Source organism: Gouania willdenowi, chromosome 21 (assembly GCF_900634775.1).
Source record: "Gouania willdenowi chromosome 21, fGouWil2.1, whole genome shotgun sequence".
NCBI classification, from domain to species: Eukaryota; Metazoa; Chordata; class Actinopteri; order Blenniiformes; family Gobiesocidae; genus Gouania; species Gouania willdenowi.
Window position 1 is genome coordinate 21105998 of NC_041064.1, and position 121896 is coordinate 21227893.

The 121896-nt window shown below is 38.1% G+C and overlaps 5 protein-coding genes across 5 annotated transcripts; 2 read left to right on the forward strand and 3 right to left on the reverse strand.

The window, feature by feature from the left end:
• Positions 1 to 29986: 29986 nt before the first annotated feature.
• On the forward strand, positions 29987 to 64742 carry cmss1 (cms1 ribosomal small subunit homolog). The gene is made up of 10 exons (XM_028436618.1): positions 29987 to 30139; positions 57896 to 58023; positions 60895 to 60957; positions 61070 to 61208; positions 61289 to 61348; positions 62379 to 62481; positions 62555 to 62615; positions 62705 to 62792; positions 62872 to 62960; positions 64508 to 64742. Exons 1-10 carry the CDS (start codon positions 30091 to 30093, stop codon positions 64589 to 64591), a joined length of 864 nt encoding a protein of 287 aa, XP_028292419.1. The 5' UTR covers positions 29987 to 30090; the 3' UTR covers positions 64592 to 64742.
• Positions 31573 to 36292, reverse strand: LOC114455399 (filamin A-interacting protein 1-like). The gene is made up of 2 exons (XM_028436616.1): positions 36089 to 36292; positions 31573 to 34547 (listed from the first exon to the last, which is right to left on the reverse strand). Exon 2 carries the CDS (start codon positions 34238 to 34240, stop codon positions 32033 to 32035), a length of 2208 nt encoding a protein of 735 aa, XP_028292417.1. The 5' UTR covers positions 34241 to 34547; positions 36089 to 36292; the 3' UTR covers positions 31573 to 32032.
• Positions 38621 to 55724, reverse strand: LOC114455401 (filamin A-interacting protein 1-like). Its single transcript, XM_028436619.1, has 7 exons — positions 55595 to 55724; positions 55361 to 55504; positions 48571 to 48641; positions 47020 to 47151; positions 46701 to 46868; positions 45004 to 45185; positions 38621 to 38781 (listed from the first exon to the last, which is right to left on the reverse strand). Exons 4-7 carry the CDS (start codon positions 47128 to 47130, stop codon positions 38679 to 38681), a joined length of 564 nt encoding a protein of 187 aa, XP_028292420.1. The 5' UTR covers positions 47131 to 47151; positions 48571 to 48641; positions 55361 to 55504; positions 55595 to 55724; the 3' UTR covers positions 38621 to 38678.
• A 733-nt stretch (positions 64743 to 65475) lies between the features above and the next one.
• On the forward strand, positions 65476 to 71097 carry tmem30c (transmembrane protein 30C). Its single transcript, XM_028435314.1, has 7 exons — positions 65476 to 66139; positions 66463 to 66579; positions 66768 to 66875; positions 68793 to 68883; positions 68945 to 69091; positions 70197 to 70409; positions 70588 to 71097. The coding sequence occupies exons 1-7, from the start codon at positions 65942 to 65944 to the stop codon at positions 70773 to 70775; spliced, it is 1062 nt and encodes a 353-aa protein (XP_028291115.1). The 5' UTR covers positions 65476 to 65941; the 3' UTR covers positions 70776 to 71097.
• Positions 71098 to 72992: 1895 nt separating this feature from the next.
• Positions 72993 to 98271, reverse strand: dcbld2 (discoidin, CUB and LCCL domain containing 2). The gene is made up of 15 exons (XM_028435313.1): positions 97935 to 98271; positions 93640 to 93864; positions 90134 to 90271; positions 85283 to 85334; positions 85117 to 85189; positions 81005 to 81138; positions 80822 to 80862; positions 78997 to 79212; positions 78755 to 78879; positions 77814 to 77961; positions 77580 to 77717; positions 76829 to 76922; positions 76701 to 76750; positions 76472 to 76609; positions 72993 to 74332 (listed from the first exon to the last, which is right to left on the reverse strand). The coding sequence occupies exons 1-15, from the start codon at positions 98029 to 98031 to the stop codon at positions 73923 to 73925; spliced, it is 2079 nt and encodes a 692-aa protein (XP_028291114.1). The 5' UTR covers positions 98032 to 98271; the 3' UTR covers positions 72993 to 73922.
• Between the last annotated feature and the right edge of the window lie 23625 nt (positions 98272 to 121896).

Consider the following 121896-nt stretch of genomic DNA (forward strand, 5'->3'; position numbering starts at 1 on the left):
GATAAATTCACAGTTATTGTACATATTTGAAAACAAGATTTTTATGTCAGCTGAATGTACAGCAAGTGTTTAAAAGTATTTCTGCCAAGAAATAATGATTCTCGATTCTGATTCTTTCAGTTGTGCAGGTCAACAGGTCACAGAGTTCACAAGATAATTTTTTAGTTTGAAAAAGCCTTTAAACAGGCCATTTTTATTAATTCACTTAGTTGATATAGTTTAATTTGGTTGCTGTAATGTAACTAGGATATTCAATTAACAAAGGTTTCCAGCTGTAACTGTAAAAGTGAAAGATTAAAGATTAAATCGGGCAGGGCAGCCATTTTCTGAAATAAAACTACAAACAAGTCATCAGTCTAAAAAACATAGAGCTACAGGTAGATGTGAAACTATATAATTGTTGAGAATGATTATTATTATTCTGGATACAGTGGAAACAGAAACTATAAAAAATAATTAAAATGTGAACCTGTTTATATTGTGGGGAATATACTATATACATAAATGTAACTGGAGTCTAAAGCCACAGAAAAAACACCACTTTAAAAAGATAATAGACTAATATAAGACCTCTTTATAATTATTTGAGTCATTCTGCGCATGTGCAATTTGCGTTGATGACGCACTGGTGACGACATAATCCAAGATGGCGGCGGCCAGACTACAGCCGACACTATTTAATAAAAGCCTTAAAAGACATGGATATAATGAAAAGAGTGGATGGACAGAGGCATAAACATGTAGACTTTCACACGGACACACACAGACTTATTAAACACACACAGATCTCGGTAAACAAAACAAGCTTCAATGGCCGGCTGGCACTAGGACCCAGAGGCGGAGTAAGTGCGTCCCCTGTACTGCATTCACAGGCTGTAATATCACCAGTTTATCATTTTACCAGTTGTTAGAGCTACTGTCTTTACCAGGGAGATAATATTTATTTATGGTGATTGTTTTCTGGAGTTTTACTGGGATTTTTACCGGTGATTAGTTCATATCTCCCTTGCGTTCCGCGGTCCAAACTGACACTGTAGCCAGACACACACACACAGACACACACACACACACACACAAACAACGGTCTCGAACGGTCTTGAGAGAAAATCCCGAGTCCGAGACAAGACCAAATCAAAATGCTTCAGAGTCCGAGACGAGACCGAGACCTTTAAAATTTGGTCTCGAGACCAAGACCGGTCTCGACTACCACAACACTAGGTTAGGAGTCTTATTTTGAAAACCTGTAGTTAAAACAAGCTTACGGACCCATAGCGTCACATAGTGACGCCGAAGGAGTCGTTCCGGAACGTCGATATGTGACGAGTTGGGAGTGAGACTGGGTTGGGATTATACTGTAGTCTTGATCGAGCCAGCGCCATTTTAATTCTGGTTTGCGCTGATTTTGGCCAATCTCTTACTCTCTTTCTGCCCTACAAGCACTTGGTCACCATCTTGTAACCGGAAGGAGTAACAGCACACCATTAGAAGTCAATAGGAGTTATTTTGTAGATAATATAAATAACAGGGGGCGTCTGTTTTAAATAAAACTTATGCATTTTAACTTCTTTACAACACCAGGGGGTGTCACTGCCTTTTATAAGACTTAAAGAGTGATTTTATGGAGGGAACTATTACTATTTCAGTTCACAAAATTGTATTTCTCACAAATCTCCAAACAGAGCAAACACTAGTTTATTAATAATAATAATAATAATAATAATAATAATAATAATAATAATAATAATAATAATAATAATAATAATAAAGGAGCATAGGGCAGGAATAAGAAATAAGACTCCATAGTGAGACGACGGCTATAGTAACTGCAGCCATCAGCCAAGCTGGCGCTGGAGCGCTCGTGAACTCTTTAGCAACGCAGCTAATACTGTGATTAGAAGATGGAAACCCGACCGAGGCCTGACGGTACCCGACAGGTTGGGTTGGGTTCGGACAGATATTTAGAACTTGTGGTTGGGTTCGGTCACATAGCATCCTTGCTTCTTTCCATTCCTGCCAGTGCCAGCAGCAGCTGTGGCAGTGAGTGCAGCTTCAGAGCTGCAGGACCATGGAGCAGAGGACAGCCTTGAAGACACAATCCTTTTTCTACACAAGGACATGGATTATCATTAGCTCTGATAGATGGATTATGTAAATAGATCCACTGTCTCTCACGCACACTGTGCACCTGTTTGTGTTTGACGTTTGCTTGTTGCCTCGTGCGCTGATCTGTTCTGTTAACATTAACAATAGTTTGTTAAGAAAAGCAGGCTTAACCACTAAATATGTCATTTGTATTAGGAAAAAAAATAAAAAATTTTAACTGTCAAGTTCGAGTCAGACAAAAAAAATGCGGCCCGTTATTTACTTACTCGCTGTTCATGTGACTGTTTACTGCAAGACCTCCGCGCATCACAGAACCAAACAGTAGTTTGGTCCACCGCACTTGTCTTCTTTCAGTCTCCAAGGCTCCTCCTCCTCCTCCTCCTCCTCCTCCTCCTCCTCCTCTTCCTCCTTCTTCTTCTTCTTCTTTTTCTTTTTCTTTTTCTTTTTCTTTTTCTTCTTCTTCTCTGGCAGAGTAGACGCCTCTCCAAGCCAACGAGAATGTGCGTCAGCGTCATTTCATGTGGGAAATTCGTGCCTAGAACAGCAGTACAAGGTGCATAACACAGCCTGTTCAAGGCAATAGGGATATATATATATATATATGTGTGTGTGGGCTCATTCTTTGTGATTTTGAACGCTTCATCACCAATTAGCATTAAAAGATGTAAAATTAATGTTTATTTTTTTTCATCAATTCTGCCCTATGCTCCTTTAAAGGCGAATTATCCTGGCTTTGATGCTATGTTATGACACATGTTCAAAGGACGTCCGAGGCCACACATACATTTCTCTAGTCAGAAAGAAAGTTCCAACGTGCCTGAGATGAAACAAAACATGTGGGCGAGGCTCCGAGCTGGTATTTCAATAACCACTCTAGATGTCGTACTATTTTTGTACCGATTTTGCTGCTTTTCATTTTCTCATCACTGCCGAAAGCAGAATATGAAATCCTTTTGTAGAGCGGCTTGTAAAACTCTCCACCCCACAGCGGAGGCTTGGGGGACATTGTGCAGATTGAGTTTCGCTTTTTTTTTTTTTTTTTTTCCATCGTCACTTTATTGCAACTGCAGGTAAAGTGGGGACAAGATAACAGCCTGTCCAAATCAGCACTCCACAGATATGTTTAAATATATATATCTGCATGTGGAAAGGCTGCTTATTTTCTTCCAATTACCCACAAATCCATCAAGTTGTTATCAATAAAAACAGCTGTTCAAGAACCAACCAAAACCTGGTAATCAGCTGCGAGGACCTGCAGAGCGCCATGACAAGACAAATCTCTTCCTCTCAGTAACGTCTTTTTAGAAAGCCTAACAAGGTCCCTCACAGTTGCTATCTTCACATGAATCTGAAAATGAATGTTCTGATTACGCAGGGATTTACCTTGATAATATCACACCTTGGCATTGCATATTCACACGGGGCATTATTGAACGCAGGTGTGTGAGCATGTGTGTGTGAGTGAGAGCGGGGGATTAGGGTCGATGTGAGAGGGCAAATAGCTTCTGGAAAGACGAGATCCAACCTAATTTACACCATGAAATAATGACGTGCGTGAAGCTGTGGTGTTTGGTGCTGAGAGAGAGAAAGCGTGCGCGTGTGTACGTGTGTGTACGTGCGTACGTGTGTGTGTGTGTTTGTGTTGCTCTCACGAACCACACCAGAACAAAGCGGCTGAAAACAGAGATACGCTCTTGATAATCTCTTTGATATGCACGCTATGACGTCCTACAGCAGGCGGAGAAACTGCTAACCTATTCTGTTCTTTTCGTTTTTTATTCATGACCTGTGGGACTATCTGACTTGCCCTCTTGCTGCTTTGCTCCAGCCTCCTTCTTCATCCTCCTCCTCCTCTTCTTCTTCTCGCTCCGTTTCTCATTTCTTATCATATCATCCCCATGTGTGTCATCGTGCTAAGCTTAAACCTTCACCAGTGAATACTTGGCAGAAAACACATAGTGTGAGATAGAGAAGCAATCACAGGAGAATCACGCGTGTTTTATTGCTTCTTTCAACAGGCAACACCTTTCCAAAGAGTTCAATTTGTGTTGCATTTATCAACAGGAAATGTTTCCTCTTGTCATGTTTTAACCAGCGAACACATTAAAGCTTCACTGATGCAAATACAAGTGAGAAGGACAGCATTACTCCACCCTCCGTCTCCTCTGATCTGCACACTGGAACCTCATTGAAAAAAATACTTACAGCATGTCATAAATGTGACACAAAACCGGTTTTAATGTTTTGGTTAAATAAGACTCTAATGATCTCTGTAATGTTTGTGCGCACGTCCACCTCACAGCAAGTAGGTCCTGGGTTCAAGCCCTGGGGTGGACACCTGAGTTTGCATGTTCTCCCCGTGCATGCATGGGTTTTCTCCGGGTAACCTGGCTTTCTGTGGAATCAGAACAGTATCATAATGAATGAACTCTTGCAGGGTTTTTCACGAATGCACATGCTTTGTTTCATAGTTGTATTTCAAATTGACAAATGCACACGATCTGTTTCACAAATATATATTTTATGCAAACTTGTAATATAAATTCTGAAATGCACATGCTCTACTTCACTAATATTGTTTTGAGGCACACTTGTAACATAAATCCACAGAAAATGCGAATTGCTGAATGTGCATTTACAAACTGCTTCTGTGCTGTGAAACCTCTGTGCATTTGTGAGAGAAATGTGTGCGGTGAATTTTGAGACCGCCCTGACGTCAGGGGGTCCACGAACGTCACCATTGGCTGAAAAAACTTTGTGTTTGCTTTCAGCCAATCATATGGCTTCTTACATTTTTTTCCACACTCTTGTTTGAACACTGCGTGTGCGCACACATATCAGTAGCTCTGCAATTGGTTTCAAAGTGTGGAGAAAATGTAAGAAGCCATATGATTGGCTGAAAGCAAAGACACCTGATTGGCTGATGAATCTGTCAATCAGTTTCTTCAGCCAACGGTGACGTTCGTTGACCCGCGAGTAGTGCATTTGCGAAACAGATCGTGTGCTTTTGTGAATCTGAAATACAACTACGAAACAAAGCACATGTGCATTCGTGAAAAACCCTGCAAGAGTTCATTCATTATGATATTGTTCTGACTGTTAGGCTGATTGGAGTCTCTGAATTGGCTGTAGGAGTGAATGTGAGTGTGATTGGGTGTCTGTATGTACGTTACTCTGTGATGGACTGGCACCCTGTCCAGGGTGTACCTCCGCCTAGCTCCCAATGAGAGCTGGAGATAGGACAGTGACCCTGAAAACAGGAACAAGTGGGTCAGAAAATGGACACAAATTTGAAAACAATGGTTTGAAAAAAGTGAGTTGTATTTTATTCTTCAACATAAACATATTTAACATGCAAACAAAGTATAAAAGTGTATCCAGCTGTAGACTTAAACACAATGCCATGCCTGCACTCCACTGGCAGCCTCCGCAGCATGTTGCTCATTGTTTGCTGTTAATGAAACACACAAACACACTGTAGGTTCAGAGACGAGGCCGAATAGTGATAATGACAGAAAACAAACACACACCTTTTGTCTGTGATTGACTTCGTTTGGCGGCGCTTCATGTGCTGCAGCCATGAAAGGAAACTCTGGCACTTTTTATCCATCTTGGTTCTCTCTTTGACTCAATCTGTGAACTCTTGTATCGCTCCCCAAAAAGTTGAAATACAGCGGTGTTGACTGGAAAAGGCAGTGACTGGGGGTGAGGGTGGGAGCGGACCAATCACAGCCCTTACTGGTGTCGACCTGATGCAGAACCATATATCAGGCTTTAGTGTGAGAATGTGGGTGTGAATGTCATTGTGACATTGTAAAATCGCTTTGGGATTACCGGTACTTTGATGGTGATTAAAGTTTTTGATAAATTAAGTCCATTTACATCCCATAATTTGCAGGAGGGAGACAAGCTATTGTCATGCACATGGTTACTTAAGGCAGGCATACACTGTGCAATTTTTGGCCCATTTTGAGCCGATTTCAACTCGTGCGTCTATTTTGTGAGATTGTGCGAGTCTCTGCTAGATCGTGTGTCGGGCATCGTGTAGTATACATGAGAAGCGATTAACTCCTCACGACCAGCTCCTGATCAGCAATCGTATGGTCGTAAGGAAATCAAACATGTTTGAAATACAGTGCCACGGACCGGCTAACCTTAAACTCTCACACTGTAAAATTGACAGACTGTACTGCCCACGTCTGTCCAGTCAACTCCTGGTCTATCACATCGCCATCTTTTTTTTAAACCTCTCCACTTCCAGGTTCTTCTTCTTCGTCTGTTTTAATGGCGATGCTTCAGAGTTCTTCTTCTTCTTCTTCTTCTTCTTCTTCTTCTTCTTCTTCTTCTTCTTCTTCTTCTTCTTCTTCTTCTTTTCCTAATTTGTACTTTGCATTCCCGGAAACAAGACCCCGACGTGTCGTACAGTGTGAGCAGTCAGATCGTGTCAGAGAGTCGGTCTGTACAGCGTGAGAACATGAATCGTGAGCTGCGCACATTCGGACTTTGCACACGAGTCGCACAGGTTGAGCTGGAGCTGAGTACAGCGATTGAAAAAAATCGCACAGTGTATCCCAGCCTTTAAACAATGAAGTTGAAAGCATTCCAGCATAAACACAACAATAGTAACACAGGACACAATGTTGTGTTTCAAGATTCAAAGATCGGGCTTTTAAACACTGATAAAAGTAAACATACTTTGTTTCAGGTGAGAAACCCCCCCCCCCTTTAGCTTCACTAAAGCCTAAAGTGATCAGATACATGAGATATGGGTGTTTGTCCTCCTCATCCTGGAAATGTTGATGTTTCAAACATTCAGAACTTGAATTGTGTACACCATTACGAAAAACAATGTTGAGTATACTATTATTGCACATATTTCTTTTGATTTTATTCCTTAAACAAACATAGAGAAGTACATTCAGCAAAATAAAAGACTTTATCTGCTTCGTTTAAATTCTCAAACAACATCAAATAGTTTTTGTTTGTTTCTTATTTCTATGAAGTAAAAACAATATTAAATAATACCAGCAAAGAGCTGATAACACTTCTTATGATTACTAGATGATTGATAGTCCACGAGTATACAACAACATTTCAAAGGTCTGATAATTGCTGCTTTGTGTTGAGTCAACTTTTGCTGCTGCAGACTTTATGACAAACCCACTAACGCTGCCTAAGTCTCAGGGCAGAGTGAATCATAGAAAACCCAATTAATTTTTAGCTCAACTGAGATTACGCAGAGTAAACACCCATGGAACAGAGGTAGACCCTGAACGTAACTTTTGTTTGACATAATTGTTTGGCTAGTATCTCCAGAAGGAAGTATTTGGTGCTAGTTGGTCTTGCTTTTTGAGTGAAAGACAGTTTTATTAGATGAAGTACATGAAGTGTTGAGGAAACTTAAACGAGGAAATATAGAAGATCGTGCCAGGTCATTATTTATTCATTAGATCAGTGGTTCTCACACTTTTTTTTGGCTCTAGTACCTCTTTTTTCTTACTTTTGAATCCAAGTACCCCTTTTGTTTTACATTTTGCTCAGAATTCTATGAAAAAAACAACTATAGAGTATAATGATGGAATCAATGAGTGATAACGCACATTTTGAAGAATCTCATTTTGTAAATAAGTGGAATGAAACAATATTTAGTGCCTCCTGAATAGATTTATTATATAGTTTTGATAATTTCTGGTCATCTCCCACCTGGTGTGGGATGGAGACTGATCCTTGTATTTTTAGTTCATGTTCTAATCCAGATAATGTACATCAATGTTATTATGATTATCATATTTACCTATTTGTTAATCTTCCACTCTCTTTCTATCAAGTACCCCCTGTAGTGCCATTTGTTACCCCTATTTGAGAAACACATGTGGCATCATTTTTGATAGATTATTTATACTAAGAATAAAGGTTTGTCCTTTTTTTATATGAAATAAATCCTTACATTTCTTCTTGTGACAGTTTCTCTACAAAACCATTGAAGATTTAACAAAGATCAAAAATTTTGGCATCCACTGATGTAAATTATTTCCAGCAGGATGAGGAATTTTTTTTTTTTCATCGCTTTCAGTTCAATATGTTTTGTATTTTGGGTTTTTTCCACATTCAAGATAATCTGTGTTGAATTTACTTTATCGTATTTTGCTCATCTTTGCTTTGTATTCAGGGTCCTTTTGACTCAGCCGTTTATATTGACTCAGCAACTTCTTTTAATTTCATCATGCACATAAACGCTGACTTTTTTATTTCCCCTTTGCTGACCTTATCTCATCTTGTTAGGAACACAGGTGTTTATTTATCTTCCAGCTGTCCTGGCCTTCCTCTGCTGGGTCACACAAACAGGTAGCAAGGTCCCGTCTGACAGGTTCGACACCCAAAGGTCCCGTCTCACCTTGCGGTGCTTTTACGCGTCCTTTTGCTAATGTACGCGTTGAGAGAAAAATCTGTTTGTGTCACCGATCCCACATATTTTTGTTCCATCTGCTGCAGCGTAATGAAAAACACAATGAAGGCGCATAAAAATTTATGATCTCTGAAGAATAAAAGTTCATTTTAATGTAATTTCCCTATTTGTCATCTCTTTCCTTTTTCATTGGAAAGTTTTTCACCACATCTGTTTTGACTATTCGTCAGATCAACCTAATCTCTGTCTGCGCTCTTCCATGTCTGTCATGTCACGACTACTTTTCTAATAAGTCTCTTCATCTGTTAAATTGTTCAATTGAGTTTGGCTTTTCACAGCTATGAGCTTAGGTTTTATTGTCTGTTTGGGAATCTGTACCTTAGAACAATATTCTTTTGTGTGCAGGTTTGCATGTTAAAGGGGCAGTATTGTAAAAAAAAAAATCATTTTGCTGCAATGATTTACATTCCTTTAGCCTCATTCAGAGGGCCAAAGTTCTGTTTCCTCCCTCCCTTGTTATTCCATATTTTGTAAAAAGTCAGCTCCAAATGGGCGAGTTGGATTTTTCTTGCGTTGTGATGTCATAATGCGGACACTCCTCCTCCTGACAATTCTGGCTCCTCCTACCCTATATAAGAATGTGAGAATGTTAGCTCCTCCCTCTCCAACTAGCTTAATATAGATGAGTACAGTGCCCGTTGGAAGTATGTATTCATATAGTGGAAGCATAAGTAGAGTTGTCAATTATGGCCAAATGAGTATGTGTTTGAAGGTTGGATGTACAAAGAGGTGTACATACTCTGTACTCTGTAGTGTTATAAAATGGTTTATTTGCGGGTAAAATAACTGGTTTAATTCTATGGGACATGCGCATGATAAATGTGTATTTTTCTGTAATATATGTTTTTTGGAGTCATTATGTGTATTTGTGTATCTTTTCTGTTGTCTTTTTGTGCATGTATAATTATTGTTTTTTGTTGCCATTTTAGTGTGTTTCTGGAGTCATTTTGTGTATTTTTGGTGTCATTTTGTGTATTTTTTGTATAAATATTTAGTTTTGTGTGTTTTGAGTCATTTTCATATTTTTGTTGTTGTTTAGCGTATTTTTCTGTAATATATGTTTTTTGGAGTCATTTTGTGTGTTTTTGGAGCCTTTTTGTATATTTTTGTACATTTCTGTTGTTGTTTTGTGTGTGTTTTTGTGTAAATATTGTTTAGTTTTTTGTTTTATTTTACTCATTTAGTATATATTTTTATTATAAATACCTTGTGATACTTTATTCTTTATTGTCATATGTGTAAAGCTACACACACTAAATGTGTTCTCTGCATTTAACCCCTCCCTAAGGAGCAGCGGGCAGCCACGGTGTAGCATCCAGGGAACAGTTTCATTTTTAGTAGTGTTTAGTGTTTGTGACCCAATGCTATGTAGTGATTGGACAAAACCAATTATTATGACCATAAATGGACTATTCCTGTGGTTAGGAGAGGTGAGGACAACAAGACAGTGACTTAGCAGCTTAACACTGCAGCTAGTGTTTGAAACAGATGACTGACTCCGCTGCTGCTGTCACACACACACACACACACACACACACACACACTCTACAGACACGCCCACTCATGCATATGCATGAAGGCCCCAAAAACAGCCTGTTTTTAGAAGCGTCATTAAAGTGACTTTTCAGACAGCTAAAACTCTGGAAAACAAACCAGTTTGGAAAAATAAACCTCAAATACTATGTTTTTGTTTTAGAACAAATGGAGATGGGTGAAAAATAGCATAATATTGGACTTTTAATCTGAAATAAGACAACTAAGGTAAGATAAGATGGTACAAAATTAGGTAAGGTCATTTGGGATGAGATAATGCTTTTTTTGTCCCCAAATGGGCGACTGCAAAAACAATACATATTCAGATATAAGTACAAAGAAGAAAAAAAGATGTTTTGCAGCTGATTCAGTCTCACATGCAGGGGATCATGTGAGACTGAACATTAATTCACATTCATTTAATCCATTGTTTTGTGCGTTCCAACATGATTTCCTCATTACCTCTGCCAATGAGGATATGTTTTTGATAGCGTTTGTTTATTGATTCGTTAACTCAAATGGGATAAGTAACGAGTTATAAGATTTTGGCGATGTCTGAATCAGTTCGGAAAATAAAAGAGTCAAATCTCTCATTATTGGCAAAATTTCAAAAATTCATACTTCTGTTCGTAATTGACCGATGATTATGAAATTTGACTCAGAAATGTAGGATTGGTTCCTCTATCACCCCACCAAGTTTCATCTGGATAAGATCCAGATTGCAGCTTTTATCACAATTTCTTTTTAAAATGGGGGTGCCCAAATACATTTAGAAATACTGTATCATAAAATTTGCAATATGGGGGATTGCCGAAGTGCGGCGGAGGTCAGCACTATCTGAGTGCATACCAGCTGTTTTTGTGCTGCTTTGCACAACTTTTTATTTTGGGCTTCTTCTAACAAAAACCTGCTTCCGATGAAAGTAAGCCATGCCAAGAACAGATAAAAGCGGGGACGGCGCTTTGTGTAGTCCCAGTTAAGCTCCTTGAGCGTTTTATTTAATATTTTGTAATTTTTTTATTATTATCAATTTATTGAGTTTAAAAACATTAAAAAGTTCCCGAGTAGCTGTTCTGTTACAATCCAATCCCTGCTTGGGTACTACAGTGTGTGTGTGTGATAGGGGATGGGAAGTCTTTTTCACGCATCATTTTAGGGTTCACTAGCAGTCCAATGCAATGGATAATTGTGTAAATAAGAGACCAAGAGCCCGTCTCCCGGGAGCCTCTACAAACTTTTACGCATTTCTGTCACCTTCCCGTCACCTCCGCTTCATGTGAGCGCAGTTTTTTCTGCATGCGGCGCGTTAAAACATACCTGAGAAACCGAGGGGCAAACCGTCGACTCAGCAATCTTTCCTGTCTGTCCAAACATGCAGAAACAACAAGTAACACATCGTTCTCCTATAAAACAACGTGGGTGAGTTAGTTCTTACCTGACGTTGTACATTTTGGATTTATTGTCTGATTATTGGCAGGCCCAAGAGTGGCCGTCGGGTGTTGAATAGATCACTTTTGCTCATTGACTTTTTTGTTGCCATTGCCTTGTGTGTCACTTGTATTATGCTCAGTGATGGTCAAGTTACTCTGGAAAAGTAATCAGATTACAGATTACTGATTAAGTTTTCAAAAAGTAATCAGATTATTAGATTAGTAACTTTATTTTAAATGCAATCTAACTACTGATTACAACTTATATTTTTAAAGGAGCACACAAATGTATGGCAATAAGAACTTTATTTATATAAACACAGTGTAAAGCAAATACTTGCTTTATCTTGTTTTATCTTACACTCAAAAAACAAACAAAAATCTCTGCAGTTTTTTTTATTTTTTTATTTCCCTTGTAGTGCCATAATGGTAACAAAACATATGACATGGCAACCGCACAGAAATAAGAGTTTGCTCTTTGTTCCTACTGTTCACGATGTAACGGAGCATTGGGGCAGGTGAAACAGTGATTGTACCTCATTAAAAGAAGCTTCTCAAATCGTTCATCAGATAGTCTGTTCCGCCTTGGGGTCAACACCAAAACGCCTGAACTAAAAAGGCGCTCCTTGACAACGGACAACAATATTCTTTCCATTTGTGCCAACAAACGCGAAATAATGGTTGTATTCCCAACTCGTGAAAGCGTACTTTTCTGACGGCTCCATGCTGCATTTGTTTTGCTAAGTTAGCAGCTTGTGGTAGACGGTCTCATTCAGATGACGTCGCATATTAGTGTGACATCATCTGAATGAGACCCGGTACTGGTCTTGGGGTTAAATTTACAATAAAAGTGCAAATAACGCTTTATTCTGATGGCAAAACATGGCAATCAAGTAATGCATAGTTATTGGGCTAAGTAACTATAATCTGATTACCAGATTTGAAAAAAATAACGCGTTTGATTACTGCATTACCGCAAATGTAAGCTGATTACAGTAACGCGTTACTGACCAACACTGATTATGCTTAACTAGTTTGTTAAATATTCTTTGACGAAATTCAGTTATATCTAACATGCTGTGTTGCACAGCTTCTTTTATTGAAGAAAAAAAATAGAAACTTCTTATAAACGTAATAGCATTAAAAAAAAAAAAAAAATCTCAGCACCCCCACATATCAATCACGCACCCCCTTAGCACCGAGAGAGAAAAAATCCTGGCACCGTGCCTGGATAAAAGACAGAGGTATTGACCACTACACTTGCTAGAGTTATAGTGCTTGGGGAATTGGTAAGGGTTCAGGGTCAGGGGATAGGGTTACCGTTGGGGGAAATATCTTCCAATTTAAATACATATTTGGGAAAAAAAAATAATTCCTTGCAGCACAAGTTTTTCTGAAGTCACAACCTCAGCCTAGATTTTGAAGTGCCACCACAATGCCCTACGTGTGGAGTAGTGAAGGCCTGGAACCCTCCTTCAGATGCAGCCTGATCCGCATGGTTAGACAGCTGGTGAGGATGATATTGACCGTTCTGCTCATAGATACCCTCTGTCTGTTTGTCTTTAACCTTGTTACACTGACTGAACTTCAGTCGCAAATGTGATCCCATCTGTAGCCAAAGACACATGGTCACATGATCAAACATGGAGACGTGACCCCTGCTGTACAGAAATGATGAGTTTAATGATCAAATGTAAAAAAGTTCATTTTCAAGTTCCTCCTATTTATGCTTTATCTTTTAGTGCCTTTGTTTTGTATCGCATTTGTATTTCTGCTAGAGCAGTGTTTCCCAAACTTTATTGCCCCATGTACCCTTTAGCCTTCAATATTTCCAATCACAAGTATCCTTAAGCTCGTGTTATACATTATTTATTTGTGTCTGCAGACTCGTCTTAACTCTTTCCTGTGACTTGTTGAACATTAACCTTGGATTTGGGCCTTTTTATTCATTTTTTTGTGGTGTTTTGCTCATTTTAGAATATGAACATCACCTTTTGGTGTATTTCAAAGCGTTGTGCCACAAATTATTATTGATGGATGAGGAAAAAAAATCTATAATGTTAAAAAAAATATTACAAATGTTTCTGTGTACCTCCTGAGAGGTGCTCAAGTAACTCTAGGGGTACACGTAGCCCAGTTTGGAAACCACTGTACCAGAGGGTTGTATTTTTCAGTGACTGTAAACAGCCAAATAGAAGCGTATCCAAATATGTAACAAATCTTTTTTTTCTCATTTGTTTTAGGAATTAATATTTTTTTTAATTATAAGAAAAAGTCAGAAAATCTGTTTTATTTCTTTTAAAGAAAAATCCTTATACGTGGTAAAAAAAATATATGAAGAAAAATATTGGGAATAATAGATTTGTTTTTGTGTAAGCCCTGATAAAGTTACTAAAACATCAAAGAAATACCAAGTAAGCATTAGGAGTGTGACAATATCTCAATACGGCAATATATCGCGATATTTTTTCACATGATAGATAATCGATATGCTCGCGCTAAGTATGGATTTTAAAAATAATATAAATGTATTTATTTATTTATTATTTTCAACACCTTTTCTGCTTTTTCACTAAAATGTGCAGGTAGGTCATCACAGAAATGTTGTCACTGTTTGCTGAAGGAACCAATATATTGTTTACTGGAATATTGCACTATAATGGTGTCACTGGTAAGAAAGACCCTATTTTTTTGTTTACAGAAAGCACTATTGAAGATACTTATTCATTTACATTGGTATATTGACACTTATTTACAGAAATGTTGCACTAAAATAGTGTCACTGTTCATAGGACACTTTTTCAATGTATTTTCTTACAGAGATATAAAATAAAAATTGTATTTTTTCACTTAATCTTTTTTTTTTTTTCTTGTTATGTCATAGGTTATCGTAGATTGATTTCTGGCCAATATATCGTAGGCTTTGTATCGCAAATCGTATCGTATCATGAGATTGAACTGTATATTAAAATATACCTCACTGCAGTAATGCAGGCAGAGTGGTCGTGTGCTCTCAGTTTCAAACTATTCTACATCACAAATACATTGTTATTTGTTTAGAATGCAGCACATCTCAATGCAGGTCAGGCTCAACCAGATGCTCATGAATACAATTGTAACTCAGAGACCTGCATTTGTTTGTGTGTGGAGGAGTTTTTAGAGATTCAAGGTCAATTAATGTTGTCACAAACTTCCCGATGACTTCGGTAAACACCAAACTGACCACTCCTGTTCTAACTGTGGTGTCCCGTGGGGGTCTGCTGGTGCCTCCAGCTCTCAAAGGGCACTAGATGGGGTACACCATGGACAGGGCGCCAGTCTATTACAGGACAAACTCAGATGGACAAACAGACAACCACTCACACTCCCATTAACCTAAATCAGCGATTCTCAACTGGTGGGTCGGGACCCAACAGTGGGTTGCGGACAGCTGATCAAAAATAAATAAATACTAAATTTCGCTCATGTTTTACTTGAAATATTTTTTTCATTTTACAGGCATGCTGTAAAATGCATGTTGACCAGGAAAACATGAAGATTTATGTTTTTAAAAAGATTACTTATGTGTGTTGTCGCGATTTAATAACCGTTGCAAAATGTGGGTCCCAGGGTGAGACTAGTTGAGAACCCCTGACCTAAATTACATATGTGTGGATGGTGGGAGGGGACTGGGGTAACTGGGGAAAACATGCAAACTCCAGTACCCAAATGTTCACCCCAGGGTTTGAACTCTGGACATTTTTGCATTTATTCAAATGTCTGTAGCCTCTTTGACAAAAGCTGCCATTACATTTGGCTTTTTACTGTTGCTTTATCTACATTTTATGATCATTGTCTATCTTGCATAAATAAATAAACAGTCGTGGTGGAAATGCACAGTTTTCATGACTGATAAATGCATCCATGGGTCTTGACACATGCACCACTGATATAAAGAACATGTTCCTTTCCTCATCATAATAATGCAGCTTTGCAAGCCGATACACAAATTGTTAGGTTTGTTCTGAGAAATCATGAACCTCTGCAGCCTTTTTTAACCACAGTTCGTGTTGGAATATTCTTCACATCTGCATCTGTTTTACCACTTTTTCTTCCAATAAGCATCTAAACTCTAGGTTAAGGCCTACAACCTTAATGTCATGGAAAGAGCAAAACAAATGATAAAAGTTCATAACATATTAATATTTTTTGACTGGATATACACATTAGGGGGAACAGGTAAAGAAGACAGGCCTTTGTGAATGTGTTTCAAATGGTACAAACCAGGGTTGGGGTCAATTACATTTTTAAATTACAATTACACCTTCAATTATCCATGTTCAGTACATTTCAATTAAGATTACAGTGACAAGCAATTTTTCCAAATACAATTAGGCTAATTTTTCATTTTTATCCTCAGAAAGTCAATTAACATCATGTTCTCAATGACAATTAATGTAATCTAAATTACAATTAATCACAATTACTGAGCCTGAAATAAATAACCTAATAAAAGTTAACCTTCCTCTTGTGTTAGCTTTCTGTTAGCATCTCTTATGATAAATACTAATAAAATAAATAAATAAAAAATAAATAAATAAAAAAAAATACATTATACATACATACATACCCACATTGCCTTGTATGGGTAATGGGTATGAATTGTGCATGAACGCTGGTGGTGGTGGTGGTCAAAGGGGCCGTAGGCACGAAATGGCAGCCACGCTTCTGTCAGTGTGCCCCAGGGCAGCTGTGGCTACATTGTAGCTTACCACCAGTATGACTGCGTGAGTGACTGGTGTGAATGAATAATGGTTTCTGTAATGCACATGTCTCCTCGAAAAAAGCCCAATATACTGTAAATCCAAGCCATTATGGAACTGTAACATGGTTCCCCGGTTTTGTGTTAAATTATAATTGGCGATTTTTATAGAATTTTCATGGCAATCACAATCACAAAGTCAATTATCTTTAAACTCAACTACAATTTAATTACAATTACAACAGCAACAGTTTTTACAAGTTACAATTACAATTATGTCATTGTTGTAATGAATTATCAATTACCCAATTACAATTATAACCCTGCTTAACTAAAGCTGAACTAGTCTATTTTCCCTATAGCTTGGGACTTTCCTCTTTTCTTCATTGTTCAGCAGGAGATTGTAGATGTTAACCAGAAAGACTTCTTTCTGTGATCATTACAATGAGACAGTGGAGGAACAGCTGCTTACAACGAAATAAACACATTAACACTGACGCTCCGCCGTGTGCAATCACTGAAGCCCAAAAAGACAGCTGCCAACTTTTAATTAAAACAGCCATCTTCACTTACATTCTTTTGTTGTTGTTGTTTTCTTTGTTTATTTTTGACAACTTCCTCGAGTCTTTAATTAGATCTTTAGTATCTTGATTGTTTGCAGTTTTTTTGTTATGGAAAATTCAGGAATGTTCAATGACGTGTTAAGCAAAGACCAATTTTCAGTTATAGGAAGGGGTGGACTGGGACAAAAATTCAGCCCTGGCATTTTGTGTCCAGACCAGCCCACTACATTATCAGTGACACCATTTAGAAGCTGTTATTAAGTCAGTGATGCTCAACATGTGGCTCTTTATGTCTTCATTTTAATATTATTCCCCCAGAAAACCTTATAAGGTGGAAACTTGTAACCTCTCCTTTTTACCTTTTTCCTTTGGTCATTTAGCAACTTTTCCTATTTTTTGTCAATTTTTGCAAGTTCCTTTTGACACTTTTATCCAATTTTTGTCCTTTCTTCAAAAATTTTTGTCCTCTTTTCATCCAAATATTCTAAATTTTGCCGAATGAATACCACTTGTTTCCTTTTTCCCTACATTTTGCTTCTTTTTGTCCCTTTTCACTATTGTTTGCCACATTTTGCCCATTTAAGCTACCTTTTGTCATTACATACCACCTGGTTCCTCCTTATTTGCCAATTTTCTGGCCACTCTTGACTACTTTTGGCTCATTTTAGTCACTTATCACTCTTTTATTGCCACTTTTGGACCATTTTTTGTCAATTTTCACTTTCATATTGCCACGTTTTTGCTACTTTTGGACCATTTTTGGCCACCTATTACCATGTCTGCCTCTGCTCGCTTGTTAAAAAAAAAAATGATAAACGTAGCAAACCGGCCCATTTCGGCTTGACGGCTCACTGGGAAAATGCCCAGTATGCCAGATAGCCAGTGACTGCACCCCTGACTTTAGGGAATTATTTATGAGCATTCTGAATTTTAGATTTGAAAGGCAGCTGTGGAGAAACATCTGTACACAATGTTGAAACATAGAAAGATCCCTAGCCTAATAGCTTAGAGGCAGCATAGTTTATTGACTCCGTCTCTGCACTGAAACACAGTAAATAAGGGTCCAATTACCCAAGCTAACTCATTGTTTAAACCTGCTTCATATCCTTCTGGGCCTTTGACCTTTTTTGTGGCTCATAAATGTTTTTTTCCTGAGATCATTTGAAAAGTTAAATGAACCTCTGATAATGTATTTTGGCTTAAACATGCTGGAATATGAAAATAAATGAAGTTGAACATCATTTTCCAGAGGTTGCACTGGATATTGTTTCTGAAAACCGTGAACGTCGCAGAGAGAGTGTTTTACAGGACTGATTTTTAATTACATGCAAAGCTTCCATTTAAAGTCCATTGTCCTTTCTGAGAGTTGGCAGCCCTTCTCACAATGTGTTGACTTCACCCTTCATTTCTCTTTAGTTAATTGTTTTTCCTCAACATTTTGAGTGCTACGCAGCACAGCCACGCCGACCTCGTTGTAATTTCCACAGTAATCAGTCAGTTCCTTTATTTGCGGCGCAGCTTTAATCAAACATCTCGCAGCCTCGGCCAGCCAGAAAAGCATTGTTCCGACAGAAAAACAAAAAAGCATGCAATTACTCCCCGAGGACTCATCCCTCCTCTCCACTGCAGCTGCAGGAAGAAGGGCACGAGTCCAAACACATCCTCCTGTTTTTCTTTTCTCCTCTTTCTATACATAACACGAGCATGTAGAATAATAATGAGACGTGGCTGTTCAAACCTTTATCACGACCCTGTAAAGATGTGTTTGGGACTGCACATGATGTGGAATCATTGGTGATGATTATTTGAGAAGGTTATCGCACTATTGGCTCTGTCATGTGTGAAAATGACAATTTTTCCCCAGTTGTGCAAAGCCTTGCTTGTGTCAAAGTAAAGACAGTTCACTGGAAAATTACTTGGATAAACTTGAAAGTTTATCCAAGTAATAATTTGGACAACGATTCAAACAGTGCAGGTGATTTGTGTAAAATATTGGTTTATTAACCCAATTTTATTTATTCATCAAAGGTAAATGTAGAGTTAAAAACAATCTGACAGGCCAAGCCTTAAGCTTGTAGAGGCTGTTTCATTGTTTTCAATTGAGCCACTGGATGAATTAGTAATGTTTAGTTATTCCAGCCAATAGTAAAATAAATTTTGTGACACGTGTATTGAGTGCTATGAGCCTGGTTTGAATACAAAAGACAGCTTTAGCTTGGACAAACTGAGGCATTTACAAAACGCTGCACCCTTGGCCCTGTGGGCTTACTGGGGGGTGGGGGGTTCCTTGTGTCCTCCATTTATGGCTCGTACACACATCTGGTGCAGTTGCACATACGCACGCCTGGTGCTTTGGACAGCTTTCAAAATGATTGGTGCAGACAAATGACTCTGTCGCCCTTGGAGGCACACATCTACTCCGCCTGTTCACTCTTATCTTTAGATAGTATCTGGTAGTAGTGGATTGTCCCAGATAAATATTCTTATATAGTAGAAAACATTACACTAACAGCTCAATCAAAAAGGCTTCACTCTCATCCTTCTTTGTCCTGTTCTATCTCTTGTAATCTGACGATACGCCGCTTGTGCTTTTTTCATACTTTTTCAACCTTTAACTTGTTTTAAGTCGTTTTTCTTCTGTTTTTCTTCTTTTATTTGTGATTTTTTTTTTTTTTTTTCTGTGGCTGTAACATAAGCAATCTCCCCCTGGGATTAATAAAAAAAATTCCGATTCTGATTCTGATATTACCCTTTAACCCTTTTATTTCCACCTCACTCAACCCATTTTTTTTTTTTAAATCATTCTCCTTAACAACACGACCGGTCACCAGAGGTGAAAGTAATTCACATTACTCCTAAACGTAGCTATACTTAAAGACTGATGTTTTATTTTGAATTATATTTATTGGTTTTATTTTATTTAAAAAAAAAAATATTTTATACAGATAAATAAATGAATTGTGTACGATGTGTAAGCTGATATGAGATGTATGTTAACGCTTTATGATAGGCTATAATAAAATATGCCGGGCCACTGTAAATTAGCCTATGGTACGAATAAAATACCTATGAGTGGATATACAATAGAGACCGCTACTCCACAACTGGACCTCTGTTCTGTTAAATTTCACAGTCTGATGAGGTTTTTTGAAAAAGTTGCTCAACGATAACTGTTTAGCCCCTTTTAGCTATTGTCCAACAGCTGTATCTATCTGCTCCATTAACCTACATTCTGATCACTGGTGAACTTAAGTTTCGCGACGGACATCGGTCAATCACTTTAAAGATTAAGTTTGTTTTTGTTAACGGTCCCAGGAGTGGAGACCACCATAACAAAAGGATTAAACCTGTAAAATAAGGGCAGAGTCTCAGAGGAAGAAACACACAAACACTCATATCCTTCTCCACGTTGTGTCTCTTATTTCCTTTAAAGTTACAATTGAACTTCTTTTCAAACACATTTACAATTTACATTTCGTCTATAAATCCAGCTAATATATATTAAAAACTTGTATATACATATATTCATTAGCTTAGTTTACTCAGTAAAACAAAATTATTAAATAATAAATCAACATTCTCTTATTATAGCTTTTAACATTATATTCTATGCATTAAATGAACAAAAAGTGCATATTGGGCTTTCAACTCTCTACTTAAGTCACATCACGAAGTCTTAGGAAGAAACTAGAGCAATATACATAAGGTACATCACTTAAATATAGAGACTTTCTCTAAAATTAACATTCAACGCAAGCTGACAAACTCTTGCGGTATCATCGGCGCCGTTCTGTTTCACTGTTGCGGTTTATTACACTTCTACAAAACGGTCCAAAAGCTTCACAAATCATGACTACATTACCTACAGCTTCTTTTATAAGTAACACAAAGCTTAAGGCTTTCATTTATGGCGACTTTAACCAAGTACTGACCTGTAAAGGTAGAGTCTCAGAGGAAGAAACACAGCAGGAACCAGGAAGTGCATCTACTACGGGACTAAACAACTTCAGTGCTAAAGGTTCCACTTACCATTCCATTCCGTTACAGATTTTACATAGAAATTTGTCTAATAAATCTAGAAAAAACCTCTTAATTCACAGACTATATTTTCACAAAATAGAATTTAATTTTTTTTATTTTCATGAATCTCACTGAGTGGGCAATCTGGGTCATCCCAGGCCCACCCATAGCTCCGCTTTTTACTTGTACTTGAGTATTTTATGTATCAGTACTCTTTACACCTCTGCCGGTCACTATTACGCAATTATTATTATTTTTTTTTTAACAAGAAAAATTGTGCACTAGAGTCAAACCATAACGACAAAATTAAACTTTGTAAATAAAAAAAAAACCTCTATCACCTGCCAACATTTTAATTTGTAAGCAGTAAAATCACCAGATTCAGTCTTTTTGCCTTTTCTTTCCCTGGTATGATACCTTAGATACATCTCTTTCCTGGTGTCTTTAAAAAAAATTATTACTTTTTCTTCCTGTGCTTGATTGTAGTTCATTTACGACCTAGGGGGAAATATTTGTGGTCTTCGTTTTTTGCAGCATAAATTACTGGACTTCTCCCTATGGTATTGTTGGATCTACAAAATAAAATAAATCAAAAAATACACTACTGAAGTGCCTCAATTTTTTTGCACAGTGCTCCATCAAATTAAAGAGTCAATATTTTCTCGGCCAGCAATGCAACTGCTTCGAGATTGCAACACCAATTAGTGCTTGGTTTTCTTGTGTGTGTGTGTGTGTGTGTGTGTGGTGATAAAAACAACAATAGGACTGACAGCCATCACAGCTACAGTATATGTGGGATTTTTCTTGATTAGTTCAGCTTGTGTGTCTTATTTAAAAGATCAATTCAGCCAATTTAACTGAATGTCACCACATGAAACAGTTTTTACATCCTTAGGAGTAGGGGTGGGAACCTCTGGGTACCTCACGATACGCGACACAAAGCTCACAATAACGATTATCTCATGATATGACGATACTGCGATTATAGCTATATTGGTCAGATATATCTGACCAATACATCAATCTACAATAATCTATGACAAATCAAGAAAAAAAAAAGATTAAGTGAAAAAATTTAATTTTTATTTCATATCTCTGAAAGACAATAAATTGAAAAAGTGTCCTATGAACAGTGACACTATTTTAGTGAAAAATTTCTGTAAATACAAATAACAAAAAAACAAATAACTATCTCCAATAGTGCTTTCTGTAAACAAAAAATAGGGTCTTTCTTACCAGTGACGCCATTATAGTGCAATATTCCAGTAAACAATTTATTGGTTCCTTCAACAAACAGTGACAACATTTCTGTGAAGACCTACCTGCACATTTTAGTGAAAAAGCAGAAAAGGTTTAAAAAAAATAAATGTAAAAAATTTTTTTAAATCGATACTTAGCGCGATCGTGCTGAAAAATATCGTGATATGTCGATGTATCGCGATATCGTCACACTCCTACTTAGGAGTTTTCCCCAAACCTGTATTTTCTCTCACTGTCTCACACATCATTGTTGTCATTTTGTCATGCGAGGCTGGGCCAATTTAATTTGATGCTGTGGCTGTTTGTCCTTAAATGACGTCAAATCGAGATGAATGTTTGTTTTGCTAAATTACATCATAGGCTGAAAAATGCAGCAGGGGAAAAGTGTTTATTATGGTCAACACTTTGAAGTCCACACAAAGGCACTGTGTTCATAAAATAAAGCAAAATGGGAAAGGATGGAAAGCTAATCACATCAGCGTCTTTTACTGACCGAGGAGCAAATCACTGATTAACCAAATACAAAAACCTCAAAAAGTGAGAAAGAGTGAAGCATAAAATCGTCGTATAAATCAAGTCCATTTACCATTTAGCTTGCAAAAGTATTCATACAATTTGAATGTTGTCACATTTAATCTTTTGTGATGGGCCAACACAACATGATGCATAATTGGGAGGAAAATGATCCATGCTGTGTAGATTATTTCAAAATTAAATAGTTAAAAGTGTGGCAGCCAAAAATATTCAGCACTCAAGTCAATACTTAGTTAAACCCTCACATCTGCAAGACTTTGGGGAAGTATCTGCTAGATTAGCACATGTACAGTGACCTTTATGCCCATTATTTTTTAGCAAAAAAACAGCATTTTTTAAAATTAGATTAAAGGTACAGTCTGCAACTCTCATGAAAGTGATGTTTTGTCATATTTGCTAAAGCTGTCACTATGTAAGGACAGCTTTACATCAAACTAGTAGTTTGTGTGAAAAAAACAGACTCATTGAGTCCCCCCTGCTGCTAATGCTGCCTTTGGCAGATTGCCAGAATGCACCGCGACCGAGCAAAAAGAACCAATCGGAACCAGGATTCTGTTTGATGGGCTGTCTGACAGCTGTTGCTCCCAGGCCCCGCCCCTTTCCCGGGCTGGAGCGCGGTCTTTATTACAATGTATGGTCTGGAGCAGTAGAAGACAGAATTGGTGACTTTTCTGCTTGAAAGGTAATTACTGCTGCTTGATTTACATTATGTTTGATTTGTAATTGTTACACTAGAACTCTATGGTGCGTGTGTTGTTCATGTGCGCGCAGCAGCCTCTGTTTGGGTGCTGTAAGTGAAACTGTGTTGTTGCTGCTGTTGCTAGAATGGTGTGTGCACATAGAGAGAGAGAAGCGCTGCAGTAATATGCTTTTAACAGTGCATATTATATTACCATGATGTTGTTGTCGGACTAACGTTAGCTTGTTGGCTCCTCTGAGGGAGGGACTTTGGAAAGTTAGGAAGCAGGGCAAGAGAGCATCTGGGAGTTAGGGATCTGACAGTTGCGGACTGCACCTTTAAGGTCTGGACTTTGACTGGAAAATTCTAACATTAACATACTGGAATCTAAAACATTCCATTGCAGGTTTTAACAGGTTTTTCCTTCTACCCTGCATTTAACTCCATTTTCCCAAACAACTCCTACTGGCCTGCCTCTCCCTGCTGAAGAAAAGCATCCCCTCAGCATGATGCTGCCACCACCATGCGATGAGGATGGGCTTTTCAGGCCAGGTAATGTGTAATGTTAGCACTTAGCTACACGGAGTGTTTTGCATTTAGTCTAAAAAGTTCAACTTTAGTCTCATCTGAACAAGTAGTAGTAGTGGTCGTTTATTCAGTCATTTTATTCCATTAAACATTAAACAAAACATTTCCATTATTTCGTGTACATCACGACCAAAAGGGTTTAGGCTGAAGTCAATACTTATTATGCCTAACCATGTTTACAGACTTCCATGAGACAAAAACACAAAGATTTATAATAAACAATTTCAAATGTTCAACAAAAGAGAAATACACATGTATTTAGAATAGTTATTTGAACATAAATGTTTTGTGTTGTTTTTATTTTTAAACTAAATCATGTCATCATTGAATTTATTTCATCCGTTATTGATCTATTAAAGTCTTTTCATTAGTTGCTTACTTTATTCATCCTGAGCCTATATATGTTTTAATTGTAGTAGATTTATACATCTTTTTGAAAGCTGTGACTGTTCCAGACTGTTTTAATTGATCTTTCAAGTGGTTCGACAGATTAACACCTCTTATAGAAATCGACTTTTTTAAAAATTGTTTTAGCTTTTACTTTGTTAGAAACTGCTGGTTCCTCTTATACTGACTTTTCCTGTGTTCAAAAAGCACCTGGATGTGAAGAGGGAGAAGATTATTATGTGCCTTGTACATCATTACTAATGTAAATTAAGGTCAACAAGATCATGGATTTTCAATAGATTTAACTCTATAAAAATAAGGTTTGTTGGTGCATAGAAATAAGCTTTAGTGAAAATTATTATTGCCTTTTTTGGAGTAGGAAAGTAGGATGAGTATTGGATTTGTAGTTGTTTCATCATATTTCCAAGCCATAATTTAGGAAAGGAAGAATGAGGGAGTTATATAATAATAGAAGATATTTTTTTTTATCAAGTGCAGTTTTGATTTTGCCAATTACAGCAATGGTTTTTGCTCATTTTGTTTTTAATATACTTACATGTGATTTCCATTCAAGTTTTCCATTAATTGTAATTCCTAAAAATGTATTTGCAGAAACTCGTTCAACTTCTGTATCATTCATTTTTAAAGTTGTATGAACAAGGCACCTCCTTCCACAGGTCATGCTGACACTTCTTATGGCTTTATTTCAACAATGGCTTCTCTTCTTGCTGCTCTTTCACAGACTCCTTTTCTAAGAGTTACTGTGGGCTTCTTGGCTGCTTTTTTGATCAATGCTATTCCTTCAGATGTGTTCCATTATATGTTTAAAACTTGGGATATATTTATTTTAAACTTTCCCAGAACTTCATCCCTCACCTGTCGCTTGTGTTAGTGAGTCTGAACTGTCTGAAGTCCTTGAAGGACATCTGTATTTATACTGAGATTAGATTGCACCCAGGTGGACTTTTCAGTTGGTTTTAGTCTAAATTTCATCTTGTGGAGTGCAATAAGCGAGGAGACGCGAGACGGAGATGCGTCGAATCACTTTACTCTCCACTTTCTCATGTCAATACGAACTGAGCAGTCAGAGAGGTCAAAAGTGTCACACACGTAAACCCGGAAACTTCAGACCAGAACGTCTCTCCCTTAAATTTATAGCCCCTTGGTGAACGTCTATTTAGTCTTACTTGTGGGTCACCACAATCTGATCTGAATACCATGCATCCTTTTCTTTCTACTTTACAAATGTGAGGCACATTGTGTTAGTCTGTCATATTAAACTTCAATAGAACACACTTACATTTGTGGTTGTGTGATGTTCAGTGTGAATACTTATTCTCGGCACAATAACTATAGAAGGAAACAGCACACAAGCCTGATATTTATTCATATATGTAAGGAGAACACACTATGAAAAAAGTATTTTCTCAATTTTGTATCTCTGTCTGATTCAGTACAATTCTGAATGCTGGTTTCAACCACTTTTCCTAAATCACTGAGAAAATAGTGACAACATATAAATCCCTTTGAAGGTAAGATCTGTTGTGATCATTTTATTTACCAGTAGGCTAAAACCAAAATCATTGGCAAAAGATCTGCCATAAATATGGATAACAAATAAAGGTTGACATGTGTGTTCTATCAGTAAAAGTAAGAGATGGCCCAGTAAGAGTGAATAATTAAATAATTTGAAAATCAATTTTTCCGAGAACTATTTTCCCAAAGTTTAGAAAAAACACCCTCTGCACATGCGCAACACTCTACCTGCTCACGAAGGAACACCTATGTGTGCAAGAGAGAGAGCACAAGATCAGTTTTCCTCGTGCACAACTCTGTTTACAAGTTGGAGTCGGCATCGCTCATACAGGTTTACCTTCCAAAAGAAGATTTGCACTTTTCCCACTACGTCAGACTTACCACCGATAAGTGAAAATCCATTTTCAAAGGACCCGAAGCGCACCGGGCATGAGCACGAGCACGTACAACGGCCTTACGTAAACATGTCATCAGAATGATTGACAATTAGGAGGACCAATAGTTAAGATGATCCACCCATCGTTCACAATACCTATAAGTGTGATAATGCATCTTATTCAGTGTAATGATTACCCGTTACATAATACTGGTAGGTATGGTGGGCTGATTTTGGCCTGCAAACCCAAGTACCCCTCGCTGCAGAACTATGTCTGTCTTTAACTAAGCCTGTGTGGCTCATTAATTCCTGCTACATCTCTATCCAGTGCGCTGAGCCAATAAAAAAATGCCCACATGTGTGACGGTGGCCGGTGAAGCAATTTTTCAATATAACCTCAAATTTAGCCAGGAAGTAGAGCCGGTAGTGGTTTGGGTTAGTAAAAAAGGAAGGTATTGCAAAGTTCCCCAAATTTGCCAGAAAAGTGGAGGCAGTAGCGATTAGGGTTAGGGTTAGTAAAAAAAGAAAGGCAAGAATTGCAAATTTGCCAGAACAGTGAAGGCGATGGCGGTTGAGGTTAGTGGAAGGGTTCATGTCCAGGTATTGGATACAACCATCTTAACTAAAGACAATCTTTGGCTGTTTCTGATTGGATGTTACACGCTGTGAGAAGTTTTAAGGAAGTGAAGGATAATCCAGTCAAAACTAGGGATGCACCGAATATTCGGTAACTGAATATATATGTCCAAATATTGTAAAAAAAGCCACATTCAGCTCCGGTGGGGTGAGTTAAAAGCAAGGCCGGATAGTAGCCTGTGACGCAATGATGCAATCAAACAACATGCAGTGATTTTGAGTCAGAAAAATGTGTGCACGTTGATGCAGAACCAGAGCAGCGGCAGCTCCTCCTTTCCGCACACAAACACAGCCAGACTTCTTTCCGCTCTCCGTCGTCCGTCACCACGTAAAAGTTGGAAGCCATCCAACTCCACAATCGAGTCCGTTGTTAGCGCTTTGAGCCACGAAGCCGTAAACATCCCCATTGTTTCCTCCTTACACTTCTTGTGTCCTGGATCTCAGTGCCGTAACCTTGGTATCATCTTTGATAATAACCTTTCCTTTGACCACCACATCAAACAAATCATGAAAACCGCTTTTTTTTTACCTCAAAAACATCGCTCGTCCCCGCCCTTCACTTTCCTTCCCCGCCGCCGAAACTCTAATTCACGCCTTTATCACATCCCGTCTTGACTAATGCAATAACATCCTCTTTGGTACAACCTCCACACTCCTAAATAAACTCCAATACATCCAAAACGCTGCTGCCCGCCTCCACACCCTCCCGTGACCCTATCACCTCTGTCCTCCAAAACCTCCACTGGCTCCCCGTTCCTCAGTTCATCGAATTCATACTCCTCCTTCTCACCCATAAAGCCCTTAATAATCAGGCCCCCTCCTACCTCACAGATCTGCTCCACCCCTACACTCCCTCCCGCAGCCTCCGCTCCTCAGAAGAAATTATTATTACTACACCAGGTCTTGCTGCATAGGCTGGTGTAGCATTAGCACGGAGTGCTAACAGCTGATGTGTGTGAACAATGGGTCCGTGGCTCCCAACACGATCGTTCAGTAGTGCAGTTTGCATTTACATATATGGCAATGAAGTATAATATATATTCTATATTAAACCGCAGTGTTTGTTTTAGCTGTTAGATAGTTGGAAAGGGAGGGGCTCACATTCTAGGATGCGTGTTAGGTGACGTTTAAAGCTGACTTTTTACAAAATGTGGAATAACAAGGGAGGGAGGAAACAGAACATTTTCAACTCTGTAACTCTGAATGAGGCTAAACCGATGTATATCACTGTAGCAAAACCAATATAAAGTGATTTTTTTCATCATACCTCCCCTTTAATGCACTTTAGTTTTTTTTTTTTTTGGACTGCATGTTTTGTTTTATTTTAAGGGATAATATAAATTAAAAACTTTGTTGTGCTTTTTTGAAAAGCAAGGGCTACTGGAATATTTAAAAATGTCAGGATATTCAATAAAGATTTACATTCTTTAAAAAAAATATGTCTAGAAATGTATTCTAGACTATTTATGCACTACTAAAAAAGATAGTGAAAAACTTAACAACCGCATTCGATATTCGGTATTCGGCCAAGCGTTTATATTTTATTCGGCTTCGGCCACAAATTTTCATTTCGTTGCATCCCTGATCAAAACAGCTGGGGGTGGGGCCGGACGTCCTACCCCACCCAATTACACGATCCGCAGCGAGGACCCTCTCCACAAACCCAGGCTGCGTCTGAATAGTCCCTCCTATTTCCTTAACTATAGACTGTTCCTTCACATCCTGATGTGTTTAAGTGGTGGCCATGATAAAGAGCATCCGAGTTCTCTTTAAACTCCGGAAACGTGGCTCAATGCTTCCTCTTTTTTTTTTTTTTTTTACCTCCTTTACCCTAGGAAACACTGATGCATCCTTTACCAAAGTAGATCAGATAATGCTGACCCACAATTCCTTGCAGCGACCACATTTAAAGGGACACACACACCCGAGGGCTTACGGAAACTCACGATGACCGACAAGTAATGGAGATAGGTTACTAATGTAGTTATGCTTTGAACAACTTTAAATAAATAATCTAAAACCCATATCTTACAATATGTAAGACATATCAGATTATAACTGACATAAAACAGACACTCTGTGGTTCAAGACAAAAGGATCAGAGACTTTTTAAATCACATTATGTTTTATTCAGCATAATTCATATTTCTGAGTGGAAGGTGAGTGTGAGCAACCATTCTCATTGTGACGTTCTTTTAGTTTCACTTTTGTTCCTCGTAGCCTGGTAACCTCCATTCCTTTGATTTAAATTAAAACCGTGTCATTTTTTAGATTACATCAGGGCAAAGTGTTATAAATATGCTTTTAGTCAATTTTCGGAAATTTGTAGTTTTTTCACCATGGCAACCTCTGATTATTACGTAACTGGTTAAAAAAAAAAAAAAAAAGTCAACCTAGTTGAAGTGTATAGTATGGATAGTATGGAAGCCCGTTTCCGCTACTAAAAAAAAAAAAAAAAAAAAAAAAAAATCACCAAGGAAAGTCATAATTATGAGAAAGAAAGTCATAATTATGAGATAAAAGTCATAATTATGAGAAAAAAGTCATAATTATGAGATACTTAAACACATTTACCGCAGCTTGTTCATGTGGTGAGCTGACACTGAGAGATGGCTGAGAAGACTATTGAAATCTACTTTAGACGGGGCTTCACAAACGATGAAATACTTTGTTTGCTTGCAAAATCACATAGATATATGCTGAGTAAACGCAACCTTGAAAAGATACTAAGCAAAAACAGGCTCTGGCATCTAAAGGATAAAACTGATGTGGCTGAAGTAGCATGGTTTATTGAACAACATGTGGAGATTTCTGGTCAATGCCATGGGTACTTTACTAACTCATAATTATGACTTTGTTTCTCATAATTATGACTTTCTAACTCATAATTATGACTTTCTAACTCATAATTATGACTTTCCTTGGTGATTTTTTTTTAAATTTTTTTTAGTGACGGAAACGGGCTTCCATAGAAGTGCGTCTGATGGTCAAAACAAACGTGATGGCCGTCTCCTAACTCCTCTCCTAACATCCTTTCCTTAACCCCGTGACGTCATCCACGGGGTTATGGAAAAGTGAATAGGAAAGGAGATAGGAGGGACTATTCGGACGCAGCCGCAGTGTTGCGCGTTGACTTTTAAACGTTGCGCTAGTGAACGCACCCTCGTGCAGCTTGTGAACCAACCCTCTCGCTCACTCCCTCGCCTCGCGGATTGGTCGAGTTTGGTAAACAGGAAAAATGGGCGACGATTTGGGAGAAGAGTGGTGGGAACACGAGGGTAATTCAGGTACTGGTTCATAACTTTACTTCTCTTGATATTTTTTGGGTTCTTCGTGTTTACAAAATGAATACATGCTTACCTTAAAGTGGACAGTAACCGGATGTATCTGGTGTTCGTGCTTACTAGTCTGAATGTTGGCTAACAGTGAAGTCCTAGCATCAGAATTAGTAGAAACACTTTTTAAAAAACAAACTTCTAGCTGGGTATGAGTGTTTTCTGCCACGCTAACCGCGTGCATCTTGTTGTTCTGTTTACATAGCCTTTGTTTGTGTTTCAGGGGAGAGTGTATCCACGTGTTGTCACTGAGTGGGACTCGTTTACACACGTGTTTCTTGTATTAAGTTGATAGGAGTTGAAAAGTAGAGCTTGGTCTGTCGTGTTTTACAATCTTATCTAAAGTTTTAATCTGTTCAACACTCGAAGCTTTATGTTTGTACTGCCATTCACGGACATTTTTTTCCTTTCCCATTCATACATTAGGAAAGGATGATTCAGATTCCCCAGGCTGTTTGTTTCCCTATTTTCGATGCCCATTGCATGCCAATAGAGGGCAGTCATGTTCTTTGAGGGTGGTTGACCTGTCACATGTATGCTACATTTTTAATACTGAGATGTGAGATTTTCTTGGCCATGTTGTTTACTATTGATTTTTTTGTTTGATCAGCAATAAATTGTTTAACCATAATAACTTTCTTTAATTTTAGCAACATCTGGTAAATTAATCAGAAGTTTAACATTGACATTTGAAGTAAATGTGTGTGTAATGTATGTGATTGTTTCTGTGTAGATGTACTGACAACCTGGACAAGGTATAGACTAGACGAGGGCTATTCTACTACAATTATAGTTGGACCTTTTTTCAAACAATTTAAACTTGGCTGTGAATATATACATTTAAATGACAAACTATTAAAATGAGATCAGAAAAAAACCCACTGTTTTTTTAAGTCTAGATTGATGAAGCGGTGATTTTAACTTTTTTTTTTTTTTTTTAATGTATGAAAATGTATCGTTTTTTTGTTTTTCAAACTGGAAGAAAATATGATGGCTTTATTTATTATATCATTATATAAATATTAAATGTGATTGATATTTTTAAAGTTATCTTAAAAGTTGGGGTGAAGAAAGCAAGTTAAATATACTACAGTTTAAAAAAATAAATAAATAAATAAAATACATGGGACTACCTCTTTGGTTGGCATGTTTTACTTGTGTATTAATCCATAAAACTCAGAAAGTGTTTATACAATTAATCCCATTAAACTAACATTGTTAAAAAATCAATTCAACATTTTAGAACGGAAATGCTTAATTCGACAACTTTGAGTGTTCCGTCTGTGTCTTTAAAGCTGTTTTTTTGTTTTTAAAGAAAAGATATTTAAAGGAGTTGCAGTTGACTCTGCAACCAAAAATGTATTGTTTGAAATAAGACCAACATAAACATGGAAAGATTTATTAAAACATGCTAATGTGAATCATCATTAATTTTAAACAGAACATCAAACCTTAAACCAGTATTTACTCTTTGTTACACTTGCTTTACATTTTTGCGTGTTCATTTATCCAAGTAAAAATTAGCACCTCATTTCATTTTAAATGAATGGTAAATGGCTACAATGAATGTTAAGGTTAAATTACTTTGAATAAATAAAATATTGTTTTTTTGTTGTAAACAAAAACTGTTAATGTCAGTAAAACAGTTTAATAGGGAAAAAAATACAAGACAGATTTGCCAAGATCTACATTCATAATGAACACATAGAACTAATAAAGTGGGGGATAAAGTCCACAGACGATTATATCAGTGCTTTAGAATAATGAATCAATGATCAAACACATCATGCACATTGCTCTCATTAGACGGTCTCCACTATGGTGATTATCTTGGTGATAAAGAGTCTAATCGCAGAGGCCACTTAATGTAATGTTTGAAAGTGATGCGGGAGAGCTGGCAGGAGAGATGGTGATGCTGCTCGTGATCTTTCCGACACCTTTCAGGTGACAGCCGTTGGCAACCACTTGTGTTCTTTGTTCATGACGAAGATAGTAGGGCCCAGCAGACTGTTGGATCCCAGTAGGAGAATGGATGTATGGGCTTCCCAGATGGATATGGATCCGGCTGTCCTCTGTGGTGATCACACTGGGATTTGACTCCAGGCTGTTGTGTTTGTGGTGTTGCCAGCTGCCCTGCTGCTCTGAAGTCTGGGAGAAGATGGTTTGATTGATGCTTTCGGTCGGCTCTGGACTAGTGCACGTCCTCACGGCCACGATTTGAATGGGGGAATTACTGCGGTCTGGTGTTAAAGAGCGTGATGAATTTGGGGTTAATACTCGTGAGACAGGCATTCCATTTAGCGGGGAGATGACCTGCTCAGGACTTGAACACGGGCTCCTGAGATTAACAGTGGCAGGCCCTGAGTTCTGGATAATGGTAAGTCTTTGGTTGGGCGACACTGTGCCTGTTGGAATGATGGCTGTGCTTTTGTAGGACGCGGCTGCGTCCGCAGTAGGGCTGCTAATCTCGAGTGTGGCCGTGTTGAGCATGTGATGTGGGGTTACTTTAATGTGTAAGGGCTGCCCGGGTGTGTGTGTTAACATCATCACGTCTCTGTTTTGATGCATATCTGTTCCAGGATGGGCACTGCACGAGCTATTGTTATTAGCACTGTTCAGACTGTTTTGGCCATGGACAAGTGAACTTCTCTTGTTAACAACCCCTGAATTGTGGTTTTGGTCTCTTACTTCATCCAGACTACCACAAGCTTCCTGGTAAACAGGACGCATGCTCTCTGTTGGTTCTGTTTGTACCTCTTTGGTGGTCTGGTAATAGTATGAAGCCTCTCTATTGGCAGCAGTTGCTTGGAGATTCTTTTTCTGCCTATATCTATCCAGCTCACTGATTAGTTCCTCCATATTTTCTGCCAACTCGTTGTTCTTGGCTTCTTGTTGGGTCAGTTTTCTCTGCAGCGTGGATTGATCCATCTGCACCTTGCAAATTGACTCTTCTGTTCCCATCAGTTTCTGGAGTTTATCCTTCAAAGAATCTACTTCCCTTCTTAACAGTCTCGATTTAACCTGCTCTTTCTGAAGACGACACAGGAGAAGGTGCTCCTGGTTTACCTCTTGCTTCTCCCCCACCTCGTATTTAGAGAGCTCTCTCTTGGCCAGCTCGAGCTCTTCTGTCAATACTCTGGACCTCCGTTTTTCATCTTTGAACCTCCTCTCCAAGGACTCAAAGTTCTCTTCCACTTTGATCAGCTCTTCCTCCAACAGCTCTTTGCTCAGGAGTTTCTTCCGCAACACATCTACTTCCTGGGTCAAGTTCTTTACTTTGTTGTCCTCGGTCCGGCAGAGGTGTGAACTGTTGTTTGGAATAGGGTTGTACTTCTCATCTTTTTCTTTCCTGTTTTCTAAGATTTGCAATTTGTTCTTCATCATGGTTATTTTATTTTGTAGCTCTATGTTCTTCTCCTCTTCTTTTTCTAGTCTATCCTGTAGACCCTTCTTTTCTCTAACTACGCCTTTAAGCCTTTCCTCTAAATCAACCCTAGTCTTCAGTTCCTGCTGCTTTTCTACCCGAAGTCTTTCTGCCACTGTTACCAGATTACTTTGTTCATTTCTATTACTCTCCTTTCTATTGAGTTTCTCCTCAGCTTGTCGACACCTCTCAGTTGCACTTTTCCTGTCCTGCACCAAAGCCATAGTCAGGGACCTAAGCTTGGCCAGGTCCTGTTTGAGGACCATTTCACTCTCTTCCATTTGGCTTTCAAAGGACTCCAGCTCTCTCACCCTCAGTCTGAGGGAATCCAGTTCACCAGACAGTGTCTTGCTAACATCCTTTTCTCGCTCCAAGCTGCCCTTCAGAATGTAACAGTCCTGTTTGCTTTTGCCTAAAGCCTCTTCGATCCTGTCTAATTCACTGATTCTGCTGCTGAGCTTGTCCACCTCGACCTTCAGGCTGCGGCAATGACTGGTCTCCTTTGCTAGTCTGCGGTCCAGATCTTGACACTGCTCGGCCATGCGCATCAGCTCCTCATCTTTCCCCTCCATTTCCACCACCCTTCTTCTCAACACCTCCACCTCTGACAGCAGGCTGGGGGCTGTCATAGTGGTATTAGTTTGTTGGAGGATTAAAACTCGATTGTAGGCACCCGCCTGAGGTTGCAGTGTTGGAAGCTCGCCCACCGCTTTCGCTCTGGGCTTCACAAAAATGATGTTTTCAGTGATGCTGTTCACTTTTTTGATTTGAAGTTTCTGTTTTTCCAACTTTCCGCACACACACTGTTGTTCCTTTACAACCAGCTGAGCTAAAGTTTGAAGTTTGGACAGCTCCTCATGTACCGTTGCTATTTCTGTGGTGTCTTTCTCCTTCAGTTTATGGTATTCTCTCTCTTTAGCAAGGAGAAGCTCGAGTCTGTAGAGAAAAAAAAAAAGAAATACAGGAATTTGGTTTGGCTTTGTTCCCTAACTGTCTTTTTTGTTGTATACATCCAGTGTAAACATTTATTTTGTGGGGTTGCTTTCAGAGAAGCAAAATGTGTTGGCTTTATTTCTTCTAGTTTGGTCTGTCAAACACGTGGCCTGTATAAATGCATGTCTCTTCTCTAATGTGCTTTTATCTTTACACAGTCTGCTTTTTGTAGTTTGTTTCTGTTTCGCAGATGGTCCCTTAGCAGGGAGTGTTTGGTAATTAAGAAGTTTCTCTACCCTTGAGTGCCCTCTACGTTGCACCCAATCACCCTCCTCCTGTGCACCTCGGATGACACTCTGGTTCATACTCGGAGAGGCAAGAATTCCCCTCTGCTCACAAGTAATTACAGATTAACTGTATCGGCAAGTGCTGCTACTGTTCACTTTTCCTTGAATACATACCAGAAATGCTCACAAACTGTGGTGCCCACTGTTTTGGCTGTCAATATATTTCTATAATGGTTTGGTCTGGTATTTAAATGTATAAATACAAATACAAAAGTATACAAAGCATGACTTAATGAACTCTGTTGTCGAAAGGGAATTGGAATTGTTATGTGTCAAAATTACATATGTCTGTTCTTGAAGTGATTAGAACGGCTAGCTTGTACGCTTAGAGTAGAGGTTATTAACTATTACTGGTAATGGGTATCCTGGCACTGCGTTATGTCTGATCCTTGATATATAACCATATATCCTACAATATTACTCAACAATAATTTGTAATCACAATTTAACATCAAAGTATCTTACGATCAATAATACATGTATTTGTATATACAATTACATTTATTTTTTAATCAAACATCCAGTTGCAGCTGTGTGAATGTAACTCCATTAAAGATTAATTTAACCTTTAGTTTGACAAAATTTACACTAACTTCACCCACAGGAACCATTGAGTTTGACTGCTTTATTAGAAGATTTCTTTCTAGTTTTGCATCCTGTTAATCGTACAAAATACATATGTATTGCTTTACAGTAAATATTTAGGGCCCTTTGTCTATTTGTCAAATTCATTATTTTCCCCCTTTACAGTCAGAGTTAATCTAGCCAGACAGTTTGAAAATGTCATTCTTCAGAATGTCTAAGATTAAGATTAGTGTTTTTCTGTTTAATGGAAAGCATAGAAAGTACAGTAGTTTTGCCTTTTTAGAGGTAATTCCTGATCGTTGTGAAGTCAATAGTAAATTTTGCACACAGATTTGTGAAAGGCAGCATACTTCGATTGTAAATGGTTTGACTTTTAAAACTTTCCGGTTTTCACACAAGTTAATCAAAAAGCAGTGTCAAACACCTCATTTTAGTAATGTGAAGATTATGTCAAGCTTGTCAAGGTAAAATGTGAACCTTGCACACTGTTTGAGTGCGTCTTTAGGTTATTTGTTAGTACTTTATTGTGATATTATAAACTTTCACGCACACTTTGCAGTGTCGGTGAACAGTTATTCTGTTAAAACAGCTCACACTCTCTTTTGTCCCTACCTTTTCTCTCCAGTTGGTTCTTTTTTAAAAGTTGGTAGAAAATGAATTGTCTCCACTCTTTCAGCCCCCTCTTTCCCGGAGATCCCAGTGATGTGGATATTCCATCCGGAAAACCAAACATTATGAGAAGTGCTCAGCACACACAGAGGCTCACTCAGACTGTGGCGCCCATGACATCATCAGAAAGTCCATATATGGAACTGTACCGGCTCTGCTGTTCTGTGTGCATGTGTGTCCGTGTGTTTGCAGTGCATGCGTGTGTGTAGAAAAGGCTCTGCAGTTCAGCCCATTGCAGATGAGGTCATTGTGTAGCCATGCCAAAGAGGTTAATAGGAAGGTGTGTGTTTGTGTGTGTGTGTGCTTGCGTGTTCTTGAAAGGATCATACTTATTCTGCCGGAATACTTAAAGCAAACATGCTCACTGTGCCACTATATATATTGAACTTGCCACGTCTTCTTGAAAAATGTGATCTGGTGCTCTCGTATGTTATAAAAGAAAAGCATGTTTCGTGAGCTATGGCTACTTTGCCTGAGGCCTGATAACCTGACTGAGGGATGACATCATCGATGCGTTGGCCCTCTATTGCCTCCATATGTCTTTCTCTTCTCTCTAAAGCTCTTTTAGAAACTTTACTTTTTCATCTTTTCACTTATTAATTTAAAAAAATCTGTTTTCTCTAGCTTCTCTTGCATTGGTGTCCTTAGCAGCAGCAACAAATGACTGACACTAAAAATGTCTTATCCATAAGTTGACTTTTTCTCACACAGGAAAATCTACAAAAAGTGTAATTGGAAAAAGAGATGACACAAAGTTTTCCCGGTTAGAATAGATGAAAGTATTTAAAGTGCTGCAAGGTTCATAATTAAATTTCAATGGTCACTTGTCATGTCATTCAAGTAGGGCATCTATTGTATACTGGCACATGGCAAATTAAGGTTTTGTTTACAAAACTGAACTCATACTACTGATTAAAAATGTTAACAATTCCATTATGAGTAAATATCTTACATGGTTTGATCCTTTGGCCCTGGAAGGTCAGCAAGAAAATGTGTTGTTTCACCATCATATACTACCAAAGTACGTCAGTATTTAGGTTTTTTTAGTATATGTGTCTGCAGCAACTTAGATTAATCCATTTATTGGTGTTTTCCTGACATTTTGGCAAAATATAAAGAAAATAATTTAAATAAAGTATTCTGTTGTCCACGTGGACCTTATGTGACAAAGATAATACAATGACTAAGAAAGGCACATTTGATCAATCGAAATCAAATTACCTTATATCATTACATCATATTTTTTTCGAATGACACATAAAACCAAATAAAAACCATTAAAAACTGATAGATTTCCACCCAAAGTTAGAAACAACTCTATTCCTAAAGTTATCTGTATAATAGAAATTGAAAAGGTGACTATATTACAATATATGAAAAAATTTAATATGTAATATAATATTTTCCCATCTATTATATTTGTGTTGTCTAATTTCATCATACAAATGATTAAGCAGACAAAATATATTTGAACTTAATAATCAAAGTCAAACAAAACAAAGGGCTTTAGCTCGACGTCCCCCACCACCGGGCCTGGATCGGTACTGGGCATTGGATGCAAAAACATGACCTGTATGAAATTAAATCAATTGCATTACATTGCAGAGGTGAGGCACATGCACACCCTCATGCATTCATCAACCTGTGTCTGCGGGCAGAAATGTCCGGTATGAAAAAGAAAGTTTATGGCGGCGCACTCTGTTCTTGACTCAGACTGTCATTTCTGTCCATGGAAAAAGTGATTGGTAGGAAAAGTCCCTGGCAAATAAGGTTGGGACCCAACTTTTTCAATGTCATAGTGATGACATACTTTTATTACTTATTTTGTAGTTTGGACTCCTAGAAAACGCTTGATCAAGTGATTTTTACTTGATTTCATTCAAGGCTGATATATACTTGTTTGTTTAGTTTTTGCTGATATCCAATATCACTATTTAATCAGGACACCCTTAGGACCATTGCTTTAATTCACAAGTATCTTTGCAAATACGTTCTTGATCACCACCCGGTTGCAATGGCCGAATCAACAAAACAAGCACCTCCGGAGACACAGCAGTCGGACTACTTGCTCCAAAAACGCGCGTTCAGAACTGGTGGCTGTGGTAAACAGACAGCGGTTTGGTTGAGCTGGGCCAAGCAGCTCTGCTTTAGCTGAGATATAAATATGTTAAGTTTCTTTTGACCGGGCAAGTTAGCAATGAAAGCTTGCCACACAATAACTTTCTCTTGCCAGTGGCAAGCGTTGATGTCGATCCTTGTGTTACAGGAGATGAGAACATACAAGTAAAGGTCTGTTGATATTCAAACTGTAGAAGTTTTTTGGTTTGTGGCTTAAAGTTCTTGCTTCCACTAGTGAACAAACCTCTGGAGGTATATCGGACTGTCAAGTGCACTAGTGTGGGCCCCAAATTTTAAAAGAAGTTTTGCCCCAGTGACATGTTGCCATCAGAAAGGAATTCACAACACAGCCAAGAGTTCACTCAACCTCCTTTTTTTTGGACGTTTATTATGTTCACATGCCTTTTCACAGCAGTCATGAACAGCTACTTAATTTACTCACTTCATGATTTGTAGTTGAAGGGTGTATGGCAACAGGGCCAAATGTGCGGTAAAATGAATAACCGCTGTGTACTTTCCTACAATGAGAGAAAGACGGACAGAAACATTAGAATGCCAGCAAAAGCTACAAGGAATCAAACACAGATTAAAAATCAAAGAACATGTACATATTAAGATCAGACAACACTCAAAATCTTGTCAGCTCTGCTGTCATGACTTTGATCTAGAATAATGCATTTAGGACACAAGTATGTACAAACATTGTGTACAACAAATTGGTATTGTGTAACATCATACTCTCATTTTATTTTGTACACCGAGCGTACCATGAAAATCACTCTACTATCACTGTAGGGATAAAACAAGTGCACTTCACTATGTATTTAATCATAGAACAAACAATAGACCACAATTGATTCGGCAATATTACATAGAGCGATTCTCGGATCGATTCTAAATGCATCCATACCGAATTTTTTTTATTATTATTTAAAAAAAATTAAAAAAATAAATAAATATTTTCATTTTTTTTTTAACCAGGAAAGTCTTTTCCAGTGCAGGAGACGTTGTAACTGCACAAAGAAGTGTGCTAACACCTGGGCATCTTGACCAGCTTGTGTTTTTTCAATAAAATCTAAAAAGAAAGTATTAGCTTTCTGCATTTATTTGTTGTTCTAGGCATATACCTCAGCTAAGTTGCACTAAAGTCATGTTGCACTAAAGTCAAAGTTGGTTTAAAAGTCACAGGCAGATTGTATGTTATTTTTTTATTTTAAGATTTTGGCACATGGCATGTTAAAGCCAATGTTTTGAGTGTAAAATATGCCAATAAATTATATTTATAGATATTGTTCTCATGAAGGTGTACACATTTACAGATTAGTTGTTTCTTAAGTCATATATTAAAAAAATATCACAATAATCGCCTTATACTTTAATATCGGGATATATTGTATCGTATCGTGACTTATGTATCAGGATATGAATCATATCGCCAGATGCCAGACAATACACACCCCTACACATTAGTCACTCTGGCTAATAAGTCCTACGTCTGTATGGGCTGCTACAGCTAGAGCCTCTTGTAGCATTTTATCTTTAAAGAGGTGCTGGGTCCATGGGTTATTTTAAAAAGTTTTTTTAAAGCATTCATTCATTTGTGAGAAGAAAAAAAATGTTTCCTTCTCCTATTTAATGTGATTTTTTTTTTTTAATAAGAAGTTACTTTTGATCGCTAATCCAGTTGTTCTTGGCTTTATTGTATCAGGTCATGGAAATAGCACATAAAATATACAAAAAAGAGAAGCAGCTGGGCTGATAGTCCCTCTTGGCTTTTGTTTTGCCTTGATATTCATTAAAATGAAAGGTATGACTAAACTGACCTCATATGTTCAGTGTAGCTAGTAAATGAGCACAATAGCTTGCAATCAGAGCAGCAGTTTAGCGCTGAAGTAATGCACTGCTAGACTCTTGTGGTAATTTATGGCCATCTTCCTTCTGACACATTGAGCAGGCATATGGTGAATGCATTTGCGTTAGAGGAAAGCGCAGAACAGCTGTATGTTTTTGTAAGGGAAAAATCGAGTTTACAGTGTAATAGAGAATGTTTCCTTTTATCGTGTTTAGCCAAAAGAATGTTGAATTACTATTACCCAGGAAGTTGAAATAAAGTTATTCATTTTGCTGCTTAAAGGTCAAACTGAACTTGTATGTGATAAATTATTATCACATACAAGTTAGCATTACCCGGGTCATTCTCATGAAACCAATACAATACCATGTCAGTAACGATTGTAAATATAAAATGTGAATTTTAGTTATATAACTAAAATATTATAATAAAGACAACAATTTTCTCTATCTTGCACAAAGATTCATTTCCAAATAAGAATAAATTATTTTTGTATTATATTGCATTTTCTGCTTAAATTCTCATTATCGCAACTCGTCCAGTTGTACCTGAATGTATGTTTTGTTGTAATTTAAACAGATTAAAATGAAAATATTCTGGAAAAAAACAATGCAATTTCTACTAGATGTTTCCCAATGACAGATAAAGTATTAACTGAATATTCATGTATATTAATTATCTAAATATTACGGAAAATATAAGTGTCTCTGACTGATGTTCTAATCCTCCGCAAACTTTTTGAAGGACTGTTTAAAAACACACATCATTTCACTGAAGTTTGAAGCAACACATCTTCTAGTACGTTTAAGATGGCTACCAGGTAAATAGAACTCTTTATATTTGTCCAGTTAAAAGTTAAACATTCTGTTGTCAGAATGCAATTCCACAGTATTGATTCTCATTACCGATATTGTTGTGTTCTACAATAAGAATAATCTTGGTTTTAAAATTTTTTTGAAAATATACTAAGTTAGTTGTGTAATTATGTTCATTGACTAAAAATGTGCATAGTCATTGTGGCTTTGTTATTGTTAGCAAAACCTGCTATGGCTCCTCATCCTCCGAAACACCATTCTCATTTACCGCAACAATTTAAGTCCAGTTGCGGTAGAGAGAACTTGTGTTTTTCGGTAATGAGAATGTAACCATACGAACTTTATTTTTAACTAGCCTAACTATTAATTTTAATATTATAAACTAACTTGGTATTTTCCTTAATGTCCTGTTTCATTGCATACAGTCAGCAAGACACAGAGAGAAAGCTTTAGCAAAGACCAGGCTGAAAAACTTTTAGAGAATATTTACACCAACCCAGAACTACTGTAAGAGTATAGAAGAAAAGTGAGAGAGGGGTTAGGGGTTGTAGAGGTCACAGCAAGAGTAATTAGCTCAACACACACACAATTTATTTAATCTGACCCTAAAAGGCCATTTCACAAGTGCTTAAAACATCAATTATATACACAAAATGAAACATGAGAACTACAGAAATTGCTTTTTCCATTAACAAAATGTGTTATTAGGGTCCAAAGGCCAGAAGGACCCTATCGTAATTGCTTTTATTATTATTAGCACTTTTATAGCTAGGCTAATGCTAATGTTAGCCCAATGCTAATGCTAGGTTAACTAGACTAATGCTAGGTTATTGCTACATTAATTCTATTGCTAGGTTAATGCCATTGCTAGGTTAATGCTAGGTTAACTAGGCTAATGCTAGGTTATTGCTATGTTAATGCTATTGCTAGGTTAATGCTAATGCTACATTAATGCTAATTAATACAGCCACTTATCAGTGACTTAGAAAAATGTATTTTTAGCATATGTTCTAATGCTGTATTTTTGTGTGTGTAATGTATTTGGTCCATGTATGTCAGGTAATTGATTATACCTGTATCCAATGTGTTGAACTATAAAATATTTTTAATTATACATTAGTCTTAGTGTTTACTATATACAGTATAGTATATTTATTTATCATCGCCGAAACCCATGTATCATTACCGCAACAGGTGTTGATTTAATGTCAATTTAATGAATAGAAATCTAGTAGGAGCTTTAAAATGTGTGTGCATATTATATACTTTATGCCTTTTAGGTTTGTCAAATCATTTTGAAAATATCTGGTTTCATTGAAATAACAAAACTTTTAGGTTGCAGATTGTGGAAGGTGTTGCGGTAATGAGAGAAATCAGTCTAAATCACATAAAAGTGTTCATTTAAATATTTATATATGTCATGTCAGAGTTTCAATTAAATGTGCCGGACTGTCAATAATCAAACTTCAAAAAATTTGAAAATGTATTATTTTTTCTAATGATCTTGATGTTTTGAGACCATTGCGGTAATGAGATTTTTTTGGACTTCTTTTGGAAAATATGTTCTGAAAGGTGCTAAATTGTCAGTAAATATTTTAAAATTAATGCACACAAACACTTAAGACCTTGTTAATAATGCCTAAAAAATAAATGTGTTTATTCTTGTCTTTTTAAAGTTTCATGTTGTAACTCAATCAAGCGAAAATTTCATGAGAATCACCCACCCACATTACCTCTTATTGGCTCATAATATCTTCACCCCTTCCCAAATTACTTCTACATCAATATCAACCTGATTAATTTCAGTCTTTAAGAGCTTTTTCTTGTGTGCTTATTGGTCAAGAACTGTCATGCAATTTATTCACATAATTTTTGTGTTTGTATTTAGTCTTAGTCGGCTAAGACTAAAATCTATTGAGTTGCTAAAATAGGACATCAGTATGTTTTGTCACTATAGTGACTATTGGTGGAAAAGAAACTTGCTGATTCTTTGACTGAGCTGAATCTGAATCTTATCCTGGTTTTGTTGTCGTGTGCAATTTCTTTCCAGTTTTGTGACTGGTATTGCTGTTACTGGTGATGTATTGATGAAAGAGCCACATCTGAGGGAAAGTCAAACATGATTTTTAATCTGCTTTGTGGGTGTTGGGCAATGTCTCTGAAGTTTAGGATTCAGAACCAGGGCAGCCAAATGAGAGCAAATATGTGTTACGTGAGTCGAACATGTGCGTGTGGTTAATTCAGAGATGCTGTCAGCCCAGTTACATGCCAGAGGAAACACACACAGGGTTAGAGCATGTTCTGATTGCTGAGGTTGGAACGACCAGATCACTACATTCTGATGAGCCAATGTAATAATCTGTTGACACGCAATACTAACCATACTTAAGCATAAAGTCATTTTATAGCGTGACTGGAATTCTGTCTATATTTCACACTTAAAGAACGTCATCTGCTCTGCACATGGCACCTGATGGAGTTTCCAGGGAGTGAGGCTGAGTGATTAAAAAAATAAATAAAAAAATTAGGAACATCTAATTTAAAAAGAAACCAATAATTTGGAGACAGTTTGAGATCTTTAATTAATTTATATATTTACTAATATAAAGCAGGAAAAAACTATTTCATTCTCCCTCCTTTTATTTACCTATAGAGAAATCGAGTCATATATCTACACTTTACAATACCACTTGCATTGCACATTTGCCATTGCCGTTTAATGAACTATATAGTCTGCTGACAAATTTTTGAAATGTACCATTATCACTTGGTGCTCTGATACCATTGTTGGTACTTAAACAGTACATGTTGCTATACATTATACTCTGCACATTTACCACCTTTAAAGCACTTTACTCTGATTTTCTATACAATTATTTGCAGTAAGCAGTGCTAAGCACTATATTTATAAGACTATGACTATTATAAGTTATGCATTGCATTTTTAGATTTGTTGTATCATGCTAATTGTTTTTTCCTCTGTGTTTTAAGAGGTTAAAGCAGTAACCATATACTGTTTATTATAGGGCACCATTCTTGGTGCTTCAAATATCTAACTTTGAGACAACTAGATGTTGTAAACCTCACTAAGGCCTAAGACACCTAATTCACCTGTGCAAGTTCACTTGCTGTTTGTGCGTTAATCATCTTTGGGCCAAGACATACCACAAACCATTCATGTGTACATGTTTTTCACATAGTTTTTTTTTTTTTTTTTTTTTTATTATTGGAAAGAACTCTTGTAGGTTTAACCACTACGCTATGAGTATTTTAGTCTTTAATTGAATGTGAGCCTGTGGGTTGGCATATAGATTCAGACAACTAGTCTCTCTCCAAGGCTGCAGCAGAGTGCGGGTCAACTCCGTTAGATTACAGAGTGAACAGTTTGGGCATGAGGTAAAACAGCCGCTGGACTTTAACAAATTAGCTTGGTTTGGAACCTTAAATTGTAGAGAAGAACCAGAGACTACCTTCATGTTTGACCTGGGTTTTCCCAAAGGCTGTTTTAAAATGTGTTCTCCTATTTAGCTTTGGAATACTTTTACCCTCCAGTTAACCCTCAGCCTATTTGTTTGGTTTAAAAGAGGGCTGCCTTCATCCAGGCCGGTGTGGTGCCAATTTAGCCCAAACGCGTAATTGTATGCGAGTGTATGGCGTTTTGTTTAGAAAGGAGTGTGAAGACTAGTTTGGCCACAAATTTCACTCAGTCCAGGAGACTGTCTCCATGGGGTACTTCCAAAGTTACGCCTTTATGTCTCGTAAGCCGTCTGGATGAGACGCAGAATTTCTTTCAGACTAAGCTGGGCTAAAAAAAATTAAAGTCCTCACCGTTATAGATCACAGAGTTCAAGTTTGACTCATTCCAATGTGCTTTGGTTCATAAATCCCTTTGCTGCTCCACTGTTAACTGTAAATCCTCATCTTTTGTACATCAAGAGGGATCTCCAAATGCGTGGATGGGTATTTCTACAAGCCACATTTCAACAGGCTACTAATTTTGTGGGAACTATAAAATCATCAAAGCGGCCTGGCTTAGATATTCAGTGAAATGTCTAGGATCTGGTTGTACAAACCTCTCTCTGTCTTGCTGGAGTAGAGTGCTGAGGCGGTCGCTCTTGTGTTTGAAAGCTGCGTGACGAGTCTTCTCCTGCTCTTTTAGTCTGCGTAGCATCTCATTGAGGGAGTGGGATATCTCCTGAAGTTGATTCATCATTTTTATGGAGGAACTCGCCTGGTTCCAGATAAGCTGACTAAACTAAGAGGGAAAATGGGGGGAAATTAAATGACGCAAGGAGAAGATGCATAAAGAAAGTATAATGACCTGAATTAACTACAGTATCTGATGACACGTCAAAAGAATATTCCTGATGTTTCATACTGTATTTGCCACCAGGGTGCAATTGGCAAAGGAATGAATAAAACCGCATGGTCATTGTTTTTTTCAAATCAACAAACCCAACCATATTGTTGTTTGATTAAATTCAAAATTGGGGGAATAGCTTTGTTTTCTATTTGGCCATAAAAATTCTACATTAATTATTAGATGGAAATATACTACTAAGTAAACATAAATTAGACCTGCTGGCATCTTGTGCAACACGGAATTAACCTTTTTTTAATGAAGAATTTTTAAAGCTTAAAAGGCAAATATTATCTCCTGACAACTTTTCAGCCATGTAGTATCTCAACAATAATCAGCCAACTAGTGACTTTCTTTCCATCTGTTTAGAGCCACAAGGTCATTAAATCCAATGTTTAATACAAAAAGTCTTGGACGTTATTGAAAAGTACAATGACAACAGAAAATCAAACCAAACACACAAAAACTATTGACTTCTAAATGAAACCACCTGTTACAGATTGTAAAGTAAAACATGGTTACGAAAGAAGACTTGTAACTGCACGGTTACTTATGAAAATCCCAAAACTGGTAGGAGAACTTGCCCACATTTAGGATGCATTCACACCGACGGATCCTCTAGTGAATAAAACGTTCTAGGATTCATCTGCTCGGACAGTCTATCTCGTTTGGGTGGTGTGAACATAACAAAGTCTAGAGTGAATCAAACAGGCAAATTCTATGGTCTCACAGCATTTCCAATCGAAGCCTAGAGCGATTAGGAGAGCCGTGAATGCACCAGAACTCGGAGCTGATCATACACAGGAAGCATCGGCGATGAAGTAGAGCACACGGTATTGTGGATGGTCAGGAGAGCTGGCAACTGAGCAACAGGGCATTAAAACCACCAAAAGTATGGCAACTTGTTGCATGTTCAATGTTGTGAAAGAACCAAAGGAGAAACGGAAGTTTCTGCTCACTCTTCATTGCTCATTTTTTGGGGTTTTTGTTTCTCTGCTTAGACAAGTCTCTACTCCAGTAACTGCCCCCTCAAGTGGTTAGCTCATGTAACTGCACCAGACACTGTTTGGAGCAGATCAGAAGTTGCGCTCTGAACGCAAACCGAGCCAAACAAAGGTGATAAAATGATCACCTGTCCGCCGCCCATTTGGACCGAGTTTGGGACTAAACCGGTGTGAATGCACCCTTAGATTGCCACCACTAGGAGCTGGCACTGAATCCTGAACCCTAAATGCTGCTGGTTGCACAGTGGCTGCCCACTGCTCCTCAGGAACAGGATAAATATTATAAAGTATATTTATAGTGTGTTGGTTTTTGAGGAACTTACTCTCGAAACTAATATTTAAAAATGTGTGTAGTCTGACAGTTATGTTTAAACTCATCGATATTACTATGGTCTCAAAATGGCACCTTAGTGGCTGGGCCATTGAAGACATCCTCCAAGTTGTCCTGCTCACTCCAGGAGTCCCTCTGCAAGGCAAGAAGTACTCGCTTCCTTCCTCTAAAACCGTAGTGGGCCTCCAGTAGATCTGTATCTATCCTCTCCGGTTTCCAAACAGAAATTACTTCATCTCTTGCCTGGTGTGACAAACATTGCAGCAAGACAGTGGAAATATTTTCAGTTCCCTGTGGTCCCAGCAGTCCCTAGTTGATCTTTTTAGTAGTTTATGACATCACAAGTTTCACATTCAACCTCAATTCTTGAGGCGTTGGAAGTAAATTATATTACCTGGAGTTCACCCTCCAGAAGGCTGAGTAGAAATAACAAATCATCGTAGGACAAGTCACCATCCGTATGTCTGTGCCTCAGCTTCTTTGTCTTCGCCGTGCATTGAGACATTTGAGACACTTTCTTAGAGAGCTAAAAAATAGGTAAGAGACATTGTTTAGTTTTTTCAAGTTGTTTTCACTCATTTTGGTTTAGTCAGTTTCAGTATATATGTATACACAGGGCTCGATACTGCTACCAAATTGGTTGCATATGCAAGTATTTTTTTAGTGTGTACAAGTTAAAATTTCATCAGATCACATCTTTGCAAGTGTGTAGGGTGACCTTATTTTGAAAATCCAAAAGGAGGAAACCTGGAGTTACGCTTAGCAACAGAGCGCGTGGGGGACATGCGCTCTGTTGCAATTTGTCACTCGACTCAGCACACGTTAATTCATTCACTGGCAACTTTGCAACAAAAATGTACAGCATGTTGTGGAAACAGGACACATTAATAATCACATTGGCATCACATTGCGTGTGGGTGTGCGTGTGTGTTTAAAACAAATAACAACAGCTGAAGTTGCTTTCTAGCCAACTTTCCGTGCAATATGTTCTCATTGCTGAGACCAAAGGGAAGCAGGTTTGTATTAGTAAGAGATGATGTCATCTCTGCTCCTTTTCTCTACTTCAGGGATCCGTTCTTACTTGGACAGAGAAAGTTCCTTATCTACAGCAGAGCAGTCCCTCATATCGTATATGTGTAATTGTACTTCCCGCTGCATTTTTTTGGTTGTTTACAAAAGTGTTCTTAGGCATCATAACTGGGTGGCAATTGCCTCAAATGTTTTTCCTCACACAAAAATTCTTGATTCTCATAATTTCCCCTGCTGTTGCTTGGTAGCAACAAAAGCAAACCATGGCTAATGCTAATGTTTTCCGTTGTAACACTTATACATTTATTTTGCTTGTCTGATTTGGGCACCAGAGTAAGGTCATTATTTGTTTTCTTAAAGTTGACCCTTGTGTTGCCTCTAGCTAAGAATAGCTGCTAACCAACCAGTTCTTAGCCTTTTTTTATTGTGGGTAATCATCAGTCCAGGGCGAAAGTTTGCTCTGGACTGCTTGTGTGTGTTCCAACCACACTCTAAAGTTATTGTGCCATAAGAAACACCAGCAGGAGAAATCAGAGAAAGCCTCTAACAATAACTATAATAACAATGTCTATAGTTAGAGATTATTTGACAAACTGCTCATCAATTGTAAGAGAGAAAAAAAACAAAGATTCTCTCCTTTTAAAAATAGTTATTCATCGACACAAACCAGAAGCATCCACCTGTTGGGCCAAAGGCTTGACAACAACTGTGACTTGCTTCAACAAGGTTAGCATTGATATACTATATGAGGATCTTTACCACTGAGAAAACAAATGCCATTCTAACTGATTCAGAATGTAGTTGATAACATCCTTCACACACTAAATCCTTGTGTACTTCGGGGTTGGTGTGCACTTGTGTGTGTGTGTGGAAAGAAATGGTAATGTTCTTTAACTCCCTCCTTTCCTCTTGATACCTTCTCTTTATCAATCAGGAAGACGGATGAAGCTGTCTGGGCCGTCCGTGCATTTCTTTTCTTGCTTTCAGCTTCATGAAAGAGAAATGGAAACTCTTAGAGGCTGGTGAATTTTTCTTTGCAATATAATACATTAGTACATCCAGTGTAGAAAACACAAATTACTCTTTTCTTTCTATTTCAATATTTCTTAATCAGGTGCTGGAATGTTTTCCAATAATTTTGCCTGATGCAATATTTTATAAATCATCTGTTGAAAAGACAATAATGATTAGAATGGCTCAACTTTGTCATCTTGGTCTGTTTGCCATTTTAAAAAATAAATAAATAACATATGTTTGCTGGTCTATCTTTGTCCTTTAATTTTTCCCTGATATAGCATAAGTAGTTCTTCATCCCACAAAAAATGTCCAATTGTGTCTTTTCTACAGTGTGCATTGCACACACTGTCGAGTCAAACACATTATCCCACAGTAGGCCTCTCAACTTTAGTTTTGGCTCAGAGTCAAAGTTGGTTTTAATAATGGTTTTCAGAGCTGCTCCACTATAAACTGTCCTTTAGTAGGCGAGGTGGCAGCTTCAGTTTGGGCTAGTTGCTTTTCCTACACCTGTTGGCCATTGCGTACGTTTTCGGGCAGCAGCTGCACTCACAACTACATCTTTTGCACCTTGTTCTATAATTATAAATTCTTATTGCATATCTAATATTGTTGCAGAAAGATAAAATAAAGCAAAAAGGCTACTGGCAGATTAAACAGCAATGGAATCCATCTTTCCTGATTATGTCTGAAAACAAACTCTCCTAAGTCTGTCCTTTAAGATGGGTGTACACACTTTGTAGACACGGACTGTTTTTGTCTCGATTCCACCCTTCCCAAACAAGAATGGCACAAACCAGATTACCTTCTGTCTTTTATAATTGTCCGAAAAGATTATCCTGAGGTGTATTACAAGTGAATCTGTCCTGATAATCGGCTTCTAAACGTATCTGAGTCAACAATTGTAAATATTAAACTTGTTCAACGTTTACGTCTAAAACTCATGCGTGTGGAGAAAGCCGACCACTCCCGACTTATAACCTAGTGATTTGTGACATGTAACTGAATGTAGCCAATCCAGAAGCATACTTTTTCACTAAAATGTGCTGGTAGGTCTTCACAGAAATTTTGTCACTGTTTGTTGAAGGAACCAATACTTTGTTTACTGGAATACTGCACTATAATGGTGTCACTGGTAAGAAAGACCCTATTTTTTGTTCACACTAAGCACTATTAGAGATACTCATTTGTTTACATTGGTATGTTGACACTTATTTACAGAAATGTTGCACTAAAATAGTGTTACTATTCATAGGACACGTTTTAAATTTATTGTCTTTTAGAGATATAAAATAAAAATTGTATTTTTTCACTTAATCTTTTTTTCTTTGTTATGTCGTAGATTGATTTCTGACCAATATATCGATAAGCAGTGTCGTCATATCGTGAGATAATCGTTATCATGAGCTTTGTATCGCGTATCATATTGTGAGGTACCCAGAGGTTCCCACCTCTAATAGCAGACCAGTATATTAGTCGATTTTCCTCCCAACTTTACCAAGGCGTTCCAAGTCACTTTTTCAATTAGGAGGTTGGAAAATCTTGAATTCTGAGTAGCTTAGAATGCAGCATTAGATCACATTGTTAGGTCTTGTTTGACCTCAAGATTTCTGGCTTGGATGAAGTCTGGTGGTTGGATAGAATGGTTGTGTGTGTGGTGTGCTTTAGAAAATCCTTCTTTGTGGACCTGCTTTAGTTTGTCATATCTAGTCTTTTGAAAAATGAAGACCTGCCAGGTAAAACTACTTGTTTAATTTTTTAGAAAATGTCTTGAATCTGGTGTTAATTTAATCTTCATGGCCCTTTTGAATGGAAGTTCAGCAATAGGCCTGATGTCAGGATAAATAAACTATTTACTAATGTGAAGATTACTGTTTTTGTATGGGTATGCAGGTAAGTAGAACGGGGACTGTTGGTAATTCATAAAAATGTACTTAGCTCTGAATTGTCCTTTCTGGGGCTAATTTATTATGACATGTGCATGCTATTGCTATCTGTTGTATTTGCCACTAGCAGACATTGAGCACATTTATTGTCATTTATATAACCACTGTAGTTTAAAGCCTTTTATATAACCTGCTCTGTATGAGGCAGGAATACAGAATGTAATGTTGTCAATCGTTTTGTAACTTCTCTTGATGGTAGTCATCCTGGCTGCAGGGAACTGTCTGTTAGAGTAAAACCTGGCCATGGGCCCCTTGGTAATTTAATTTTGAGACCCCTGCATTAACTGTTTTTTGCCAGGAGGCAGCTCATATCCACTTTATATCCACCTGTCTTTGGAAGCTCGTTCAGACTGTTTCCTGGAGCCCTTTGTTTTGGCCTTAAGCTTTTAGGTTCAACTTGGTTCAGCACTGTTTATTTCTTATTCTGAGTGGTTAGTGTATGTTTTTGTATAATCACTATTCAGGAGAGTGGTTTAACGAAGAAAAATGTAGTTTTAGTCCAGCTACAGAGCCGGGAATGTTGGTGAGACTACAAATTAAATTTGTCAGAAGCTGTTGTTTAACTTCATAATTACAGTGGGGTCAGGCTTGTTGTGTTGCTAAGTCTTGAAACACTGATGGCTTTACCATGCAGGCAAAGCACAGTAAGGATTGTTCTTTGCATGTTTAAAATGGCTGGTCCCTGGTTTGTTTGAAATGAAACATATAGTACTAAATGTCTTGCCTGTTAGCTATAGTTCTTAATTCACTGCAGTGAGTTTAGGATTTTAAATCAAACAACATTCATTTATTTTCTTCCAGATTCCGTGTATTGAGTTGCTTTTTACAACCCCATTCTTCAAGGTGGCCTTCCCAGCACTATAACAGAAAAAAATACAATCAAATCAACCCACTCTCCAACTTTTAGTCATGAATTGTAAAAAAAAATAAGCCAAACAACCATTTGCCAGTCAGGAATGTCATAAAAAAGGATTTACATTGTTTAGTACTGATGTAGCATGTGTCCCCTGAGAATTATTCACACTCTGTGGCTGAAGGTTGCCCACACACAGAGTAACAGCCATGTGTGAAATGACTGTTTATTGGTAATTTGTGTGTCCTGTGATTGTGAATATCTTGAGGATATATATATAGCACATTCTCTGTCTGATTTGTGAAGATACTGTGTGTCCAAAACAGCTTTGTCTGAACACATTGCACTTTTAGGCTAACAGGTTCTTTGGCACATACGTTGGAATTACTTTTATATTTAATTTCTTTCTTTATTATCTGAATGGTTGATGGTTGCCAGAAAGGAAAAAAAAAACTGTTGATCTCAAAATAACAAAGACAATGCTGTGCCAGGTGCTGCTTCACAGTTTATAGTCATAAAATAGCACCATGTAAATGTGTGTATGTCTAAATCTTTCCAAGAGCATGTAACTGTAAACAATTATTGAATAGTTAAAAAAAGCGGTCAACAGGAAAATCCCTGCTTTTGTTTCCACTGACTAAAGAACTGTGGAGTGTGCTAGCCAGCGTCAGTCCTTTACCTTCAGACTATTGCATGTTGGTGTGCAACTTAAACACTGCATTGATTTAGCAATAACACAAGCTGAAGCTATAGCTTCTGAGAGGAAGCTGCAAGCCTCAAAAACCAATAACTCCTTTATCCACTTAAGCACCCCCACCACCTTCTGCATTGTGTAGTAATAAATGTCCTAAGATGGGCTATTGATTGTTTAAACATGCACTGAGTTGATTTCAGGAAATGTATCATTTTGTTTCTGAGTGTTAGTATTGTAAAAGATGGCTCACAATATAACTGAGGAAAAACAGCATTCGTTCACCCTACTGAGTACAACAACAACCTCTGTTGGCTGAAACTAAAGCAATGTTTTATAGGGGGTTGGGGGGGGGGCTGTTGAGTGCAATTTAGAAAAATATCTTAATGAGTTGTACTGTGTCATATAAATAACTTTCCTTTTATTAAACATTCATGACACCAAAATGTAGTTTGTGTGTAAGAGGCTGACCAAGCTAAACAGTAAATCTTTCAAAAGTATACACCAATACTTACACACTCTTGTCCGCTATCAGTAGAAATAAATTCTATCCTAATTAGTATGTCTGCTAACTGTATGTCTGTAACATGTCAGACTGATAGAAAACAGGGTTTTCTTTTAGGCTAGCATGAAATGTTATAGTATATTGCATGTATGTTACCAGTTTACTCGCAACTGCAACATCTTAAAGCGATACGCAACCAATCACATGATTTTACACTTCAGATGAACTTTTTTTGTGTAAAGAATGTCTTTGGAATAATTTGTATCAACTTTTAGCCTTGAAATACACGTAATATCCATTTTATATCTGGGCAATTGGTGTCACCATTTTGGGGATTTCAGCCAATCAGCGTTCGCATATTATGTCGATGTACTTCGTCCTACTCCGCACCAATACAAAGTTAAGGTGAAATACAATTTAAATCTGACTTTTTAGTGCTTTTTTACGTGTCATCCAGTTCCTTGGACAGTAGGACATTATTCCTAAAAAGAAGAGGAACATTACAATGCACAAATTAGGATGTTGCGCTTTCCAGGAAATTAGAAATTAGACTTTAACTGCCGGTGGGCACTGTCAGCCATCTTACTACAGATCCACACATGCCTTCCAGCTGAACAAGGAAACAGGTAAGTCTATATTACAAATGAAACGATCGGATGACTTATAAACCAAATTGTTGCATGAATTGTGCACTCTGTGTGTGTTTGAAGGTTTTTTTAATTGCATATGCAGGTTTTAAATGTCCTCTTCATTCCTACTAGTGAAGTTTACATATAGTCTTTCAGTTGAGCTGTCTTTGTCATATGGTTGAGTGTCTCTTTAACACAAAAGTCTCTGCATTCTTTGCTTGCACCTGAAATCACTCTTCCCTACAATTAATCACCTGATCCACATTACATGCCATCAGCTTCATTGACTAGCCATTAGAGCTGGTCACAATTATTGAGGTTTGCCTCATTTCACTGCTTGTGAATCCCCTCCACAGCCATTGACTTTCATTGATCTATTGTTATCTGAGCTATAACCTCATTACCCTGTAGGAGTTAAAAAACACCGTCCTCATGACTCAACCATCTGGAGCAGCTATGAATGGTTATTAAAGGTAGAGCGCACTGATCTCCTCAAGGCTCAGTGTAGACTCGCTCAATATCGTTGACACACAACAACAAATATCACAGGCAAAACCCATCCACCGGATATTCTATCAGTCAACTGTTAATGTATTTGTGAGTGTTTTTTACATTCCTGTTAGCGACTGCTAGTAATCTATAGCAGTGTTTGACATTACAAGATTTGTAGAAGGTTCATTTTATGTGTTCTTCAAGCTAATTCCTACAACTTGTGTGCAAGTTTAGTGCCTTGCAATTGGAGCAGAAATTGAATTGCTAAATCAGAAGAACATTTTATTTTCCTGGCGGTGTTTTTGGCAGGATGATTTTGACTTGGAACAGTGCAGTGTTTTGCATCTAGTTTTGGCCTCAAAGTCATTAAGATAACAGATGATCAAGAGGTGGAGGTTGAAACATAATGTATCCACCTCCTACAACCTAAATATATATTATTCTATTGAAACATGTAATGGGCCAATTCACTCCATATTCCCAATCTCTAAACGAGCCAATTTTAAAAAAGCATTTTAGACAAGAGTTGCATTGCTGTCAAAATTCCACCAAACATAACACTTAACTGAACTACCATTATTGAGAAGACTTTGATGAGTAAAAATCTTTTTAGATAAATTAAAAACCTATTTCTAAGTCCCTCACAGATATTAGAGTTCTGTTACAAAAGCTTCTGGCCCTCTGTACACATAATAAGATTAGCCTGCATGGGACAATTCAAGCTGATTCCTAGACGGAAGCCTAGTCTTGCTGAGGTGTTTTGGGCACATTTTTTTTGGGGGGGGAGACCCTACAGCTGACACATGATATTCTACGCTGGAGAGAGTTTACCCCTCAGTTTGCTTTGCCTTGGAAAGCAAAGTGGCTGGACACAGAACAAACTATTTCTTTGCTGAGCTTCCTGCACCTGCAACTAAGCACAGTTATTAAGAAATGATCACGTTTATGATAAAGGATGTGACTACAGATCTGTTTACAAGCTACCCAAACATGTTATTAGTTAAATGTGACATAGCACCTGATGTAAAGCTAACAGAAGGCCAGCAAAGCTTGCTTTACGCTTATGTACCCATCATGTTACAGTCGGGAGAAATATTTCTTCTTCTGTGTTCGTTCGTTTGAAACTCAATGACGAGGCCTTGGACCTTTTTGTTCCTCATCTCAGGTTAGATGTTTTTTAGACAGGATAACGCCATGATCAGTACCTCGGGATTTAACAGGAATACTGCTGGGTACTTCACAGCTCATTAAACACAACGCTGTCATGTCTGGTGATTGCATTTCCAATTGTTAACCGAAGCATATAAATTGTGCCTGTGGAGCAGATTGTAAAGGTGTACCAATAAGTAGAGTAAACAAGTTACCCAACAGATTCCTATCAAATGAAATCATTGTGAGTTAAATAGTTTTTTTGTTTATTTATGTTTGTTTCTACAAAAGCCTCTAATAGAAAAGTGTTTAGGACAGTATAAGGAAATGTTCTCATAAGAATCTGTATGTCAGTAATCACAGCAAACTTAAAGGTTTTATAAAAATAATTTTAAAAAAAGAAACCTTTAAAAACATCTGTACTTACCCTTGTTGGACTGATTGACTCAGTTCTGTTTCTTTGTTGCTTTTTTACGTTCATGTTCCAAGTAGCTCCATGTATTCCTGCTCATGTCTGTAATTTGCCCGGCTGTCCCCTTTTTCCTCTCCTTCTTGGCACTTTGTCCTACAGCTGTCGAGAATGAGAAAGGGACGAGGGCCAAGAAGAGACAGGAAGTCATGAATAGCTGATGATGCTCATCAATATAGGCAATTGTCTTACCATTGAGAGTGAGCTCCTGTAAATTGAACTCAGGACCTGTCTTGGAAAAAGGGTGTGGTTATGGACTGATTGATTTCCCTGCATCTTCCTTCAATCAGCAACAGTAAATCAAGATCTGTCTTATCCTTGGTATGACTTGGCTCCATGTAGGAAGCTTAGCTTCAGAGAAGAGTTATGATGGTTTAAAAAACAACTGGGTGAAATAATAACCACTGGATAAATGATTGTAGCGGAAATTAGAGGACGGAGTGGAAAATATGCGGCAGATGTTGTTGTGTGTGGTATGGGTTTGGAGAGTGGTTTTGGCTTTGAGCAGAAACCCACTGTGACAGATCAGAGACACGCTCGAGTTTCTCATCCACACTAGGAACAAGCTGCTTCCTGCAGTTACACTCAGAACAGAAACATGGATCTCAGAAGCTTTTCACGCTTTTCACATTGCGATGTTTACGATTGCTAAGAAAAATGTGTCTAGTTTGGTAGGATGAACTGAATGACTTGTGTTGGCTAATGATACGGTTGAACTTTTACTTTGTATGAGTTAGTGGCATTCTGCCATCTCAGTGTGATAGATAGGGAAGTTTTAAACAACTACTTAATGGGCCAAAAAGTAATAAAGGTAATCGATTAAACAAATATTGATCCATTCAAACTCTAACCAAACAACGTGTATATTTTTGGGTGTTTTAAATATATATTGCAGCTTTTTAACATTTTGTGGAAAGGCAGGTTTTATCTGACAGCACTGCTGAGAGATCATGAATATTTCTGCAATTGTATCCTTGTTCCCCTAAAACTTTTTTTGGCTGTCTCGATGTAGACAGCCGAGCAGAATTCACATTTTCCTTCTCTGGAACCTGTTTAGAGGAAATGCCATTTTGGGTTGTTGATGATATCAAAAAATAGTCTTCATCATAAAAAGAACATCTAAATAGTCACTGAGATCAAAGCAAGTGTTTTTTTTCTCCCAGTTGGGTAGTGTGTGCTTCTGCTGCTGATTATGGTTTGGCAATAACAGGAACATGTGAAAACTGGCAACAAAAAAAAAGAAAAGAGAGAAAAAAAAACTGCCAAGCATAAACTGATCTCTTACAAACTGTGCTGACAGTTTTAACTTTTAAAGACTTTCATCTTGGGTCCACCAAAAAAGGTAATGTCTACATGTCTGGTTTTTATTTTGATTTACTGAAGTAGTTTAAAACTGCACATCTAGGAAGAGCACTTGAGTAAAAGCTGCCGATTTACTGCAGACCTCTTTTTATTTTATAACCATCCAGAAATGCCGAAGGGTCTGAGTATGACCTCATAGCTTGTAAGGAGAGGAATGCACTGAGAAGTGGTAGCAACAGGGAAGCTAAATATAACCAGATGCTGGGTTTGTTACCTTAGGTAACATTATTGTATTTCTGACTAAAATGAGCACAATGGAACACTTTAACCTGGTGTCTTAAAAGCTCAGAGGAAATGGACAGATATTAAATGAATGCACGAGTGGTTACCAGGCCGTTGCCTCATCGTAGCTCTTTTCCTTTTCAAGCTAGCACAGTAACAGAGATTTGTGATGAACTCATCACTCAGACATGTCTCGTCACTCACACACACACAAACACACACTAATTTCCTTTCCTGTCGATCACCTGACCCAATTTGAACTCACTAGACTTCATTTAGTTTCTGAAATGTTTTAAATTTTCCTTAAAGTGGCAGCAGAAATCCAAACACATCCGTCTACATCATTGATGTCCAACAGTTGATCATCCAACTTTGCCCACCAATTATAAAAATAACAGGGTTCTCGCCAGCGTTGTTGAACGTAGGGGCCCCCTACGGTGTGATTTTGTTCCCCTATGGTGTGATGTCAGCCAGCGTAAGGGGCTTTTTTGTTGTTTTTTTTCCCCTTTTATAATCGGTACCGTTGTAATAATTGCTGCACACTTAGCCACAAAAGGGACTTCCAGGCATGCATAGGTTATTTAAACTCTTTTTAATCTGCATAACCAAGAAACACATACGTCAGTTGCACCGTCGATTTGCTCTGATGCTCCTGTTTTTCTCAATATTAAATATCAAAATTTCTAAATTTTACTCGAGCATGCCTCTGTTGGTATCAGTAGCTAAAGAAGTTGCAGGTGCCCAGATGTCCACTGACTTAGATTTAAACAGGAAAATAGTTTTGGTTCCATTTGGTCAACAAATAAAAGACTTGATGAGGCATTATTTAGTCAATTAATCAACCAAAGGTTTAATTTACTCAGAAAAAATGTGGTTAATGATGAGAATCCTTCTTGTCTTGCCTCTCAGTTGCACCCGAAGTGGAGGAGACGACAAAGCAAGCACAGCTGGCGGTAACAACAAAACCCAAAGCTGAGAAGAGGAAGAGCGTGTCAGAGAAAAGCACTGCAGCCAAGAAGAAGAAAGCAAAGCTACAGGTGGGTATGTTTCATGTTTCTGTGACAGCTTTATGCTAACTGAGAGAGCAGAAAAAGGGGTTGGAATCCATTTGCATTCATGAATGTCAACGTCAAACACGAAAGCAATAACTTAGCCTCTGAACTATTTCACACTTGTCAAATGAGTTGATGATCAGAATCTTAACCTGCGACAATATTTATTTTGGCCTGTACTCATACCGATGGCTTTTTTCTTCTTCTATTGATTCCTTTCTAGTCTAAATAGCAGAAATGACCAGGCACGGTATTTGATGTCTGCTTTAATATATACTGATGAGCCATAACATTATGACCAAGAAAATATGAACAGCGTATTAGTGATAGTTTCTTGATTGTGGTACGTAGAAGAGTGCAAGGATTTCAGCTAGATTGACCACATTGCCATGGCTACTAGGTGTCCATAGCCACAAGCAACTTGGATGTAATTTATATGCGTTGAAAGGAAGCTGCAAGAACATATTGGTTTGCCTTCACACTTTTTAATTTCAACATGCCCTCCTCCTCGAGCTAAACTGCACTAGAGCATGGACTGTTTTACTCTGTTTAATGCAAAACCTGCAGGGACATACTAGCATGCATATCTGAGCATCACTTAAACAGAGATCAGTGCTGATGGCGTTCTGATAACATGGAGTGAGAATGCCCATGTATTTGGGGCTGCATCCTGCGTGTCGTCATGCTAGCCCACATGCTCCGCTAAAGGCTCAAGCAGCTGGATCTGGACCAGGATGTGGAAATGTTGGGTTTTTTCTATCATACCTCTATATTTTTGACAAGTGCCTTATTGTTGTATTTGGTGCTATATAAATAAATAAAGCTGAATTGAATCGCATTCTTGGAATTAAAACAGTAATACTTTGACTGTTAATTTTTGTCAGTTCTATTGAAAGCTTTTTTTTTTGAGAATTTTTTTGAGAGGTTAAAGGTTTTAATGCATTTAGTTTTCTACTATGACTACTTTGCTCAAACAAGCCTTTGCAAAGGCAGCTAAAAAGCAGTCAGAGAATGCAGACCTCCACCACGTCATAGCAGTCCCCCAGAGTCATTAAACACGGGATGTGATGTTAAATTGCCCTTTGTGCCAAAAGATGGTAGTCACATGAGGTTTGAGAATGGCGTGTGAGCTGTGTCTCAGATATGGGAAGGATGTGAATTAGGGACGCATCATCAGTAATGCTCCTTTAAATCAGGAGGTATTTTGGCCTTTTACACACTGGGCATCCTCATCAAAGGTGGCCAGCTACAGGGTGATCAAGCCTGAGTTTAACTTAACTGTTTTCCACCTTCTCCTATGTGAATATATTGTGTTGTCACCTAAATGTTACAAAGTTATTGAGGACAATCCGTTTCTCCATAACAGTGGTTTTCTTCCTGATCCGGATGAAACTCGGTGGAAGCCTTCAAATTACATGAACATGGGTCGAATACAAAACTAATGTATTCTTTTGGATTTTTCGATTTTTAAAACTGATCCTGATTCAGGGTATTGATCCAAAACACTTTAAAAATGTAATCCCTTGTTATTAGTGGTTCAACGGATCATCATTGATCCACGATCTGCACGGATCTCTCTCCACGGTTCGGCACGCACGTGGTCTGCGGATTGGTTGACAAAAAAAAAAAAACCTTTGTTTATTATTTATAATGATTCGCACATCATTAGTAATGCCTCGATAAAGCCTGTTCCATTTGCGGTGTGTGTGTGTGTGTGTGTGTGTGTGTGTGTGTGTGTGTGTGTGTGTGTGTGTGTGTGTGTGTGTGTGTGTGTGTGTGTGTGTGTGTGTGTGTGTGTGTGTGTGTGTGTGTGTGTGTGTGTGTGTGTGTGTGTGTGTGTGTGTGTGTGTGTGTGTGCGCGTGCGTACTCAGTCGTGTGGTTCGTGCTCCTGGTCGTGTGCGAGAGAGAGAGAAAGGAACGGCTCTGTGTGTGCGTGTGTTTGTAATAAGTTTGTGAATGTCGTCATGTTTATGCCTCCGTCCATCCATGTCTTTTAAGGCTGTTATTAAATAAATATTGGCTCTAGTCCGGATGGCCATCCTTGACTATTGTAAGAATTTGAAATTATAAACTCAGATCTGCTTTGTTTTCCTTCTTTTTTGATGATGTGGGCATAGGCTAGTTTTTAATTCACTCTCAATGTTTTAAAAAAGAAAGTGTCATTCCTTAATTTTTTTTCCCATACACTTATCTGTTTAAATGAAGATGCCATGCCTTATATTGCACTTTAATTTGTTTTTATATGATTCAAAATGTTAATTAAGCGTTGAATTGACACCAAGTTAAATGTTGTTTGTATTTAATTAGCAGAAAAATGTTGAGCAAAGTTATTTGTCGTGTCTTCTTTTTTTTTTCTGCTGATCCGAAAAATGATCTGATCTGTGACTCAAAACCGTTTGATACGATCGGAACCGTGAGTTTTTTTTATTCGTTGCACCACTACTTGCTATGTATTTAATTTTGGATATTTCCTGAAAATGCCATTAAAATCCATTTTTTTTTCCTTTAGTTGGACTATAATAAACAAATACATACATACATACATACATAAACATAAGCTAATTGACAGAGGTAAAAAATAAGTGAGTTCCTAAAACATGCAGGATTAGCTCTGCAGAAATGGAAGAAAAAATAATCTCCTTCAATGTTTTGATATCAGATACCCCAGCACACCTTCAGAGTCTGCTGGAGTCCATGTTGTGACTAGTTGGGGCTCTTTTCGTAGCAAAAACCCACCTAAATAATATGGGTGAGGTGGTGATCTGGGTTCAGGGGTGGATTGGATAGACTGTGTGTTAACGTCATATCTATATACTGTGCCTGACTCGTGTTGTCTATGTGCATTGATTTTACAGCAAGAGGATTCAAGTAAGAAAACCAAAGATGAGGAACAAACTCAACCTAAAAAGAGGAGAAAAGTGAGTGTGGGGACCTCTGCTGACAGAAAGGGGCGTGGCAGCTCTGAAACAACACTGCTGCAGATTTCACCAGCACTGTGTGTAAGTGTTAAATATCTGTTTAATTATCCAGAAGAAGAAGAAAACCATCAGTGACGTCTTGGCTGCGTCCGAGCCCAAGCCAGGCTGTCCCTCAGACCTGCAGGACGTGGTCGCCCAGTACTTCTCAGACAAGCGTTCTGTTACTGAGAGAGAGGAGCTCCAATTACAGAGTGAGTAAGAGAAAACTGGCTTTAACTGAAGGTGGAGAACCCATCCCAGAGGTCACTGTGTTCTTCTTCATGTCCTCCAGACTCCTTTTTCCTGTCCAGTAACGACCTGACACACAGCCTGTCCTCTTACCTGAAGCTGGGTGAGCACTCGTCTGAATTGTAATTGTTCAATTACATTTACGTTTACAACTCAATCACGAGTAGGGTGACCAAATTACATTACAATTATTATTTTTCCCCTGAAGTCAATAACAATTATGTTCTCAGTTATCCATCCATCCATTTTCTTCCGCTTTATCCGGGGACGTTCTCAATTATTAAAGTACAATTACAATTAATCACAATTACTGAGCCTGAAATAAATAACCCCATAAAACTTAACTCGTTTTTTTCTGTTATCTCTTCTGATGATGATGATGATGATGATGATGATAATAATAATTTTATATAGCATTTTTCAAATAACTCAAAGACACTTTACAATGAAAGTACAGATAAAAAGAAAAGAGTACATGTAATAATTAAAGTTTTTCTGCTAAATGTAGTATTAGCAGTTTAAAGCAAGTCTGAATAATTGGGTTTTGAGGTGTAATTTGAATTCGATAACAGGTCAGTTTTGATCCATGTCTTAAATCAGCTGTAAAATACACTAAAAAATATTATCTATCATCTTGGTTTTTCATCTCTTGCTTACCTTGTTAGGCTTCCTTAACCATGAATATGTTGGTATGAATATTTTTAGCGTGGGTATTTTAACCTTTTTTCTGTCAGTATACCCCTAGATTATTATTGTTTTTTTTATTAAATGGTCAAATGATGGTCAAAAGAGTCACTGATTAGAAACATACTTTAATAATTGTGAACAAAGTATGTGTAAGCCATAGAACTGTAGCATTGTTCACTAGTTGATCATGTAAATACATTGTCAATGACAATTTTTATGTAATTTCCATGCCAATTACAATTCAAAAGTCAATTATCTGAACTGAATTACAATTCAAGAAAAAACTATAAAGAATGACATTTCAATTATGATTACAACAGCAATTTTAAATTGCAGTTATGATTGTCATAATTGTAATTAATTATCAGTGACGTGATGAATGACAATTATGATTGAGCCCAGCCCTGCTCCAAACACTCATATTTCACTGTTATATCCTCCTTTAGTGTGTCCCAAATGGGCAAAGCTCCAGAAGCAACACACAGAGAAGAACTCTGTGGTTCTGCTCATCGTTTGCAGCTCTGCTCTTAGAACCATTGAGCTCATCAAGTAAGGAACAAACTGCTCAATGTTGGAGGATTTTCCTTCACTTGCTGATTGTTTTTTTTTTTATCATTCACAGACAGCTGACTACTTTTAAGGGTGAGGCCAAAGTAATCAAACTTTTCGCAAAGCACATCAAGGTAATGAAACAAATTGTGTGTGCGTGTTTGTGTTTGAGTTTGAGATAAATACTTCAGTGTGTATTGATCTGTTTGTTTTTTCTGTGTAGATTGAGGAACAGATGAAGCTGCTGCAGAAAGGCATCACACACATTGCAGTGGGGACTCCAGGCAGAATCAGTGCACTGCTAGAGAAAGGTAGGTGTGTGTGTGTGCGTGTGCGTGCGTGTATGTGTAGGCGTGTGTTCATAATTTATTTCTACCCTTTGTTTCTCAGAGGGTCTGAACTTGAAGGCTTTGCGTTACCTGGTGCTGGACTGGAACTGGAGAGACCAGAAGCTGCGGCGGATGGTGGACATTCCAGAGGTGAGCTACTGCCCCCTGCTGGACGCAGAACACAATGATTTAAAGGTCCAGTGTGGTGCTTTTTTTCACCCATCTCCATTTGTTCTGAGAACTCCAACAACAAACCCACTTATTTTGTATTGAATTTTCTTATTGTTTCTTGCTGTTTTTATATGTTTTGTGTTTTTATCTGTAGCACTTTGAGATGTGTTTTTATGTGTAATAGAAACAAAATGTATTATTATTATTATTATTATTATTATTATTATTATTATTAACATAGTATTTGAGGGGTTATTTTTTCCCCCAAACTCGCCTGTTTTCTGGAGTTTTAGCCCTCTGAAAAGACACTTTCAGAGCAATTCTCAAAACGGGCTGATTCGCAGCCTCCTTATCCGTATTCATGAATAGGTGTGTCTGTAGACTCTGACTCCACACACAACAGTGAATACTAGCGATTATCTTTTGCTATGCACACACTTTTGTTATTGTTTTCATTCAAAAAACTACACATTACAGTAAAACACATGGCTATTTAAGCAGCTATTGTGATTTTGAGTCAGAAAAGCATGTGCGCGTTACTGCAGAACCAGAGCAGCAGGACCAGCAGCAGCAGCTCCTCCTTTCCGCACACAAACACAGCCAGACTCTCTCCTTTCCGCTCTCCGTTGTCCGTCACCGCGTAAATGTTGGAAGCCGTCCAACTTCACAACCGAGTCCGTTGTGAGCGCTGTGAGCCACAAATCCGTAAATATCCCCATCGTTTCCTCCTCAGTTCACAAGCGATGTCGGGTCTCGCTGCATAGACTGGTGTAGCATTAGCACGGAGTGCTAACAGCTGATGGGTAGACTGGTAGACAGGTTTATATTGGTTTATATCACATATGGGCAACTTGTATCACAGCAGGGCCACGAAAATGTGGTCGTTTCATCCGAGGGCCACATTATTAACATTCATGTCAGCATTTAGAATAATGACCAATCTGACCATTAATACAGGAAAAAACAAAGGGTTTGTCATCTTTGTACTTTTGTGTTGTTGTTTTGTGTGTGTTTTTGTTGTTATTTTGTATATTTTTCTCCAAGCTGTATATGTGTTTAAATTCATGTGTTTTTGGTGCAATTTTGTTTTGTATTTTTTTTATTTTGTGTACTTTTGGGTTCTTTGGAGTCATTTGTATTTTTGTTTTGCATATTTGTCTGTTCTTGTGTGTTTTGGGATTAACTTAGTGTATTTTTTTGTTGTCCTTGTGTGTATTTCTCTGTAATTTCTTTTTTTTTTAGATGTTTTGTGTTTTTGTTGCTATATTTTTGTGTATTTTTGTTTGTTCTTGTTGTCATTCTGTGTATTTTTATTTATTTATTTTGTCACTTAGTGTGTTTGGATTACATTTGTGCTCCTACTTTAGGGGCCACACAAAATTAGGGGCCGCCAGTTGCCCACGTCTTACATTATAGTGTTGAGTTAATTAGTGATGTTTTTATTATCTAATTATTTCACCTGTTTGTTGCAAAGAAGTCGTACAGTTATAATCATATTTTCCTACTGCATTATGTGCTTGATCCAGGTCAAACTGGACTTCCTGAGGCTGCTGGAGAGCAACGTCCTGACGGCCTGTAAAGAAGACAAAGTCAAAATTGGACTGTTTTAGTGTTTTGTGTGTAACTCCTGTGTGTGTGTGTGTCCCTCTGAGGAGTTCTTCCTCTGTACTTTGTGTCCTTGTGAATCTCCTGCTGTTTGTTCAGCCTCACAGTCAAACACAAGTTTAGAAGTGGATTAAATACACATAGTGGGAATGAAAACCGCACCCATTCATTTGTGCAACTTTGGTAAAACTCCCCTTACCGGGGCGGTGATGTCTACTGGGTGCACCCGTTTGTTACGGCTTCCTAACGTGATGATTGAGTATCTGGAACAAAAATAATAACATGCATCAATGAGCCTAAACCCAGCTGACCTCTGAAAGGTTGAAATAAAAGCTTATTGTGCAGATGTGGGATTAGATTTGACCAGGACTATTCACTTCCACTGCCAGGTGTCCTAATGTCCAGAGATGTAAAGAGTACGGAGATATTATTCTACTCAAGTACAAGTAAAAAGTAGCTCAATTTAAAAGCACCCAAAGTAAAAGTTACTACCGTAGTTACTTTCACCCTCCACTTTTTATTTTTGGTAATAAATCTTGCCACGGTTCCCTTACATACAGTAAACATCTCATGTATAAACTTAATTTATTTTCCACAAAGGCATTTGTATAAAATAAAAGGTTTGTCCAAAGGTACAAATATTTTTTTCAAATATAATAACACCAATTAATTAAATTCAAATTAAAAAAAATTCTCAGACTCTAACTTATGAACTCTAAAACTGAGAAAATAACCAGCATTTAATGCTGTTTTGGCACAGCGCATTATGTTTAATCTGATTGGTCGTCTATAATGTGATGCATTTGATTGTTTCACAATGTCCATTGATCGTTTTAAAACAAAAAATAATAATTTACTCAGTAATTGTTGGGTATAGAAATGTAACCAATTACTTCTTTTAAGCACAAGTAAAATGACTGATTTAGAAATATACTCAAGTACCCATAAAAGCAACTCAATAACAGTAAAATAAGTACTTGTAATCCCTTAGTTTCACCTCTGCTAATGTTATGCCTGGTTGATGTAAATCTGAGCTGCTTTTTAAAAAGTCTCAACACCACAAAGAGAAGAAGAACTAATCTTTCGCAGTAAAAGCAAGTGCCAGAAAACCAAAAAAAAGAGGGAGTTAAAAAAAAGGTCTGTGGTTAATAAATAACAGACCATAGTCATCTCCCCCACCCTGCAAAGCCTGCTGGGAAATATCTCTTGGCAAGCGTAGTGGTGTAAGTGTGGGCGTGCGTGCAGATATCACGGAAGGTTCGTGAAAAAAAGAAAAAAAACAGGAAGCTGAGATAGTGTTGTCTGGTGCTGTTCTGGGCCCTTCAGCTGGAACCATTGTTAGTGTGTGGTGTGTTATGGGGAAGGACGACACCAGGGCTGGGCCTCTGGTTCGCAGGCCCGACAACTCTGCTTTCAAACAGCAGCGGCTTCCTGCCTGGTCTCCCATGCTAACAGCCAGCACAGTGCTGCCTTTCTTCTACCTCACTGCTCTGATATGCATGCTGCTGGGAGTCCTGCTACTCCTCACTGTCCAAAGCACACAGGAAATCAAGGTGAGTAAACTTCTCCGCAGTTCCAATGTTTTCAAATGGTGTTTCAGAGACAAAAGGGGGAGGAAAAGCTTCCAAAGCCCTGGTGTGTAATAAAAAAGGGAGCGACACTGAGGGGAAAGATCTAAGGTTATGTTTGCAAACAGGAAGAGATTGGTCTCAGTTAATCCTGCACTAAAAGCCCTTAAATCCTGTTAGATATGCATTTTTAATACTCCCACTTTGGGATTTGAAGGTCATGAAAACTTTTAATAATGCCTACTTTTTCTATCCGTCATTAAATAATGCTGAAAGTCTGAGGTTAATCTGCTTTGTTGTGCTTCCAGGTGGACTACACAGAGGCCGGGACCTGCAATATCTGTTTGCAGAAGCGTAAAAATGTGACTAACGGGGCTCTGCCCTGCAGCTGTACTGTGGTGTTCTCTGTTGAGAAAGCGTTCAGGGTGAGTCTGATAACTTCATGTGACGAAACACTCGAGTCTGAAAGGAAATCGCCGCTTTCTTCTTTTTTTTTCCCCACAGCACATGAAAGGATCGGAAAGAGGTCATCCTTTTCCAAGAGCCACCTTTACTTTAAATAGCATCCAGTTGAATCATCGTCATCGCTTTTTTTTTTTCTCTTCTTTGACAGGGAAATGTCTTTTTCTACTACGGCCTTCGAAACTTCCACCAGAACCTCAGAAGATACATGGACTCCAGAGATGATGCACAGACGGTCGGGAGGGCAGGGAATTTAAAAGTAATTCATCCAAATGATCAGATTTGATGAGTCATTCTATTTTGAGTCATTCCCACCCAAGTATACTTCCAAGTTTCCCAAGATGCATTTCAAACATATGACCACAGAAATCCTGAAGACCACTGAGGCTAAATATCTCTGTGAATTCTCCACTTTTGAAAGTTCTGAAAACATTTTAAGCAAGAAAGTGACCAAGTAGAACATCAACATTTCATCATTTGATCCGAAAAAAACTTGTTTATATGCATTTCAGTGCGACATTTTGAACACCCATGTTGTACGCCATTTAGAACTGATGAAACTTCTGGCTAACTTCAAAATAAGAGCCTTATTTACAACAATGTTGCAAAGCTAATGGAAGAGATGCTTTTATTTTGAAACGGGGATGTTTGCTTTTTAGCTTGAAGCCGGTGTCGCGTTCTGAGTTTACCTCGTACTGAGATCGATTATGCGCATATGTGCGCATGCAACCTTAACCTTAAACCTAACATAATCCAATAAACTAATAAAACGTGTCCGTTAACTTTGAAAACAAAAATAAAACTGAATAATTGTTTTTTAAGCAAAAATTAATTTTCCAGTGGTGCATATATATATATATATATATATACAATGTCAACTCAGTACATGACACCAGTTCCAGGACGATTTTGCGTTCCTCTCGCAATGCATCATGGGATTAAAAAACTGTCCTGTTATAGTATACGTCCAGGTATGTCTCGCGTACTCAATCTTTCCATCTAATGTAAATGCGCTACACACTAGTTTCAGACTTAGTATGAGTAGTACGTTATGTACATCTGTTACTCTTTTGGGTCAGTATTTATTTATTAAGGAGCAGAGACCAATATCTAGACTTCAATAATGCCCTGTTGGGACTAAAGTCAGCATTTTTCCATCTTTTAACCAAACATTTGATCAAATCCAGACCTGTTATAATTGAAACCTTGTTCAGAAATGATCCCAACTTCAGAATCTGGCCATAGGCTACCATCGCTATCTGTGCACCCACCCCACAAAGCTTCTCCACCATACTTTTCTGATGCTTTAGGGTGTTCCGAACTTGTTGTTTTGGCATAAAGTTTGAAATATATTTGTAATTGATACGTTTCCTAATTAATTTTCACGTTAACATTTTGGTCTTATCTGTACTAAACTGAAGCTGGTATTCTTATCATTCCAATGAATACAATAAAGATATGGTTTAATTTTTTTTTTTTTATTGCATGTTAATAGGATAATTACGATAATACCCTTTGTACACATTGATGTTTAGAACCCCCTAAAGAAGGGAGGTCAAACTCATTTTAGTTCAGGGGCCAAATACAGAGCAGTTTGATCTCAAGTGGGATGCAGATTTTATGCGGGAAAATTAGCAACTTCAACATTATCGTGCCCTAGTTTGCATGTTTGCGTATACATAAATGACAAAATACGTCAGAAACCAATAATAATCAGACAATAAGTGATAGATATTAGTCTCAACAGGGTCTTCACTTTAAATGTTTTAGATTTTGTGAGCAATTTCTCTTTAACTAAGGGAAATATTATTTTTTAATCTATTATTTCAGACTTGGGATCAATACAAACAAACACCAAAACACACATTATGTAATAATTTTAGAAAAATGTAAGAATTTTTAGGTTTTTCCAACAGTTTAACGTTAAAAATGACTGGGAAATCTGTGAGCCCCTGCAGATATTGTTGAGTTTCATTTACACAATAATTTATGTTTTTTACTTTCTCCTGCGGGCCGAATTGGATGGTCCAAAGGGCCGGATTTGGTCCCTGGGCCATGAGTTTGACTCATGTGGTGTAAAGCATCAGAAAAATATGATGAAGTACACATTTCTTGATCGTCTGACATCGTGTAGCATACAGTGATGTGTTGATGGTTGTTTCTTCTACTTCTCCAGAATCCCAGTACGTATTGTGAACCATTTCGCAAAGACAAGAATGGACTTCCCATCGCTCCATGTGGCGCTGTGGCCAACAGCATCTTCAATGGTAAACACTGTGGTCTCCATCCACCCTCCACTGCGCTCTAACCTCACACACGTTCTCTCAGACTCCTTCTCTCTGGTGTATCACGGCTCCACCGGTGGTTTCGTTCCTGTTCCTCTGCTAAGGAACGGCGTCACATGGTACACGGACAAGAACATCAAGTTTCGCAACCCGCAGAAGGAGAACCTAACACTTGCTCAGGTGTTTGAAGGTAAAGACGGATTTAACGGTAGATCTCAGTCAGCGAAGAAGAAACACTTGTAACACACCAGTAGAGGTGTAAGGAGTACTGATGTAACCTACTCAAGTAGAAGTACTGTTACTTGATTGGAATTGTGCTCAAGTACAAGTAAAAAGTAGCTCAAAGTAAAAGTTAGTAGTTATTTTAAGCCCCCATGTTTATTTTTGGGAATAAATCTTGCCACAGTTCCCTTGCATACAGTAAACATAAATATTGCACAATTGGAACTTCATTTATTTTCCGCAAAAAAATGTAATAACGCCACTGAATTAATTAGAAATTAAAAAAAATGTTCAGTAACTATAACTTTATGAACTCAAACTCAGAAAATGACCTCTATTTAATGCTGTTTTGTTGTGGTGCGTTACGTTTAATCTGGTTCGTCAGCTGTCATATGATGCATTTGATTGTTGTCTAGTCATTTCATTTTTTATAGTTTCACAATGTCGGTTAATCACTTCATAACCAAAAAATAATAATTTACTCAGTATTTGTTGGGTGTAGAAAGGTAGTGAATTAGATTACTGCTTTTAAAATGTATTTAAGTTCAAGTAAAATCAGAAATATACTCAAAAAAGTACAAGTACCCATAAAAGTAATGCATGTAATTCATTACTTTCACCTCTGCTAATGTTCTTCCTCACTCTCTTCATTGTCCTACCCTGACTCCCTCTCCCCTGTTCCCTTTCCCTAGGTGTAACACTGCCCACTCTTTTTATATTTTCCGTTTAATAAAGTGTTTGATACCCTTCCCTAAGGAAAGCTGGTGATGGTCACAATTATACAATAAAATACATGTATTTATTTAATTAATTGCAATATAAAAAACATGCGTTGCTGTTGTAAAAACATTGCACTTCATGTAGTGTTGATCTTCCACAGCGTGTACAGACAAGAAAAAAAAATTAAAACACGAAATTATACTTGACTTTCATGTGTAGATATATAAAGTACAATTACCCATAAAAGCAACTTAATTACAGCAACGTGAGTACTTGTAATCCATTGCTTTCACCTCTGCACACCAGTTAGTGTTGGTGTATGTCCTACCATTGTAATTCAATCCTCTGTTCAGGCACAGCTCCGCCCCCTTATTGGCAGAAACCAGCCTATGCGCTCGATCCTTCCGATTCCACCAACAACGGCTTCATTAACGACGACCTGATAGTGTGGATGAGAGAAGCCGCTTTTCCCAACTTTAAGAAGCTGTATGGAGTTTTATTTCGAGCCAACAAGCCGTTCACTAAGGGGCTCCCAGTGGGAAACTACAGCATCCACATCAACTACAGTATCCTTTAACACCGTGTGTGTGTGGGAACCAAGCGTGGGCCTGAGACCGCTACATGTGTCCCATTGTCTTCACTCTTATCTGCATCAGGCCGTTAAACACAAGCATGTGGTCGGGGGTTATTTTAGAACTCCTCTGTGTGAGCACACGTTTAACGCTTTAACCTCCTGCACTTCAGACTTTCCTGTGCAGCACTTCCAAGGAAGAAAGGAAGTAGTGCTGACCACGCTGACCTGGTTTGGAGGACAGAATCACTTCCTGGCCATTGCCTATCTGGTAACCAGTAGTGTGACCCTGCTGATAGCTGTGGGGCTCACCGTGGTTTGGTGGAAATTTGGAAGGAATGGGAAGAACATGGAGAAATGAGGGGTAAGAGGTGGAAAGCTGGATGGCTGATGATGCTGTGGGAGCAGAAAAACTGCTGCAGGACATCTGGAAGTTTGACATTCTTTGTTTACTAAATGATCTAAATGTACCAAAGAAGGTCTTTATTGGGAATGCGGGAGCGAACATCTGGGAACAATGGGTGTGCTAACACAAGAGACATTTAATATTTATTACAGTAATTGGTTTTAAACAACATGCACCACCTGTGTTGCTTTAGTGCTTTTGACAACAATCATCTGTAGAGGTTGTTTAAACACAACCAAACATGAGACGTATTATTTACTATTATTCCACTAATAACCATCAAGTACTAACATGTGCATCTCATTGAAAATGACAGCACAATAACACTGGGACCATGACCTACTTTAGAAATCTGAACTAATAAGTTTAGGAATAGTGATTTTATCTGTTTTTAATGGAATAAGCCTTTTCACACTCTGGCAGTGTGCATGTATGACCTGTGGGGGTCATACTGTAAGTCAAGAGGTATAAAAATATAAATATGACGCTGTTCATGCTATGTGCTGAAATTAGCAGCTGATTTTTGTATGATAAAGTTAGGCCTAATCTATCTGACATTCAATATATTTCAAATGTATCACACAGACTGCAGTCACTCACTTAAACCGGCTTTTAACAAACACGTTTTATTGAATATTTGAGCTTTTATTAGGCTGTGCTACTGCACTCAAAGCACCACTCACTGACTCTGTTGTTGTTGTTTACACTAGTTTAGTTAAAATCATACTCCACTGTTATTCGTGAACGGATCAGGCTGAAATTTAACTATAATCTATGCATGTGTACGCATCGATGCTCTGAGCATGATTTTTAATTTGGTTTTAATGGATGAGGAGTCACAAAAAATAGAATTGATGAATATAAATTATATTGTTAAATATTATAAATAAGCATACATTACATCACAGTGAGACTGTGTTGTGATAAAGTATATTCTGTTCTTCTCTATTTCTAATCAGTTGAATCTGTTCATTATTTTGGCCTTTTATCATGTTTAGTACTGTACATCGTATCAGTGCAATATACCTAGAAAACTTCATGGAACCTAAGCAGTGTAGCCAGGACCAAAACAACCACCTTTTACTTATTTTGACAAATAAAATTGATTAATTATATACTGTAAACTTCATAGGATTTATTAATTGGTCATTTATTTTAAATAAAGTATTTTCTGATAGAGTGAAACAGCACTGATCAGCCGGTTCATGTTTACTAAATGTTATTATAACTTGTCACTGTTGAAACGTCAGACAAAACATGAATTTTCAGTTCGTGTACAGCATTAGCTTTAGCAGCTAACTCAGGCTTTCTGCCTTGGAGACTGATACTATGTTTGCGCAAAAAAACCTTTGAAGGAATCAACGCTCCAATGGCAAAAATAAGACTCACTTCCTACACCGTCAGCCATGGTGAGTTTATAGCTCTTGACCTTTGACCTAATGCGGAAGAACTCAACCATAGCGAGAGTGTGAAAAGGCTCATGTTAAAAATATCACTATGGCAGGATAATAAAGTGAAATCTTCAAATATCCATAGAAATTCAAAGATTCATTTAAGTAAAAACCAAACCAGATCTAACTCATTTTAGTACAGGGGCCAAATATCTAATCAGTCTAATCTCAAGTGGGCCACAGATATTATGCAGTACAACAAGTAATTTCAACATTATTGTGACCTGTAGTTTGCAAATACATAAAAACAAAATATGTAAGAAACCAGACAATATTAGAGAATTAAGTGATAAATATCAGGCCCAACAGGGTCTTTACTTTGAATTTCTTTCCAATTTATATTTAATTAAGGGAAATGTTATGTAGATTTTTAAGGAAAATTAAAGGATATAGTAAGAATTTCAACAGTTTCACATTAAAAATGACAGCCATTATGCAATATAAGCACTGGCAAAACCTGTGAGCTGCTAATATTGGTAAACACATTGATTTATATTTTTGCTTTGTCTTGTGGGGCTGAATTTGTTGATTAAAAGTGCCAGATTTGGCCCCAGGCCTTTAGTTTGACACGTGCAGTAGATGTTAATGGTAAAACCTACGGTAAGCATTTGGTTGAACTATTCAAACTTGTATGTATTTAATATTATCAACTACATAAACACAAGTACCTGTATGTCATCCCTGATTATTGCCCATGAAGATTGTAATAAACTATTTTCTTAAATAAAAAAAAAAAAACTTTATTTCTCTTTTGTACAATCAGTGACATCATCCCACATCTGGATAATGATCAGTTTGTTACTGAGCACAATCAAAGCATGACGGTGGCACAGCTGTGAGATGTGAAACACACACCTTTCACTGAGTGAACAGACCTGTTCACATAAAGACACTGACGCACAACGAACAACACACACTTAAACTACTCAAAACATTCAGGACCTAATGAAAAATCACAGCTATCAACAGGAACTTCCTTTTTGTTTGGTACCTTTTTCCAACTCAAACACTTCCATCACATTAAGACTGTTTAACGTCTGACTTTACTGGGAATAATCTGAGATGTTGGTGCAGTCAACACAAAATAAAAATGTAACATTTGGTCTCCAAAACACAAATAGTTTCCTGGTTTTTCTTGGCTCTGCTTTACAGCCTTTATGTCTCTCTGTAAAGATGATGCAGTTGTGGGATTCTCTCTCCTAATCAGCAGGATATGAAATAAAAATAAATATCAGTAAATCATTTAGGATTTTTTTTTTTTGCAGTAATGGGATTACTGGAACTGTACACAAGTTCAAGTCATGCTTTCAAACAAAGAGACAGACACACAAAAAAAAAAGTACCGTCGGAAGCTGGATGTGCTGCATGCAACATGGAAGTAAGGAACTGCTCCACCTCCATCAGGTGCACCTTAGCAACGCCTGGTTCAGATTCTACAGACTGGAAATCACAGTTTCACAGAAGAACAACAAAGTCCAACAGTAGTCTCCCCTCTTCCAGTCCAATGAGGCACAAAAACATTCATCTCTGGTTTCAGTGATAGGACTGATGGCACTGCATCATAATCAACGTCTCCACATGGATCTAAAGCTACGCTCACAGGTTCTTCCTCCTCCGTTTCAATCCTTTGTTAGGAAGGAGAAGCTGATGTTCATCCCAGTTCAGGCTTCTGTGTGCTACTCTGAGGCACCTGATAGGTCAGATCATCTGTGGGCGTGGCCTGTCCAGTGGTGTTTTTAGGAGTGTCGTACACCGACCTCCCTGACTGGCTGCTGTCCGTCTGTGTCAGCAGTGCTGCAGCTGCTTTGAAGCCACACACTGTGGTCGCCTGGTTTAAGGCGGAGCCTCCAGACGGGTGGCAGCCCATGTCCACCACGATGGGCGTGGCATATTCAGACCCTGAAGCTGGCAGCGGCTCAGCGTATGCGTGATACACATCGGGAGAGATGGGGGCGTCGTACAGGTCTGGATCCGAGTACCCGGGGTCGGGCCCTTCGTCTGGTTTAAAAGTCGACCGAGCACCGAGAGTCGTGACGCCGCTCACCAGCGGCTGAGCGTATTCTGGAAAAACAGAGGGACAAACATTCAGGAAGAAATATGGAGCTTCTACAGGAGGCCTGGGTGTTGTCCCTTTGTTTTTTTACACGTGTACAATCATAAAATGAAGTGTTAATTTAGTTAAAAGTTTGATACATTTTTTTTGTGATGATAACCACGAAAACTGTATCAAAACATAATAATATTTTTGTTGAATAATAAAAAACGTAACTAATTTTATGAGATTGGATGAAATCCAATCAGAACTCATGTGGTCTCCGGTTAATTACATCAAATTAGTCTGTTTACAAACATTAAAGCTGATATCCGGAGTTTCTATGTTTATGTATCATTCTTTTGAAATGCAAAAAAATACGTAACTAGTCTTTTACTATGGTCTACTGCCATATACATTAATGTATATAAGTCCCGCCTTCATCCTATAGACCCCTATAAAAATGCGCCGACTTCGCCCAGCCAATAGGCTTCAACTTCCTGGAGCGAGGACTGTCAATCAAAGTGAGTGTGCGTGCATCGTCACAACAGCAAACAGGCATCACTGAGCAGCATCATGGAGGAGCGCTCTGAAACTCTAGTTATCCATTCCACGATTGCCAACGTATAAAACTTCTACTAAAAAAGAAAAGAAAAATCTTGGTACAAAGCTTCTGGATAAACGTCTTTGTGACTGAAACATGATTTGTCCCGGAGCTGCTTTTCAAAGGTGGAGGGACTTTCTGCTTTTAAAAGGATTCTGAATGGACCAGGATTTGGCAACATTTCTAACGAATCGTTGGGAATGAGTTATCCCATCAACCCTTGCAGTAAAAGTGGTTCAATTTGAAAATTAGTGACAATGTGTGTGTGTGTGTGTGTGTGTGTGTTGGTAAAAAGCTGGCACAGCGCTATTGTTAACTCATTCAGTGCCACTGACATACTTTTACGTCATTTCAAATCCATGCGCTAAGTGCCATTGACGTACTTTTACGTCAATTACGTTTTTTCACGGGGATTACTAGAATACACCCTGGTGTAGGTCCCTCATCAATATCTAAGCTGTAGGGTGATGTAGTAACCAACTGTGCCCTGAAGGTGGCAGCAGCGTACCTTTAGATGTGAGATTAGCCACTGATGCAACCATTACTAAGAAGGAAGAAGCAGGGACGGGTGAGATTATGGCGCTATGAAGTGATATTGTAAAGTATCCAGCAGCTCACTGCTCCACATACTAACACAGAACACGTGTGGACCTGAGTGGATTATTGATAATGTTGCGATCATGAGATAAAACCATCAACTAACCAGGCTAAATGGGTCAGCTCTGTGCGTCGGGAGGAAGAAAAGTTACGTCTGTGTGATTGACGGGGGAGGCAGTCAGCAAAACATTCAACTGTGAGCGAGATAGCAGCACACGTTTGGATGAGAGATCATCCGTGATGGACAGAGTTTAGAGGAAGAGGAAATAAGTTTACGAGACATAAAATGGCGATACGAGAGTTTGTGCTGAAGTTCTCAGCAGCTCACACTCGACCAGAGCATGTGTGGAACTCAGTCGAGTATTGGAAAGTGTGGCAATGGTGAGAGAAAAAGATCAAAAAACGGGGCGAGCGGTGACAATCTGCATGTCCGGGAGGAGGAGGAAGTTACGTGTGTGCAAACTGACAGGAGAGACTTGGAGGAATGCCACAATACAGTAAGAAATCCATTCAACTCTGACCTAGATAACAAAATAATAATAATTTTAGCATCAAAAGCCTGGTCAGTGTTGTTTTTGTAGTTTTATATGAGAAACTAATGTTGAGGTGTCACTAAAGCAAAAAAAAAAAATGCTTCAAAGTCATTAATAGATTTTTTCTGAAAAAGCCGTTTTTCTCAGCTTTTTCTCACAAACTCGTGATTTGTGTGAAACTTGCCTCTATTCGACTGCTGATTACAGAAGAATGAAAGAAGCTAGAAACAAAATTATTTTTTCTGATGATCTTAAAGACTTCAATCTTTCAGAATTAAGATTGTCATAGGATAAAATATTCTGTGGGTCTTTAAAAATCAGTCAAAATGCTCTAAAACGGCTGGCACTGAATGAGTTGAGACAAAGTTTTCCCAGCCTCTAACATTGTGTAATGTGTTCTGTTAATCGTCACAGCTGAGTGAAGCATGTTGTACCTGCAGGCTCAGCGTGGAGTCTTGGTACTGGTCCTCTCGCCGCCAACCGACCCACTACACTGCTGCTGTATCGCACTGCTGAGTCCTCACTGTCCACCATCTTAGAGGGCAGCAGCTGCTTCATGCTCTTCCACCAGTCTGCAGCAGACCAACACAGTTACACCAACACACACATGAACGCACACCAACACACACATGAACACACACGCACAGTGAGTCCGGGGCGTACCTGTTCGATCCCAGTGAGGAAGGTCATAGGTTCCTTCAGAACTCTTCTTCCTGCACAAACACATTAAAGCTCAGATTACATATGGTGATGTGATCAGAGTGAGGATGAGGAGGATGATGATGATGTACCTGTTCCTCCAGTGCCAGGCACAGACCACACTCAGGATGAGAGCTGTGAGGACCATCACCAGGACAGGAACCAGAACTGCAGCCAGAGCCACATCTAAAGGATGGACACACACACACACATTTATAAGTGTAATCGCGCAATTGATAATTCATTACAATTATGACATAATTATAATTGTAATTTAACAAACCTGTCGTAATTACATTGTAATTGAGTTTAGATAATTGACTTTGTAATTGCCATGACAATTTTATAAAAACTGTAAATTATAATTTAACGCAAAAACTGGGGAACCATGTTACAGTTCTATACATATGAAACATATTGTTAACTACATATCAAGCTGTATACTGACTATATTTTCATTGATTAGAAAGCCTAACAAGGAACTCAATAGATAGGAAATAAATTAGATGATAGATATGTTTTTAGTGTATTTTACAACTGATTTAGGACCAGTTATCATAAGAGATGCTAACAGAATGCTAACACAAGAGGAAGGTTAATTTTTATTAAGCTATTTATTTCAGGAATTGTGATTCATTGTAATTGAGTCATTGAGAACGTAATTGTAATTTACTTTCTGAGGATAAAAATAATTGGAATTGGAAAAATTGCTGGTCACTGTAATCGTAATTGAATTGTACTTGAACATGGGTAATTGAAATGTAATTGTAACTGAAAATTGTAACCGTGATAAAAGCTAACTAATAATAAGTTGAATGATATTTAGTGGGTTTGTTTACAGACCTTTGCTGGTGTGTGGAGGCATGGTGGTGTTTCTGATGTCAGGGGTGAGTGTGGTCTGGCTGACGTGAGGAGGCCGCTTTGTACCAGCAGGAGGCGGGGCATGTCGAGCTGGATTAAAAGTCCTAGGCTCAGACCTCACTGTTTAAAAAAAAAAAAACATAGTTATACTGTATATATTGGGGCTTTATAATGTTTCTTGGTGTGTTCTTCTACCTGACAATAGATTGCACTCACCAGCAGGAATTTGGCAGCCCAGCAGCTCTAACTTTAATGCGATCCTCTGGTGCCATGAGGTGGGATTTATCCTGACGAAGCGAGCCTCGATGGGAGGGATGAAGTTGTTCCTCACCTCGTGCAGGTAGTTTATGTTGCCTTGGAAAATCTGACATTGAGGCAGAAAAAAACAAACGCACGCCTGTATTACAAAGTCAAACTTAAGTGAAGGTCAGCAAACAAACGGCAGGTGGAAGCTGATTATCACATTAAAAGCCTGTCAGAGTCCCAGTGGAGATCTGCGCCTCCTTTAAATCCATGTCCATTCATTATTAAAGCCCTCGTGTCCATCACAGCACTTAACTCCAACCACTGCTCACTCCTGTTTCCTGCCATAAACATCCCTCAGTCAATATTCCCGGTTGTCATGGCAACAGACCATTTAAGTGACCCTGCAGACGTCTACTGTCCATTAAACCTTATGACGTAACCGTGTAACATAGATGAGAGCTGGTCACTCAGACATAGGCAGCTGGTGGCCCTGGGGACCATAGCGGCCCCCAAAAACAAAATTGTAATTCATGAAATTGGAAGTTAAACGAACAACATAACACAAAAAACGACAGCAATATGCACAAAAAGTAACAACAAAAAGATTAAAGAAACAATGCAAAAAAAATATTCATAAAAAACACAAAGACACACTAAACACACTAAATGACTACAAAAAAATACAACAATATATACAAAAGGAGTTCAAAGACACAAAATGACAAGAACAAAAAAATATATAACAAAAACACACAAAGACAACAAAAATGGGCCATATTAACGGGGAAAACTAAATAAATTTAAAAACACAAAATGTGTTTTCAAGCTTGTCATTCTTCTAAATGAGGATATGAATGTTGACCATATGGCCCTCAGATCAGACAATGATGTTTTTGTGGCCCCTGCTCTACCTTGTCCTGTGTGGAGTTGGCCTCTCTGTAGCTGACCCACTGCTTCCCACTGTTACTGTGCAGGACGCGGTATGCCGACACGTAGTACTGGAACTCTCGCTGGGTGGAGCCTGTGGTGATGATACCTGGATGGGTAGGTGGAGCCACAACAGGTGATGTTCAGTTGTCGTTACATTAAAGTGTAACTGTGAACAAACGCTGATGTGTCAGAAAGTCCTTAATGTGTGAATGTGTCGGTGTACCTGTGATCCGTTTCTGCCTCTTCAGATCCACCTGCAGCCATTGCTGCCGCTCACTGTGAGCAGGAGCCCACGGCAGCGCCGCCTTCTTCAGTCGGGCCCCTGACGGCGCCCACACGTTGTGCTGGCCACCGCTTATGGTCCAGTTCCACACAGACGAGGCACTGATCTGAGTATCGGCCACGCCCCCAGACTCCAACCCCAGCGTCCCGTAGCAGCCTGGGAGAGAAAGACATGACAAACACTTTGTTATGATAGGACTTTTTGTACTCCATCATTTTAGGTTTCCTCTTCAACGGTTACCATCAACATTCTCTCATTTACAATTCATATAAGTGTTAATTTAGTTTGTGTTGACGACAGTTTGTCACGTGACAAAAACAAGACAAAGCAATACAATCACATAACAGGCTGGTACAGTACATGGTAATAATACATGCATAAACTCTTTATTTCATGTGTAACCAATATTATTGATCTTAATGTAGTTTAGTCAGCTAAAACTAGACTATACCTGCCATAATAAAGTCGTCTAATACTAAGTTCAATTCAACTTTATTTATATAGTGACAATAATAGTGATCTCGTAGCGCTTATCAAAATATAAATGTCTTAAGAAAAAACAACAACTTGGGGAGGAAACATTTTAGCAAAGACTGACAAAAACCAAATAAAAAACACTGAACATTAGGATTATTTCATCCTGTCTGAACCCTTTCAATCATAATCTCGTAAATCATTTCTAAATGCTTTAGGCACAAAATATCAAATTATAACAACCTTTCCATTCTTTTCAACCTGATAAACCTCACGGCCAGTCATGTGGGAATAGAACCAAGTGATAACTTCACATAATACACAACTGCAATAGTTTTAACCAGCGTATACTAACTTAGGTGATATATAAAGGACTGCAGTTTGGGAGGTGCTTTTTCAACCATCACGGTTGAATTAAAGTGTTTTGCTTTGTGTTTACATGGAAATAGTAATTCCCGAATTGAGGTTTACATGGAAAACCGGTCAATTCTGCTTCATTTAATTCCGCTTTAGGTCTGGGGAAAAAACACAACAAACATTTTATTGCCGGCTATACTACTGCAGACCACACATAAGAACTGTTTTCACCTTTATTTTGATTGTAGTTTTGAAGCAGCAGCAGCTCAATAGTAACACAAGGTTTCAGTTTGGACCGTGGAGCAGAAGAGAAATAGGAGCTAATCACTAGTAAATAAAGCCCAGTAAAACTCTGGAAATCAATAACCAGGAATAAATAGTTGCTCCCTGGTAAAGATAGAAGCTTTAACAACAGGTAAAATGATAAGCTTGATATTACAGCCTGTGCAGCAGTACGGAGGCGCATTTACTCCGACTCCGGGCCCGTGTGAAAGTCTGCATGTTTATGCTTCCGTCCATCCACTCTTTTCATTATATCCATGTATTCGAGGCTTTTATAAATAAATAGTCTCGGCTCTAGTCCTGACGGCCATCTTGGATTATGTCGTCATCGCGGTAAATCGCGCATGCGCAGAACGACCCAAATTAACTTAAAGCGGAATTAAGCAAGTTAAGTATTTACAAGAAGGAGAAATGATCTAATTCGGAATTAAAATCAGAATAAACCAGCCACTTCATTCGGATTTAAGTTTAATTCAGAATTAAATTAGCACTAGGAATTAAGTGTTTACAAGGTCAGTTTAAAAGAGAAATTAAAGCTCTCATGTAAATGTGACCAATGTGGTCACACTTGTTATTTGTTTGTGTTTAATAGCTGCTTAGCCTTTGGTTCATGGCAGAAGTTCAGGACTCACTGAACTGTAGCTTGACTCACCGTTGGTCTTGAAGGTGAAGAGGCTGTTTGACAGAGTTCCCCTGCATAGACAATGAGGACATAGACATCAAACGTTAATATTGACTTCTATGAATGTATCTTCAGCATTAGCCATCCACAAACGTATCAAACAGAAGCTGGAGGTGACTGTTGTATTGTTGCGGTAAAGAATGTGGCTCTTACCCAGTGGAGGTGACGTTGTTGGCCAGCGTGCTCTCGTAGTGAGGGATGCCTTTGCTGCTGACCACACTGATCCGTCCTCCCACCATGTTGGACACGACCCCAGCATGGACAGCTGCCACACACAGAGGCGACGACTATGCAGGAACAGGACACATCAAAGTGAGTATGTCTACTCAATGCAAGACTTTCACTGTTTTTTTTTTCTTCTTTCAATTTCTGCAGTCATCTCAGCAACCAATAGGTGGCATTAAAGCCTCTAAACAACATTTGAATAAGTATGAAGCTGGCTTGTGTTGTCTACTGTTATAGATCACCTGGTTTCCCAGCGAACACGTGACCAGCAGGGTTAAACATCTCAAACTCACTGTGTCAGATAACTACGATGACGTATTAGGGTCACAGTAAAAATAAATCTGAGCACTACCAGATTAAAGTTGTAATATTTTGAGAATAAAGTCGTAACTTTATTAGATTGAAGTCGTAATATTTCAAGATTCAAGTTGCAACATTTTGAAAATAGTCATAAAATTATAAGAATAAAGCTGTTTCTTTAAAAACTTCCCTGTGAAAGTGAACACAACCAATGCCTTAAATCAACCATTTCCAACCAGTTCCTCCTCCTTTAAAGAGGCTATCAGTCTGGTTCTTTTGTCAGAACAAAGGCAAACTTTGCTTTAAAGTTCTTATAATAGTGTGGTGATGGTGGGCCAAAGGTCTCAGTCTCTGTGAAACCTAAAGATAAGTACATTACTAAATGTTCCACATTCTCCATAAGGCACGAGTGACCACAACACAGACACGATCCTGTTTGTATTTCAATTTTATTCTCATAAAATTATGACTTTATCCTCAGAACATAACGACTTTAATCTTAAAATATTGTGACTTTAATCTCATAAAATTATAATTTTACTAAGATACTTTATTCTCATAAAATTACAAATTTATTCTCAAAATATTATGACTTTAATTAGATAAGTCATTATATCATACAACAAATTAATTTTTCTTTTTTTTTTAACTCTGACACCTATTATTATTAAGCTATTAAGACCCTTCAGTGTAACCATAGATTTACCTGATCTCCTTTGAGACTAACTTTATTTGTGCCACATCAAACTAGTTCATCGATGTGGTCAAACTTTGCAAAAACAGACTAAAAATGATACCTAAGCTTTTTCAATCGCTTTGTCTCTCCTTACCACATAAAAGACGTGAAAAACCAAAATAACTGTGAAAGCTGTAAACACTGAAGCAGCTTTTATTAATAAAACTCCTGATAGTGAACGGCTGTCAGTTGTGTCTACCATGTGGTCACTCAACATTCAGACTGAGCCGATAAAAAGCTGGTGAGTCAGGATGATGTCACTACTCCATCCTGTTCAGACCTGCAGCCACGTCACAGTGAAGCTGATCAATCCTCTGACCAGCAGCTGATGGACACAGGTGGAATCTCACTAACCAGGAAAAGTGTCACGCCGGAATTAAAGCCGACCGCCATGTGGGAGAATCCCATACTCAGCCACTAATGCATGGTGGCTACAAGTGAGTAAGACTTTAAAAGTTCCCAAAAACACACACCACATCCTAAAGACAGCCAAACTAAACCACTAACACACACACACACTAAGTACTGATTCAAACCACAGCAGTCCAACTCTGACACAGGAAACCACAGCAACACTCAAACACACAATAAGTGGTGTGAGGAAAGACTTTTAGGAGCAGTTACAGTTAAAGGTGCTGAACTGCAGGATTACAGTGTGTGTGTGTGTGTGTGTGTGTGTGTGTGTGTGTGTGTGTGTGTGTGTGTGTGTGTGTGTGTGTGTGTGTGTGTGTGTGTGTGTGTGTGTGTGTGTGTGTGTGTGTGTGTGTGTGTGTGTGTGTGTGTGTGTGTGTGTGTGGGGGGGGGTTAGGGTTGCACAGTCCCTCATGATGGTTCCAGTTTGTTACTCACACAGAAAATATGAATCAAACCATCTGAGGACGGACACACACCCAAATCTGATCCCTGCAACAAAAAATGAACTAAAGATGCACATAATCGATACACGTGATGCAGACACATCCACTGTGGCGTGTCCGTGACACACACGCACACACACAGAGCCATGTGTGTGCATCCACGTGTACACATGCTTGTACTGACCCACTCTGCACCTTCCAGCAGCTGGACTGGATTACAGGCTTATATTCTTGGTCCAAACTATTATGTCACCTCTCTCTCACCCTCTGACCCTGAAGCTCGTCTGTTCCTGGGGGGCTCCTCACTCCCCTACAGCACACCCTGTCCTCCAGTAACATCCCCCCTCCCTCCCTCCTTTATTTCACAAGATCCCACAGCTCTGAGCATGAGGTCATCAGCTGTAGGAAACTGTGTCCAAGACTTCACACAGGACGGGGGTGTAGTGAAGTCATCAGTCTGGGACGTGCACACCACAGTGACCTCCTGAGACCAATATGTGAAACCCCCCCCCAGAAAACACGAGCTGTTAATGCACCAGTAAGATAGTTTATTGCTCAATTGTAAGATCATTGTCCACTGTTATGATCAAATTGGGGACTTTTGGGGGACAGAAGTAAGATTCATGTGGATCCTCGCTCATAGAGACATTGAAGGAAAGGAGATGGCAGATGCTCTGGCAAAAAAAAACTCTCTCAAACAGAATGAGAAAATGGAGGTACTGTAGCTCTCAGTAAAAGTGAAGCCAAAACAATCATTCGGACCAAGATGTTGAAAGAGTGGCAGAAATATTGGGATGAAGGAACTGAGGTTGACTGAGGTTAGGACACACTGTGCAGTTAATGAGGAAACATCCAACAGGATTTTGTGACTGTGGGTCAGAATAAACTGTTGAACATGTTATGTGTCACTGCCAGAAGCTCTATCATCCAGAGAGAAAGAAGGATTAAAGAATTTTGGGACAAGAGTTTTTAATCGAGGAGGAGAAATATGTAGCACCGTTTACGTTTTTTAATAGAAGCTATTTAGTTATTGAAAATAATTTAAGGTTTTTATAGATTAAGGGAAGTAGTTCTCTGGTTCGCACTCCAGTATAGTAGGGGGCAGTAAATAGGGCTGAACAATTTTGGAAAATAATTCAATTTTTCCCTCAATATTGCGATTTAATTTTCAATTATTTCTTCAAGGTCCTCTTCTCATGTATTTTTCAACTAACATAATCAATAAATCAATGTAATGTGTTCTAATAAACAATATAATATGTATTATACATAAATTATTTCTTATAGTCTAGGCTTATGTTAAGATAAAGAAAAATGAAGCATGAATTAATAAAGACAGTTTATTTATGTACTTCAATTACAGTTGTAAACTTAAAATACTTTGACTTGCAGTCTTGTAAGCATTTGCCACAACAACGTAACAAATTTCTGCCCAATAAAATAAAAAACTTAAGCGCATGAGAAGTAAGGAGAACAAATACAAGTTAAAGCACAGGTTTACATCTCCATCCACCTGCTTTGCTTTGCACTGCTCGCAAGTCACGTGGACAGAACTTTTTTTTCCCAAAATCGCAGCTTTTGCGGTTAGGAAAACTCGTTTTATCACATCGCGATAGTATCGCAAATAAAATAAGAAAAATAAGTAGTTTATTATATTACTGTAAGTCCAAACAATAAGTTTTATGTTTGAGTGTTACTACATCCAAATCAGGTCAACATTGTAGGAATGACAACGTATTTGATGCTCTCCAGGTTTGAAAGGACCAAAAGGAATTTGACAAACGAACATAATCACCAGGCATATTGTTACTTCCAAGACTTTTCCATAGGTGAAGTCCGGGACCGTCAGTCGGAGTTAATCTCTTATGATGCTCTGTCTGCTCTCCAATGCAGCCGTCTTTAGTTTCTGTTACAGCATTTTCTTTACAATGTCTTAAACAGGGAAATGTTTTGATATAAAATCAAATACGGTCGGTTGTTTAAGTGACTGACTGCAGATAGGATGGGTTTAGTTTGTGGTACTGTGGTGACCTTTAATGATGACATGCTTTGGCCTGAGCTGAGCTTTGTAACGAGTCACAAGAACCGTGACTCACTGAGCTCCATGACCACAAAGACAAACACAGGAGTCCACAACGACTACTCACCTCTCTGTACCCATTGGGAATGGTACCAGAGATCTCCTCTGTGGACGTCAGGCAGCCCGCAGGACAATATTTACTGAGAACAAAGAGAAGGGAAGCACAAACACACCATGAATCAGTGGCACTTTGAGCCGAGCACACATACGGAACAGAAGAAAACGGTTTCTACCTGAACTCTGCCTCAGGGAAATCACTGCCTTTGTCCACACACGTGATCAGATCTGCAGAACACAAAACAAACTGAATCCAAACATGTGTTTTCATGTTTAATTCAAGAAAAAAAACATGTATTATTTATAGACATGCATTGGGAGGTGAAACCTGGCATTAGACCTCGTCTGACCAGTTTCTGCACTATTCTACACACTGTTTTCAAACCAACCATGGACTGGAATCATATACTTTTATCATCATCACACCTCTCTGGCTTTCAGACTAAGGCTCATCATGTGGTGCTCCCCCAAGTAACAACTTTATTCTGGTATATAACATAATTATCTATAGTGATACGATATAGCTTCAAACACTCTACAATGAAGACGTTTAAACAGAAAAATCAGAAATAAATAGACAATGACTGAATGTGTGGGAATTATTACACACTGGACTAAAATACAGCCCTGTGTGGTGTTTTTATTCAGTTCATAGCAGAACTTTGTGCACACATAATTGCCATCTTTATTGAAGCCATGTTGCTTATTCAGCCTTTATTTAACCAACCTATTTCAAAGGTTGTAAAGTTATTTAATCAAGATTCTTCTGTTTATTTGTTTTGTGCAATAAAAAAGCTCAACAGGGTTTTTTGTGTAAATCTGTTAGTTGTGGAATAAGATCATAAAGTATTAAAACCGCAAAACAGATACAGTATATCTTTAAATTACTGTTAGAATCTTTTACTGCAGGCCTCCGTGTCAGGAGCAATATCACAGGAAATCACAAAGAAACCAGACAAATAATTATTTGAACTAAAAAAGTTTTAGGTGTAATTTCTTCTGCCAAAAAAAGAGAGATTTTCTTTCCTGGTGGATGACCAATGTTCCCACTCTAATGATGGCAACACAGAATCTGAGACAGCCTCAGAAAAACAAAAACCTCCCACTTATCCATCGTGGATGAACACCCATGGGTGAAGAATGTTCTCACATTGGTCCATTTTGGAGCACATGATGTCACCAAGTATAAGTCTAAGGTGTGAAAGCATGAGTTCATTCATCTGCTGAAAACTTAAAGCTGTTTTAAGTCTGAGATGTACAACAGCGACTGGATTCCTCCAGTCCGCATAGCAGAAATTTTCAAAGATTTGCTATCTGGATACATTCTTGTCTGCTCATTTCATAGAAAACATTCATATTTTTTGGGTCAAACTTTTCACATCCAACATACTTTACTTCATGAGTCACCCTACTATCAGTCCTGATGAAGACAAGGGACCCATGTCCCATCAGAGAACAAAACAAGAAGGAAAGAACACAGCATGAGCATGAGTCAGGAACCAAAGCGGAACATCATTAACAAGGAGAAATGAACCCACCCCCACCTCGCACGCAGACCCACCTCCTTCATCCACATCATCCAGCCTCTCTCCTACCTCTGCCTTCTTAAAATGTAATATATATATATAGGGATGTCCAAAAGAGTAGGCGGTGGGCGGACTTGCCTACTACTCTCTTTCTGGCCGCCTTCTACTCTTAAACATGTTCATAAATGATTCCGTACCCCTTTTGCACCGAAAGAATCTTTAAAATCCATGAAAGATTGAAGTTTTCAACACTTTGAGCAACTTTTGCAACGCTGTTTCGGTGGCCATTTTCTAAATCGCACACAAAGTCTCGTGAGAGTTCATCTCACGCTCCACCAAGCAGCTAGCCAGATACATAAAGTATGTAAATGCGCTCACAATATCCAGGAAATATGTGACATATATTAGTCCCTGCAGAATTTTAAATTTCAGCGATTTTGTGACCAATTTTTATTCAATGTGGGGAAATTGTGTGAAATACTTTCAAAGAAAATGTAGTCCTTTGAACAATTTCAGATTTAAAATGACAACATTAAATCTGTTACATTAATTACAGCTGAATTATATTGTCATTTAAACAATTCGCGTTTTTTAAGTATTTTCAACTGTCTCCTGTGGGCCGAATTGGATGGTCTAAATGGCCGGCTTTGGCCCCCAGGCCTTGAATTTGACAAGTCCTTATAGAGCAGCCAGGAAATGGAAAACTGGCTCATCCGTAAGAGACAGTGGTGGCCATTGGGCCCAAAGTCGTAGACAGGTATTGAGACAATCAGTGACCTGACAAAATGGTGGTTTACTCTCAGCCATGCAGTGTTTAAGAAAGATTAAAGCTTTCTTAACTCCTGAGGAGTAAATGTAGCTATACACTGAACAAGATGAAAAGTTGTTGAAAATGTTAGAGCAGACCATATGTTGGTCTTAGTCATTCCCTTTAAAAACAGCAAGTCAAAAGAAAAATGGCCCTAACCCCAGCGGGTCACCATGGTTACTGATTCACTAAGCTGTGCAAACTGAACACCCACGCTCTTCTGCAGCGGACACAACACATGCATCAGCGCTGGGGAGGAACAGGCGTTGGATGTTTTTGTCTCTGTGTGTGACTCAGTGGAGCCTGGATGACCAGTGAGGACGAGTCATTTCTCTGCTGCTCTTATTTCACCATCCTCCATAGATTAGTGCCAAAGCTACCCAACACATTATTTTGGTCATATCTGAAGATTTATGATGATTGGCAGTGATTTCACCTGAAGATCTGAGAAATGTGCACTTTTCCAGCCCATTAAGACATATTATAAATAACAATTTTGATGGATCTCAGTTTAGATTTCAGACGGGGGAAAAAAGCATTTCCACGTATAACTGATATAAACAGTGTGTAAGCAATGGCAATATGCAAACAATAACTGACAGATATCAGTGTCTGCAGGATCTTCACTTAATCACTTTATTTTGTCACCAATTTTTGAGTATTGTAGAGGTATTTAAGGGATTCTTTGTAAGAAAGTGCTTTGTAAGAGTATTTAGAATTTCCAACAAGAAATCATGTGTCTCTGCAAATATTAAGGAGTTGACTGAATGTGAAGTCACAGATATCCAGATAGAATATTTTTTCAATTTTCACAATTATTGTTGTTTTCTCAGTCATGTTTACTTTCTCCAAAAGGCTGAAATTGAATGCTCTAAAGGGCTGGATTCGACAAATGTGCCTTGAGTTTGACAAATGTGGTTTAAAGTCTCTCCAAGTAGTGTTTGCATGTTATTTCTAATCATGTGATGGTTTTCAACTGAAATATGTTGTAACTTTGAGGAAGTTTGGTCAAGTTGGAGGAGTCATTTGTGATGGAAATGTTTATAAATATAATAGTTTTACTCATTTTGACACAATTGTGTTAAAAGGCTGAATTTACTGATATTATCTTCCAATGTCCTACAGAGCCAGAGATTCCTTACTACACTCTGAACTAGTTGTTCTCATGTTGCACCTGATTTATTCAAACTCACTAAAAAAGCGCCTGCTCAGCTCACACATTCATCACTCTAACAACAAACAACAAACCCTTTTGTTAAGTCCAGTCATCCATAAATAAGTCTAAGTGAACAGACAGATACAGTTTACTGTTTACATCATTACTGACACAAATGGTTTCCAGGGATTTTATAATGTATAGCCATCAGAATTCTTAAATCGATGCAAAGACAAAGACTCCAGTTTCCTCTCACGGACAGAAAAACAAGTCGACTTTGAAACCACGGCTTATCTGTTCCATACACGGTCAGTATTTAATAGTTAAAATAAACTTTACACATTACTGCTTTAAAGTAACTATCTGTAAATCACAGGCGTGTCCTGACAGATTAATATGCAACAGAACTGTAAACAAATGTACACTACTGTAAGCCCAACACATCATTCCTTAATGTCATAACCAGACAAATACACTATCCATCCCCATATAACTAAAATCGTAGCTGACAGTTTCTTTACTCAATCTGAAATGTTTTTGGAAGACAAAATAAATGGTTTTTCTAATGAAAGTTCTTCAGCAACATTCTTCGAGCTTGTCTCAAGGAAGGAGATGGAAACCAACACCATCAATCCATCTCTGCTAAAGATACACGCTACAAAAAGTGCAAATGAAACCCACAAAGTTTGCTTCCACCCGGGATGTTAGCACAGCCTTCCACAGCACAACGGGGGCCAGTGCTCTGAAGGAATATTTGAAGAAAAGCAAGCAAGACTTCAGCTGCTGATATGGATTACATACTGGTATCGTCTTGATCTGAAAACTTGTAGAGGCTCAGATTTTCCATTTTTAAAATTCCCATATTCAGAATTAACATTTTCGTGTCACCTCAGTCAGTTTACCGTTTTCCATTTTGTTTCCATTTCATCAGCTTCCTCTAGTCATATCATTATTGTCTATTAAACATACTTAGTAAGGTTGATTTGAGGTAAATCTTGTTATTAATTTCATATTTTGTAGCTTATTTTTTTTACCGAATGCCACTGTGAAATCACGCAAGATTTAACTTCTGTCCATTTGCTGAGGTCATTACAAACATTAGGCCACTCGTTTTATGGTGGAAAATTACTTATAAATGTCTGGTGATGTCCCAAAATGTGTGGGTTCAGTCCATGACCATACAGTTGTTTTTTATTTTTATTTTAGGATGTTGAATTCTCTCATAGCACATAGTCACATTACCTCATGTTTTGCCTAAGAATTGACATTTCCTTGTGCGTTCCCACAACTTTACGATGAAAAATTGCATTAATTTTGGCCAAACAACATAGTAAAAAAGAAACCATTTCGGTTTTAGGAAGTGAACTCAGAAATTCTGAGTCTCTAAACAGGGCTACAATACCGACCCTGAAGTAAGGTGAATAGCATTAATTCTTAAATCATACACACACACACACACACTCTTAAAGTCAATGCCTGCCTCTGGGAACCAAGTCTGAAATATAACACCCCTAAACCCCAGGACAGACTTTGATACCTGTATGAAGCGTGGAGGAGTACGACAGGTAAAAACCCCGGCCTGTGTGATGGATTCCACTCATGAACTGCACGGTGACTTTGCTGCCAGTAGACTCAATCAGTTCATTGATGTTCAGACCCAGACCGCAGTATTTCACTGTTAGACACAGAAGGAGTGGGTGGTTACACAGAATGCTGTCAATGCAACAGACCAGCAGAGCGACTCAGCAGTCTTTGACTCACCTAAATCTAAGGAATGTAACGCCATCACTCCAAACAAAAGAACCATTAACAAAACCGATAGAATAAAAGAAATGGAGGGTGAAAATATGCATTCCTGCAGCACTTAGTGACTACAACACTAACTTTGAAGAATAAAGGTATAAACTTGTTTAAGTTCACAGTAAAGCTGCAGAGCTCCATCATTAGTGGCATTAATGTGAAAATGCCTTTGTCTCCCCAATGCATAAAAATTGTAGTGTTTCTTTAAAACTAGTGATGCCCTAAAATTAGATCATAAATAAAGCTACGAAGTTGATTTTCATTAAAAATTTCAATGCACTTTGTGTTTTAATAAGAGAACATATTTGATTTGACTATTTCAGCAGCTCAGTCAGTCATAGGCCTGTAAAATATTATTTAATGTATTAGTTTGATCAAGTCAAACATCTTATTTATTTATTTTATATTGTGCATTGTTGGAATGTACGTGCTAAATAAATATTTTCATATTTGTAACTGATTTATTCTTTGAACAATATTCATTTATAATATTGCAATGTTTTAATTTTAGTGAAGTTAGCACACATTCAAAGCCATAAATGCAATGGGACTTATAATTTGCATAATAATTTATTTCGGTATTTCTGCCTTGGTGTTTTCATTTTCGTTTCAGCCAAGAATTTTCATTTCGATGCATCCCTATTGAAAACTTCTAACTCATAAATACTAGCAGAAGGTGGATGCATCCTTATTTGCGTTTGCGGCAGGTCAGTAAAGTTGTGAAGTGAAAAAAAAACCACAACATCCCATTTGAAAAAATGTTGGGAAAGTGATTAAAAACGTATGAAATATCTTAAAATTAGGCTTTACACCGATCTGATGGGCTATATCGGATCAGCCAATATTTTGCAGTTTATGCTATTAATGTGATTGGCTGTAATGTCTTTGTGTAGATGCTCCCATTGCATTGTTTTATCCATCTCATTTATACCAAAGAGTTTGCTTGATCTACGTGACTTAAGTTATTACACTCACATTTGTGCACAAAGGTGAAAACCTATGCGCGAACGGCAAAAATGTCTCTCGGTTGGAGCGAAACAGCTGAGTGTCGGACTTCTTTCCCATTTTACTGGCTCTTAAACAGCATCTGCTATTAGTGTCTGTGTGTGTGTGTGTGTGTGTGTATTAGGGATGCAATGGTACAGTTTTCCCATGCATCACAGTTTTTGTGTCAAGGCAACGGTACGGCAATCGCAATATTGAGGAAAAAAAATATTTGCAATTAATACATACATATGTATATAGATATATATACACACACAACACAAATGTATACATGCATATATGCAGACACACATATAAACAAACAAACATATACATAAACATACATATATACATGAACATTAGTGAAATTATCAATTGATCTCGGTTCGGGTAATTTTTTAACTGAAAGTATAGGTATCTGCTAGTTTATGACTGCCCGTGAATGCATGGCAGCTGTGAGCTAGCGCAGATTGGCTGTGCGGAATGCGCCACACAGCCAATCAACGCTGGCTCAGACTCACATCATGCGGCATTAACTTTTTTCTTTACACAAACTGAACTCTACATTGAACGTAAAGCGTGACGCTTTTGGGTTGGGTTGGGGCAGGTTCTGAAAATAGAGGCAGCAGCTCGAGGCGGGTGGTGCAGGTAAGATTTTGCTGTACATGCGGGGCCCCGCGAGTTGGAAAAATCCTGGCCTGCGCATCACTAATGCACGCTCACAGCCTCCACGCCCCAGGCTGTACATGCAGCTTTATAGCAGGCTCCTGCAGCCCCAGTCTGACAAACATGCAGCAGGATCCACGCCAGCTCCCGGGCTGGCTGTGGACTGTTGTCGGCACCTCTCCAGTCAAAAGGCTGAGGAATGCGGGTGAAATGTGGACGGTTGGTGAGGAGTCATACGAACGCGCAGCAGAATGTAGGTTAACAGGTTCCGCTGCGCCGCAAACAGACTCTCTCGTGTCTCTGTTCCTGAGGGGATTACACAGCATGCGCGGCTGCACAAAGTTTTGTGATGGGGAAACGTTCCAAAAATACCGCTGTTTGCCGTTGTGCATTGAACCAAACTGGGCGTATTGAACACTTCGGTAAAATACCGAATATTGTTGCATCCCTAGTGTGTATGTGTTAGTAGGTGTGCACGCGCTTATTTTGTTTAGCGGAGCAATGCGCTCCCATCTTACTTTCGATTTCATACCAAAGACTTCTGTCCATTTCAGGGTGATGGACACAGAACTCCCTTGCTTCACAGCAGTCATTGAGTATGACAGGGACTTTGGTTTGATTCAACAGCTGCAATGTGCATTGGTTTACTTTCTAAAGTTGAGTTGTTGAGTAGAAGTGCGTGCATGTGCCCTACCTCCGCTGTGCACCTGTGAATACGGACTATAAGCAACCTGACAATACCTAAGTCAGGAAATAGGTCTTTGCTCCGCTAATGCTAAAGCTGATGGAGGCTTCACGTAGTTCCAGTGCCTCTCGTCTTCAGACCGTGGTCGGAAGGCACATGCAAGTCTAACTTCACTCCGTGGGCCAACGCTATCCTCAGCTTCAGGGTTAACTTCGTTGCTTCACAGCAGTCATTGAGTATGACATGGGATTCCGGTTTATTTCAACAGCTGCAACAGCTTACAGCTTATAATCGATCTGCTCCGGTCACACATGCTCCCTCACTCCGCACACTGGTCAAGCGACCAGCGCATTAATTCGTAGTTAAAGGGCCACGCACCCACACACACAGACAACAAATGTTATGTTCAGGTCCTTCATGGAATTTCTTCAACTCTTTCACTCCCTCACAGTCACAAGGCTGCGTTTAGGTCCAGAAACAGAACCGTTTCATTTTCTGTGAATATGTATCAGGTAGTACAGAAGGAATTTGGTCTGTACCTAAAAAAAAACAACCTCAATTCATATGATTGGATCGGTGATCAGTTTCTTTAAACTCACTGATCGGCCCAAAAGTCCCGATCGTGTAAAGCCTACTTAAAAGTGGATATCTTGACACATTTCGGATTTTATTAACAAAACGGGAGAACCCTGCACTTCACTTCCTGTTACAGTTTTAACATTGAGTATCCTTGTTGTTTAATATTCTATATATCTTTAAATTGACACATGACACTATAACTAACACCCTAATCCAGGAAAACAAGGCTCAAGCAGTAAAAAACTTTAGTTGAGTCATTTATTTTTCTTTAAAGTTAATCTCATGAATCCATTAGTGCCCCGTTTAAAGTCTTCCTCGGTTGTGCTCACCAATCTCGCTCCTCTCCGCTCCGACGCCGTGGTAAAGACGGAGGTAGTTGACCTGGCAGTCGCTGTCTTCTATGTCTAATACGGCGAAGCGAAAGTGGATCCTGTTGCCAAGTGGAACACTGATCTCCCACTCACACACCGAGTTGTTGGGGTAAGTCCTCGGGTATCCCAGAGAGGACAGGGTCCCACTGCTGGGGCCAAGCACACTGGGGCCACAACCATCTCCTACAAACACAAACACAACGTATAAGACAATACAAAAGCACCTGAACGCACCTTCTGAATAATAACACACATCGAGATCCATGCATGAGTGAAGAACACATTAAGTGGATCTATGAAGTGAAAACAAGTGAAGGGCGATTAGTATTTTTTGAGTAAAAGGTATGTTAGTCAATTTTTACAAGTTCTGGCATGTGCAGAAATGTGTGAGGCCTCCATTCTTTGGTAAAGCACCCCGGGCAGAAAAACTTTAGAATGTTTTTTAGATCTTAAAACCAGAATTACAGAATTAATTTGTGAGGCCTTGTTGGTTTTAAAGTCAGTATTCTGAGCTGGAATAAGAACCTTAGTAATGGAAACTGTAGTAACGCTCTCAGTTTTTGCTTCAGTTTAGAACAATATTCAACATTTCCTCTACTAGTGTACTAGTACAGGGAACATTTCCTTCCCAACGACAATCATTGCTAAATGCAGCACAGCACCTATATGGACTTTGACTTTCCATCAACTCTGTGGAAAGTTGGTTTTATTTTCAAAAAACGCCGACCTGAGAGATGCAGTCCTACATCTTAGAGACGTTGTTGTTCCAACGTGACTAAATCTATTGAAAGTGTATACATCTCTAAGAACTAGATGAGTCTGAAGGTAATTCACAAACTAAATCCAACAGTGTTTCCCATGAGTAAACATAAAATGATCACATCATCATAGGGCTGGGCAAAAAATTGATTTAATCGATTAATCAAATTTGTAGATAAAAACGATTTTTATTTTGCATATTCAAGTTAAATTTGTAATTTTTTTTTTTAAAATATTTTTCTTTTTTTCCCACCAGTTTTTTTGGACTTTTTTGCGTTCCAATGTGAGCCAGCCCCCTCTTTGTTTACCCATTTGAGTAGGTTATATGTGTGACACAGGCATGTTTAATTTTTTATTTGCACTATGCTGAGATGCTAACGGAAGAGTTTATTATTTTTTTAATTGTAATGTATATGTTATAGAATATGTAGTTTTCTGATTTCTTAATCGGAAAATTGAAGCTACTGTGAAGTTGCTGTTGCACGTTTGCTTAAACCTGGGTTAAAGCTTGAAATTGTTGAATGACAGAGTCTCATTTACTTTTTTATTTTGGGATTGTTCTATGCATTTTAACTCTTGAGGACAATCACAGCAGTAAAGTTACACTTTTGACAATATATCTGATGTCTGCAGTCATTTTTAAGTGCATTAAAAAAAAAGAATCGAATCGAAAATAGAAAGTTTCTTTAAAAAAATCAGAGATTTTTTTTTTAGGCAAAATCACCCCGTCCTACATCATCATCATGTTCTCCATCTTCTTTTTCTCCAGGTAACTCAGTTACCTGGAGAAAAAAACAAAACAACCCTCACCAATCCAGGCATCAACTATACTAGACCCCTGAGGTATCTTTATCATTATCAATTATCTGTTTATTTTTTAGGACTAGCAAGTTATGAGGTGGAACATCCATGATGCATAATATTAAATAGTGATTTGGAGAATTCAGAAGCTAAATGGAACAGAGCATATTCTTGATTCTTTAGCAGACATCAGACTAGGGATGTCCTGATACAACTTTTTCATTTCCGATCATGACTCAGTGGTAGAGTGGGTCGTCCAGGCAATAACTTAAGGGTTGATGGTTCGAGTCCTGCATTGTGCATGAATGTTGGTGGTGCTCAGTAGGGACGAAATGGCAGCCACTCCTCTGTACCACCACTGGTATGAGGGACTGGTGTGAATGAATAACGGTTTCTGTTACTTCTGCAATGTGCTCTGAGAGTCTCCTTGTTAAAAAGTGCTATATATAAATCCAAACCATTGTTGTTATCTTCATTCTTAAACTTGGTTTGAAATGCCTCTAATCTAAGTCTGGGAAATACGTTGACATTCTAAATATATTGAGATTTCTATTTTGGCAACATATAAAATTACATTATTGCCTAAAACAATATTGTTTTTTTTATTTCATAGCTTATTTTGTATTCAAATGTTCATTTTAGGAGTCACTGCTTTTGCTACTTCTCAGAACAGCCTGAAAAGCACAGTTAGATCACTGAGTACGTCCTAACCCAGACCTCACTCACACGTGCTGTCCCTTAAAGGAGAAAAAGCTAAAAGTGGCACATATTGTGCAGCTGTTTGTTAATAATTGTGCCTGTGTGGCATTTTGCATAAGCAAATTTAACCCAGAATTGTCTTTCGAGATTTATAATGTTTGTCGTCATTTTGAGGGAAAAAACTTGAGATATGAGTTTTGGTCCACGTTGCCCATGCAGCCCTATTACAAATAATCACAATAAAATGTAACAAAAACATGCATGTAAAATAAATAAAGAAGACGCTACTCTGCAGGTGTTAGTATCAGGGATGTCCCGATACAACCTTTTTTCACTTCCGATACGATAGATATTGCTGCCTCGAATGTTGTTGATACCGATATCTGTTCGATACGATATCTGCACAAATCATACAGTCTTTTATTACTGATTTTGTAGTGTAGAATGTTACAAAAGACTTGATCAAGTGATGTTACTCAAAGAGAGAACAATAGTCAGCAACAGTAGGTATGAGAAACACTGACCCATTTATCATTAACCAATTGGTTACATACATTTTAACCTTCAACATAATATCTACAGTATTCTACAATTGAATAAATATAATATAATAGAAAGTGTGTAGAGATGCATTAAATGTTGGCCCAGTGGTCTAAGGCGCTTCACTCAAGGATTGTTCCTTCCGCTAAAGTTCGAATCCCACTTTTGACATTCATTTAAACATATTTAACATGGCAAATTCCACCTTTAAAAATACATATGCAACAAAAAATAAACATTTTAGGGTATTTCCTGGGTTAGGGTTAAAAGAAAAGGGTTAGCGGGGCAGCTAAAAATGAATATCAGCTAAAATACAACTGACCGGAGCTTTAAGTCACGTGGTGCACCTATCACGTGACCTAAACTGGCCAATGAGGGGCCAGTTTAGGTCCCTCATTGTTTATGCATATAGTGGCATATTGTTTGTTAGGGTTATCTAGGTTTTAGATATCTTACATGTATGATTGAGGGAAGATAAATTAACTAAGTAATGTTTAGTTGCGTTGCTTCTTTAGAATGTTGCATTTAAGAGTCTGAGGATTGGATGCCTTGGATTAGAAAGGCATGTAGGTGTGATTCAGTGGGTGACGATCAGCGAGCTGTCAGAGAGCAAAGACATTGTGTGTGTTTATTTTGCTGGCTCTCCTCTCAGAGAACTCTCAGCAGTAATGCTTCATGGTGCTAAGTGGATGTTCTGCTGTTACGTAAGAGCCTCTCAGCAGACAGGATCCAGATGAAGCAAAAGGCAAAAACAAAGCAGCCCCCCCCCCCCCCACTCCCCACTCTGACTCAGTGTGACTGAGCAACAACTTGGACAGCACAGACTGTCCTCTGCTGCACTAAACATCCACAAAAACACAGAGGATACGCAGAAATGGAGCCGAACGCGAGGCTCCACATGGTTTATGTTGATGACAAACCGAGTCCACGTGTTTCAGTCCCACTGTTACCCCACCCCCATCCTCCGGCCACCTGGGGGCAGCTGTTCACTTCAACACACGGCTCATATTTACCTTTATTCACCAACATTGACGTTAAACAATTCCACTGGAAACTAAGTGCTTTAAATGTGTTTGACTTGTTTGTATCACTTTCCTGAAGTGAGAAACAAGCATGAAAAATCAAACCCCAAAACTAGCAAACCAGGGTCCGTTTAAAAAACAGACAATTAGGAGTTAAATATCGCACATACACGTGATAATAAAGAACCTATTAACAATTTCGACTACAGTTTCCTGTGTTTGATGTTTATATTAGTTCGGCATGAATATGGATAATTTAAGAGCCCGTATTTCGTCATCGTCACCAGTGTTTTAGGAACTGGTTTGTCTGGTTGCAACGTGAACGCGTCGCTTCACTTATAGCCATGTAAGGTAAGTTGACCAAGGAAAGAAGAAAGCAGTAAACACCCCAGCGTGTGTAGTTAAGGGTGTGTGTGAGTGAGAGGCACCGACCTTTCTGCGCCCCGCAGCCCTCCGCGGTGAGAATGACGAGGATCGACAGGACGACGGCCCCTGCCGGTCCCCTGCCCTCCATTACCGCTGCGCACATAGCAGCCTGCAGTCTGAATGCATTCTGCTGCCTCACACCTCAGCCTCTACCGGGGAAACTCACACACACCTCGGACTCCCCCATTAACATAAGAACACGGAGCTCAGGAGGAGCTTTCCTCCGTTTCACGGGGTGTACACACTCTCACTATGGAGGAGGTTAGTTAGTGTTCCACCACCACAGTTCATCCAGGCTGTGGAGCTACTTCCTCCACTAGGCTCCACCTTCAGGGCCACGGCAGGGACACCCGAGTCCCCCAAGTGGTGTGAATGATCCACCTCCTACTAGTTACCATAGTTACTAGTACCATTGCCGCACAGTGAGGTCCAAGCACGTTCAATGCACATCAGTATGTGTATTATGCATTTACCCCATGCATAGATAATACATTTCATTTAAAAAATAGGTCTTTAAAGTGCAATTGATAGATTTAGATAGATAGATACTTTGGTGGTGATTCCATTTACATATACAATATATAGATACAATCTGTTTCATACTGAAAAAAGTAAAATTGTTACTGGCACTTGAGGGTAGAATTAACTCCTTTTACTCCTGCTTACATTTAATTTAATGCATTTTCTCCCAATGAAGAAAGCTCACATATTCTTTTTAATTTTAAAGTTTTTAAAAAATGTTTTTATTAATGTGTGTGTGTGTGTGTGTGTGTGTGTGTGTGTGTGTGTGTGTGTGTGTGTGTGTGTGTGTGTGTGTGTGTGTGTGTGTGTGTGTGTGTGTGTGTGTGTGTGTGTGTGTGTGTGTGTGTGTGTGTGTGCGTGTGTATTTATTTAAACACCAGGGTTGGGGTCAATTACATTTTTTTCATTTACAATTACGTTTTCAATTATTCGTGTTCAATTACAATTCAGTGACAAATACAGTGACCAGCATTTTTTCCCAATTACAATTACATTATGATTATTATTTTTTTTATACCCTGAAAGTCAATTACAGTTATGTTCTCAATTATCAAAGTTTAATTACCATGAATCACAATTACTGCGTCTGTAAAAAGTTACCCCATAAAACTTAACCTTCTACTTAATCATGTTAGCTTTCTGTTAGCATCTCTTATAACTATCAAATATAAAATATTATCTATCATCTATTTTTTTTTATCCCAAGTTTTGCATTAAATTGAATTTCCATGTCAATTACAATTACAAAGTAAATTATCTGAACTCACGATTATAATCACACCATATATGTAATTAATGATCAATTACGCAATTAAAATGATAATTCACCCCAACTCTGGTTAGCACGTTCGCCTTACAGCAACAAGATCCTGGGTTCAAGCTCTGGGGTGGACACTTGGGTCTTTCTGTGTGGAGTTTGCATGTTCTCCCCATGTTTGTGTGGGTTTTCTCTCTCCGGCACAAAGTCCCAAAAAACATGACTGTTTGGTTGATTGGAGTCTCGAAGTTGCCGAGTGGAGTGAGTGTGAGTGGTTGTGTGTCTGTGTGTTGCCCTGCAATGGACTGGTGCCCTGTCCAGAGTGTACCCCTGTTTAATTCCCAATGAGAGCTAGAGATGGGCACCAGCAGACCCTGCGACCCTTAAAGAAGGAACAAGCGGGTAAGAAATGGACTTGCACTGATTTGAAATTAGACTTAATGGTCTTGGAAAATGTTTGCCCTTAAGTTGCGAGTGTGTGTGTGTGGTGTTGAAAAAATACTCTACATAAATCCAGTCCATTTATAATATCATTATTTATAATGATGCTATATATGTCAAATAATATTCAAAAGCAGATTTATAGAGTTTGACTGAGAAATGGTAGCCAATTTGTACTAGCTGCTCTTTAACCACAGAAACATTTCTCAACAGAAACACTATAAATGGGTTATTAAGTTGAAACATTTTGTCTTACATCATATATTCAGGCTGCATGCTTTTTGGGGGAATCTCTAAGGGCCTGTACTACAAAGCTGGATACGTATACCTGAGATATCTCTCTGTTTGCAGGCAACAACTAACCAAACTTTCTCTGTCACAGAGCATCTGTCCTATGACGCTGGATATCACCACGTTCACTTAAGGCAGGAGTTTTCAGCCTGGTTACGTGCGCGCTCTAGTGAAATGGGTGGAGATTGCAGTGTCAAATTAACTGCAATCACAGAGAGATGTGTAGAGAAATTTACGTCACAATTGAGGAATAATTCTTCAAAAAATATGAAGAATTAAAATCCATAATTCAGACCAAAAAAAAACACTGTTGATGCAGAAAAAGCAGGAACACCGGCAGAAAGCTGCTGTAATGTGTAAAAGAGTGATGATACAATATGAATCCATGGGATGGTAAACAGACAGCGCTTTGATCAGTTTCACTAATACAGCACATTGTTTCACTGTGGTATGTTCCTGCTGATGCTGACAGTGTTACCATAGCGAATGTATGAATGAATGAAAGAATAATGACTTTGTCTGTCTGAGAGACACAGCACCTGACACAGGCTTCGTCAGCTGACTGTAAATCACTCCATCAGGTGTACATCTATATCTTTCCTAAAGGATGTCATCAGTCAAGGAAAGGATTGTATTTATCATTAATAATCTTTCTTTCCTAAACACAGCTGTCAGATCTGCATCAACCAGGATCTTCCAACAATGGGTAGGTCATTTTCTAAGAGATCTGATTGATCAGGAGGCGGGACTTTTGTACTCGCTCCGATCTTATCCAGCACTAAACCTAGGCTATCCCTGACTAGGTTAGGTGTTCGGGCTAAGTTACCACGGTGATTGAGCCCAGTAAGAAGTTAGCCAGCGTTGTAGTACACCACACGCCGAATACATCCCGAAAGTTAGTGTGATAAGAGGAAATATAGCTTTGTGGTGCAGAGCCTAAAATAAATCAAAATAACAATCTTTTTTTCCATGCTGGTAATTCCCTGCTGTGAATGTGAAAATTCCTCACACATGCAGATCCAATGAGTAACAACAACAGCAACAGGAATGTAAAAGTGGACAGAAGTGACTATCAGACTGTATATTTGTCTTCACACACAGATTTAACATCTGCCGACACAATTCTGAGTCATCCAACATGAGTCATGCTACAGGCTAAATACTGTGTTTGTTGTTGCGTGTTGTTACTATTGGTTACTCTGACGGCTGCATCATGTCGGGCCTATCGCCATCGGTGGGTGTAGCCTATCACACAGCAATAAGAAGGGGATAGTTGGGACAACCTGACCATGTGACCTGTGACACCCCCCCATTGGTCAACATGCATGTTCACAGTATTGATTCAATTTTAATATTTCTAAATTAGTGTTGAAAAGCACAATGATCTTCAGTTTAACGCCACGGCGGTAGGTGCTGATTTACTCACTGTGAACAACGATGCAATTTGGCGCCCTAGGCAAAATTTTAGGTGGCACCCCTTTGCATCCCAGTGAATTCCACTGCTTATGTAGATATCATCACACAAGAACCTGAATATTTTTGTCTTTGACCCTTTTTTTTATTTTCAGGAAATAAGAACCCAATCAAAAATAGTTACTTTAATTAAATAAATAAGAGTACACATACAATAATAAACAAAAACTACACATTAAATAATACATAACAATTACACTTGTAATAATGCATAAAATGAATTTGAAATAGATAAACACTAAATATTATTCCATCCATCCACTTTCCATCCATCCACTGTTGTTCCTGTTTGTCAGGTTCGCGGGGGTCTCCGACTCACACTGGGGGCGAGGCGGGGGTACACCCTGGAGAGGGCGCCGGTCCATCGCAGCACTATTATTGAACTATATAAATAGAATTACAATAGTCTAAAGAAGTAAAAACAAACAAAAAAAAAAAACTGTGAATAAAATAAATGATCTATACAAAATTAATAAGGCACTCCACACAATAAGGTATTAGAGAAATCAGTATAAACACAGGAAATTAGGGAATATTTCCCATCCCACTAGAGAGCAAGTACAGTCCATTCAGTAGGGGGCAGCAGGGGGTTGGGGTGTATTGTTCAGATATTATTTTATAGGCTTAACAATGGCTGTAGTTAAATAATGGGGCCTTTTTTTTTATTACAACAAAGAGTGTAAACTACTTAAATATAATAATACTATTTAATGAGATATACTACACTATTTCCCACAATGTGTGGTGCGCCCTGCTTTGCGAATGGCAATTATTAGACCAATAAGTGCTTATAACTCCCAGTAGAAATCCAACAAAACACTGCTGAACTTAACTCTGACAAAGCAATTCATTTATCGGTTGGTGTGTTAAAGATGTTAGTTCATTGTCATGCTTTTCGTTGACACGTCCAGCATGTTTGTAGGTGTTAAAAGTTGTGTTTTGACTTCAGATCATCTTTGTGAATAAAGTTAATCCTGGAGTTTCAAATAATGGGATTTTCTATTAAAAAGTTATATTATCAAATTATTACAATATATTATTTTGTAATGTACATTGACATTGAGGTATTTCAAAAGATGGCAGGAAAGGGATTTAAACTTTAGGATTTTGATTCAAATTTGTGCAGTGGAATGACCTTATGGAACAGACGAGGTAAAACCTTTCCATCAAACATATGCAGGGTTTTTTTCACCCACTGTATTTTCTTGACTGAGTGGATATTTGTAATATTTTAGTTTACAATCTGGTCTCCAAATACAATAATGAGTAATACTAAAACCAACACTAATCACAGAGACCGTAATGATAACCATAAACTTCTGCTGAAACTCAACAATATATTACTGTACAAACACTGCCATCTGGTGGTCACATGGAGTTATCACAAATAGGCGACATCAATGCGGTGCAGTAATTTATATAATATATAATATTATATGTTCTACTTCTTCTTTTACTACGACTACTTTCATCAAAAATATGTAGTCCAAATATTGAAGAGAATTTTCTACAATCAAATCTATTACAAATTATGAAGTCCAATACTTTTTTTTTTTTTTAAATCAAAAAACAGTAAAACTTATTAAACCTATTAAACCCCTCCCACAATATTTGCTCAATTGACACAATTTGCACATCTTCAGACTGTCCTACACTAAAACAGATTTTAGATTTATCAAATAAAATTTTTTTCTTTTTAAAAAAAAAAAAAAACATTTTGATTTTCTCTCTTATGTGAATAATTGGAGTTAAACTTTTTTTTAATTTTTTTTTTTTAAACTTAAATCATTGTTAATACAAATTACCAACATCTCCATCCTGTCTAGATGAAACTGGTGTGTTTTGTTTTTTGTTTAAAAAAATAAATAAAATTATTAATAATAATAATAATAATAATAATACATCTTACTAATAATCCCATGAATTAATTAAAAAAATTTTTTTAAATATATATATATATATATATATAACAAAAATGGTTCAAAATCCAAAATCAATGCAAAACAGTGCAATCAAAAGTTAAAAAAAGATATAAAAGTTTCAGTACAAGAAAATTTCTACTGTCCTGTTGCGGCCGCCTGCGTTGCCTGTCGGGAAGGCCGGCCCTGATCGCGAGTACAGATCTATCACAAAACATTTGCCTCTCGTAACTTCTTCCAAATGTATTATTAATCGTGTTATATTCAGTAAGTAATATATTAAGTATTTCAGCCTCATTCTTGTCTTGTTATGTTGACTTCCAAAGACAGAACTGGTTACTTTTATCATAAATCAAACATTTACTACCATTACAGTTTTGTCTTTAAATAATCTAAACATCTACACCTATTGTCTTGAATTTTATTTTTTGTCTTATTGCTAAGTTTGGCATATCTATGTCTATTGTTGCTAAAAAAAAAAATAGATGTTCATTATTGTGCAATGTCCCTATCAAATAAACAAAAATATATAATACTGTATTATCTCAGCCTCACCTCTGCCTATAATCTGTTTAGCTTCTTCTTTCTGTCTAATTACATCACTTCAACCAAACTAGAATCTCACCAGTGATATTTCACTTTGGTCTGAAACCAGTATCTAACAGGAGGACTGTGCTGCCATCTTCAGGCCATTTACTCAAACAGCACATGCTTTTATTTACCAAAAAAAGAAAACCAGTATGTGTTAGGCAAGAAAAAAAAGGACAACTATCAAATCAATCACATTAAAGAGCCATTTTGTAATATTTAACAATGTCCAAGACTTGCAGCCTGCTAGTAAACAAAAAGTGTCACATGACATGATAAATGTAATAATTATATAATTTTGTGATACCTACTGTAAACAAAGTTTTAAAAAACTAAACTTTACTCGACAGAACAAAAAGGAAATCTGCCATAGACATATGCAGGACATTAGACATGACCACTATGATCATTTTGCTGCATAGGGATACGTGAATGAAAATTAAAAACACAATGACAACATTGGAAACCCAGAATGTAAACAGAGTAGTTAATGTTAATGCTAGGCTAATGCTATTGCTAGGCTAATGTTAATGCTAATACTGGGTGAATATTATTGCTAGGCTAATGCTAGGTTATTGTTATTGCTAGTTTAATGCTAGGTTAATGGTAATGCTAGGCTAATGCTATTGGTAGGCTAATGCTAGGTTGAAGCTAAAGCTCGGTCAATGGTAATGCTAGGCTAATGTTAATGCTAGGATAATTCTGTTGCTATGTTAATGCTAATGCTAGGCGAATGCTATGCTAATGTTAATGTTGATGCAAGATTAATGCTATTGCTTGGTTATTGCTAATGCTAGGCTAATGCTAGATAATGCTAATGCCAATGATAAGCTAATACAAAGCAGGCCAGCACTTGCATCCTTAAATGCACATGTTCTAGTTATTACTATACTTATATATTATTCCTCAACAAGATAGGTGAAATTCACTGTAGGCACTAGGGCTACATTGTATATGACATTACATTATTATGTTTTTAAGTGTGCAGAAGTAGGGGGTACATTCCGGTTAAATGTCTGAAGGGTTACGAGACTGAAAAGTTTGGGAACCACTGCTTTACATGAAGTTTTCTGATTGGCTGATTAGATATTTGGGCTAACGAGCATTGGACAGGTGTAGCTAATTTCTTACTTTCACTGTTATGTAGAGTATTAGTAACGTACGTATTGTGACTTATACCAATATTAAATACAATGTGATATATTTTTGTTACAGTTCTTTATAAGTGAATCCTTTGGTCTTGAGCTTCCTGGGATCTCTGTACGTAAGTAGTAAACTATAAATCTATATCTATAAATAATTAACGACGGCAGAACATTGTTTTTTTTTTTTTGTTTTTTTTTTTAAATGCACTTTTTACTTTCTGCCTGTGTCTGGAGTTATTATGCATGTCTGTGATTATGTGTGAGTCCATTTCTGACAGAAGTGGCCAGTATTATTTGTAAATGTTATTCATGTGTATCATTGTGTGAATTCAACTTAGTTGTGGTGAAAACCACTCAAAGGAAGTCTGTCCATTCCACTTTATATAGACCCCACCATTCAATTTATAGTTACGTTTCTTTATTTGTTTGAGAAAGAAAGTGATTTCCTTCATTATAGCATTAACACATTTTAACAATGACAAGTTTGAATTGTCTGATGATTACATGTGTAACATTCAATTGTTTGTGAACCACTGCACACCTTTATTTATTAAAAAAAATAATAATAGATGAATAAATAAATAAATAAAGTGTGCAGCGTGCACTCGACAGCTTACAAAGGATGAAGTGGAGCAAAAGTAAATATAAATGGGCCAATGACGTATATGTATATGGATTTTCACAGCATGATATTTCATAAAATGGGCATCGGACAAAGTTTGCATAAATAATATGATGAAATAGAGATAGAACTACTTTGAAATTTTGATAGAGGGCTACAAACAAAATGCGTTGGAAATCATGCAAAATTGGGTGGAAATTAAATTTGAATAGATTTAGAGTAATTTTAAATGTTTCTGAAACAACAGTTGCAGCACATATTTTGACACTTTAGTAATGTTTATATATATATATATATATGTATATATATATATATATATATATATATATATATATATATACATATATATATGTATATATATACATATATATATATATATATATATATATATATATATATATAATGCAGTTGGACTGAATATACAGGCGTCAGAATATTGACTCAAGCATCATTTGGAAAAAACAAGGAAAGTTACTGAGTAATAGGCTACACTACACACTCAGTAATCACTTACAGCAGTGGTTCCAAATCTTTTTTGGTGCCGTGTACCTCCTTTTGCATTCTTGTCAAATCATGTGTACCCCTTCTCCATATCATAAGTACCATCACCATCAATTCAATAATAATTTTAATCACACTTTTAAATACGATTTTTCATTTGTGGAAAACCACTAAATGTGTCTCCAACATTGGTTCCCTAAGGCTTAATCTACAAATTCAAAACTATTAATGTAACTTAAAGTTGAAATTATATTAAAAAGAAAAAAAAAAAAAGAAAAAGAACAATGCAACTTTTCTATGATTACTTCAATAGTAAATAATGACAGTCTATTTTGTAATATGTGATAAAATTCCCTCTACAGCTTAAAATAATCCTGTTTCAATAAACTACAAGAAAATATAGTATTTTATTGAGCTTGTGGTGAATTTAGAAAAAAAAAAAAAAAACAAAGGAACTTGGAACAATTCCCGATTATTTTTAAATTATTGTTAAATCTTTTCATGTACCCCCTGCAATGTGCTCCTGTACCCCTAAGGGTACACATACCCCTGTTTGGCAACCACTGACTTACAGCACAGAGTTTGAAAGTGACTGATGTTCACTATATTCAGGTCTTTTATGTTTTGTGAAAGGATAAGTTAAACACTGACTCTCAGTACATGCTTTATGGTCCTGCACATGTACTGTACTGTGTCAGTCCTGACATTATCCAGTTGGTTATTGATGTGGAACCTAATCAGCAGCAGCAGAATATCTGTGTTTTCAAGTGCACGACTGTTTGTGTACATGTGTCTGACTGTGTACATGAGCACACGAGAGTGATGGCTCGTCCTCCATCCATTACCACACACATGCTGGGCAGGAGAACAATGCAGCTTATGTCTCTGAGGGTCAGCCGACAGCGATGTAGAAGGAAACACTGTTTTATTGGTTTGCTTCATCATTTTTCTACAATAAATAAACAAAAAATGACTTGATGAGTCAGTATTCTCCTCAAGACCTTGTGGGAGAACATGGCCGGTGGTCGACCACAGGGTCTGTTCACACCGCAGCACCCTTCCAGTGGGACAGCCACCACACACACACACAGCCCCCGTTTGACTCTCTACACACATAAATAGACAGTTTATGGACATACCAGCAGCCTTAATCAGAGCCTGCACACATATGGCTGGTTTAACTCTACAAGTATCCTCCTTGGTTATTATGTTTCCTGATCTAAAGTCTAAATAATCAGCATATGAGTGGTGTATAGACTTATAGAAAACAGAACAAATCAAAGAAGCTGACCTTTAATGAAAAATAAGTGCAAATACGCCATCCAATAATCAAAGAGACCATTCATCCACCTCAAACCCTGCACTTTAACACATTTAACAAGATTTATATTGATATAATTCATTTTGTAAATCACTCAATTCATTCATGTCATGCATAAAGTCTTAGTATTTGAGACATGAGATTTTAGAAAAAGAGGGAGGATTTTGTAAAAAAAAAAAAAAAGAAAAAATCAAATAAACACCTACCGGTAGGCCTACTGTATATACAAAAATTCAATGCAGCAACATACTGTATATATATATATATATATATATATATACAGTATTTTTTTTTTTTTCTTTGGTGGGTTTTACATTTTTACCTTTTGATTCAAATTAACATATGTTTTTTATTTTTTTTATCCATACATCTTGATTGTGTAAAAAATCTATTTATCATGTATATATATATTTTTAATTTTGTTAACATCCTGTTATGGGTGCAGAGCTCTTAATGTCTAAAAATAAGAAAAGCCTTTTTAATGAATGTTTTTTTTTTTTTTTTTAATTTTCTAATTATTTGAGAGAGATTGCTTCATATATATCTTTTTACTTGTTTTTCCTGTTTTTTTCACTGCATTTGTTCCCAGATTTTTGTGAGAAGAAAAAAAAATTGCAATGAATTTGACTTAAATTGTTGGTCAACAAAATATTTTTGTACATTGAAGTTATTGTTGTCACATCTCTGAATCAAGTCACTATAGACCATTAATGGTTTAGCGTATGCTTTCAATAGACAGTAGCAAAGTAAGTATATAGCTGGTGGTTGGTTGTAAATGTACTGAAATGTCTTTCAGTGTGTTTGGATGAGAGAAATCAGAAGGTTAGGCCTGGATATCTGAATCAGGATCAGTTTACTGGACAGCTCGTTTCGTACGCCCAAAAACGTGCGTACGTCAAAATCCTGATGTTCAGAAACTGAAGTGGGCGTGGAAATGTGCGATCTTTCACGTCAAGTCCTGAGGTGGCGTACGTACGTTTCTACATAGTTGATGCTTTAAATTCTAAGGATTTATTAGCCACACTACCAACATAATACCGTACATTCACACATGAACCTCTGAGCTGCTGTTGACCTGTATCATTTACACATTTTTTTATGAGTTACAGTTTGTCTTAAATTGAATTGTATCTGCTTTTTAGAATCCGAGTCAGTCGTTCACTACCTGTGGTACCAGCCGTCCTCTGAGTAACACACACTTATGTCTGAACACTTTGTTCACACTTTCAGCCCAGCCAGCATTAGCAGCCTCACACACACACACACACGTACATACGCACACAAGCACACACTCCAACAGACTCTTTACCGCGACCGACCAGTGCGCGGAGGAGGGAGGCGGTGGGGTTGGCGATTCCAAAGTAGTTACCCCCGACAGCAAGTGTATCCCCTGCTGCGGGAGCACGCATGCATTTGGAAGGGCGGGGCTACAATTCCGTGTTTAGATATCAGTTTAGCTTATTAATGAAATTAAATGTGGATTGTTATGATCATGCTTTCATTGTCAAAGATGTTTGATAATGTGTCATGTGACATTTCCCCCTAAATAAATGCTTTTGCTATTCTGTGAATTACGTGTTGCCCAAATTTAGTATTAATTGCGCTGCTTGACAATGTCATATACAACTTATTGCAATGACATCAGCATCTGGGACACTTGACCTAGCAACGCCCTTCGCCAAAGGCCAAGGTATTTACACAACTTCCTTGTTTTTTTTTGCCACAACTTCTCCTTACATCCATCCATCTCTTTTCTGAGTTGTTTTCTGGTTTGTTTTTACAGTTTACGGTTTGTTCCTGCTGTCTGCACTTATCTCGCAAGAACTGCCACCTAGGCCATTTCAGGTGGCAATTCTCGCGAGGCTAGTGACAGCGTTCAGGTTAGTAAGGCAGGGGAATGTTTTTATTTATTTCTCTTTTAATTATCATAACATTAAAATACGGGATATTTACGGGAAAATACTAATATGGGACGATGGCAGGAAAATATGGGAGTTTCTAAGCTAAAACGGAATACTTGACAGGTATGTTTATTCCCCCTTTCTTTTTCACTTTCTCATGGCCTGACTCAGTGGCCCACCGGCAGCCCGGCCCACCGGGGAAATCCCCGGTGTCCCCGTACGTTAGTCCGCCCTTGTCTGTTACCGCGCGTTCGGATTAATGGTATGACTCACGCAATAGCCAACAACCGACATTCTCCATTTTGAACTCTATTCGAATTTGTTAAGTGATATCAAGAACGACTGCAAAAATTATATTCGTAAAGCATCATAGTTAAGTGTAAACCTGGCATGAAAGCTCTCTACTTAGGCATACTGTAGCCCTAGCTAGCTAGCTAACTAGCCATAGACATTTCAGTCATTACTGAATAAATGACAATTTAAATGTAGGCTAATTCATAATAAATGTCATGAAATCAGTCAGGAAGAAATTAGATCCCCAAAATACACAACCTACCAATAACAAAAATGTCTACTGCAAACATACGATTACTTTGATTTTGTAGTTCCGTCGTTGTTTGTTCACCTAAGTGCTTGGATCCATAATTTCCATTTCTGGCCTTTTTCTGTAGGTATTCTGTAAATTGATATATTTTTGTTCAACGAGGCGTGGTTATGACAGCCAAATACTATGCAGGATTTGGGCATTCTACGATAAAAATCTGCCAAACTGCAAGATCTCCATCGTGTTGTGAGCGGTTAATGGCGGTTGTCAAGCAACCCTCTTAAAATGGCGGCGCGCGTTGCTAGGTCAAGTGCTGACGTCATGCGAAAAGGTGTATTCTTCTCCTTTTTCTATTAAAGTGTAATATTGCTATAGCGATCAGCCTGCTAACTAAACTTTGGCTAAATACTCTCTGGGTACGAGATTCAAACACGCAGTAATTCAATCTTGACCAACACTGGCTGTTAGTATACGTGACACCACCAACATATTTCTCAGGTTTTACTTGACAAACCATTGACCATTGTATTAACTATTGGTTAACCACCCAAAGGTTGTTGATTTGCTTACAGGATGTGCACGTGAGTACTTTCCTAAAATCCCCTTGGTGTGCATGTTTGTTGTTTAACGTCCCACTCACTGCTGGAAAATTAAACATGTCTCCAAATGATATTTTCATTTTGTTGTGTCATAGTGGTCCATCCAGTGTTTGTGGTGCAGATTGTGATGTTATAAACAGCCTTTTTATGGTCTGTCATCAGGCTGTGTACATTTATAGTGTGTAGCTGAAGACTGTGACTATTTAAAAGTCTGCGGTTCTGGTTTGGATGCAGGACAGGAGTTCAGTTTGAAGCCTTCATTAAGCCAAGAAGAGTTTTTTTCATGCCAGCAAAGTTTGGAGTGCTTGTCTTGGTTGAAAGCCCAAAAGGTCTCTTTGTGGTTCAGATATTCAAATCTGACTTCATCTTTAGGAGCATTTCCTTTTCTTTCTGTATGAAGTAGTTTGCTATAAGCATTTAGCTGCTGAAGTCATTTAATATCTAAACAGACTATAAAAAGGGTTTTTCTTAAACAAGCATAGATTCACTGATAGACCATTGAGGCCAATGAAGACTTATTTACTGGTGAATCCATTATGATTGTGCTTTCTTCTTTTCTTGTTCTGCTTCACGTTGTGTATATTTGTAAAGAGGTTTGCATCCAGTCATGTTTTAGCTGTCATTCGTTGCCAGAATCTGACCTTAAAGAAGCAGAACATGATTGATGGCCTCGATGTAAAATGCACAACAGATTAAAGTCGGTTTTTGATGTAATTTGGGGAATTCTGACATTGAATTCAGCTCTGGTACAAATGATACGAAGTCCATTTTCTGGAGCATGTTTAAATGCCCTTTATGTTCCTGCCCTGATGTTTTTAAGGAATATAACTCACTAATTCTCTGGAAGTGTGCTATACTATCTGGAACCAAGACATTAGCAGAAAAAACTGTTAAAAGTCAGCTCCAAATGGGCAAATTGGATTTCCCCCCAATATTACGTCATAAGGTGGAAACTCCTCCTGGCTCCTCCTACCCTATAAGAATGTGAGCTCTTTCCTCTCAAACTACCTCAAAGGTAAAACAAACACTGCTGTTTAATATAGAATACACATAATACTTTATTGTCATATATGTAAAGCTACATACATAAAATTTGTTCTAAATGTAACCCCTCCCTGAGGAGCAGTGGGCAGCCACGGTGTAGTGCTTAGGAAGCAGTTAGGGTTTAGGGGTTAGGGACTGACACACCTCATGACTGTTCAGATGAGAGTAGCAGTGATGATGAGAGGAGTCAGTGTGGAGATTCAACAGATTCAGATGGAGAGTGTTTTTAGTTTATGCTAAAAAAGAACGTTAATAAAAAGAACTGTAAGCTAAATAATCTTCTCTGTCTTCCTGCTTTCATTTGTTCCACCCCCGACATCTAATGATCTATGTGTAAGTTGTAAGTTTACGGTCCTTAACTGAACTCAGTATGAGCAGAGGTTTCATTTAAGCCTAATATTAAGGTTCTATGATGATTTTGAAAAATGGACATTTAAAGCAGTGATTCTCAATTGGTGGGTCGTGGACCTGTACTGGGTGGGTCGTGGACAGCTGGTCAAAAATAAATGAATACCTAATGTCTGTCTCTCATGTTGGACTTGCCTTTTATTTTGAAGGAAACTTCTTTTGACAGGCATGCTGTGAAATGAATGTTGCACAGAAAAATATATACATTTATGTTTTAAAAAAAGATTATGTGTGTGTTTTCAACAGCTATTTTTGAAAAACGAAATTTGGTTGGTTGAAAAAAAAAAGTGGGTCGTGATTTAATGACCATGGCAAAATGTGGGTCCCAAGGTGAGACCAGTTGAGAACCCCTGATTTAAAGAACCAAAAATTGGCGGCCATCATGAATTTAAAGGTAAAATATAGGTCAAATCAACAATTCTACATCATTTATGAATTTCTTGACCCAATTAGTCTCAGAAACCAAACCATTAAAAAATAATTTCCAGCTTACGACAGCCGACGTTAGCTATTTTGGATATAGCGTTCTCTCAAAATTTCCCCATATTTATGTGAGGGTCACCCCGGCTAGTTTTCTTGTTTAACCTTTATAGATGACAAATCCAGTGAGAAACGAACCTTCGCTCTCCACGGTCACTGCACACACACACACACCCTGAAGCAGGGTTTGTCAGACTCACAATCACAATAGTCGCTTAAACAGCCATGCATTTTACTGTAATGTGCAGTTTTTTGGCTGAAAATAATAACATTCCACTCCACAAAAGTACATTTTGTGGCTTATTATTATTTTCATGAAATGAAAAACAACAGGAAAACGTCCGTAACATTTTCCAACTGGTGGAATTACATACATTATTATTCAATGATGACACAAAACGTCCATTCAGCACAAAGAAACTATTCACTGTTTGATGTGTGTGTGACAGCTTCAAAAATACAAGTGGGCACTGGTTTTCTTTCAAGCATTTTATACAGTAGGCTACAGGCATGCTTTCACATTTGGTTTGACATTTATCACTGCTAGCATTAGACGTATGGATGACTAACACACTGCTGTATGTTTGGGTTGCTTAATATATGGGATCAGGGAGTGTACATGAGCAGTGCCAACATTCTTAACAATATGACAGTTGTTACAGTGAGCCTTTCACTACAATTAGATATTAACGTAGAAGCAGAACTGCTGTTTACTTTAGAGTTAAACGCCCAGAATAAAGTGAAGCAGAGTGTGAATATACTCATAATTTGTCAATTTGAGGTGTTGTCATGATGGGACACGCAATGGAAAAATAGAGGTTTTTTCCATATTTTATAGAAAACGGACTGGTTTCCACACTTATGTGACCCAGCTGAGTTAATGTCACCATTGTTAATTAAATTAAAACTCCATACCTGTATTATTTACATTTCTTTTGGAAAGATAATTTGTGCTTAGTGTCCAAAACCTTTACGTGGCTCTTTTTTATCTCCACAATTTGCAAAAGGTCATTTACATTATAAATCTCTGAGGAGATGAGAGTACTGGCCTGCTGGAAGGAATATTAACAGCTGCCATTTATAAACATCAGAAATATTTGTGAAAAGAAAAGTGTCACACCAGCAGACTCAAGACTGCACATCTCTAACAATACCAGTGTTACAATAGTATCAGTGTTATTTCACATATAACTCCAGAGGGTATTTCAGAAAGGAGGCTCAACAAACTCTGAGTCTATCCATAAACTCTGAGTCAACATACCCTGCGGTGGGAAACTCTGAGTATCTGGTTCTATTACAGCTGATAGGAAATGGGTCAATCAACTCTGAGTATTTAAACCTTGAGTTACTAACGTGCACAAGCGCAATAAAAAGCCATCATCAATGGAGCAAAGATACCACGAGGTACCATGGCAACGAGCATAAAGAGAGCGACTTATTTCACCCCAATAGAGCATGAGTTAATGCGCAAGTTAGAATGCAGTAACTCAAACACTCAGCAGTTAACTGCTGTACACTTAAGATTAGGGTTGGGCAGAGAGATCCGGTTCCGGAACCGTTACGAAGAAGTTTGAATTTTGATTTATTTTTTTGGTTCCTAAATGCCCGCACTAGTTTGTTTCCGGGGTTTGTATTACTCCGCCCGGCTTGCTCTGTTTGTTTACGCGGGGTTTATATAAAGGTGCGTTCACACCAAACAAAGACTGTAGCTACTGCAGTCACTTCAACATAGTGGCGCTTTTTGTTCACTCCATCACTTAACCGCTCCAGTGTCGTGACGACCAGGGAACAGACTCAGTGTGTGTGCGTATCTGTGTGTGTGTGTCTGCGGAGTTGCTGACAGGGGAGAGAGAGGGCCGATCACTTCTTCTCCAGCCGTATCATAGACAGCGGCGCTTTTATGGTTTCAATGGTCAACTTACGGAGTTACTAAAGAATGAGTTCACCCAGAATGTAGGCTTATTCAAGAAATTAACAGCTTTAATTTTACCCCGGTAAATTGATGAAGTGTAGTACAGCCCTCTGCTGCAGCCTTCTCACTGTAGCGGGAGGGAGGGGCTGCTGCCAGGGAAATTGTTGCTTAAAGTTGCTTTAAAAAGTTCAATTTTTCCAACTTTGGTCACTGGCAACTAGGTCACACAGGACCTAGTTGCTAGAATAATACTAATCTTTCTCAACGAGAACTCTTGATTGATTTGTCACATGACTGCACCAGGTTTTGAGTTTGTTTTGTTTAGTTTCACATCTACCTGGGCTGCGGTTCTTTGTTTTTTAGACTGCTGCCAACTTGTTTGTAGTGTTATTTCAGCAAGTTTCAGTTTTACAGTTACAGTGGCGGACCTTTGTAATTGAATTCCCTAGTTACATTACAGCAATGAAATTAAACTGTATCAACGAAGTGAATTAATAAAAATGGCCTGTATAAAGCCTTTTTCAAATGAAATAATTATCCTGTGAAATCTGTGACCTGTTGACTTGCACAGCTCAAGGAATCGGAATCGAGAATTGTTTAGAACCTGAATCGAAATTGAGAATCGGAATTGTTAAAATCCAAACGATGCCCAACCCTACTTAAGATCCTATCAAACATGTATAAATAATTGGTTAAAAATGTTAGGTTCATTTAGGGTCAAACCGACAGGAGAATAGTGCACTTGGCAGCAGCTAAAAATGAAATATAAAAACATCATTCGGAACAGCAATATATTGAGGTCATCATCTCACCACATTTAGATTTTAATTTGACTTTTTAAATCGTTGTATCATATAGAAGGGTATGGATGTGTATTTTTTTAAATTGACACACCATAAAAAAAAAAAAAAAAAAAAAAAGATTGAAAGCCAAACGACATTTAACTGCCCTCATCCTCTGTAGCTACTTATTGTTCTCTGTTTAGGATTAACTCTGACAATGAAGGAACATTTTATTGTATAAACACCTCTCGCGGCATAGAGCATCTCTAATTGTTTGTGCTTCAACATCAATGGGATTAGGAATGAACAAACAATCCATGACTAACTGGTGTTCAGGTGGGCGGAGCTAGGTAGAAACCCAGTGTTTCTTTTGCAAAACCTGCCAGCGACCAGGTTCAATTCACGTTGAATGTTACCGGGGTGTCATACTCAGAGTAGAACTTACCTCGCTTTCTAGAACTGGAAACTTCGAGTTTCCCTTATTTGAACTTAAAAGTATTGCTTTCTGTGGAAGAGTTTCACTCCCTAAGCAATTTGGCACCCTAGGCAAGATTTTAGGTGGCTCCCCTTTGCAATACACAATACTGTAATAAAAGATGTAACAAGAATACACCTTTTTTCGGAATCTTTCCAACTGGCAAAATAATTAGATTTCTTTAGACGTAAGTTAGACTTGAGACAGTATCACCACACACTGACTACTTAAACCTGAGCTGTCCTCTTCCCACATGCTGCATACCAGAATGTGTTTGTCCCAAGTCAACACTGAGCCGTACGAGCATTCCTCACATAGTAACACCTCACTGCAGAATACCCTACCCATAATGCATTTCAGCCAGCATCAGTGTTTATGGCTCAATAACATAGCCTTTAACCCAGAGGTGAATTTATTGTAATGAAAGTGAAAAGAGGCAAAGGGCGGGGCATCTAGGAGCTATTGAGAGAGATGATATTAAGCCTGTGAGCCACACCTCCACCATCTGTTGGACAGGAATTCATCTCAGATTTTTTAGCGATAGCCTTCATATTAACACTAAATATGCTAAATGATAATCAGATTATTGGCGCAATCTTTGGACCAACGTTAATGGGAGCCACATTACATTTCCCAGAATGCTGTGCAATTATGAAATTAAACAATATTAAATATTATATTATTATTAGCTTGATAACCAGATCCTCATTAGATTAATTCGCTAATAGTATTTATTGTTAGAATTAAACTCACTGGAAGTTATGAAAGAGAACTTTTGCCTATACCGCCTAAACTTTTTGGCTGTATAACTACAGAAAACAAATTGTGATAATTGGGCTCAGCCTTTTTCCAATATGAAAATTTGAAAGTTTTTCCCTCAGGAGAGAAACCTTAAAGTGTAAAGCTCATCCTCCAAGTCTGAGAAATACCGTATTCACCTGGGGCAGCAGGTTTTTGAGATAGATTGCAGCTAACAGTGGAGGAATCCATCTTGTCTTCCTGAAAAAAAAATGAAGGAGGTCAGTCATGTGCTTATGGCTGTAGGAGAGGTAGTGTTTGTGTAAAGTCTGACAGAATGAGACAAATGTCCTCTTTCCTTCAAAAACTCTCCTGCGTTTGCAGACATGCGTGCATAGACATACACATGCACGCGGACAGGCAAACAGTTAATAAATCAATGTTTGGGGCTATAAACAGCATGCAAAAGCTGGCACAAAGCAGTGAAAACTATTCATCACCTGACACCATGGTGGAAAATATTATGACACCTGAGTTTCTTTTTAATGGGGGGAAAAAAAGAGGAACATTTCTGGTTACCGATAATCAGATGGAGGTGTTTATATGTTGGTAATAGTTGTGAATGATCTAAAAATACCAAAGAACATCTTAAGAATTAGGTGCTGCAGTTTATTTTCAGAGGATTTATGGACTTTTAAGGGAGATCCAGGAAGTGAGAGGCTTGAAACCTGCATCTTCCTCAGTGTCTGGTCCTGTACTGCATGCCTGACCCTCTACATGTATATAGGTCCGTACTACTCAGGTATTGTCTGCCATGCTTTTCAAGTCTGAGATAAAATGACAGAAGCCAACTCCACTGTAGCCTTTTCTCTACCCATCTCATTGAAACCCAGGGCCGGCTCTACGCAGAGGCAAGAGGGGGCAGCGCCCCTTCATATATGCCTGCCTACAACTGGCCCTGTTGAAACCTATACTGTTTATGCAGTTGTGAGTCTGTGACTGTGATGGAGGGATTCATACCAAAGTGTGATGATGCCATGTGGTGGTGGGTTCTGTACATGTGTTTGAATGCATCCCATTGAAGGTTACCTGGTGGGTGAGAATTTACATCACTGTAAAACTATAGTAAGAAGTATGAATAATGTACTACTGTAATATTTATGGTCAAATACTATTCGTGACATTTCTAGCAGAATTATTTAATCACTAACTGTACATGGAGGGGGAAGCGGGCATGACGGTGTCTGTACTTGAGTTCCCATCCTTTGAATTCATCATGTGTTTGAACTGGTAAAAACCTCTTACCAGTGTTAAACCTTATAGGTATATTATAAAACACCTACTTCTGCCAGCAGCTAATGACCACGTAAATATACAGTATATAGAGATTAGCACAAAATATCTCTATTTTTCTTTCCAATCATAAGTAAAACCCTGTGCTGCATTAAAACTAGGTCACATTGTATATGAAAAGTGCAACAATTAAAGTCTTCTAATACATTCATTTTAGTCTAGAATTTCATACAGTTCAGTTACAGTCATCATAAACAATGTTTTTGAATGATAATGTACTGAATTCTGCTTTGTTGAAAATATTGATCATCAAAATATCTCTTCATTTCAGTATTAATTGATTTTCTCAAACAAAACTGTTTATTTTCTGCACAAAGAAACTCATAAATCAGCTTTTGTTTTGATGCCTCCAAGTAACATCTCAACGCCTTGGCTCATCTGCATGAAATTAAATATATATATTTTTACTCAAGCTTGCTGATAATAGCTCAGGTATGTCGCCTCGTTTAGCATTTCAAGCACTTTCAACTGACGCTGAATAAACTATTTAATCAGTCATTGATTGAGTGTCGATGTTTGAAAGATCTCTCGTATAAAGCCATCTACTATGCTTTGCCAATTAAAAAGAGGAAAAAATTGTAAAAAAAAAAAAAATCCATCAAAATATCACCTACACCGCCTCCTTCAGACTCTAAAAACCAACCTGGCAACGCCGCTTGATGATTTTTCTCTCTCAACTCTGTTGTTTAATTACTTTTCTCACTCACAGTGAAGTCTTTTTTCCTGTGAAGGGCAATCAAGGTGTGTCTATTTATTGTTTATGATTTTTCTTATTTATTCAGGGCCATTTATTTTTGCAATTATATTCAATTTAATGAAATGTAAAATAGTAGGATTAATGAGTGTCTGGACACATCTACTGTATATCCAACTTACAGAAGCAAAGAATCTTAGTCCAGGTGGTGCATGTGTGTTTTTAATATGAGGAAAGGGAAGACGGTGCATTTGTGTGTGTGTGTGTGTGTGTGTGTGTGTGTGTGTGTGTGTGTGTGTGTGTGTGTGTGTGTGTGTGTGTGTGTGTGTGTGTGTGTGTGTGTGTGTGTGTGTGTGTGTGTGCACTTACATCACTGTATGTGCATGTTCGAAGGGGCTTTGCTGCAACACTGCAGTGTGAAGACTGAAGACCAGGCTCAGGCCAGCTGTAAGCGGGGGAGCATGTAGGCCACCTGAACATTCACAGCAAACGCTCAAATCTAAACAACAGCACTGCTCACTAAGGGGCACAGAGACATCAACACGGCCATCACCACACACTGTTTGATTAAACAAAAAAATAGCCATACAATCAGAATCAGATGAGGGAGAAGAATTGTATTTCAACTTTCTCAAATATTGTTCCAGATCATGGACATGAACTCATTCAGTGCCAGCCATTTTCAGTATTTCTACCCCTCTCAGTGCCAGTCGTTTTAGAGCATTTTGACTGATTTTTAAAGACCCTCAGAATATTTTGTACTATGACAATCTGACATCTGACACCGGATTCTGAAAGAGTTCTTCCGTAATCAGCAGTTGAATAGAGCAAGTTTTACACAAATTGCCAGTTTCAGAGCAAAAAGGTGAAAAAAAAGACTTTTTCTAAAAAAAAATCTGTCAGTGACTTTGAAGCATTTTTAATTTTTTTATATATTTTTTTGCTTTATTGGAAACTATAACATCTGAACATTGGTTTCCTTCAAAAACAACCAAAAAAAACAGGTTAGTTGATGGTTTTATCTCACGATCGCAACATTAGCAATAATGCACTCAGGTCCACACATGTTCTGTGTTAGTACGTGGTGCTGTGAGCTGCTGGAGTTTAAATGAGTTTAGGTATAACAGAACTTTACAGAACTAAAATTACAAACTCAAATAATTAACAAAACTCCAAAATAACAGTAGTGTCAATCTATTACAACAAATGCAGACATGGCGGAAAAAACTGTATGACCATATAATCATATTAGCTCATGATATCAGCAATGATATCTGAGAGGTTGCCATACACGGCATGGAAAACCATCCATACATTTGTGTACATTTTCTCTTAGATTTAATACCTCGAACTTTCCCACAGGAGAACTAAAAATGGCCATTTAATTGGTAAGGTTTGAAGTCAATACTTGAATCGTTCTATTTGTAGTTAAAGCTGAAGCTGTAATAACACTCTTGCATACTCACCTAGTTTACCCTCCTTGACAAATTTAGATGGATACTAAGCATTGCAGAGCAATTATTTTCCTTGCCTCTAATGCAGGTCAACATGCTAACCTGCAAGGGATCATTTTCATAATAATTTGAGGTTCCTGGTGAGACTGTAATGATAGACTGGGTCTAATAAGAGTCTCCAGTGTCCCATCCCTTCACATATACCTCTACTTTAGGGAAAATAAACTCAAAAATTTGGATTGAATGTGACTGTGTCTATATTCATTAGGTTGTATAATCACTGTATATGTAACAGATGTCAGATCATTGGGATATCAAGTAAAGGTTGTGGGATCTTGGCCTTATTGGAATTCTGCAGCTCTGGTACCCACAGAGGTGGTGTTACAAGTCATGGGAGCCCGACTGTGTGAGCTGCGAGTATGTTTTCTTACAAAACTGAATAACAAACCTTGGACCTTGTTGGTGGTGAGTGGGGCATTTTTAAAGTGACACAGGGGACTCTTAACGCCAATGATTTATGACCAGACCACAGCAGCGGGAATGAGTGAGAGCTAGACACCCATAGTGAAGCAGGTGAAGGCTAAAGACTGTGGAAATATGTTCATCATGACCCACCTTTGGTCACCATGAACATATTACCACAGCCTTCAGAAGAGCTTTGACTTAAAGGTTAAAAAAATGTCATATTTACCAACTCCAGGGCCAACACACAGATACATTCATTCTTTTACGAAACTCTAATGAACCTACATTTCCTAGACTTGAGTCAACATAATCAAAGCTACTGGCAATTAAGAATTTCAATCAGATAAACAAATAGTGTAGGCCTCATATATTAATCAATCAAAGATTATTTACTTGAAAAAAAAAAAGTCATGTCAGATGTCAAAAAGTTTGAAATGACATGTGTTTGCTTCCAAAAACTCTGCCGAAATGATTTCCCATCACATTTCTGGTGTTTAATTGACTAAAAGTTCTGGCAAAACAATGATAAATGTTCATTTTTATACGAAAAGATTCAAATCAGACCAAAATTGAATATCTACCAAAATGAGGGAATATCATGCAAAATACCAGGAATTAAACACAAATAGTCTACCCCTTGTCTGGTAAAGAAACACAACAAATCATAGCAAGAATGAAAAAAACACTTCTATTCCTTGGCCTTTATCATTTCCACTGCCCTATTTTAGAAGTAGTTTTAATTTTAGATTCACACCATTCCTAATGTGGATGGATACACAAACTGGTAACTTAACTACTCAACTGCCAACCTAAAGTGCAGTCCATATAAGGTATTTGAGCTGTTTTGGTCTCAATTTTTCTCTTTCCCAACCAACAATGTCAAACACCAGATTATCTTCTTTCTTATAAGATTATCCTATAAGATTAGCCTGTGGTCTGATGTGTGTTAAGTGTGAATTTGTCCCAACAATTGGCTTCGAAACAAGTCGGGGTTGACAATCATGAATATTAAACTTGTTTAATATTTACATGTGTGTGGTGAAAGTTGACAAAGCAAGTCAAGAAGCGAGCAGACTGAGGAACACATTCCTGGTCACGCAGAACTCTGCGTTTCCAAGTTGAAAATTCAGATCTTCGAGTTAAGTGGCAGCACATTAAAATGTCTCATTTATGTCTGACTGCTATAATATTACATTTTTTTTCCCCCCGACATTACCGAATAGGAGCTCCAACTTCAGGTGGCGTTCCAAGTCAAATCCTGAGTTGCTTGGAATGCATTATTAGATCTTGTTTGATCAAGTTTGACCACATGAGTTTTCTGTCTTGGAAGAAGATCGTGGAACAGTTGTTATGTTTGTGCTGTAAGGCAAGGCAAGACAAGGCAAGGGAAATGTATTTGTATGGTGCATTTCATACCCAAGGCGCACGGTGGCGCCTTGGGCGCACGGTGGCTTAGTGGTTAGCACGTCTGCCTCACAGCAGGTCCTGGGTTCGAGCCCTGGGGTGGACTTGGGTCCTTTCTGTGTGGAGTTTGCATGT

Coding starts and splice junctions, on each gene's coding strand:
- cmss1 (XM_028436618.1), top strand. CDS start 30,091: ATGGGCGACGATTTGGGAGAAGAGTGGTGGGAACACGAGGGTAATTCA. Junction 58,024..60,894: donor AGAAGAAAGCAAAGCTACAG/GTGGGTATGTTT, acceptor TTGATTTTACAG/CAAGAGGATTCAAGTAAGAA. Junction 62,793..62,871: donor CAGTGCACTGCTAGAGAAAG/GTAGGTGTGTGT, acceptor TTTGTTTCTCAG/AGGGTCTGAACTTGAAGGCT.
- LOC114455399 (XM_028436616.1), bottom strand. CDS start 34,240: ATGACAGCCCCCAGCCTGCTGTCAGAGGTGGAGGTGTTGAGAAGAAGG.
- LOC114455401 (XM_028436619.1), bottom strand. CDS start 47,130: ATGTCTCAATGCACGGCGAAGACAAAGAAGCTGAGGCACAGACATACG. Junction 45,186..46,700: donor TCAATGGCCCAGCCACTAAG/GTGCCATTTTGA, acceptor TTTCCCTCTTAG/TTTAGTCAGCTTATCTGGAA. Junction 38,782..45,003: donor CTCCAGCAAGACAGAGAGAG/GTTTGTACAACC, acceptor CTCTCATTGTAG/GAAAGTACACAGCGGTTATT.
- tmem30c (XM_028435314.1), top strand. CDS start 65,942: ATGGGGAAGGACGACACCAGGGCTGGGCCTCTGGTTCGCAGGCCCGAC. Junction 66,580..66,767: donor CTGTTGAGAAAGCGTTCAGG/GTGAGTCTGATA, acceptor CTTCTTTGACAG/GGAAATGTCTTTTTCTACTA. Junction 70,410..70,587: donor CAGCATCCACATCAACTACA/GTATCCTTTAAC, acceptor CCTGCACTTCAG/ACTTTCCTGTGCAGCACTTC.
- dcbld2 (XM_028435313.1), bottom strand. CDS start 98,031: ATGTGCGCAGCGGTAATGGAGGGCAGGGGACCGGCAGGGGCCGTCGTC. Junction 85,190..85,282: donor TTCCCTGAGGCAGAGTTCAG/GTAGAAACCGTT, acceptor CTTTGTTCTCAG/TAAATATTGTCCTGCGGGCT. Junction 76,610..76,700: donor TCCTCACTGGGATCGAACAG/GTACGCCCCGGA, acceptor GGTCTGCTGCAG/ACTGGTGGAAGAGCATGAAG.